We start from the raw sequence: 144179 nt of genomic DNA, 5'->3' as shown, positions 1-144179 counted from the left end.
TCAAAAAGTGCATGTAAGCATCAAGCAATACATCCTTGCACAGAGTACTGTAAACATTGACTGCTCTGGAAATCATTATATTGGAATGGGCTCTTGATGGAAATAAATTCAGAACATCGTTTTATCTACCTAGATGTTGGTGAATTGTGTCCTTCATGTATCCAGTCACAGAGAACAAATAACCGTTGCAGACTTGAGGGCATTCACATTTTTAAGGGTGAGCTCTTCCAGTGTGTTTAGACATTTGAGAGGACACAGTTTTACTAGTCACATTGCACTGATATGACAGATACCTGTACTCATGCCACACAGCTTGTGCAGGTGTGTAGTCCTGAAAAGAAGCTGCAGCTTTTGGCTCCAATGAGTAGTACGTGCATCTTGACACATTGCTTTTGTTTAGGATCTTGGCTGAGAGCCCAACCTCTGGGTCACCGAGCTGATACTGCACAGATGATATTTTCCTGTATTTGGCAGCGCTAATTATTGTCACAAATATGTCAGTAGTGCTAAGTGTGTATTTCATTTTACTGTTCTATATTTTCATATATGTATCTTAGTGGATGGCGTCATATATCACCCATATGCTGACTAGCAATGGCTCCACTGACCTCTAGCATTTCTTCAGTGCCATGTGGAAGGTCATGTTCTGTTGCTGACTGTGGTTCAGAGCATGATTTGGAATAGGCAGCCCAGCTCCTCAAATCTTCCCTGGATTTTTGCCTGACATTTTTTTCTGCAAGAATTAGTATCCTCATTGCCATAACTTTGGCATCCTTTTCTCTAACTGCAACCCAGTTCCATGATGTGTGATGTTTCCTCCTTCCATCTGTATGGTAATACTGCTTCTAATGGTATAAACCTTTCCTAACTTCAACTTTCCTTGAAAGCAATGAGGAAAGAATCAGGCCTGAGTTGCCCATGCAGAACAGAGAGAGCTAAAAGGTGATCTGTGTACTTCAAATAATACACAACACACCTCAAAATGCTGCACAAATGTTTCCCATGCAGCTAAATACCTCTTTTTTTAAGAAACAGGAGAATTAACATCGCAGTGCATGTACGAGACAGATGTCTTCAGCAGCTTCACTTCAGTGCAGTGCTCACCTTGAAGACTGAAAGAAACAGCACAAGAACATCACCAGAACCAGCTCTGGTCTCACTGTCTGAAATCAGAGGATAGCTTGTGAGATCAAGTCTTTCACGACAGGCTAAATCCTGCCGTGTTAATTCACCTTTTACACAGCCTAGTGGTGGGATGCAACTCAAGAAACCTAAGCTTTCTTCACAACTAACTTGGCCACGAGCACACTGGGTCACCTCACACAAAGCTCTTTACCTCCTAAGACTTTAGTTTCACCACCTCTGAAATAGGGCTAGACATGTTTCCTTGTGGTGCTTGAAGATCAGCTGCTGCGAAGAGGTATTTTACTATTATTTAGGTAAAAATATGTATGACTTTGTGGGAGCTCTGCAAGAAGAAAGACAAGATGAGTACTTTCCCTGAAGTGCCCATCACAGGACATGAAGGTCTCTGAGGTACAGAAATAATATCATCTCCCTACAGCAGGCAGTGAACCGATCACAGGCTACAACCGCTGATTTGCATCCACATCTACCTCTCACTGCCTCCACACAGATACACCAACCCCAAACTCTCTGGACACCTCACCTCCCACCAGCGCCCTGCTACAAAGCCCCATTGCTTCACAGCTGAGACCTTGATCAAGGCCTGAATGATTATAATCATGGGCTGTGATGACAAACACTGGCATTGAGGTCCCGCTAGAAAGAGAACATTTTGTTTGCTACACAAAATGGTGTGGTTCAGAGGGATTCACCAGCCGTGGTAGGTGTGCCAAACTAGGGCACGGAAAATAGGAGGACAGGTTATCCATCTGAATCAGACAGTGAGAGGGTTTGAACTGAAGTTTCTCATGTAAGCAGCCTACAACTGTCTGCCACATCTTGGCAGTGGGGTGAAAATTGAAAGAAAGATAAAGACGAGGCAAAAGAAACTGGCTGGTTTAGATGCCTTCATATAATGAGTTTCAGATGGAAGACACTACTTCTCAGCAGATTACTTATGCTAGAAGCAATGGTCCTCAGCTCTTCCCCTTACAGACTCACAAATACAGCATGCTGACCTTCACGGGTTTCATTTTGGGTGACTGCTTGTCCCTTGGTAAAAGCCCAGGCTGACTCTGGAGCAGTGAGTGCACAAACATTATTCATACACTGAAATTACTTACTACAACACCTGAGACCTGCTTGCAAATCTAGCCTCTGGTTAGCCTGGATACATTTTACCATGACCTTGCACAGTACTTTACCTGGATTTCCTGGTGCACCAAAGCAACATAATCAGCAGAAGTCTATGAAAATAGAAGAAATAAAAATAGATATTTTTTTTCAAATTGTTCAGCATTCTGGCTACCCACAAGCAGTCAGAAGCCACTCTTCTAGGAGTGAGGTACTATAGTTAAGTCCTCCACACATCTCTGAAAATGATGTAGCTATAAAATGGCTCTTAGTGAGTCCTAGTTACTTACTTGTGGGAAAAGGAAAACAATGTTATGTCCCACAGCATGGTAAGCAAAACATATGTCATTTTAAAGTAGACTACTATAAAAGCAAATACTAAAAATTACTGTATGAAAACATCAAGGTATTCACCAAAACATTTTCTGATCTGTTTTTTAATAAAAATGGCTGTGTTTTTCTTCCTTTCATATATATAGAGGACTCTTGTTTCCCAGGATGCCTTCCTGGGGATAAGTTTTTGGGATAGGCATAGAATTTAAAATTAGGCTTATTTATTTATTTATTCTGGCTAGATACATGACTGGCACTTAGTTGCATTGTTTCCCCTTATAGTAGGTAATCAATTTTTTTTTTTCTCATACAGCATTTCCATCCTCATTTGGCAGTAGTTTAAACATACCAGTATTGGCAATTTTAAGCATACCCTGAAATAAACACACTGAAATGCAAGATACCTCCTGGTCTGCTTTTAATTCCAATTAAAGGCTTAGCAGAAACTCTCCTAGAAGGAAACATAACCTCAAGCAAACTATTTTAATGCTGTAAGACCAAACAAACTCTGTCCTTGCAGACAGTTCTCATCCGCGCAAGCAAAGGGAATAGCAAGCTCCCTTATAAAAAAAAACCTGTCATAACAGACTAGAAAATATGAAAAAACGGGTGAGTGAGGAAAAGCCCAGTTCTAACTTTTCTAACAGTAGGCAGGGATGTGATAGACCTGTAGCCTGATGAAGATCAAACCTAGAAGAGAAAACAGACCCTGTAGGGCCGTTACAGTGTGTTTTATCTAAACAGCTACTCCTGTGCCCTGACCTCCAGGCCCAAGAAGATATTCTTGTTTAAAGTCACAAGGAAAACAGAAATGAACAGAGCCTGGCAGTTTTTGAAGGAGAAATGCCTTAATTGCATGGAGACAGACAGATTGACTACCTGTGGAAAGCTAACTCTGCTCGCTAGGCTTGATGTAAACTGGCCACCTCCTGAAGAGCTGGCCGATTTAGTATTCATGTACAAGATAGATAGCTTACCAAAGTGAAATACGTTGCATTTCACTAGTAGCTGTCGTTACTAAAATGAAACTTATTTCCTGGATTCTTGTAAATAAAGCCACCAAAAATAGTCTCATACCACTGCCAAAAAGTTAATGTAGTCCAGATTCCCTTGGAAAGCTTCAGTGTGTGGCATTTTCTTCAGCTGGTGAATAATTACTGTCCAAATGCAATGCCATGTGTGTCACCTTGAGTCCAGGAGCCACTGCCATCATCCATAAAAAGGAGACTGTGCAGCATGCTGTTGCTTTCTTCATACGGTGTTGAAAGGACAACGCTTGTAATAATGAGGCATTTGAGGCAATATTGTACTACCAGGGTCATTAAATAGATCTAATAGAAAATACACTCAGTTCTAAAAAAGAATATTTGGCAATGGCTCTATACCAGGATTAATTAGGTAATTATCTGGAGTCTGAGGGCCAAATCTTATGAGATGCTGAGTGGTCTCATCTTGCTCAGAATATTAAGTGTTATTTCGTCTCTGTCCAGTGACTCAATGGAATAACTCATATTACCAGGTCAGAAAGACTAATGTCAATTCTGCTTATCCCTTCACTAGAAAAAGAAAAAAAAATCACAGTTCTTATGTATTTTTTAACTGACCCAGGCCCTTAGTTTACAGTTATGGGACACTGCTCCTTTAGCTAAGAAGACCCCTTCCTCTTTGATTTTCAGTATAAGTCATCTTGGAGTGCTCTGTATGAACCCAGTTGGCCCTTAAGAGCTGTTTTGAAAATCAGTACTCGTGGCTAAGGCTGTACATTCCGACATTTCTGGTAACCACAGCAGTTTGGTAGTGTGATAGGCTGTGCTATTAGCTTTTAATTGCAGTATCTTTTATAAGTTTTGTGTGAGGCTCTGACCTTTGTGTTCCTTTGAAATAGGACAGGAACAGTATTGTTTCAGTTGTGATTTGATTCTTTTTACTTGCAAGATATGCAAGAAATTCTCTTCTTTAAAAATATTTGCCTGGCACACAACGCTGCTCATTGTGATGGGCAGCAGGAAACACTATGGAAATTGCGGATGGTTAAAGTCAGAAGAATGTTAATTATGTAATGGCAAATTAGCTGGAGCAATGCTTTTCAACTCTTTCTGTTTTGGAAGGCCCTAAAAATCTGCAGGTGGGTGCAAACCACTTTTCAGAAAAAAAAAAAAAAGTTACTTGCTAATGCACTTGTGTTTGGGTTGTCTTTCACAAACCCTTCAGAAGATTAACTGCTAAGATATGGGATTGGTATAGAGGCTCCTACTTCAGACGCTGGGAAATGGCACAGGTTCTTTAGATGTCTTTTGGTAAGAACCTTGGTTACTACGATTTTAACCACTGAAAAGATATTCCTTTCAGCAGTAGCATGCTCAAGCACCCTCCCTGTTGGAGCTGCTGCAAAGAAAAGCCATACTGATATCTCCTGAGAGTTATTTGGATTTTTCTTGGCTAATTGCTATACAGTTTTAATAATACTTAATTTGGTATTTCCTGTGATCGTGTACTGAGATGATGTATTTCCGACAGAGTCATTCTTAATTCTCAGTACTAGCTAGCATGAGCTCCAATTTTCTATGGTTACATAGCTATGACCTTGCTGAATGGTGTTGCATAATTTGACCATACTTAATGAGCAATTTGTGTCTTAGAACATTTATTTGTTCATTTTTAAAGTATAAGGGGAAATAATGTCAGCTTCTATCTCCTTTTTTTTCCCTCCAGTTTAATATTGTAAACGTTCTATCTACATTTCATCCCTCTGCATATCTGAAAACAAAGACATAAGTTCTCTCAGACATACACGACACAGCTGATTATCAAAGTATCACCCTTGTATAATCATTCCTTATTCAAGGAAAAGCCTTGATCAATTGGCATCTCTGCTCCTTTGCACTTATAGGACTAGACTTCCAGGATCATTATCTTGTATTTTGAAGGGATTTTAGACTGCAATACTATTTCTTATTCAAGAACAGGAAGCATCTACATTGTAGGCTCTTTCTTTCATAAATATTCAGTAAAGATTTATTTCTTGCATACAAATGCCCTGTTTCTCTGAGCTTTGAGAAATTGTTATTCCTTCCCAGGGTGAATCATAAAAAAAGTATTCCCGCTAAACTGAAGTTCCACAGAAGAGGATTTAGCCTTCAGCTCCAGTAATCAAGCTTGGTTACTAAAATATTTGTTTATTTTTGGTTAATGAGAACTTTTGAAGTTACGCTTGAATGTAATTTTTCCCTTTTCCTGTATCTCCATGTTCCTAGCATTTTTTGTTAGCAGTTGTGTCAACATTGCTTAGAGAAAGTGAAGGGAAGCAAGTTGGAAGGCTTTTAGCATAGTCACTTTGTTTAACATAGTAACATACACTTCTATGGATCATTAAAAAATTTTTAACACCGTATGTGGATAAGAGACACATGAATATTCTTAATGGCCAAAAATCTGCATCTATTAAGCAGCCATTGGGCTCTGTTTGGAAATAGAATTTGGTTATTTACTGTTATTTTCACAGACAACATTTCCTAATTAGCTTCTTTAGACAGCCTTAAAATTGTGATTTGATTCTTTTTGTGTGCAAGACAGACAAGAAACTCTCCTCCTTAAAAGTATTTCCCTGCAGCCAGCACTGTCCATAGAAATTTGTGTAGAGATTTCTGTCCATAGAGATTTGTGTAAAGGAATGAGAAGAGAAGAGAAGAAACAAATTGGTGTCACAGACTGGCAATTTTAAAAGAAATGTTACAACACAAAAATATTTTTATGCTCAGTAACACAGCCCGAGTTTTAAATGTGACTACATGGACCATCCAGCTTTGTGCTGGAACCAAGCTGTCACAGAAACTGTCCCAGAATTTCTCCCTACATCTTGAGCCTGCATCAGGGCTGTAGGAAGGGAACACCAAATGTTCTTCTGCTTTCGAGAACACACATAAGCTTGTAACTTGATAGGTTTGAATGTATTACAAACAGATGTGTTCTCACAGTCACTGTGGAGTTTGGGTTTCTAGCATAATTTTAGTAGGGTGATAATGTGCAATAGACAGCTCACAGGTAAAAGGGCAATGAGCTAAATTATTTATGGTGAAATAAGGTGTCACTGTGTGAGCCTGTCTTGTGAGAGGATGAGTTTTTTCTGAAAAAGAACTGCTAGAAGGCTTCTCTTGATTCCTGATGTAGAGGCTTCAGTGTCACGTGGAAATGATCTAGGATATGTAGAGTGGAGATGTGCAAAGTGAGTAGTTATGAGATCTTTCTTCACATGGAAACAACCTCATTTAAAGAGGTGGCTCGAGACAAATGGAGTTTAAATCTGAAATTCTCTGGAGCAGTAATTAACCAACAAAACAGCTGATAAGCTTACAGAGCGATCTGAAGATTTAAGATAATGAAAGGTGGGTAATTTCATAGAGGAAGAAAAGATTAGAGTGATCACACATTTCAGGGGATAAATTGTGTTCAGAAAGTCAATGACAGCGAGAGAATCCCAGACTCTTTGGTCAGTAGAGATCCTGATCTCAGAATGCTGAACTCAAATTTGTAAATATGTGAAAGAAGTTATTGTTTAATTTATGTATTTCTTGAGCCACTTCATGTGCTGTGTGAGTCAGTTATTGTTTGCCTGCAGAGAGAAAGCAGTGAGCTGAAGCACTCGCTTGGTCAGACTCCTAGAAAGCCTGGGCTGCAGACATGAAGCATCAGTGTGGGCACCCAGACCACAGAGTCCTGTTAATCAGCCGGGCAGCAACGGATACCTGGGGAAAGTCAGCTCAACCACCCCGTGATGCAGGGAGCCGAGGATTTAGCAGCAGGAGCACATACCATCCCAGTCCTTGTACCTTTGCAATCGAGATTGAAAACACTTTGTGGCAGAGGTTGCCTCACTGTTTCTGGTAACACTCTGGGATTCACATCTCAGCTGGAGCCCTCAAGCACCACAATAAAGCAAACAATGCGAGTCATCTCCCATAAACCTACCAAACCCCTGAGTCTATTTCAAGGAAGGGACCAGGATTGTAAATTCCTTGCTGGGTAAAGTGTATAAACCCACATCACTTATTTTGCTCCCTAATCTTTTTAAGATCATTTTTTTAGTTAATGAACTGCATTTTAATGTATAGCTTTTATGCAGTTAAATACACAGAGTGGAGTTTTTATTAACAGCGAATTAGCTAATTCTATCCTTACCTCTGTTTTAAACGTACTTGGTCAGAAAAGGAAGCTATAAATATCGTAACCTTGCACTTTATGTCTGTAGGACACAGAAATGCAAATGACAGACTAGTTCTATACGCCTGAGTGAAGACTGGAACCAAACAGACCAGCTCATATTAACATTTTAAGATATTTGAATCAAAGTGGTATTATAGGCTTAAATCTAACCAAAGGTTTTCATGGATTTTTGTGTTCTGCATAATCCCATCTAGCTCTTTAACAATGAGCAGAACACTTGAAACATAGTCTACAGACTATATAACAGAGTTATTCTAAGAAACAGGCTCTTCTATAAGATACGCATCTTAAGGGCTACTGAGTGTGAGCAACACAAAGATCAAATGAATTCCTTTCTAAAAATCAATCTACTTATTTAATTGCTATATATGGATTTAGGTGTATGAATGTAAACACGTACTTGAACATCCGAAGTCATGTGATCTTTTCAGATATGCATCAGATTGTGGTCAGGCAGTCATACGCCTCAATTACCTTCAGGAAAGGCTGCAGCAGCACATTTGACACTAAAGAAGGGCTCAAATGTTCCAGTATATGCATGGGGAGGAAGGACAGATGCTGTATAGGCCTTCATGCCTTGCCTTGTAATCTCACTCCACGGGTCTGATCTGGTCATAAACCTGCCAAGAGTTCAGTGCCTGGATGTGCTGGAAACCATCTGTGGAGCTACTGGTTTGACAGTCAAAAATGCTACGCCTGATAAAGGCTGAAAAATACAGCTGAATGGCTCCCACCAAGCACCAGCGAGTCAGTCACAGGCTCTCACCTGGGATTCACCTATATTTCCACAGTGTACAAAGTCTTTTAATCCTATTTGGTGTGCCTTGCGATTATTTCACATATGTACAAAACCAGGCCTCCCCCAAATGACCTTTAAGGGGACTACCGGCTATTATTTTTATCTAATTACAAGAATGACTCACAAATAGTTATCAGGACTTGTTCACTTCCTAGCAGTTCATCCATTCAGCTGTACTGATGCTGTATAAGCTCTTTATTTTATTTCTTTTTCAAGGTGCGACCCTGGGTCACATTTGTCACTGACCCAATCATTGCCTTGATGCCAGGGTTCCCTGTCAGTCCCAGGGGTGCCCCCCTAAAAAGTCCAGCTTAATCTCTAATATCAGGTAAAATAAGATATGTTCAGAGTTTTCTTGGGGAAATTACAGATTTGCAGTTTTGGCCTTATTCATTTTCACACCATCCCTCATTCCTCGGAATATAGCAGGGAATGAGCACTCCAGGAGCCACTGGTCTGAAATCAGAGACTTGTGAAGGCAGTTTTTCTCAAATCATAAATCCAAGAGATAGAAATAGATGTCAGGCTGTTGGGTTCCTCTCACTGATAATTTCCATTTGTCAGAGCATTTTCTAGCTGTTGTCTGACAAAGAGCTGTTAACTAAAAGGCAAACATGATGCCTTTCTGAACTAATTTAAAAATTCCAATTTTTTTAATGATTGGGGAATTGAAAATGATATTTTGAAAGCCAGACAAGTGTCTCTATTTTTCATCCTGTGAAGTCTGGAATGTTGCTTTATGAAGTGTACAAAATCGTAACATAATGCTGACATTTTAGCAACATGTCGTTTCCATTACTGGTCATGCAGCATTTTTTTATTCCGGCTGCTTTTGAGGCATTTGATTTAGGTACCGACAGCCCAGAAAGATAGTGTGTCACTGTTTTGAGCAGAGTGGCAATAAACTGAGAGGCCCCATCCCTAGAAATATTCAAGGCCAGGTTGGACAGGGCTCTGAGCAACCTGATCTAGTTGAAGATGTCCCTGCTCATTGCAGGGGAGTTGGGCTGGATGACTTCTAAAAGTCCCTTCCAACCCAAAGCATTCTATGATTCTTGGATTCTATGAACTCCGTTTCATATTTTATAACACACAAATAATCTCGAAGAAGCGAAATGTAAGGCTATCTCCATTTTGTGGAGCTGGTTATCTTGCAGATCTTTAAAAAAGTCTGCAAGTTATGATTTCTATTAACATAGAATTACTGCTGTGGTTCTCGTAACATCAGTGGTCACTAAATTAATGCAAAGTTGCAGAGTACTGGTCTGAAGAAACCCAAATGTGTGGCTAACATTTCCACAGCCAGTCACTGAGATTAGAGGAAATTTCTGCCTGAGATACTCAGACTATAAAATTTCCCGCTGTAAGAGCTAAGTATCATTCTTGTCAAAGAAGCTGGTATTAAGTGAATAGCGCAAACATATAAGGCTTTCATGTTTTGACATCCTCAGTAGATTATGTTGTTTTCTCATATAATAAAACATTTATAATTAATCATAAGGATTGTTCACAGCATGTTTTGCAGTGCTTACAGCTTTTACTGCTGGTGCTCGTATAACAGAAGATTCTGACAGCACTTAAGTTTTTAAAAGTATTTCTGTGGGTTCTTACCACAGTTTAAAAATAATGCAGGATGATCAATCCTTCTGCTAAAATCTGGAAGAGAAAATGTTTAGTACTTTTAACTTCATCCTCTGATCAATCAAAGGAAAGCAGTAAATATACACTAGCTGCGAATAAGATACATTTTTATATCATCTTCATCACTTCTCTCTTATACTAGTGTTCAAACTTGCTCCCCAAAGTGTAGGCAAACAATACTCTGAATTTTGTAAACATGTGTTCGTGATCACAGCACACGGGTTCAAACCATGCAGAAATAATATGTGTTCACTCATAAAAAATAAGACTCAAACCTTTGGTCTGCCTGCTTTCTGTGTCCAGTCATGTATTTTTGCTTTTCGGTCTTTGCATTTTATCGCCTCAAAGTTGCCTTTATCTATGCTGTGTTTTCTTCTTTTTTTTCTCCCCTGAGTATTGATTTGGTCCTGGGTGGCTTGGGGCATTGAAGGCTCTGAGATAATTTTTTGTCTCAGGACAGAGTAAGATGAACTGCAATCATATAGCTCAGTGTAAGCCTCTGCATTTTAGGGCTATCCCATCTTCTCTGTGATCAGTGCACAATGTCCTAGTAAGCGTGGATGATGTTCCTGCTACAGCCTTGCATCTACAATAGCAAGTGCATAATTATGCACATCTTGAATCAAATTTTCCAGTGTTTGGGTCCACAAGACTGCAAGAATATAATCTGAAGTGTAACTTTGCAATAGATAGACCCAAATGTGCTTCCAAATTTTTTTTTTGTTATATAAGTTGAAATGAAAATGCATAGGGTTTTACTTCAAGTCAGCTAAAGGGTTAATGATGCTTAATCACACATGTACATCAAGTAAGTTGAAGTCCAGGAGAGCAACTCTGTTCCCCTTGGCTCACAGCTGCTAGGAGCAAGCTATGCACTAATACATCTGAAGTCTTCAGCAGTGCTTTTGGCAGAGCAGCTTTGACCTGATGAGAGTGATGAGTTTCCTGAAAGATAAAATGTCTGTTGCACTGGAATTCCAGCTAACTGGAAAGCCTCCAAATCATGTTAAAGAAATCCAGATATAACTTGCTCTGTAATCCTTCAGGACCTGATGATCTAAGTCCCATAACTGATTCACAGACAATCCCAAAGATTTTTCTGAGTCGTGTTAAACTCTGCACATGTTTATGTCGTAAGTACTTCCTAAATGACTACAATATGACAACTTTCATGACCAGTCAAATAGCCTATCTAATGTTCCCCAAACAACGGGACATCAGGAGGCATTGCAGCATAGACATTACCATGAGCATTAGCTGATTCAGTTCATTCCAACAACATAAGGCAGTGATAAAGCTTTTTCTAAGCCATCTTTAGTATTTTGCAAAATACATCTTGACCAAATGGAAGATTCTGAATTTTGTATTCTCTTCTTGAGTCCAGGAAAGTATGTTTCACCTTGAACAACCACATTACTATAAAAACAGTTTCTATTTAGATTAAATTCCATTGCCTTCTTCCATGTCTATATCCATATGTTACTTTATGTTCTTAAAGAAAAATTAATCTTCCTCTGTCTTTAATAGAAGTGCCATAGGAATATGTTTTCACACTCATTCCAGTGCAAATTTTATTCAAAATTCCATAATGAAGACACATATTCCCTAATCTGTCCCTCTGCTCCCAACAGTATTTGATATTTTATAGCCGAGCAGAGTTGAAGCCAGTATGGTCTAACAACAGAGTTCAGACGAGGCACCACATGCTGTGTAGCAGCATCGTGCTATAAGAACAGTCTGATCTTATACAAATGGTAAATTCCTTTCCCTGAACACAAGGCTTTCTTGTGAATCAAACTGCTCAAAAAGAAAGTGTTTTCAAGTGTTTTCCTTAGGGGAAAAAGAGCCTTTATTAGATTATTTTGTTTTTCCAGGCATGAAATAACTATTCCCCCAGTTTTATGTTGGGGTAATTGGTACAATCAGAAAAAAGTTAAGAAAAGATGCATTAAGCCTGAAATTTTCCCTGCTACGCCAAAAAGTCACACATGGTTTGGGAGAAAATAAACAACTTGAATTAGGCTCCATATCTCTTGTTGATAGAGCCATTTCATAGTTTAATAAAAGTACTATGTTATTGTGACTGGAGCAACTGTGAAGCTCCCTCATCTAAGCAGTACATCACAGGTTATATGACAATAGTACTAATTTCTGAATACAGTGCTACTTCTGCAATCCTTTCCTGCCCTGAATGTCTCTTGACCTCTCATTTAGAAAGATGGTATCTTCTCACGATCATTCCTTAGCCTTAGACTGTCAACCACATAGCAGTAGAGATGAGGATATGTAGCCATTAAGAAATGGAAGATGACTGGTATTTAGAAAAGAGACAGTAGTCTTTTTTAGTTACTACTATGACCTACCTCAGAGCTGAACAGGAAATTATTCTAATTGATCTAACTATTCTAACCTAATCTAATAATGTGCAAAATGATGAATATCTCTTACTTGTTATTCTCAGAGATGGTCAGCCATCACTGAATTCCGTCTAACAGTTTACTTAGTTCACTATCTCTACATGAAGCTATAAAAGAACAAAACAAAAGTAATTCAAATCCATGCATGGAATATTTTCACTTCTTTTTTTCTCTTCTTTTTATGAGTGCTAGAGGGCATATTTCTGTGGACTTGCTGAATAGGTCATAAAAATTACAGAGCTTTAAATGATAAAAATAAGTGAAATAAGAAAGAAAATTTGCCACCCTAGTATCATAGGATCATAGAATGGTTGGTGTTGGAGAGGACCTTTAAAGATGATCTAGTTCCAATCCCCCTGCCATGGGCAGGGACACCTTCCACCAGACCAGGTTGCTCAAAGACCCATCCAGCCTGGCCTTGAGCCCTGGCGGGGAGGGGGCAGCCACAGCTTCTCTGGGCAGCCTGTGCCAGTCAGTGCCTCACCATCCTCATAGTAAGAATTTCTTCCTTGTATCTAATCGAAATCCACCCTCTTTCAGTTTAAAGCCATTACCTCTTGCCCTATCACTACATGCCCTTGTGAAAAGTTCTCCTCCGGCTTTCTTGTAGGCCTTATGTTACAGGTTGTTAAAATATGTGAACGCATTGTAATTGAAAGAATGCTGAAATTTTGCATGGCTAGTCTGCATTTACAAAATATACAACTTTCAGTGCTTAGTACATGCAACACTGTATCCATATGATCATGATTCATCTTCTCTGTCTTTCTCAGCTGTTAATTCCCTGCCAAGTTTCACTGCTGGCAGTTTTGGGTAGTATAAAAATTTGAAATCAGTATGCGGTTGGCAATAATTACAGAAATAAGTTAAAAGATCCCAGTGCGTTATTTATTTTTAAAGTGTCTGGACAGTTTTCTTTCTCAAGTCAGTAGCACAAATTGCCCCTTTTGTGTCTTGGGCTAGGCTTCTTTCAGCTGCCGTTTCACAACATCAGTTTCACAATGCTGAGGGAACAGACAAACTAGTCTGCCTTGGCGACAGGCGTTGCTATCTGTTTACATTTCCTTTTAAATACTGCTGGAAAATTAGGGAGGAGGGGGATTGCTGCAAAAATATATTTTAATATCATTGCCATCGAGTTAGATATGAGATTAATGCTTACCTCTGACTATAATTGCAAGAGCTCAATAGGAAGTGCAATTTATTCATCTTTATGTGACTTCTGATGTCTCAAGCTTCTTCTCAGCAAGTACACAGGTTTACTCAGGTTTTGCCCTCTCATGGGAGGCAGATGGGATAGCTTAGGTGGCAAACACAGGCTTGGGTGACTGGGGGACCATATCTCTAAGTTGAAATCCTGAGGAAGGGGAGGTGCTGCTAGAAAACGCATATTCTCTGGCTGTAGTAACTGGCCTGCCAAGTGGCTGCCTTTGCCTTAATGCTTCCCAGAGCAAGAGAAAGCATGTTGTCCTTCACTGCTGGTGCCATTATCATAGGCTTGCAGTGGGGCATGTTTATAGCTAGCAGCACATTTATAACAAGGACCTGTCCATCATTTGCAGTTAGCTGTGCTGGCCCTGAGCATCATGTGGCTGCCATGGGCGGAGGATTTCCAGTCACTCCAAAGCAGGCAGCTACACTGATTTCTTTGTCTGCAGACATTAAACTGTGTTGTTTTCTTATTCTTTTTATTTACAGAGGGAAACATTAGAAGTCACAAATATGAACGGTGTTGTGGTGACAGTCATCTGTATTGCCTTCTTCAAGGTCTTTGATGTTCCAGTTCCAGATAAATTAATTCTTCTGTGTCACATGTCTTCAAGTCAGTAAGACTTTGATCTACATTTAAATGCATATGCTTATGCCCTTTGTTTACATAGTTCAGACGTTAGGGAAAAAATGATGCTGCTGATCTTGAAAGCTCTTCCACTGGACCATTAAAACTCTTCACACATGGTTCTTATGTGACTGGCTCATAAAATGCAAGCAAACTTTCTGTTTCTTACCTCTGTTTACTGGTTATTGTGGTTGGGTAGAAGGAGGTTTAGAAGTGGTTTGGACAGAAACGAGGGTGATGTCTCAGTGTCCCGCTGCTCTGTTGCAGGGCAGGCTGGGCTGCATCCAGCCCCTTTGCCAGCCTGTGTTGGCTCATTTCTCTTCGGAGGGAAGGAACCTGGCTACTTAACATGTTCCATGCCAGCACACCCTGTTCTCAGTTCTCTCAAACCCTGCCCATCAAAATTTCCCCAGTGTGGCAGCCACAGCCAGCCACGGCAGACAGAAACAAGTATCAAAACATGGATGTACAGTCCCTCCCTGGACATCACACCAAGGTCAGTAAGACTACTCAGAGTTCCAGAAAAATCCCAGGTCCCCCAAGCCTCATCCCACCAACTTCTCTATTGAAACCTGCCAGGACTTGGTCATGCCAGGATCTCTTGAAGTTGCCGTCCTTCACACACATGTGCCATTGGGAAGAACTGCTGCAGAGGATGAGAATGCTTGTAGGGCCCATCTGACAGAAGGTGGCATTATTAGGGTAGGGACAGCAGGGCATATCTCGCTGTAGGTAACAACAAACAACTGCATATGTATATTTGCAAGAAGTAGACAGAATTGTCATATTAGAGCAGGGGTGTGGCTGTACATCAGGACTCTGTCAAGACAGAGTGTGGATTTTAAGGTTATCAGCCGTGGTACCTCATTTCTGCCCCCTGGGCTAGAAGCTGCCATCTTCTCTGTTGTGCCAGTAGCTGTTGCTGTGGCTGCTCTTTAAACTGGATATGCTAATGATCTGACTCAAAAAATAGCAAACAAATGAAAAAAGTGGCCTTTACAAAGGGTTCTAACTCACCAAGGGGGTAGCATATCTCAGGGCAGCTGACAAGGTCATTATTGACAATCTCATTTGCCACTCCCCAGTTGCATGGATGGCTGAGATACATACATCAACAAGCTGCTGAACCAGTGCAGTTTACAGCAAAATTTGAAGGCAAATTCCATGTCATAATCTCCAGTATTTTGGCAACTGATCTGTGAACAGTTCAGCCACCCATGCATGGAGAGCAGTGTCCTGAGTCACCAGCCTCAGCCAAGCCGTGTCTGCTCAGGAGTCAGCGCTGTTGGTAGAGTTGTTGGGTTTCTAAGCAGAGTCATTGCACAACTTTGGTTTAGACAAGCCATATAAGAAATAGAACGGACAGAACTGTGGGGACAGAAACTTTTGGGATGCTGAGACTAAGCTGCTGGGCTCAGAAGTTTGGTAATGTCTTGAACAGATCTGCTCCCAACAGATCAATCATCTGTAATGGGCATCCAGTTTGGACGCTGAGAAAACCCAGATCACAGTGCAGAATTTGAGTGCGACACAGTTCATGATTCAGAAAGCTGTGAAAGGAGAACATATGTATTCTCTAGTGCCAGTGTTTGGAGGTTTATGCTCCCAAAACTCTCTGGTTTTCATGTGGTGAAAAAAACCACTGTGTCTAAAAAAAACCCCAACCAAAAGTATAAGAGACTAATAAGAAACAGAAGTTTATTTAATTTAAAATGAAGCAACAAAAGAGCTTTCTTCATACACCAACACTTAAGGAAATGTTAAATGTGAACAGTTAGAAATCCATGGCCTATTCCTGCAAATTTTTATTTGCAGCAGGTTCTTCCACATGTATATCTGAATTTCCTGTACTGCATTCTTCTTTAAATACACATTGTCACAAAGCCTGCACATACTCTTCCCTTCTAAAAGTATTTTAAAGTATCTTTCAGCATTTCCAAAAAAAATAAGATTATTCAACTTGAAACTTCATTTTAATTTATGGCTTATCCATTTTTCTTGATGTATCAAGTCATGTCAGATGGATGAGTTGACAGTTTGTCAGCTGATCTTCATATGATGGTACTATGAGTTACATAAAAGGATGACATAAGATTTTTGTACCAACAAAAGTCATCAGGACTCTTAACATCCTAAAATATGCCTGATATGTATGTGTTGCTATGTACATAATTTTATTTTTCAGCACAAAAAAAAAAAAAATTGGGGGAAAAACCCCACGGGACTTTGAAAATGTCTCCTTAACATCTTGCTACTTTTCTGTATCTGAAGTGATGATTTCTAGAGTAGTAAAATAACCAAAATGAATCTGTGCTTAACAAGAACTCCAATGTACCCACGATGTTACTGTCTGCTTCTGAATTTGTCTTGATTTATGTGTATTTCTGCTAGTACGAGACTATTCTGTGAATGATCTTAGCAGGAGACACTAAATAAATACTATTAAGTTTCACTCTAAGCAAAATAGCTTTGATAGCTTAGATAAATGTCCATCCTATTTCTGCTTTATTGCTGCTCCAGCAACTCTTCATCATCAACTGCTCTGAGAAAATTCAGCAGTATACAAAGATTGTTCGCAGTTGTACATGATATATAGAAATGTTTGAAACCAAATATATTTTAGGTGTCCCCAAAGAAAGGCCTTGACCATAAGCACCTCATTTGTTAAAAAAAAATAATATTTCTACCTAAACGTTATCACTGCGATCAGAGTAAAAACTCCCAATGACTTAAAGGAAGCCAAGATTACACTTGTTTGTAGGAGGTCTCCAGTATCTTGCAAAAATGACTAGTAAGAGACCTGAGCACAGGAATCCATCAGCAGAAAGATTTCTTCATTTCCAAATCTGGCTTTCTTTTGAATTCATAATTAACACTCCAAGTGAAAAGTCTGAGGAAAAAAAATTCAGCTGAAATCAACAAAACATTTTGTTCTGATAAGACATTTCATTTCAGGTCTAACTGCTATATGATGAATTTATGTACTGTAACGTGAAATAAATAACTTAAAATGCACAGAAAGAAAAAATAATTAGAAAACAACAGAACAGGACATTTAGACCTTATCAGAATCCTTAAAGAGCTTTTTTACCCAAGCAAAATTTAGCCAAATAACTGTACGCCAAACACTGTTCCAGATGTGATTGCATTTCCAGGCAGAACATGGTTCCCTTAACATTTCTGCCTGGCTCTTATTAGCAGTAATGCATAGTATATGTGTGAATATGGTAGCTTCAGACTAGCTATGCCTCACATAGCATACAACATGGGTATTTGTACTCCTCTTGCTTTGGCTTTTTCCCTGTGACAAAAGAGCTAAGTGTCTTCCCAGTTCTGATAAGGCATTGATAATAAAATGAGACTGTAGTATCTTTCCCGTAATCAGATCCTTCTTGCAAATTAGTTGCCTTTAGAATTAGTGGGCGCAACGGTAAGACAAAGAAAAAGGTTACAGATCACAATATTTATGCTGATCTGCAGTTTTCTCTCTTTTATTGCAAAGGGAAAGATGAATACCAGAGTCCAGAAACGGGCTAAGTATCATTCGTAACAGGAACTCACCTTCTTATTCACCTGTAAAACTGAGTTAATGACTGTCATCAGTCATTTTGCTAATATAAAAACCTGATTAATTCCTCTCCTACCATAACGGACAGTATGCCATGGCAAATCAAGTGTTTCCATTTTTCTGAGATGAAGAATTTTACTGACTTGGCAATTCTGCAAGAGATCATAGATTCTCATGCTTTATTTTCAGATACTACAGGCCAATCCCAACGTAAGATCCATTGCATTCACACCAAGTTTAAAATTGCAGGAATGTTGAAATGTTGTTTGAAAGGGCTCTTTTGAGATTATCTAGTCCAACCTACTGCTCAAAAAAAGACTATTGCCAGCATTAAATCAGGTCAGTTGTGGGGGTATCCAACTGAGCCTCAGAAAACTCCAAGGATGGAGATGTCCCTACATCCCTCAGGTTCCAGTGACAGAGGAAGAACATTCAATAGAAAAAATATCTGCCAGCAGCCCACTACCTAGTAGCTCAGTGTTAGGACAGCCTTACTGCAAACCTAAGCTAAGCTTATCTCTGCATCCTGAAGGTGTTTCAATGCAATAATTTTTATTGCTTCTTGCTCCTTGTTAAATTAGTTGTATGCTCACACTTTGGCTGATTTATATTCTGCTATAGCATGGTATTCTGGCTGTTAGATAGTTCATTTATCACATGAACATAACTTTGGAGTGAATTTTCTGTGGGCTGACTTTGATGGAGGAAGACAGGTTCTAGACATTTTAGAGATGCTTGCAATATTTTTTGCATGGCAAAAAGAAAGTTCTAAGGGAAGGAGACTCTGTTAGGAACTAATGTTGTACAAAAAACACTTCAAAGTCCACCAAATAAGACCTATTATTTTGTATTTTTTCAAGTTGATTATGATTATCATGAAATCACTGGTACATCATTACACGGTTAGCAAAAATGTGATCCTCAAAGCACATTCATGGCAGAAAACTTGCAAACTCCATGTGTCTTTGTGGCTGAAATACGGGACTGGGCAGACCCAGGTTTTTATTCCCAGCTTTCTACTTGCCCACAGTAGGTAAATAATTTAATCTGTTCCCTATCTGCAAAATAGAACAAATGGCAGTGACCTACTTTATAAAGTGCTTTGAGATGTGTTGACGGAAAAAACTAAATGAGACTCTCTGCTGATACTAAATAAAAGGTCTTAGCTCTGGGAATTACACGGGGGGGGGGGGTGAGTCTTTACACAAGAGGACTGCTTTGATTTAAATATGTTCCTTTAGAAACTGATTCTGTTAAATCATAAGAAACTGACTTCTGTGGTACAGACAAGACCACAGAAAAAGCCTGAAGCAGTAAGTTCAGGGGAAAGGGAATGGACTTGTAGGTCAAGCAGTGCAGAGCAAAATTCTCTCAAGTAAGCACTTCAGCTGCAACCATTTCTCACTAGCTTTCACCTCCTACTGTTTTTAACTTTGGATCACACTATACAAATCCATGTAATAGCAAACAAGATCCAGCCCTCCTACCTGAAGTTGAACGACACAATATTCTGTGCTGCAATATGAACCATGCTTGCAACTTTCAGTAGATCATGCAGCCATGGAGGACAGTTAAAAAGAGCTAAGGAGCAACCTGTGCCAGACACAGACTTCCTCGTACATTTTAAAGTAGAGATGATTCATTTTGGCAGCAGTCCAAAGCCTGGTAGGGAACTTAGCCTGAAGGATAGATAGTATTGTCATTGTCATCCTTCCTCATAGTTTTGTCTGGAACAGCTTAAGAGCCTTTTCAGCAAAGCATGCTGAATCAACTCATTCTTGGCCAGCTCAGTTTGCTTTTTGCTGAGCCAGTGCAGGCAAAGAGGAGGGCGTGACCACGGCAGCCCCTTTAATCTCCAGACTTCCTAGCCCCTTTGTCATGATTTCTGCTACCTGGACCTAGTGAAGAGTGAATTGTGTCCATTGTTCAATGTGTCTTGTGATAGGACTTCTAATTTTTGTGGGTGTTTTTGAAGTGCAAAAAGGCTGTGTGATTCACTATGACACTGCCGCAAACCCCCTTATCTGACTTCTGTTCTCAAAAAATTACTAGAGCTTGAAAACATTAATGTAGGGGTTTTTTTACTGTAACAGGAAGAGGGAATAAGAGACTTAGAATCCAATGGCCTAGATGAATTTATTCAATCCTGGATGACTTTCTATTAATTTGTGAAAGAAGTACACATGTTCACAGCAAAGAAGTTTAAACATACTCTGCTTTAGATCAGTGTGTAAGGATTCCAGTATGAGTATTTTGGTGCTTGAATCCAAGAGAAACATTATCTAGCCAACCTGCTATCTTAACTGCAATCAACGGCATTTAGACTAAGAAGCACTGAACAGAGCACTAGATCTCTCTCTTCAAAACATTTGTGGCTGAGGCAAAGAGGAATCCCAAGCCATGACATGGAAGCCGCATAAGACCTTCATCTTTCCACAAGGAGATGTGCCTGTGCCTAGTGACCAGAGCAGATGCTCTCATCCGATTTCACTTGCAGCCTAGGCCATGAGTTTTCTGTGTGATGGTAGGTTGGTTCACCTGTCTGTGCTTTAGGAATTACTCTTACAGAAATAAAGCCTGGATATTCAGAGAATTACAGTGTTAGAAATGTGGGGCAACATTAACACTTTACCTTGCAATGAGTGCTTTGCTTAAGGAGATCTTCATATCAGTACTGATATGCCACACACATTTCACTAGATACATGGGAGGATAACACACAGTATTTTGATTTATCTTTGCCTCACATAAGAATACCTTTCATTTTTAAGAGGATTTTCTAAACTTGAACTTCTCATCGGGCCAAGATCCAGAACACTTAAAGTTGGGCTCTGGGCGAGAAAGGACTTTAGGCAGATGTTGCCTTCAGTGCATCCAGGAACCTTAGCAGGAATGGTAACAGCATCGTTCCTCCATCACTGGAGTTGAACCATCTGGACTGTGACTGGTGCTCTACAAAAGTTTAGCTGAGATTGCAAAGGAGAAGTGGACAGATTTTGTCTCTTCTCTTTAATCTTGGAGCCTCCATATATCCGCTTCTAGACCAACGCATGCCAAAATACTCAGAAAACTGTATGGTAAGCTTGGGCTTCCTAGAAAAATTGTCATTCATACTTTCCCATCTTCTGCAGCAAGACTAGAATGCGAGACATCAGTGGAATTCAGACCTACGACCTTCTGAATATTCACAATAAATCTGCTTTCAAAGCTTTATACACTTCAATCTCAGGACAGCTTTTGTTGTCTTTGGTGTGGTACAATTACTAAAATAAGATGGTTGGAATGCCTTTCCACATGCCAACACAGACTACAAACATCCTCACGCAGTTCTGTAACATGCATCTGACACCATATCTACTTATGACTATGGTTTTAAACAAATTAATTGACAGGTTCATAAAGCCAGTCTAAGCATCAGATATGAATCTTTGTTAATCCAAATAGTAGCTATTTACCTCATGCTTTGTTGGGGGTAGGGAAAATAGAAACATTTTCTTATGATAGCTACAACTTTGGCTTTCATGACACCATCAAAATGCATTGGAATTTAGCTTCTCTTCTTTCAGTACTTTAAAAAAAGAGGAAAGAAGGAAAGAGACAGGAGTTTATGTAACAAACCTCTCTAACACGCTGTCATTAATAATAGTTTAGAATGAAAAATAAGAACAAAAGATAATTTTATGGGAAAAAAATTTTACGTAAAAAGAATTCTTCATTTATTCACTGATTAACACACATGTTCACATGAGTTAGAAAAACAACCCTGGTTTATTTCAAACAAATATAAGTTGTTTATATCACTCATGTTCAAAGAAATCCTGGGTTTAAACAATAGGACTTTTGTCTTTCTGCAGGCACTTCCAATTGGCCACATTCTTTTTTCATAATTTTCTGAAGTGATACTTTTCTGATGCTCTTCACCTTCCTTCAACCACTGGATAATTTACAATGGTGAAAAGATGAGCTGTGATGTTCTTTGATATCTAGACTCCCATACAGTAGTGTATATATTAGCCCAAATCCTTTAAAATCTGAAAGACAAGCTTCTGGTGGACATGTATAGTGCTCCGTAGAAGTACATATCTGACCATTGTGTTGAGACTGAATATTACCAAAAACAAAGTTGAGTTTTAAACATCAGGGGGGATTTTTCAAAATGTGGAAAAGAACAGGGACCCGACTAGTCAGCGAGAGAACTATGTTCTGATTAATGATTCCTTCTGTGAAAAAGAGGGAGTATCTGCTGTAAACAGGGGGAGCTAGAATATACAAAGGAATCTGAGAATAACTCAGAAAGTTTTGGGTTTAGGAACTTAAAAATAAGAGGAGGTGCTATTTTCTTTCTTTAGCTTCTTCGCCCTGCATTTTATTTTTACGTTTGGTATTTCTCCATACTTAAAATATATGTGGGTATGATCCAGAGGGTGAAAGAAGTTATTAGAAAGGAGCCTGCAGTAGTTTTTAGTGCAGACTGAAAGATACATTACTGCCCTGAGAAGGATATTTTGTTTTGGTTAAACAGAGCAAACAAATAGTTATAATCTCAAGACTTCTGTGAAATATGTGAATGTGTAATACACATTCTTATCGTGGATAGAACTTAAAAGAAAGATTGTTCTTTTCAACATAAAGCAGACAGTTCGTGTAGGTTTATGATTATTAGAGACTACCTAATCAAGTTAATATAATGAAATTGGTGCTAACTTTTGTAAACAAAGTCACCTCCAAATTTTGTGTCTAGAGGACAGGAAACTTAAGAGCAGCAGTGCAGTAGTGTCCATTTGTTAATGGAATTCAAGAGAAAGTAGTGACATGTATGTTTGAACCGATTATGGAAGAAGCCCATGCAAGGAACAACCCCATGCACGAGTACAGGCTTGGGGTGGACCTGCTGCAGAGCAGCTCTGTGGAGACGGACCTGGGTGTCCTGGTGGATGACAGGTTGACCATGAGCCAGCAGTGTGCCCTGGCTGCCAAGAAGGCCAATGGGATCGTGGAGTACATTAAGAGGAGTGTGACCAGCAGGTGGAGGGAGGTTCTCCTCCCCCTCTACTCTGCCCTAGTGAGGCCCCATCTGGAGTACTCTGTCCAGTTCTGGGCTCCCCACTTCAAGAAAGATGAGGAGCTACTGGAGAGAGTCCAGAAGAGGGCTACAAGGATGATGAGGGGACTGGAGTATCTCTCCTACGAGGAGAGGCTGAGGGAGCTGGGCTTGTTCAGCCTGGAGAAGGCTGAGAGAGGACCTTATAAATGCCTACAAATATCTCAAGGGTGGGTGTCAGGAGGATGGAGCCAAACTCCTTTCAGTGGTGCCCAGCGACAGGACAAGGGGCAATGGGCACAAACTGAGGCACAGGAAGTTCTGTCTGAGCATGAGGAAGAACTTCTTCACTCTGAGGGTGACGGAGCTCTGGAACAGGCTGCCCAGGGAGGTTGTGGAGTCTCCTTCTCTGGAGATATTCAAGACCCGCCTGGACAAGGTCCTGTGCAGCCTGCTGTAGGTGACCCTGCTTTGGCAGGGGAGTTGGACTAGATGATTCACAGAGGTCCCTTCCAACCCCTACCATTCTGTGATTCTATGATTCTATGATCTGACTTGCACTGTTAGTATCGTGCTGATAAACATGATTAAGGCACTGTCCTTGCAAAGCAGTTGCGCAGCTCACTGGAAGTGGTTTGCGTGATTAATACTTTCAACAGTAAGTGGTCAGTTATGCTTTGGAGACTTGCAAGCCTTTGTTCAAAATCTGAACATTTTTGGCTTAAACCACAAAGAACAAGGAAGATGGGCAATCTGTCAAAATAAATTTTGTATCCTACCTTGGCAAGTATTAAAATTAACACCCTCCCCCAAATCCATGGAAACATCATCTGCCAAGGTCATTCTTTGCTTCTCAAGGCCCTTCCTAATGAAACACGTAGAGCAAGTGAAGTCAGCTCAGTTTTGTATCCTGACAATGTTTTTAGGTTACATCAGCAGAATGAAATGAAATCATCAAAATTAAACTTGCAAAATATATAGCCAATCTATTAAAGAAGCAGCATATACATGTTTTATATATATTTATAGTATATACATATATACATATATTTATATGACATGCAAATTAACTTTGCAAATGTCAGAGATGATCAACTAATACAACATCTATTTTCTGTGATTTCAGTATCTAAGAGCAGGAAGGTAAGCATGTAGAAAGCAGAGCATTTATCTACTGATGGTTTATTGATAGGTGAGATGCATTAGTCTCTACAAACTTCATAAAAAATGTAAATTAACTGGACGTAGCAAAGGGAGCTATCATATAGAGAAGCAAGAGCCCTACAAATGATAAACAAATCACAGGAACAGAAACCAAATTCAAGAAGTAGGTTTATACTGTGGAACAGGTAGAATATTCTTTGAAATATCTTTTTATCAGTAAACCAGATCTCATGAAAGGTAAAAAATTTGTTTTTCCAAGATATATTTTGTTTCATTGTATTTATTTCAGAGCCAGCTGCTCACGCAATATAAAGGTAAGGTGTTCGGTTTTAATTAACAACCAATGCTAAGACTGAAACGTTACTTTCCTCAAAATTCTCCACTGCAATCTTTCTTTTTCCAGAAACTGCCTGCACAACATTTTTATGACTTCTGAGCTCTTATTTTCTTATGTATGCACATAAGAGAAGCCTGTTGAAGCAACTCAGTGTTGAAAAGGTTTTGTCTCAGGACAGGCAAATGGCCACTACTGATGTGCAGATCATCTGGCTTTGGAGGATGTTAAGTTTAGATGATAGCTTGGGACACTGTGATTAAGCAGCTTTGGAAGCACCATTCTCAGGGACTGTCACTGGCACACAATCAATAAAGTAGTGTTGCACCTGCTATAATTTCTGGAGAAAATAACTTAAGAGCTTAAGAAATAAATGATGCAGCCTTTCCTAAAAAGGTGGATATGATAAAGATCTGACTGTTTGGGCATAAAAGATCCCGTAACTAATTTTAAGATCTGTGTACTCCCTGCCATCATTACAGCAAAAAGCTATTTTATTCACTTCTGCCATGGCACAAGAAAATTGACAGGCCTGGCACAAAGGGATCACATGTTAAACTAGGCACTAATGTTGCTGCTGAGTTTTCTTATTCCCTCTGACAGCCGTGAGGGCCTTGGCAGGTCTGCCTGCTGGGTTTAGGAAGAGGAACAGCACTGCCACCACTGCTAGCCATCATGAATGAAAGCACACAGACAGCATTACCAGAGGGGCAAGGTGGAACGAACAGAAATAAAAAGGAGGGAGAGAATGTGTCAGGCCAGACGCCTTTACTGCACCCAGGAATGATTATTCAGATATGCACTGGCTCTGGAGAAAGCAAGCAGAGTACTCGGTGGAGGGTGTTCTCGCCAGTTCCTTGCTCGTCTGGTGGTTACTTGGGAAGGCAGCTATCCAGAGGTATCTGTCAAATTTTGTTTCTCTTGCCTGCTCCTCTTCTACAAGACCCTCATAAGGCTTGTGGTGGTGTGCTGGATATACCGATCACAGTAGACTGTTCGCAGCCCACAACCATGCTGAGACACACCAACAAGACTCGGCCTTGTTTTCGTGTTTGCTGATGGTTGAATGGTTATGCTGTTGTCACGTTACTGTCCTCTAGTAACTGCAGTTTATTGTTGATACTGTATTCTGCTGCTGGCAGAAGAAGGATGGCAGAGCAGCATGCAGAGGAAAAGACTAACTGCAGGGTCCTCTTTGGTGGGAGTGAGGAAATGGTCCTTCTTCCATCCTGACCCTTCATGGTCCCTTTCAGTAGGTTGCTAGTTTGACCTTAGAGACAAAAAGAAGAGTGAAACTCTTGCATCTGTTCCTCTGTAATTTGGAAATCAGTAGCTTCCAGTGGAGAAAAGCTTCCACAGTTTATTAACAGCTGTGCTTATGTCCCGTGCCTTTGTCTCAAAGAACGGCAGGAATAATAAGCGCCTAGGCTCAAAGAGATGTAACAGCCACGGGCAGCAGCAGGGGAAAGGAAAACTAAGCTACTGGTGGTCTCCTGAGTCTGAAATGGTCCAGTTGCTTTGCCCTGGAGAGGGAACAGGTAGTACAGTTTACAACAGATGTAACTGCTGATCTGGGTGAGAGCTACATTGTCAATTCAGTAGTCTGGAAGAATATAAGAAAAAGAGCTGAGGGCTGCAATAATTTTGGTAGTTCTTCAGAAGTGATGTATGAGAAGAGGTTTAACAGGTCTTTCTCGCTTCATTACTACACTTCCTTTGAGCAAGGCTTCCCCTGGAAACTCAGTAATACTAAATCCCTCAGCCTGGCGTCAGGCCTGAGGTAGGTAAATAAATTTGTTACCCAGGTACAGTAGTGAAAAGTTGAGCCATGAGAGGATGGTGACTTCTTTGAGGTGAGAAAAACCGTTTGTAGAACAGCCAGGAAAAATATCCAAATTAGACATGAAAGTATCTATATTTTAAAGACCACCTGAGGTCACAAAGTGAACTGGTTTTAGTAGTTCGTGCAAGTTGTACAAACTAGTGTCAAAAAATAATCGAGGCAGTAGATACTTTACAATGAGGGTTGTGAAACACTGGAACGGGTTGCCCAGAGAGGTAGTGGAGGCCCCATCCCTGGAAACATTCAAGACCAGGTTGGACAGGGCTCTGAGCAACCTGATCTAGTTAGTGGTGTCCCTGCTTGCTGCAGGGGGGTTGGACTAGATGACCTCTAGGGGTCCCTTCCGACCCAAAACTTTCTATGATTCTATGATTCTATGATAGTCTTCTGCTGCACAAGGACTGCAATCGATCTTGCTGATTGCTCTGTTCCTTGTCTGTCTTTAATGCTTAAATCGCAACCTTTTTGGGAACAGATCACCTCTTTGATTTGGATCACATAGTGGATGGACCAAAAGGTTCCTCCATTTCATGAGCAGATGCTACAGGAATAAAATTGGTAACTGTGATGAATGTGACTAGGCAGCGCAGGGCTCTTATAAGAAACTTCAGTGTTGTTAGTTCTTCCAAAGAAACAGAGAACTGTCACTACATGCTTTGGAAGAAAAAGGAGGTTTCAGTACAACTCTTTTCTTATGTAATGTGTCTGAGACCGAGGTCACGATGTAGTCTTAAGTTTTGTGGATCCAAACCACATTTTTAGCAACAGTTCAGTTCTATGTGAACTGAAATATGAGGGAAGAAATCTTTAAGCACATTTTCCATTGAAATCAATGCTGAAAGCAATAGGTAAACCTGAAAGACAAATACTTTAATAACAGTGAGACTAGACATTCCCAGTGTCTGAACTAAACCCATAGAATTCCCTGTAAGAGATTCTGGTTTTACCTGGCTTTCTCTCTCCTGAAAAATGATATGGCATCTTGATTTTCTGAGTACAACTTCTTCTAAAAGGCACACTTGTTACACTATGAAGTAAGAACTGAGCATCAGCAAGATTGCAAAGCATTTTTGCAAGCAACGGAGACACCAGCAGATTTTCAGCAGGTCCTAGGAAACAAGAATGACAAGAACCTCAGACTCCATGTCCTCATTTAGTTGCTTGTCTTCTGCATTACACAGAGGAGTAAATAGGAAAGGATTATGGCTTAAGAGCAGGTTTGTTTTCCTTGTCTCAAAACAGAAAGAGTGAATGGAAGATCAAGGCAGGGATAAGTCTTTCTATACACAAGAACAAGACAGGAAGAATCTAGTCTGTATACAGTATTAAAGCACTTTTTGCATGTTTAGTCAAGCCCAGAAGCTACGGACTGTGTTATCTCTCATATATATTCTGTTTGCGGATGATGATGCCTAGGTTATAAATTCAGGGGCATGGCAGATTCCAATCTTTAGCATGTTGAAAATTGTTGGTTATTCACGACACTGTTACAGGTTTTGTGCAACAAGGAAACTCCTTGGCTTGCAAAAGCTTAGTGTGTTCCCAAACAGAAGTTTCTTTGTGTACAGCAGTTGATGTTCCAAATGTTGCACGATGATAATTTGAGGCCAAAGGCTTCTGTTTCATAACAAACCCTGGGTGCCGCCACTTAGGGGAAACAGGCCTGCTGAGAACTGCTGAAAGTCTCATGTTACCCTCCAGAGCTATATTTTAGATAGACTGAGAAATAATCTGTGCCAGGGGTAACTGAGTATCTTTCTGAGCTCTTCAGTAAATTTTATGCTTTTTACAATCAGGTCAACTGCCTTTGATTAACTGCAAAAGGATTTTTAAGAGGAGATCACAAGAAAACACAGATGTCGGCCAGCACATTCAATTACTGATTTCAGAATTTAGCACTTCTAGTAAAGCCTCTATATCGTGCATAAATCTATGTTGCATGCAGGCACTGCATTACCTAACATTCTGGAGGGAGGCATGGCAGGTGTTTTCTTGTTTGCCACTGTGCTGCCCTAGTCAAGGCAGAGTCGAGAAACATCCTTTTGAAACAATAAGGTGAATATAAGGATCGTGGCAAAATGTAATTTATTAGAGTTGGATTTCAGCCAATAATCATGGGATAAACACCCCGTACAAGGTATGCCATGTATTCCTTAATGACTAAATAGTCAAGTTTCTCCACTTTCCATGTTATCCAAAAGTAACTCAAAACCTTGATAGTGCTGGCCTTACTCAAAAGGCAAAGTCGTGCCTTAACAGCAATGGTGACAGCACTTGTCTGCCCTTAATTATTTCTCATACTGGTGCCTCCCACCGTCCCTGGGTTTCATGTTTTGCCTTGTTCCTAGCTGCTTTCCAGAAAGCATTTCACCTCAGTGAACATGCACATTGCTCAGCACCTCACTGCCACTCTGACATTCTGCCTTGAATTTCTGGAGTTTCCTTCTCCGTTAAGCCTCGTTGGAGCCTTGGCACTCTGGGAGAGGAGTTCCCTAGGACTCCGTCAGACGGAAAGCATGTGTACACACTCTTACCTCATAGATTTATTTTTATTAGAGATTTACTTTTTCTTCTCTCTATCCTTTTCTAACCATTTGCTGGATTCCTCCGCCAGGTGACAAGTGTTCAGTAAATTCCTAAAGCTGTTTTTTGTGGGGTTTTTTTTTCCCCTGTTTGGAATACTGTAAAAGCATAGGTTGGTGTGTTTTTTCCTGGGAATGTGCTTTTACAGCAGAGAGGAATATTTTAAAAGATATAATAGCCTACTGTTTGTGGTTTTCTTTTCCTATTGAAGCATAGAGGATCCCGCGTACCTGCAGGCTGCGCTGCCAGCAACTGGTAATAATTTGAGTTCATTTCAATTGTCTGCTTCAGGATTTGCATGTAACTAATCTCATGCCGCTTCTACAAAGCACATTCTTTGCTCTGTTCTTCCCTGCATTTTGTGACATCCTCTCTCTGATAATAGAGCTTGGTTTATGAAACTTCCAGAAAACTGTCCTAATTTACGTTAGAGGCTTTAAATAAATGTAAAATACTATCTCTTTACGAAATTCAGAATCAATTTATCTTCAAATGTATTTCCCTGAATTGTGCATCACAAGAGGATATTTAGATGGCCTGCTTATCCCAAAGGTACCCTTCATACTATATGACAATGAACACAACTGACTTTCCCACAGCATCCTTCAACAGCATCCTTCACTGAAAAACCTTTGTAAGGGTAGTTATATTGTGATATCTTGACAGACCACCTAAGCGACTCACTTCGTGTGACCTCGAGGCCATGTGCATACTGATACTATTCTGAAACTATATGGACTACAAACAGACTCTTCAGGGTTTTGGTGTGCAAGTCTAGAGGGAAAGACCTCTTCTTACCCGCCTGTCACACCCTTCAGTGAAGACTCTACGTTTAGGTCGGCATCTGACCTATCTGATAGCTTTCTACGATGACATGACTGGCTGGGTAGACGAAGGGAGAGCCGTGGATGTTGTCTACCTTGACTTCAGCAAGGCTTTCGACACAGTCTCCCATGATATCCTCCTAGGGAAGCTGAGGAAGTGTGGGCTGGATGAGTGGTCAGTGAAGTGGATAGAGAACTGGCTGAATGGCAGAACTCAGAGGGCTGTCATCAGCGGCGCTGAGTCTAGTTGGAGGCTGGTGACAAGTGGTGTCCCCCAGGGGTCAGTACTGGGCCCAGTCTTGTTTAACTTCTTCATCAACGACCTGGATGAAGAGTTAGAATGTACCCTCAGCAAGTTTGCTGACGACACCAAACTGGGAGGTGTGGTAGATACACCAGAAGGCTGTGCTGCCATTCAGCGTGACCTGGATAGGCTGGAAAGCTGGGCAGAGAGGAACCTGATGAGGTTCAACAAAGGCAAATGCAGGGTCCTGCACCTGGGGAGGAACAACCTCATGCACCAGTACAGGCTTGGGGTGGACCTGCTGGAGTGCAGCTCTGCGGAGAGGGACCTGGGTGTCCTGGTGGACGACAGGTTAACCATGAGCCAGCAGTGTGCCCAGGCTGCCAAGAAAGCCAATGGGATCCTGGGGTGCATCAAGAAGAGTGTGGCTAGCAGGAGGAGGGAGGTTCTCCTTCCCCTCTACACTGCCCTGGTGAGGCCTCTTCTGGAGTACTGTGTCCAGTTCTGGGCTCCCCAGTTCCAGAAAGATGAAGAGCTACTGGAGAGAGTCCAGCGGAGGGCTACGAGGATGGTGAGGGGACTGGAGCATCTCCCCTACGAGGAGAGGTTGAGGGAACTGGGCTTGTTCAGCCTGAAGAAGAGAAGGCTGCGAGGGGACCTTATAAATGCCTACAAATATCTGAAGGGTGGGTGTCAGGAGGATGGGGACAAGCTCTTTTCAGTGGTGCCCAGTGACAGGACAAGGGGTAATGGGCACAAACTGAGGCACAGGAAGTTCCGTCTGAACATGAGGAGGAACTTCTTCCCTCTGAGGGTGACGGAGCACTGGAACAGGCTGCCCAGGGAGGTTGTGGAGTCTCCTTCTCTGGAGATATTCAAGACCCGCCTGGACGGGGTCCTGTGCGGCCTGCTGTAGGTGACCCTGCTTCGGCAGGGGGGTTGGACTAGATGACCCACAGAGGTCCCTTCCAACTCCTACTGTTCTGTGATTCTGTGATTCTGTGATCTGATCACGTATGTAAGGCAAGAAAGAATCTGCTTCTGTTAGGAGGCACTTCTCGCTCAGCTAGAGCGTCAGATCAACACAGTGATCCCAGCAAGTGACCTTACGAATAATCATTGTCGAGGTGCCTAGTTAATGTTACACTTTGGGGATGCGTGGCATATTCTAAGAAATAAACCCAAGACACCCAGCTAAAGACAAGTGCTTTGAATGGTGTAATTGTGTCCAGTCACACCATCCTGAAAACAACTTGGTGCGCGTAGCGACACGTGGTTTTCCTTCCCTCACCTGGGATTAAATCAGCATTCGAACAGGTAGGCTCGTTCAACAGCCGCGAAACAGCACCCGTCTGACAGCAGCGTGCGCCCTGCTGCCCTTGCAGAACTTGGGGTCCCTTCTCCGCAGCTCAGAGGTTGAAAGCAAAGCCACCCGCTCGCGGCAGAGTGGAAACCTAGACCAGGAGCTGATTTTACCCCGACCTCCCCAAGGTTCTGGCCATGGGACGCCTCCCGTCTTGCTTCTCCCTCCCAGTCCCCGGGGACACGGCCGCAGCGGCAGGTACAGGCAGGCCGCGCCGCAGACCCGACGTGCGTGCGGACACGGGTGGGCCCCGACGGGGAGTCACAGACACGGAGAGCCGCCGGAGGGCGGGCGAGGCGGCGGTCGTCGGCTGAGGGCGGCCCCGGGGGGTACGCGCGAAGGCCGCCGGCGACGATGCGCGCTGGGCTGCGCGCTCGTCCCAGCGAGCAACGAGCGGGTAAGCTCGGGCAGAGCGGCGGTGTCCCCAGGGCCCGCTGCCCCCTCGGCCGGCTCCCGGAGGCGTTTCGGGGGTGCTGGGGAGAGGGGGGCAGCACAGACGGGGCGCGGCGCTGCCCGCAGCCCACAGCCCGCCCGAGCTTCGGGAAGGTCTGCCCTCGCGGCCCGGCGCCGCCGGACTCCCCGCCGCCCTTCCTTCCACGCGTGGGAATGGCCGCGGGGGGGCGGGGACAGCCTCCCCGCCCGGCGCCTCCGCCGGCTCCCGGGCGCGGCCCGTCCCGTCCGTCGGCGGGCGGCCGACCCCGGTCCCGGCCCGGCCCCAGACGAGCGGGCGCGGCTCCCTCCGACCGCCAACACCTGCGCGGGGGCGGGCGGGGCGGGGCGGGGCGGGGCGCCGCGCGGCTCCTCCCCACCGCACCTACAGGCGGCCGCCCCGCTCCGCCCGCCTCCACCAATCCGCGCCCGCCTCCCGCCCCCTCCCTACGCTGTTTGCGCAGGCAGCGCCGTTTCCGCGGCGGGTCGGAGCGCTGGCTACCTCCGCGATCCCCGGGAGTCCGATGTGACCCGCCAGAGAAAATGGCGGCGGCGGCGGGGAATCGCGCCTCGTCGTCGGGATTACCCTCGGGCAGCGGCGCGGAGGCGGCCGCCACTGCCGCGGCCGGCGGCGGGAGCGTGGGGGGCGGTGCGGCCCAGGGGAGCGTCGCCGGGAGCGGCGGGGGGTTCCTGCGGGAGGCGGGCGGCGGCGGCGGCCGGGAGCAGCGCTCCGACTGGAGACGGAAGCAGCTGCGCAAAGTGCGGAGCGTGGAGCTGGACCGGCTGCCCGAGGCGCCCCTCTTGCTCGCCGCCGCCCCGGCCGCCGCCGCCTCCTCCTCCTCCTCCTGCTCCTCGCCGGAGCTCCCCGAGACGCTGCTGCTCCACTGCCTGCCCGGGCCGCCGCGCTCCGGCCGCGCCAGCCCGGCTGCCTCCCCCAGCCGCTGCGCCGAGCTCCTGGAGCCGCCGCCGGCGGGGAGCCCGGCGGGGACCGACCCCGCCGCGGAGCGGAGGATGGAGCCGTTTCCCCCCGCGAGGTGAGGGGGCCGCCGGGGGCGGGGGAAGCAGGGCTCCGCTCTGGGTGACGGCGGCGGCGGGGCCGCTACCGCGGGGAGGGCTCGGGGTGGACTGCCGCGCTCCCCGCCGGCGCCCGGTCGCCACTTGGCCGCGGGCCGGCAGCGGGTGCGGGGGCGGCGGGAGCGGAGCGCGGGGCTGGGACGCGGCGGGGCAGCGCTCGCCCGCCGCCTCCCGCGGGGGCACCTGGTGCGCGGGTGAGGGAGGGAGGGAGCCGCGGGACGGGCCGCCCGCAGCTGTCAGCGCCTCAGCCCGCCGCGGCTCTGCGGGGCCGGGGCAGGGCGCGGGCTGCGCGGCGGGGCTCCAGCCGCGGGGCTCGCTCGGCACCTGGCCGCTGCCAGCTCCGCCGAGCCGGCGGCCGCACGCCGGCCCGCGGCTTCGCTGGTTTGTTTCGGAGTCTCCGAGGTCTGGCTCCCATCCGGAGCGCTGTGATGTTGCGGAACTGATTTGTTTAATACTTAGCGGGGCGGGGGGGAAGGTTTTTCGCGCATAAATGCCCTCTCTCCTCTTCCCAAGAGAAAGTGGTCTGGTGGTGGTTTAGTCCAGGTGATGCATCTCGGTGGTGTCGCTTAGCGCCCGGCTGGTGGTAGCCCGTGTCATTTGCCAAGTCCGTTTTCTTGAGGTTTGGTGGAACTGCCGGTCCTCTGCCCGCTCCACGCGTGTGCGAAGCGCAGCGGCGGCTGTGCTGGGGCGGTCGGAGCGCTCCGGAGCAGGTTTCGCTCTCTCGGAGAAGCGCTGGGGGTGAGAGCGAAGCGGTGGCTGTGCTGGGGCGGTGGGAGCACGGTTCGGCTCCGGCGTGCGGTTGCTCGGCCGAAGCGGTGCGTGTGTGGGGAGGCACCGCAGCGGTGGCGGTGTGATTCGGAGGTGAAGCTGGCAGTTCGGCTGGGTTCCTTGTAAGGTTTTGGTTGTTGTGGACTGTGTGGTTTGAGGACTTCGCGTTAACGTCCAAGGACCTGTTTTAGTGCTGCCTTACGGTGTGCCTGGCTAGTTGTTTAAACCTCATAAGAAATCTAGTTCCAGTTTAGACACAGGACTTGTGTAGTCTCTGCTCTGCAGTTGTGTCTTATGTCAGTTAAACTTCAAGGATATCTTTTTAAAGGTTGACTTACGTTGGGACTGCTGTCATAAGACCTGTTTTCTTGACAAATGTCCTGTTTATATGAATTCTCAGCAATTTGGAGGGATTTTGGTCTGTTTCTAGGGCAGTGTAAAAATACTTGATACAGTGTGGTCGTAACAGATAAGAAATGCCTCTGTACTTACAGAAGAATTAGTGGGAAATCTGAAGTGGTTGGTGTGGGAGGAATAATGTATGAATTTTAGCAAGTAATTTGTCTTCTTATGACTCTTAGCACCATCCTTGTCTCTATCAAGTAATGAAATTGTAATGTACTGTGACTTATAATACAATTGTGACTGGTTTCATGGCTTTCAAGGAAAACAATCAGCGTTGAAACACGTTTAAAACAGCTCAGGAGTCTCATGGTGATAGCAAGTGGGAGTTGTGCTTGATACTGGCGGTTCAGGAAGGTCAATATATGTCACATCAGTGCCAAAGCACGGAGTCAATTCTTGCTAGCCAGTCTGATGGCAGCAATGACAGAGTGGCTGTGGAGTTTTTTGGTTTCACATGGATGGTTTTGCTTACTTTTAAGTACCTGGATTTGGACAAGTCAGTGTTTCGAGTGTGCATGTACAAGTCAAAACCCATCTTAAATGCTGACGTTGGGCTAGGAATGTTAACAAATTGTAGAAAATACTAAAAGCCAGGTGCTTTTCTCTTTAGTATTTTCGAGAGACAGGTCTACTTCTAATTTATCATAAGTACAGTTGAAAATACATGGCAAAATTAATAGTGATTGTTCTTCAGAAATATCTTGTAAATGCTTATGTAGAGTATCTCAGTAATTCTGTACGTCGTGTTATCCGTAGACAGATGTTAGAGAAAGTACTACTTTATCAGGCCATATCAACAATTTAAGACATCTCTCTGCCTTTATTGTAATATTAATTGGCTTGTTCTAGCCGAAGGAGGGAGGTTAATTTGTGTGTGAGTAATGGCATAGTGCACATTAAATTTGTGTGTGGAGCTGTTGTCTAGACATTTATTAAGAGGCAAACTGAAGGACATAGTCAAAATAATGCATTATGTGGAGGTTTTCTATTCTAGTTTTCAATACAGTAGTTTGGCTTTCCTGTAGGGATCTGCTGTTAGTTAAAGATACTGTGCTTGCTCCAAAGTCCCCCTATCAGTCTCTTTGGTATTGCAGTTTCTTTCTTTTGAAATAAGATTTTCTGTTTACGCTGGAAGACCTGCGTGAGCTTCAGAATGAAGTTGCGAAAGGAAATTGACCCTGCTGTTAAGTCCTTAATGTAAATCTTACCTTTTTTTCTGCAATCTCAAGCATTCTTCTTGTCATGGCAGTCACGAAAAGCTGTGAACGTTGTAAGCTATCTTTTTATATCACTGTAAGAGGAGAAGGGAGTTGTTTTACTAGGAAATGCAGCTTCAGCGTAAAGCACTTCAGACTTCTTATCCCGTATCTGTACTGATGCTGTATTGATTTGGTTTATATAAAAAGGTTCAAACAGTGAGTTTGGTGGTAACTGTAGTATGATTTTGTGTAACTTCAGGGAAATCTGTGAAGGCAAAATGCACCTCCTTCTCTGTCACCTTAACAAGGTACTTTTAAAACATTCATACCCTTTGAGTGATGTTTATTTGTGTCTGGAATTGGTGTAGGTGACTTACTACATCCTCAAGTACAGGGTTAGTTATACTGCCATAACCATGTTTTTATAGAACTGAAAAACAGGAAATAGTGCAATTAATCTTATCTGCACACGGTAACCATGTACTGTCTGACGTGTATGAAAATTAAGTGTTTGAATTTGAACATGTTTATGCCAGATGTGGCAGACTTGTCAGATAGTTCAGCTGCAGGACAGTCTTTTTAGATATTTATACTGTATTTTCTGCAGTTGCTGTTTGACGCCTGCTAGAGACACCCAAGATGCACTGTGAAACTGAAGCTTTGTATCTACAAGTGTATTAGTAGAAGCTCGCCAATTTTAGCTCTGCTTGCCAATCTCTAGCCCCTTTGACTTTCAAAGGAGGGCGTGAATGCTTTAACAGAGCTCTAGACCGGGCAGTGGGGTGGGAAGAGAGGGAGAGCATGTACAGTGGAAGCACAGCGTGGCCGAGGTTTGACCTGCCCTTTTTTTTTTTTCACTTAGTTGATGATAACTTTCTCTGTTTTTGATGTCAAAATGTAGCTGAGGTAAAAAGTATAGCTTATTATTGACCTTGGCTATTCATAGCTAAGGTAAAATGTAATTTTATGTGATTTAACAAGTCCATAATGCTGGATATTTTTAACAGGCTGCTGAAATAATCCGCCAGGTTTTCTGCTTCCAGTTGGAGCAGGATACTACTGTGAGGGAAAGTTCACTTCGTGCCTCTTGTGTGCTCTGTGGCTTGAGAGTACTTTTGGAAGAGGCTCACCCTTTACCGTGTCTGACTTTTATCGCTCTTAGTTATTGCAAGTATGGCAGTTTCTTTGTTCCTATGCAGAGTAAATAGATTGTAACTAACTAATCTGGAGCTTTCTGTCTCACTGGATTTAGTGCTACTGAAGGTTCAGTCTCCAGTGTCGCTCAGCGGAGTCTAAGCACTGCTCAGCGCGATACCTGTGCATAGACACGTTCGGTTGTGCCTTACCCAAAGGTCAAACATGTAGAGTAGACGATTCGAAGGTCAGTTTATTCCCTTCTGTGTGGTGGATTTGAACTTCACAAGGTCTTTTGGTGTGCTAATGCATTTGTTGTCGTTGGAAGTTGGAGTAAAGGTGACGCTGCAGCTGTGCAGAAGTTTATCCTGGTGCAGCAGAGGATGAGGCGGGAGTGGAAACCTGGGGGTGGGATGACCGTGGGAATGCTGCTCATGGCTTTCGCTGGCTTTCAGTGTGGGTGAAACTTGGCTTGTTCGAAATAGAAATTATACGTTGCCATGTAGCTATTCCTTAAACGTGTAAAGCTAGTTTTCAGCAGCAGTGGCGATAAGAGAATGGACCTGGTTTGAGTTCCGAGTTTCTAATGCTAATCTCTGTGTTCTCAGAGGATTCTCTCAAAAGACCCAAGAGTCGTCTTATTTTACTTTTTATCTGCTCTGCTCTCACTTGAAACTCTAGAGTTACTGTTCATTCTTTTGCTGGAGGCAAAGTGGACAGAAAGCCTTTCAGAGGGCTTCGCTACGTGTCTCTAGGTGACTAGGAGAATGTGGTTAAGTGGAAAGTTGCATTCTGTTGCTTCCCTCCCTTTTTATCTTTACCCGGAGGCTGAATGTGTTGCCTGCAGGACGCTTCCGATTTCCTGTCTCACCACGCTGCAGAACTGGAGAATCCTGCTCTGTGGTGAATAGTCTTCATTATTTTTTTCTGTTAAGATATGTTGGGGGGTTGGTTAGTTGGTTTGGGGGGTTTAGGAGAGTTTGCTTGGGTTGGGGGCTTTTTTGGGGGTCTTGGTCGTTCTTTTTTGGGGGGTTATTTTTGTGGTCTTTTTTTTTTGAAGATGAGTTTTGTTGGATCTTGGCTGAAAAATGGCCTGAAAAGATCAGCAGCTCTACTAACCTGATACTTAAGACTCATTTAAAATTGGGAATTGTTTACCTTCTGCCTGGAAACTGGGGAAATACTGTTCAAATTGTCTTAATAAAAGCTGATGGAGCCATCACTCCCTCTCAATTTTGCTCAGAAATGTCCAACTTTTTGATAGTGCTCAGCATCTAATGACTAAGGAGTGAGGTGTTCACAAAAACTGTAGGTTTTTTTTCTTTTTCTTTAAACTTAGAATGTCATTGCATATTCCTGTTTATCTGCCTTATGATTAAACTGGAATTCAGGTCAGCCTACCTTTGTTTCACGCTGTCTCCATACATTTATTCTGTGTCCCAGAGTGTAAACTGTTCACAACGTTCATGGAAATATAACATAATACTGTTTGTTCTCATATCTGTTGTTCTGATATTCGAATTTGTAGTGGAATGGCTGCTGATATGCTCATTACGCTGAGTGACTTCAATTCTTTCTAGTATTTCTCATCCATAGATTTCACACTGCTCTTTGATATTGCAGCTCCTTGTAACTTAAACCAGGGTCACTGTGGAAAGGTGGGAATGCTGGAAAAATGACTTGTGTCTGCCAGACCACACTGACATCTGACCACATCTGACATATTGTTTTCTGAGCTCTTTTTCCATACTCTTCTTGAGCATCCAGTCATCTTGTTTTTGAGCAAACTGGAATGAGTCTTTGCTCAGCTGTCAGCAATGATGATCACCTTTTGTGAGCTGGTAGTTAACCCCCAAAGGCATGCAACTAATACTCCTTGTTTTGGCCCACGGATATGCATTTCATTTCACTGGTTATTTCTCTCAAATACCCCTTTACCCCAAGGACTTTTTGTGTGTCCTGTATGACTATAGTGCTTGTACCTTCAGTGTTGTTTCTTTCAGGTACTGAAACGGCATGGTATAAGTATTGTAAGTGTTGAAGGAAAAAAATCTAATTTGTGGTAATACCAAATTAAGAAACAGTTTTTGATTATTTTTTTTTTTAAACAAACTGTCAGTGTTACCTCCTGTTCTACTGCCAATAAATGCCTGCAGAATTTTATTTTAGTATTTCTTTGTATTCTTTAAAAGCGAAGCTTCAAAGCTCAGTGGAGAATAGGGTCTCCCCATTAACATCAGGTGGTATTTAACTGTTCTGCATCTGGAGAGGTGTACAAAATGCAAATATCAGAAGTGTGTAGTCAAACTTGCAGTGACCTCCCATTTGCAGTTCATGTAGAGTTTACTGAGTTTGTCAGATTAATACATTCTAGCAGGCAAGTGTTTGTTTGTTGTCATGGTTAAGACAATATTCTCATAGCTTTGGATTATAACAGTACGTTAACTTCTGGTTGCTGAATATGTACTTTGAAAATTTGTGTGTAGTCAGTGACAATTTTCTCAATTTATCAATATGTTGCACTTTTTTATTTTCACTACTTTCATGTTTTTAAACAGCGGAGTTGCCAGGTATGATAGTAATACTCATTTCATTTTTTTCTATTGTTGCAGTTTTAACTTTATCACCAGATATGTAATCAGTATCTTAAATGTTCCTATAAAATACATCTGAAACTTTTGTTGTTTCGCTAATGTAAATGCCTCTACAGATGCCTAGCCTATGACTAAAGACTTGTTTGCTTAATGTAAGAAAATCCTGCAGTTGTGACTAGCGTGGAAGGTCACTGAAACAATGTTAATGTGTTCTTAAAAATTTGAAAAGGATCTTCAGACTTGAAATGAAAATGTGAGCAGCTGTTTTTTAAATGATGGAGTTTCTCTTAAAACTATATAAATATGTATACATTTATTTTTAAAAAGTCATTCCAATAATGTCTGCATATAGTTTCAGATAATGAGCTCTTCTGTAAGTATAGAACAGACATTAATTTGTTGGGTTTTTAACTGTGAGTTTTGCGGGTTTTGCAATGAACAGGTCAATACAGTAGGCTTGGTGGTCTCTGCAGGCACATCAGGTGCCCCAGCCTGTAGGAGGCACGAGGGCACTGGGGTTTCTGTTAGGTTTTCCATGGTAAGTGTGCAAAGTGGTTCTTCTATACCGCCCAGCAAACACAGCCAGGCCCCTGGCTACCTGCCCTGCAGTGGTGGCTGTTGGCTGCTGGCAAAGTCCCTGTAGTCAGCAGAACTAACTTTGTCTTTGAACCTGCAAGGCTGGGGCCAGGATCTTTAGCACTGGTACGTGCTGCTCCATGCACGCCTTCTCCAGACATCTTCCTAAAATTAACTGAGAGTTCCAGTTTCTTCCCCTGACAAGAATTTACTGAGTTGCAACTGCATGTTTCCTATCCCTCCCAGACGCTCTTGAGAGGAAGAGCGGGGGTACGTGGGGAGGAGGCGTTAGAGACATGCGTATTGTTCTCTGTATTTGTTTTAAGCCAGTATTACAGGGAGAGGGAGGAGAAGGAGCTCCCCCGCCCTCCTGGCCTTGTGTACGAGAAGGCACGAGATGAAACTCCATAAGCCAGGCAGATCTCTGGCAGAGTGCAATGCAGATAGTCTTAGGGGTTGTCATTTTAGAAGTATGTTGTGCCAAACTAATGCAGGAAAGATTGGATGACTGATCTGTTTGGTTTCTCTCAGTGTGATGATTGACATGCAGACTGACATTCAGACTGCCTTTTATGTGAGAAGGCAGCAGATTATCCCCATCAGAGAACTGAGTAATAAAGTATTTTGGATTAAACAAAGACATCTTCCATCTGTGCAAAGTTGTAAGGTGCTTTCATGTAAGGATGCATTCAATACTGTAAACCAACGTACACCGATTCCCTCGGCAAGCGGAGTAAGGGGTAATATTAATGATTGGCAAAGTGACTGGCAGTATTTTAGGTGATACAGGGTGGTTTAGAATTACTGCAGCGAGTTACAGTGATTTAATGCCTGATCATTGCTTTTTGGCTTCTGCTGCAGGTCAGCATGCCTCCATTCAAAATGGTTACTCTTGTCCCTTATTTCAGGTATGTTGTTGGTAGCGAAGGATTCGGTTCTTACACAGCTTTTTTCCTGTATAGGTACTGCGAAGCCAGATGGGTCCAAGTGACTCTTGGGAATGGAAAACATGGGGGAAAGAGAAAGCGGCAGATCAGTGAAGTAAACAGATGTGTTTTCTTGTACCTGGGGGTGCTCTTTGTTTCACCCAAAACAATTTCTCAGGATAAGCTTTTTTCTGTCCATGAAAGAACAGAAGTCAGGGTTTGCAGGCTGCACTCCTAGACAATCCTACAAATTCTGTCTCTTCTCTACCGTGGAAGCTGGACTTCCCATACTAAAGGAAAAACAAAATACTGTTGGAAGGCTTTGGGCTGAAAGTTGTGCTATGAGATGTCTGTGAGAAGGGTCTTGATGACATCTTATTCAAATATTTACTGTCTGTATCAAATACATCAGTTGTCAGTAACTTTCCTTGGCTGTTGGTCTTGGGATACTTATATAAGTTTACTAATAACGTCACAAACTTCTGTGAAAACTCTGGCATTTCTTAGAAAGGTACTGTCTTTAACCATGCTTTTCCCCTATTTTCTCTAATTAATGGTATTAAGCTAATGAAGCTGTTTAGTGTTCATCTTTATAAATTTATTTGAAGTACGATTATACAAGGTCTTGAAATTACATTATTTACACTGAAAATTTTCTAAAGAGCTGTTCTGCACTTCAAAGTTATGTGTACCTGTGGTAAGAGGAACAGTGCTACTGTATCTTCAGTTGTCTTTTAAGCGTGTGGTGAAGTTCCAGCATGTTCAGGTACAATGGTGATCCATCTTGTCCTGATAAATATGCTGAAGTATATAATTCCCCTTAGTACCTCAGCAGAAAATGAGTATGCTGTGCTGTTGGCTTGTTCTGACCTGCTCTGAGCTGTATGTTTGTGGCAGTATTTTACAGTTCTGCCACTAGCGAGGATGTCCAGCAAAGCCAAGTGGGGAAGAACAATTGCTTTGGCGTTTTGAAATCAGCTGTGTATGAATTACATTCCTGTATTTTAAAATTGACTGCAAGTGGGAATATAGGTCCAGTGCCAGGACAGGCAACTTGTAGACCCTGGGAATCAAGACAGCAGGGGAGAGCACAGCCAGAACTTCTAGACTTCTGGCTTCCTTTCAGCCCACAGGGTGGACTGCCGAGGAGCTAACAAGGGCAACTAGCAGGAAATCTGCCAGCTTCTACCATGTAGGCAAAGTTCCATAGGAGCTTTATCAAAATGGGTCTCTGACTTTTTCTGAATTGACAAATAATTTTTTTATAAGTATTTCTTTCCAGGCAGCAGCTTAGCTGAATCCAGAAGTATTTCCACAGTCCTTAAAGTACTCGCGTGTGCAGAAGTAGTTGAGAGCTAAATAACCATAAATAGCTGGGACTTAAACAGAAATACTAGTTTTAATCTTGTGAGTGAACCTCTAGTAAAATTGTTACGCAATGGTGGAGCTTATAGGCTTTATTGGCATTCACTGTGAGCAAGTGTTCACTTCTTGTGTATCTATACCAGTTGTGTTATTTGTGCCTTAGGCTGAAATAAAGCAAGGTTTATCTCAAAGTAGATGAAACGTGTCTAATCGGGGTTTCTTTTAAAACGTGAGGAAGACCAGGACCCGAGTTACCACTGTGCCCACCTTAGAGTTTACATGTGACTCTTGCAGGGTTCTGAGTGAAGCTTCTCTGCTTGTCAGCTCTGTCAACCTGCTGGCATAATGACTGGTTAAGTTCTGTGCATCTTGTGGCCCTCAGCTATGTGAAACTTGTTACAGGACTCACAGGTTTAGCCTGGTCGCCCATCTCTGACACTTCAGGCAGTAGGTGCCTGTAGAACTTGAGGGAAAAAGAAGAATGCAAGATCTGGTAGTGCAGTGTGTGTTGCAAACTGCAAGACCTTCTGGTTCTAACAGAATTTCCACATATAAATGTGTGCTTCAGTTTACATATGTTTAGCACTCAGGTTGCTTCTGCCTAGGCCTGCTGATAGCGTTTTGTACATGCTGATTTGTGATATATGTAAAAATGGTGGGTTTCTTTCACAATTAAAACCCCAATTCAGAGGATATAACAGTGAAAGTTGTCAAAAGTAGGAATATGATTTTTTTCCCTTTATTTTTTCTTGAAGGTACCTGGGACTTTTTTAAGTATACATAGCTATACTGAAGGAGCCATAAGATTTTGAAAAAATGCTCAGTTGCATCTTCTGGCTTATTGTGAAGTAATTCAGCTCTGTTCCAATTATGTCTGTAAGGGAAAGACTACTGAACAAATTTACCTTCTCCAGTTACGATTAATACAAAATCTACATAAAGTTTCTCTGATTGTAGAGCCAAAAGGGCTACACATCTCCCTGATCTGCACAACTGTTAAGCAGGTAAATTGGATTGGAACAAAGCCAAAAACAGATGAAGGGCTGATGTATGCAATTGCAGCATTTTCAGATCTGTGAAATGTTGTCATCTGTGCAAAAGAGCTCTACTGGTTATCCCAGTTGGGATGCTGTGCTCTGTCTCCCCTCTGTGGGGAGAACGCAGCTTGTGTTATGGGAGCTAGTACCTTAAGGAGGACAGGCTTTTTTTTCCATTAAATATTTTCAGTTGATCTCTGGGGGAGAAGACACTGTTGCATCTGCATTTGAAAACACCTTCTTGTGCAGCAAATATGGTAACGAACAAATTTATGGTTTGGTGGAGGCACAAAGCAGGCTGATGGATTTTGCCCTAAAGAAATTTTTAAAACTTTTTGGTTTTGCTTGGAACCGCAAATAATTAGTGCATAAGGATAAATGCAGACAAAGTTTTCACTGTAGTTACAATTGGGCAAGGTTTTGGCATTTGTTAGTAACAGTCAGTCTACTGCATCTTTCCTCGGGGTTCCTTACAATCACTTTTGGAAAATAAAAAATACTGTGTAGAACTTGCTCTTTTTTCCCCGAGTTCACTTTAGAGAACCAACATCTCACTGTCTCTCCTGAAGGCCCAATGTCTGCTTTATTGCATTTCTGAGCCTTATTGTGACACAGTCTGCATTTTGAAACCTAAAAGGAAATGGGAAATGAGACAATATGGGTCTAGCACTGTTACTCCCTTTCCATGTTCAAATAAATGGCATGTTTTTATAACTGGGAGGGGATAGAGCTGGCTCTCACAAGGGAAGTGGTTAGTGTAGCTGGTTCTTACCGTGGTGACTTTTGATAAGGATTTGTTGGGTTACTATATACTTATTTGCAGTCACTAAAATAATCTGTCGTTACAGGATATAAAATGTTTAACTCTTTCAATTTAACTACATTAATCCTTCAAAAGCTAAGAATGGGCAGTCACGGTATAAGAATTGAGAACTACGCTATTCCTTATTCGTACAGCAGCTTGCTTTTGAGTTTCTGTAGATGTGTGGCTGGCTAACGCTTAACCGGAACATATTAAGCAAGTAGATAGGAAGGCTGTCTACTGAAAGTGTTGACCTTCCCTGTCTACAGTGTTCAAAGAGATACAGTTTGGGACCTGTATCTCAGTGTTTATGTAGTATTTGTTGTTAGAAATATGACTGAAGCTGACAATACAAATGCCTTTTAATTTTCCAGGACCGGATTATGTGACAGTGCGTTCTTCACTGGTCCTGTGCACCCTGGGCTGAATTCAGCCCTGCTTCAACTCCCCTTCAGCGGTGCCTCTTCCTTCTGATATCTGCATGGACTTGGAGCTCCATCACCCTAGTCACAGATTGCCTGTCAGTTTAGTGTAGCAATTAATTCAATAGGTGACATCAGTCTTCAGCTTCTAGTTCATAGCCAGGTCGCTTCCAGTACCTGGTATAAGATTAACTTGTTGAGAAGAGTGTTTCCATAAACAGTCCATTATTAAGACACAAGGGCATGACTCGTTTCACACACTGACTTTACTCCAACTGTAGTTCCACCAGTTTTTCATGGAAACTAGTTTTTATTTGTGGTCTTTTATGTGTGATGTACTTTTATAGTGATCTGAAAAACACTTACACATCTGTTTGAAGAGGTGAGACAGCTTTCTCAGTTACTGTCCCGTTTTTGAGAGGCTGCTACTGTGATACAAGTCCACATGGTAAGAAGTAATATCAGTCTGACATCTTTTGTGATCATGAATTTTTGCTCAATTGTTGAATATCTTATTAATTTTCATTTTTATGAAACTTTGTGTGTTAGACCAGATGCTTTTGACCTCTACTTTTCTTAGACATTTGTCTTGCATACTATTCTGACAGACCTTTACTTTTCATAGACCTTAAATTCAGCATATTTCAAGTATGTTTCAGTGATGGTAGTTAAACTTTTAAAACATCTGATCCCACATTGATTTGACATAAGATTCCTTTTGTAATCTCTTAATATGTGGCAATTCCATTAAACTAGAGCACTTTCCAAAGTTGTAAGAGGTCTGGATTCCCCCCGCACACAAATTAAAATTTAAAAAATTGAAATAAAAATTAATTTGAAATTAAAATTATTCAAATTAATTAATTTTAATTCTTCAAATTAAACATTTGAAAGAATTTTTAAATCTTCCAAAGTAAAAGCTACATTGTGTAGTAGAGAAAATGAAATTAGATTATTAATTTGTAATAATCAGACAAATTCTGGGATAGATTTCTTACTGTGTCATGTTAACACAAGTTGTTTTTAACTAAGGTGGAAAGTCCATTCAGAGGAGTCATAACACAGCATGGTGGTCACAAATGGGACTATAAACTAGTACAGCTGCCATACTGGTCAGGGTGCTTGACAGTCACCTGTTTAATTTGTTGCTGCTTAGTCCTTTCATATGCTGAAGCACAGCTGATGAGTAGAAGCTTGCTTGGTGACACTTCAGGGAATTACCTCAGATTCAGTTGTTGTTACTGATTTCCTTTGGGTGAAAGATATTTCCTCTGTAATGGGGGATAATTACCCCTTTCTGAAGTTGGTTCAGTGAAACCTTGCACTGTTACTTCCCGCGTTTTTATGACTAGTTCATTACTAGGCTATGTATTACTGCTTCAAGTCACAGTCCTAGTTTGTCTTTTGTGTTTCTTATCTTTAGATGTGTTGCTTAAAAAAAAAAAACAACAAACGCCACTCTGCTTTAGATTACTACTGATTTTTATACGGATTCTGATTTTAAATCCTCAAATAGATTGTGGAAGTGTGGACAACACGCAACCTACTGAGATTTCACTTAGGACTGTTTCTGCAAAAACCACCCGTGAAACTTTTGGAGGAAAGCATTGTAAGGTAGACTTGACAATTTGATCTTTCCGTGTAAGAATGAATGTTCCTGAAGATAATTAGGTCTTCATTTTCATTTCACTTAGTTTTGAGTAAGACAGTTACGGCTGCTTGCAAATAAATGAAGTCAGTTTAAAAATTGTTGTTTGGTCTAGTGAGTGTAACACAAAGAGTGAGCAACTAATAACTTGGTTCAGAAGGAAAAAAAAAACCAAAGCTGCAAAGGTGGAAGCTCTTCTCAGCTGTGCAAGTTTAGATTTTTTTGCAATGTGAAGATTCTTTAACCTAATTGAGTGTACAATTACAGAAAGTTCAAACAGAAAGGAGCTGTGCTTCCTCAAATCCAAAAATCAAAAAAGCATTAGGTGAATTGGCCTCACCTGTGCCTTAAGTACATGCTGGTACTTGAAAAGGATCGCAAACCATACCAAAACTTCTAGCTAGCAACTTTTTTCTAATTTTTTTCATATCCAGTTGGATTCTTACTCATTCTAGTCTCATTTTCCTCGTGATTAGGCTTTTTTCAAAGTTAATGTCATATCCTTTATTCAGTGTTTTTTTTCTAATATTGGCATTTTGAAACACATTCTTGTGTTGCTGCTTTCTAGATTTATATACTTCTGTCTGAATGTTCGTACAAAAACCCCACTCAAGTTACTAAAATTTCTTTTAAGTTCCAATTAATAGTTCTGGATTTCTCTTGTCAGTATTTGATTTGTGTTTTCTGGAGATGAATTCATCCTCTTCTTTCTTCTTTACTGTGCCCTCTTTGATTAGAATTGCTTACGCAGAAAGCGAAGGTTGAATTTTAAATACACCTGGAATATAGAATTAGTTACTTATATGTGAAGTGTAAATTTAGTAACAGCTTTGGGAGGCTTGGTGTTTTTTTAGAAAACCAAGTTGCTCTAATGGATATGTCCATATGAATTGGGAAGCTTTTGTAATGTGAAGGCAGGGAGGGGAACAATCTGGAACAGCAATCACTGGTAGTCTTTCACCTTCTTCAGAAATGCAATGCCCTCTTTTTCTGAAGCTGGCAATGGGAACAAATCAACAGAAGAGTATGTTTGTCGGCCAGTTTGCTCAAACGATGTGGTTTTATTCTGACTTTTGTAGGATTAGATGCACAATATTAAACATTATTTGCCTTAGTAATTTGAAGGTGGAAGTGGTGAAGAATCCTCTGAGAATAACGCCAAAATTTTACTCTTCTCAAAGTATGTAACTTGCTTGAGGTGCTTTTTTGTTAAATGTTTTTGAAGAAAGACTAGCTGGCTTTTATCCGCCAATCTGAAACCCAATAAGCTTTTTTAAGGTCGTCATTTTAATGGACCAGAATTTGTTGCATGAAGAAATTATAAGATGGCTTTGAACAGAAATACAAGATTCAGTCGATGTTATTTTAACCTCCCCTTAGACCACTGAAATAAAATGAACAGGAAAAGCTCTGGAAAGCAGAGTAAGACACACTTGAAAGCACAGATTCACTTAGTGCCTTTCTTATTTTAGGGTGTATTCATGGTGTTCAAAACTACAGGAGAATCTTTGTGAGAAACTGGTAATAAATTGAAGTAAAAACTTACTGCAGGAATGTATGTATTAGTTTCAGAAATTACTGTTAAAACTGCAGTGCAGGAGGAGTGTCTCGGTGAATTTAGTGCTGTGAAATGACTGAGGAATTCTTTTCTAGGTTGGTCCCAAAGTGAAATGGCCATACAATCTCCAGCAAATGATCAGGCTTCTGGACCTTTTACAAGAGAAGATGGTTTCTCAGCCAGCCTCAAAACTTGTAGTCTGTGTTGGCAGGGATTTGTGTCTGACAGTGGGATGTGGAGAGACGAGTCTTGGCTTTAATGAAACTCTGCAGCTGATTCAGCATTGTCATTTATGGCCGGTTCTTCTGAGTTTGTCTTTGTTGTATGCATGTGCTTGAAGTATTTTGTGTTCGTTGTTCTTCACTGCGCTAAACAGCAGGGTGAAAGTTAAGGAAAAAGTATTTCTATAATGAAGTTTTGTGTCAGTTTTTTGGGAGGTGGGTTTCTGATTTTGGCTTTTTTTCCTGGAAGCACAGACACCCAAGGAATGCTAGTTTAAATAAAGCTGTTCTTATAGGTGCAAAATTATATAGATGGCTTTCAAATATAAGGTTAAAAAATAAAGCACATGTTCTTCCTTAATTACACCCATGTCTAGGTCTAATACTGTTATTTAAACCCCCTTAAATTTATGAAATATTTTTTAATAGTGTCCAAGACCAAGGAGGTCTTGCAAAGCGCGTAGTTTTATTATTTTCTGGGATATTTTCTAAGATTTTAAAATCACAGAAGTTGTAGAATTGTGCAGTTTGCTTTCACTGTAGATGCACAAATCTTAGCCTGCAGATTGGTGTGAAATTTTCCATCAGATTTACTATTTACATTGCATTTCATACGTGAGGTCAAAAGGTGTCCTATATACACTGGCATAAAAACACCATGCGGGATTTGCTAAGAAGTGAAGAGAAATCTCAAATCCACTTTTAGAGTAATGGTTAAATGAAGTGGAAAACAAATATGGAAGTTATAATTTAAACTTGTTCCACAGACTCAATCTAGTATTTACTCCTTTTCTTAGTCTTTGAAATGCTTTATTCCAAATGAAAGGGGAAAAAAATTGAAGCAGATGTGTTTTGCTCACAGACAGCCACATTGTCAGTGTCAGCTGGGAAAAGTTTGGACCCAGCGGAAGTAAGGATGCCCGTCAGGCCTGCTGTGTAGGTTAGTTTCACAAGTGAAATATTGCTGAGTAGTGCAATTCCAGCTCATGGGAATGAGGAATATTGTAATAATTATGATAGTATGGCATAATGCCTACATCAGAAATCACTTCACAAAGATGCCTTAATGGTGTCAAAGGATTGTTGTTGTGTCTGATTTTCAGCACTCCCTGTGGAAACAGTGCTTCAGTCTCCTATCTCAATTTATTTCATTGCCTATTAATAAGCAAGCAGTTTACCAGCAAACTTGAGCATGTACCTCTGTGACACCAAGTGGCAGTTACGAGATACTTGAACACATGGAATGAAGTGTAAGGAATGAAGTGTAAGGAGAGAATATGTAGGTTGGGTTTGGGGTTTTTTGTGAGGCAGGGAAAGATACGGATATTGGAGTGATTTCTTTTAACTTTGTCTGATACTGTTTCAAGACTTTGTTTGCATTTTTTTTTTTTCTTCCAGAGTTAGTGTTAATTGTTTGCTTGCTTGCATAGATAGAATTTCTTGCTTCATTTGTGGGGTTGCCATGAATACTAGCGTAGCTTTCATGTCTTTTGATCTGATGGCAAGTTAACAATATGTTTCATAATGTTGTACACTGAAAGCCTTGCTTTTAATGATCACATCACTTTGTGAAGCACTGAAGGGCTATGCAGTGGGAAATCGTTTTATTTGCTTATAATTGTACTAACTGGTGAATATATGAAACCAGAAGAAGATTCAGGCAAGGATAACTGTGCTTCCCCTCCCGCCAACCCAGACACTAGTGGCACTTGTGCATTGTGCGAAATTAGACATAGACATTTTTTCTTATTGCTCTCATACATTTGAGTTCTACAGCCCTTCTGGATATTTAGATGGAGTAAACAGGGGGGGGAGAAAAAAAAAAACCATGAAAAAAACTGCCTCTAGGTAACTTAACTTGCTTCACACATTGATCATAATTTTTGTTGGCAGCAGTTTCACTCATGGGCTAGATTTCATGCTCTGCTTTCTTCTCAGCAAGAACATCGCTGTAAACACCTCTCTTTGCTTATTGGTTCCTGGACAGAGGGGAGGGCATGGTACGCTGTCCTATACATAAGAGATACCCATATCCTATGGGTATGTAAGTAGTTTACTCTCACTGTGAAACTGGAGCTGGTAGGTTGCAAATGGAACAGACAGCTGCTGCTTGCATAGTAACATCTCCCAAATGAGCTGATGTTTTCTTTACTGTATGACTTTCAACTAGATGTATTACGTGTGAATGACACAAGATTTCTTCTGCTGTAAAGAGAGTATTTTTGTAAGAGAAACATTTGTATTTTGTGAACTGTAAAACAGCTTTCCGTAAGAAAAGAGGCAGACCTGAGTTTGTTGCTCCTAGATGAATTTTTAAAAGTACTGCTGTAAAAATCTTCTGAGAGAAATTGCAGGTAACAAACGCCCTGAAATTTTTTTTAGCTTACCTCATGCAGCTGAATCTTTAGCAGACGGTGAGTTTGCTGTGGACTTGATGCAAAGTAACCAAATGTTCACTGCAAAGAACGTCCCAGTGAGTGTCTTCTGTGGCACAAGGAGACAAAGTCCTGATCTCCAGTGGAACACTTCCTGTTGTGTTTGTAGTGAATGTGTCACAGTAAATTGTTTATTACTTAAACAAGGTGTCTAAGCAGAAGCTGAATTGTGACAGATATATAGTATAGTAAAATTCAGTTCTGTCATGATTGTATCTGTTATTTAACAATTATGTACTTTAATTTGTTGACTGTGTACTGTGCTGTTAATAACAATTCAGTGCAAAAGTCACGTAAGACTGTCACACGCACATTTCCCTTTTTATGATTGTTGAAGCAAACAGCTGTATTTCTACATTGTCCAATGATTTTTTTGTTTTTTGAATATAACAATGCGTAGAAAAGGAATTGCTTGATAAAATGTACTCAGATGTTAGAACAACATTCAAAAATAACTTGTTTTCCAGATTTCTGTCTCCCATGAACTGAGTTTCATAGAGGTTTTTGTGTGCTATGACAGGAAGGAGAACGGTTTTTTCTTAGCCAGAGAAGAGAAACTGAAAGCATGCCACTGAGTTCTGCAAAATGTTTTTTCGTTTCCCAGTTCTGCAAGGGAAAGAGTCCTTATGAAGCCGCCTTTAACTTCCATGAGTAACTATCTTTGTCTTTAATGCCATCTGTGTTATGGCAAATATAACTTTAATGTGTGTATTGTAATTTCTGTCTGTTTTCTATTTATGTTTCAGAGAGAGCATGAGAATGCATCTTTCTTGACTAATGTCTGATCTTGTTCTGTCTAGGCCTTGGGAAGAAATTGCCGTTTTGTTATTGATGCCTTCAGGATTTTGAAGTTGGTTTTTGTTTATCTTTAAGTCTGCTGCCAGCTTTCCCTCACAGCTGAGGTACCATTTTGAGCATGCTAATGAAACATTATCAACATCTAGATACAGTAAGCTGTTTCTGTCTGCCTGTTAAATGGTGAAAAAGTGACAGTCTTTTTAATAGTTTTGCAAAGCAGGAAATTACAGACTTCTGATGCTTTGTCAGAAACTTCAATGCCTGGAGCAGGAAGAACTACTGAGATCCCTAAGAACGTGTTCCAAGGTACAAACACACAGTGTTTCTGTTTTAGCATCCCTGTTTGTGAGGAAACAGATTTAACTGAACACATTGTCTTTTTTTTTTTTTTTGATAGTTTGTGGTAATTGATACTCATCTTCTGATTTGTTTAGGTAGGACTTACAAGTCATTTTTTAACAAGCCATGGTGCAATCTGACCTTATTTCTAAGAATTCATTGCTAGTATAGCTACCTCGGGGAAAGCCTTCATGAAATGGAACTTACCTTCCTTCCTCTGCTGTTCTGGGCCATATGTACGTGACAACACTGTCAGATCTGTTTGTTGAATGTCTGCTTGCATGGACAGCTTCTTTTAGATTTTTAAGATAAACCATATTTGTTCTCCTTCCCTCCTCAAAAGGTCAAGTAGGTCATTTGGGATTTTCCATCTGTCAGTTTGATTTGAGTGGAACTTACTCACTGAATATGTAAGACATTCTGTGGCAGTATTGGATGTCCTAATCTGAAGTATTATATCTCTGCCTCCTCACCCATCTCCGTTCCTAAAGAGGAAAGAAATTTTAGGGAAAGCTAAGGTGCTAGATTACTTATGTTGCTAGGAAATGCTATCTGTGTCATGGTAATATATATTGGAGTCTGGTAATATATTTTGGAGTCTGTAGTTCTCCTCATTGGGATAATTATTTGGTTATTGTATTTTAAAAGCAATTGTATATAATGGCATTTCTGGTGTAAGATTTTCTGAACATCGAAACAGTGGGATTTCTGGTATCATTCTTGTGTATTAGTGATTATAGTGTGACATTTAATCAAGGACATGCAATGTCTTCTACCTAGAGAAGTCAAAGACCTTCTTAAGATGAAGTTATTAAAGCAAAAATAAGGAAAGCAAAGTCTGTACTTTGTAGACAAATAGTTTTCTCAGTACTTGAGGGGGTACCTGAGTACTGTCCTCCTTTTTGACTTACCTACAGGAGCAGATTTGATTATTAGAGTTTTAAACTTGCCTCAGGGTTTTAAAAGAAGGGGGGGAGGTCAAGGTGTGTGTGTATGTGTGTGTTTATGGGAATTCTTTTTTAAGTTACTGTGTTCCCAGCCTTCAATTTTTCTGTTTTCTAACAGTGGGTTTTATTCCATAACCTACATTTGTACACAAAGGTGGCATATAGATTGGAATAAACCATCTGCATTTACCTCGAATGTATATCTAACATAACTTTCTGCACTACAGTTAATTTCAGCTGTCATCTTGCCTTTTTTTTTTTTTTTTTTTTTTTTACAATATTGTGCTGTGCTGAGTAAACATAATTTTTTCTTTTTCCTTGAGGTCAGCTCAACTGGTTTTAAACATTTTCGGTCACTTCATGTGACATACTTTCAACTTCTAGAGTGCAGTCTACGTACAAACCAGCAGATGAAAGGCTACAGCAGATCAAAAATCGACTGGGCAAATTCATGCACAGGCATCCTCCTCCAATTCCACCCTGAGGCCACACGTTGCTGGTGAACCTCGGGAAGCATCTAGGGGGAGGAGTTCCTCAGAGGTTGTTCCTGCAGTTTTACCACAGCATGCACAGGTATTTGCTGTCTGACATAGGATGCTGGGCTAAGTGGACTGCTTGTTTGGTATTACAAAGATGCTCTTTATGGGGAGATCCTGTGGAGTGACAGATTATGCAGCTGGGAGCCTGTTTTGGTTTCGGCTGCCCCAGGCAACAAAAGCGCCACAAGGCTGCCCCTCCCCCCGCCGAGGTGCGGAGGAGAAATGGAAAGAAAGAGGCAGAAACTGGTGGGTCGGGATAAGGGCAGTTTAACAGAACAGCAAACAGAGGGAACAGTAACAACAATGATACAGATAAGGAGAAAACACTACAAAAACAGACCCGCTCTCTCGGACCGCACCGGCGCCGCACGCTCCCGAGCCGCGAGAGAGTTCCTGCCGCGCCACCCCCGCCACCGGAACCCAGCATGACGTCACATGGTGTGGAATACCCGGCTCTGTTTGGCCAGGTGGGGTCAGCCCCCACCCCCCGGCTGTGCCTCTTCCTGGAGTCCGGTGAAAATTAACCCTGTCCTGGCCAAACCCAGGACATTATCCACCCCTTATTCCATACCATCTACGTCATGCCCAGGTCCCCCATTGTCCAGTTGATCACCACCACTTCTCCTGTGTCCAGATATCATTCCCTTAGTCTATGGATCATCACTCTAAAGTGTCCGTTGAGTTCATTTAATCCATGACTTCAGGCTCCATCTGTCGTAATGGTCTTCCGTGGCAGGGGAGGTGATGTGTGGTGATGGGCGGTCACTTGCTGCATCCAGAGCTCACGGCTGATGTATCTGGTGCGGCCCGTGCCCACAGTCTGCAGGAGATGTTGATCTTGATGAAGTTGCTGGATGCCAGTTGTTGAAAACCAGGTCCAGTTCCATCATCGCTGTGCTCTGCTAGGTTTTCATCGAGAAAAGTCCATCCTTCTTTAATCTGGACGATTCTTACTATGCTACTACTGCTGCAACATATAACAATTATAACAGTGATAACAGACAGTGACAGGGTTATTTAACAATTAACTTTGTACAGTTTATTTATGGACTATTCTCGCCCAAAATTAAATCCCCATGAGGTACACATCGGACTTCCCCATCCTTCCGCATTACCCACCAGGTACACCCAGGTCCTTGAGCAAAAGCAATCCCCCAGATGGGCTTGCCTTTGCCCGAGGCAGGACTAACCCAAACCGTCTTCCCTAACATGTTCCGCATGTGCACTACAGGGACTTTATCCCCTTCCACGGGGCGCTGAGGTTTTGACTGGGCAGGACCAGCCCGGTTGGTGGACCCTCTGGTGTTAACCAACCAGGTGGCCTTTGCTAAATGGGTATCCCAATTTTTGAAAGTCCCACCCCCCATTGCCCTCAAAGTGGTTTTTAGCTGCCCATTGTAACGTTCGATCTTTCCAGAGGCTGGTGCATGGTAGGGGATGTGATACACCCACTCAATACCGTGTTCTTTGGCCCAGGTGTCTATGAGGCTGTTGCAAAAGTGAGTCCCGTTGTCCGACTCGATTCTTTCGGGAGTGCCATGTCGCCACAGGACTTGTTTTTCCAGGCCCAGGATGGTATTCCGGACGGTGGCATGGGGCACAGGGTAGGTTTCCAGCCATCCGGTGGTGACCTCCACCATTGTGAGCACATAGCGCTTGCCTTGGCGGGTTTGTGGCAGTGTGATGTAGTCAATCTGCCAAGCCTTCCCATATTTATATTTTAGCCATCGTCCTCCATACCACTGAGGCTTTACCCGCTTGGCTTGCTTGATTGCAGCGCATGTTTCACATTCATGGATAACCTGTGCAATGGTGTCCATGGTCAAGTCTACCCCTCGGTCACGAGCTCATCGGTATGTCGCGTCTCGTCCTTGGTGGCCCGAGGTGTCATGGGCCCACCGAGCTGTAAACAGTTCACCCTTATGTTGCCAGTCCAGATCCACCTGAGCCACTTCAATCTTAGCAGCCTGATCTACCTGGTGGTTGTTTTGATGTTCTTCAGTGGCCCGACTCTTAGGGACATGGGTGTCCACGTGACGGGCTTTTACAACCAACTGCTCTAGCCGTGTAGCAATATCTTGCCACAATGGGGCAGCCCAGATAGGTTTGCCTCTGCACTGCCAGTTGTTCTTCTTCCATTGCTGCAGCCACCCCCAGAAGGCATTGGCCACCATCCAAGAGTCGGTGTAAAGATAGAGCACTGGCCACTTCTCTCGACTGGCAATGTCTAAAGCCAGCTGGATGGCTTTCACCTCTGCAAACTGGCTGGACTCACCTTCTCCCTCGGCAGTTTCTGCGACTTGTCGTGTAGGGCTCCATACAGCAGCCTTCCACCTCTGCTGCTTCCCCACAATGCGACAGGACCCATCCGTGAACAGGGCATACTGTTTCTTATCTTCTGGCAGCTGGTTATACAGTGGGGCCTCTTCAGCACGTGTCACCTCCTCCTCTGGCGATGCTCCGAAATCTTTGCCTTCTGGCCAGTCCATGATTACCTCCAGAATCCCTGGGCGACTGGGGTTTCCCATTCGGGCGCGCTGGGTGATCAGCGCGACCCACTTACTCCACGTAGCATCAGTGGCATGATGCGTAGAGGGGACCCTCTCTTTGAACATCCAGCCCAGGACCGGCAATCGTGGTGCTAGGAGGAGCTGTGCTTCAGTGCCCACCACTTCTGAAGCAGCTTGAACGCCTTCATATGCTGCCAGAATCTCTTTTTCAGTGGGAGTATAGTGGGCCTCTCGGATCCTTTGTATCCCCGGCTCCAGAACCCCAGGGGTCGACCTTGAGTCTCCCCTGGTGCTTTCTGCCAGAGACTCCAGGTTGGGCCATTCTCCCCGGCTGCGGTGTAGAGCACGTTTTTAACATCTTCCCCTGACCGGACTGGACCAAGGGCTGCGGCATGAACTATCTCCCGTTTAATTTGTTCAAACGCCTGTTGTTGACCAGGGCCCCATTCAAAATCATTCTTCTTCCGGGTCTTGTGGTACAGAGGACTTACAATCTGGCTGTAATTTGGGATGTGCATCCTCCAAAAACCCACAACACCCAGGAAGGCCTGTGCTTCCTTTTTGCTGGTTGGTGGAGACATAGCTGCTATTTTGTTGATGACATCCATTGGGATTTGACGGCGCCCATCCTGCCATTTTATTCCCAAAAACTGGATCTCTTGCACAGGTCCATTGACTTTACTTCGCTTAATGGTGAAACCGGCTTTCAGAAGAATCTAAACTATTTTCTCCCCTTTCTCAAAAACTTCCTCCGCGGTGTCACCCCATACAATGATGTTACCGATGTACTGCAGATGTTCTGGGGCTTCACCCTTTTCCAGTGCAGTCTGGATTAGTCCATGGCAAATGGTGGGACTGTGTTTCCACCCCTGGGGCAGTCGGTTCCAGGTGTACTGGATGCCCCTCCAGGTGAAAGCAAACTGTGGCCTGCACTCTGCTGCCAAAGGGATGCAGAAGAATGCATTAGCGATGTCAATTGTAGCATACCACTTGGCTGCCTTTGACTCCAGCTGATATTGAAGTTCTAGCATGTCTGGCACGGCAGCACTCAGCGGTGGTGTGACTTCATTCAGGCCACGGTAGTCTGTTGTCAGTCTCCACTCTCCAGTAGATTTTCTCACTGGCCATATGGGACTATTAAAGGGTGAGCAAGTTTTGCTGATCACTCCTTGACTCTCCAGTTGACGGATCAGCTGATGAATGGGGAGAAGGGAGTCTTGGTTGGTACGATACTGTCGCCGGTGCACCGTTGTGGTCGCGATTGGCACCTGTTGTTCTTCAACCCTCAGCAACCCCACAACGGAAGGATCCTCCGAGAGACCAGGCAAAATGGACAGCTGTTTAATTTCTTCCGTCTCCACAGCAGCTATGCCAAAAGCCCACCGATACCCCTTTGGGTCCTTGAAATAGCCTCTCCTAAGATAGTCTGTCCCAAGGATGCACGGAGCCTCCGGGCCAGTTACAATGGGGTGCTTCTGCCAGTCCTGTCCAGTGAGGCTCACTTCAGCCTCCAGTATACTCAGCTCTTGGGACCCCCCTGTCACTCCAGAAATGCAAATGGACTCTGACCCTTTGAACTCTGATGGCATTAAAGTACACTGTGCACCAGTGTCCACTAGAGCTTTATACTCTTGTGGATCTGACATGCCAGGCCACCGAATCCACACTGTCCAATAAACACGGTAGTCCCTTTCCTCCACCTGGCTGGAGGCAGGGCCCCTCTAATCCTCGTCAGAGAATTTGCTGCTCACCTGCTGTAAGAATGACTTGGAGGTCCCCTCCAGAGGATCGGAATCAAGGTCAAACTGTCTACGTGGTCTGGAGAGCTGGCTGCTGGAAACTGGAGCGGCATTTTTCCTAACAGAATCCCCTTTGGTGATTGTTTTACCTCGCAACTCACGTACTCGAGCCTCTAGACTTGAGGTGGGTTTTCCATCCCACTTCCTCATGTCCTCTCCGTGGTCATGCAGGTAGAACCACAGGGTGCGCCGTGGTGTGTAGCCTCTGTATTCCCTCTCCTGAGCAGGGAAACGCTTGCCCCTAATAGCTGAGACACTGGAGTTCATCTGGGTCTGTGGGTACCTGCTCATCATCTGTGTCACAGTAAACCAGCTCCCGCACAGCTAATTCCCTCAAGTACTGAATACCCCTTTCCATATTGGTCCACTTGCCAGGATAGCATACAAAATCGTCACTGAAGGGGTACCTCTCCCTCACACCTGACAGAAGTCTCTTCCAGAGGCTGAGGATTTGTTCCTTTTTCCCAATGGCCTTGTCAATGCCTCCATCCCTGGCCAGGAATCCCAGCTGTTTGGCTTCCTTGCCCTCTAACTCCAAGCTGCTGGCCCCATTATCCCAGCACCGCAGCAGCCAGGTGGCAATGTGCTCGCCTGGGTGGCGGCTGAAATCTTTCCGCATGTCTCGCAGCTCGCCCAGGGACAGGGACCGGGTGATGATCTCTGTCTCTATCTCCCGCGATGACCCTGGCTCATCGTCATCCCTCCCGGAGCGATCTTCTCTCTTTGCTTCTTTCTTTAGTTTTACAGGGGCGACTGCTACTGGCACAGGTTGGTCATTGGGCTCAGCCGCGCTGCCTGCAGCCGGAGCTGGGGCTGCAGCAATTGCTGTGCCTGCCGGGGAAACCGAGGCAGCCCCTGCAGCTGTGGCAGTGGCCGTGCCGGTCGGGGGGGCTGTGACTGCCTGCTGGGCTGGAGGGGCTGCAGGGCCGGCTGGGGGGGCAGCGCCAGTCGCAGTGCCTGCCGCTTCGCTTGCCCCCCTTTCCCCTTTAAGGCACTGAACAGTGTTGAACAGGGCTCGGTAGGCGTGGGCCAGACCCCAGCACGTTGCTGTGATTTGTGTCTCTCTGGAGTTCCCAGGGTGGCAGCACGCTTTTTGCAGATATTTTACCAGTTTGTCCGGATCCTGTACTTGTTCAGGGGTGAGTTTAAAAAACACCGGAGGTGCCCACTGCCCTAGGTACTTGCCCATGCTGTCCCACACACCCAGCCACTCACAGCTATCCGGGGGGGCAGGTCTCTGCACGATGTTCTTAACGACTTGCTTAACCCTAAACAAAACCCAAAACCCATTCAGGAGGCATAACAAAAGGAGAGTGCTGGCCTGAGCATCCCGTTAGGACCAGCCTGAAGGAGAGAGGGGGGGAGAAAGAGTGGGGGAAGGTATCCCCTTCGGTTTTCCCCACAGATTGGGTTTGTTTATTAACAAATTCTAAGACATAGGACCCGAGGTACGGAAATGACCGCAGTGCCGCATGCAAATACAAGCCTAATTTCATGCACAGTGATGTTATCATGTCATAAGTCGATATCATACAGTAGAGCAAAATTATCATCCTGATCTTTTTCCCAGCGATGATGAACAGCACGGCATTGAATACATACTGCAAATAAGGATTCAAAAACCACAGCCATCTGATCAAGGACAGAAACATTTTTACCGGCGACTATTTAACATAGAAAAATGCGTATAACAAAATTTAACAAAATCTAAGAAAGCTGTTTTAACACCCGCTGCTCAGCCCTGCCGTTATCCCTGCCCCACGTTGGGCGCCAAATTAATGTTTTGCTTTCGGCTGCCCCAGGCAACAAAAGCGCCACAAGGCCACCCCTCCCCCCACCGCAGTGCGGAGGAGAATGGAAAGAAAACAGGCAGAAACTGGTGGGTCGGGATAAGGGCAGTTTAACAGAACAGCAAACAGAGGGAACAGTAACAACAACGATACAGATAAGGAGAAAACACGACAAAAACAGACTCGCTCTCTCGGACCGCACCGGCGCCGCACGCTCCCCAGCTGTGAGAGAGTTCCCGCTGCCCCCCCCCACCGGCACCCAGCGTGACGTCACATGGTATGGAATACCGGGCTCTGTTTTGCCAGGTGGGGTCAGCCCCCACCCCCTGGCTGTGCCCCTTCCTGGAGTCTGGTGAAAATTAACCCTGTCCTGGCCAAACCCAGGACAGAGCCTTATGAATGCATAGGGTCTACAGTTGCCTGTAAGCTCTATTCTTATATTTATCTTCTAGTCTTGGTGCCATGCTTCCTTTCTTTCCTGAAAATACAGCGTTTTCTTCCTACCATAAACAGGAAACAAAGGAAGTAGTTAATTATGGGGAGTAATCTCTTGAAAAGAGACCCAAAAAAAGTAGTATTAATTGCTTTCAGAGTGTTAAGCTTTCCAAATACATCTGATCTCATGGCTGCAGGTCATAGCCCCTGCTATCTTGCTGCGTAATTTCAGGTTGAAGGAGAACAAACTTCAGATTTTGGGGGCTGTACTTCCTATTTCTGCAGCTTCATTTTATTGACAAAACTTTCTTCATCCTACGATCCAGTAGTCTCCAGTGTGGTAAATTCCATTGCTGCATGTGGGGCGTTGTCTCTGCTGGAATAAATCTATATGGCAGTGCATGTGTGCTGTGAAAATGGAAGACCTTGGTACTAGGTCTTAAAAGACTGACTGCAGCTTGTTGATCAGAAATGCCATCCTGTCTGTTTTCCTGGGAAACTGTTACAGGGCCATGTTATTCATAAGACTGCAGATCAAATCAAGTTCAACAGTTTTCCATTTTCTCTTCGCAAAGTCTCAAAATGTGTGGTATTGTTTTTATGTGTTGTGGGTTTTTTTGTTGTGTGGTTTTTTTGGTTTTTTTTTTTTTTGAAGTCAGATCCACACCAATAGGGAGGAATGGAAACAAATAATCGAGGTGGGGAGTAGGAGCTCCTCAAACTGACATTGCTGCTGGGAAGATGGTGTATGGAACTGCTTCAACAGGTTGCTTACCCAAGTTAGGAACGTTTCTGGCCACTTATTCCTCTGCAGTGGCATATATAGATCTTTGTTCAGAGCCCAGGTTTTTAAATTACCTAATGTGTTTCTAGGGTTGTTATCACTCTAGTTCTAATGTTAGTACTTCATCTAAGGGTATTCTAGCACAGAATTCAAGATCCTGCTTGCATATAAATATTTTATGGACTCTTTGCTGTTTGATTATTGTTGTTTAAGTACTCAGTGTATTTTTTTCATGCTTACAAGTATCTTAATCTGTAGAATTTAAGTGTTTAGGGCTGAGATTTAGATCCGTAACCAAACTGAAAAAAGTACCCATGTCAGCAGTAACTTGGCTTTTCTTTAGTAGATATGGAATGGCAGATGAAGGAGTGATAAGAAATAAAATTTGGGTGGCTGGATTAAGTGAATTCATGCTTTCACATGAATACCCTGAAAAACTGGTTTTTTTGCTTTTCACTCATAAATTTTTGAAAGCTGCTTAGTAAAGAAACAAAAAACTTGCAATTTTTACTTTTTCTGTGTTGTCCCATGAAATAAAATTTCAGAAATCTCTCTGAACCTCCATTTTACAAATGTGCTGTATGCCTTCACTTTGATAGCATTCCCTGGGATTCACTTCAGCTTTTTTCAAAGATTACAAAATCACTTAATAACTCTGTCACATACTGCTAGTAGATTGAAAGGTTTTAGAACTTTGTTGCAGCCTGCTGTGAGCTGATTTATGTTGAAAAAAAATGCAATAATTCTGATTTTTTTCAGGTTTATTATCTAGTTCAACTCTGGCCTATAGAGTAGACTTTATGTGTGCAATTTCCATTTTTTTGTGGGAGTACGCCCTTTATTTGGAATGTTAAAATTGTCAGCTTTACTTGTTTTGAGTAAAAATTCAACATTTCTGTTTAATTGGGTTTGTATTTCCTAATGAGCTAACTAGGAAAAATATTGCATCTTGTGGTTATGCATGACAGGTTTTAAAACATGACTTACACAAGTTTTTTTTCTTACTAGCCTAACATTAGGAAGTTCAATTTATTAAGAAATATTAAAGTTCAATTTTAAAATTGCCATCAGGAAGATTTTATGTTACATTGGTTGCACTGACAGTGTGAGGTGGCAAGTTAAAAAACAGTCTGCTGCAGGAGATGAGAGCTGCAGTTTTGTTCTGTAACTCTAGAGCAGGTGAGCGTGGCTGTAAAGCAAGCTCACATTTTCCTGCCTTTTGTCATTACAGTGTGGATTGTGAATTAATTGTATTGAAACTATCTGAAATCCAATATTGCTAGGGGGCAACATTAAAGCTAATACAGAGGCAGATGCAGGTAATGCGTAAAACACACCTGTGCATTAAAACAGTGTTCATGTTAAAGTTTCCTTGTAGGGGGGAATACATGCGATCTGCTTGCAGCAGAATCTGAGGTTTTTGTCTTGCTTTTGAAATTTGACAGAGCTACAGAAACACTGTCCTGTACATAAGGCTTTGTGTAGCACGCTCTCTGCTTAATGTATGGATTTTTAAAATGTTTGATGTATTGGTGGCAACAAAATTTAGGTTGAAGTACATTCGTTTTATGATCCTCTCACAAGTGAGGACTGATACAGTTTACGTGCGGTTCTCGTATAGCTTTAACTTGCCCTGTAAGACCTTTCTTCAGAAGCAGGCAAAATTTCCAAGGACAGTGCTAATACATGTGAAATTGAAAATCAAAGCTCTGATACTTCTTCCCTTTACAAAAAGAAAAGCATGAAGGGATAATTTAAATAAAATCTCTGCTATTCAGGACTGAAGTTTCTCTTGAGATGTTTTAAACAAAATGCAGAAATGTTTTCAATTCCACTGCTGCCTGAATCATACTCACTAATTCCTAGTAATGATTGTCCTTGTTATTATGACCACCACCACCTGGTTGACAACTAGGAAGCAGAGCAATGTAAGAAAAATATTTGTAATCTGGCTTTCACTTATTGCAAATGGCTTCAATATGGTAGCACTTGGGCGTGTTATTTTTTAGGGAGGCATGCTGAGAAACTTAGATAAATAATAGTTGGGACAAGGAAATGTTTTCAGTTGAGTATGTTGTTGGCAGGGGACTTCTGTGCTAGAGATTTCGAGAGTCAGATATAAATTAATGAAATGCAGCCAGATAAGTTATACTGTTAGTCTCCAAATCTGGTTAGTGATGGAAGACACCTGAAAAATAAAAAGTGGATGTTGATTTGACTATTGTTTTTATGTTCTAGAATAGGCACTCCTGAACCAGTGGCCTACATGTTTCTCCAGCATTTATAGCTTAGTTATATTTTGCAAATCCCATAAAAATAAGAAAAACAAAGGTTTTCTGTACAAAGGTGTAACTTTAAAATGAAAAATAAAATCTGCAAATCAGGACATTTGAAAACCATGCTATAAATTTGGACTTGGTAAGAAAGCCTTCTAAAGAAAATTTAATTACTTGTAATTTTAGTTTCAATATGGCCTTGCTTCTCATGTGTAATAGTGAAATGTCATCTTCCAGACAGATGATAGGAAATTTCTCTTTTCTTTATACAACTTTCTCAGACGTATGAGAAGTTTGATAAAACTCTGGAACTTCTTTGCATGTATGTGTAACTAAGTGATTGTTCAACCTAGCAAAAATGTTTTTAATTATTTTAGTTTTGGCACGTTGGATAAAGTTTACTTCTGTGTATACCTTAGTTTTCACTAGCAAATTTACTGCTAGAAAAGCATTAGGACATCCTGTTTTTCTGGTCTCCGGGAAGCAGTTCACTGCTTTCACTTCACTACAAAGCTCAGGTAGGCATTAATGCTTCAGGATAGCCTGACCACATGTTTCATATAATTTCTTAAAATTGGTTCATCTGGGTGGGGGGGCAGGGATGAAGCAAGGAAACCTTGTCATTGCTGTACGTGAATACTTAGTCATTGTGGCCTTCATGTGGGAGCATCCCAGCGTTCTTCCTTATGTTGGGAATATTGATGAAAGGGCCTTGCTATTATTATTTTGGATTTCTTAATGTAAGTTTATTGATAGTGTCAGAATTCCAGAGAAATGCTCCATTAAATTTGTAGAGGGTGAACTCAAGTGTGGACAGAAGATGGATGCTTGAGGATTGCGTGGATGAGCTTACATGAGTAGTCCACAAAAGCCTAGTGTATAGTATTGCAGAACAAACACAGTCTTTGTCTTTTGGACTATGTGGGAGAGTAATTTAAAAATCTGAAAATGCTCTTGTGTGTAAATGTTATTTTCTTTGAAGCCATGGACTTCACTGAGTGCTGCTGTCTCAGCTGAAGCAATGCTTGAGGGTACTGCACAAATGGTTAATAACCGCTGCTTATCAGTACCTTTCAGGGTCCTTTAGCATGGATGAACTGCATGGCAATTCTTAATCAAATTTTCCTTGTTTGCTGGTTCATGGCTTGGAGTTTTTCTTGATGGTCTGCTTTGACTATCTGAATTGAAAAACTGGAGTGGGCCCCGGGCTTGCTCTGTTAACTAACTGAAAGACAGTTGGAGTAGTGGTAGGTCATATGTGGCTGAAGAAAAATTGATATCACTGGTCTTAAATGGTATCTGCTGTCTTAAGTGGTCAACAGCATACATGAAATCAGAACCTATTAGCTTCAATACTAACAGTCAGTTTCTGATGCACATAAAGAGGATCTGACATTGTGCACTTTCAAAGTACTAAATACTGTATTTATTCAATCTCTGATGGTTGTCAGTATTACATATTTAAAATAAGTCCCAAATAAAGCCAAACTCAAATTTTAAGTGCATCATTGTAATTTCATTTCTGAAGTTCCCATTTTTAGGGAATCTGAGTGAGAGAGAGATCTTTGTCACTGAAAACATGTCTCCTGCCTGAAACACACATATATCTGTATATTCCTGTGCTCCAGATTATTATCTTACAGATATACTTGGCATGCATCCCACTGAAAATAGCTTTGGTTCTTATCTTATAACCAATGCTGTTGAATACAGTTCTCTGAATAAGTAAGTAAATGTTTTTTTTTGTAATCATACTTATTTTGTAGCTTCAGCAATGTAAGACTACTTCCTTTTCTAAAACAATGGTTGTTTCTTTTTTGTGCTTGTGGGTTAGGATAAATGAAAAAGCTTTCTTACAAGCCACTTTATTGTGATACCTATCTGTGACAATAAAGAAAACTGCTGGAGTGCTTCTGTTGGTATTTTTGAAATAAGTGTTTTTTGATATTTCAGTTTTCATTGCTTAACTTTTTATAGTTTTCTGAACTTCCTTGTTTGTCCACAAAACTTGTGTACTGTGATTGCCTGTGCTTATTCCCGTTTATAAATTCCATGGTTTTCACAACTTTTTTTCCTCCTTCCCTGGTTCTTTTAGATCAATGGAAAGATGACATTGGTAAATTTAGCTACTCTGATTTTGTATAACAATAGTATGTGAAACTTTGAGTTACTGTTGTAACTCCTTCCTAGCCAAAACCCATACAGTTACCTTGGGGAGGAGATCTCAGAATGGAGTTACGAACAGTAATTAGTCTCTTACTCAGTTGTGCTGCTGTTTAGAAGGCACACTGAAAGATTAATGCTCCAGTTCTGGAAAACTTTCCTCTGTTCCTCTTCAAAGGGGTTTTTAACAGCAGTAAAAATTGTGCATCATTCTACCAACCATAGATACAGTTGGCAGGATCTAGTGTTCATTACTTATTTTAAAATAGTATTTATTACTTCCAGTATATTTTGTGGTGTCAGTCTCACATGAGGTTAGACACAGATTTGTTCCAGCTACCATGCAAGTACATATACCAGAATGTTTGAATAATGCAATAGTGGGAGATGAGTGAATATCAGTGTAGACTTGGGGTAGTTCCACAGTTTGGTTTATTATGTCTTGTTGGTCATCCCTTTTAATCTTTCCATACATGCTTAAATACAGAATTGTTTTCAGTGTTCAAAGTGGCATGATGGTTGTCGTAGTTGAGCCTGGCTGGCTGCAGGTGCCCACCAAAATTGCTCTGTCACTCCCCTCCTCAGGGGACAGGGGAGAGAAAATACAATGAAAGGCTTGTGGGTCGAGATAAGGACAGGGAGAGATCACTTGGCAGTTACCATTCATGGGCAAAATAGACTCAACTGAAGGAAATTAGTTTAATTTATTACTGATCAAATTGGAGTAAGATAATGAGCAATAAAACCAAATCTTAAAACACCTGCTCAAATCCCTCCCTTCTTCCTGGACTCATAACTTCATGAGAACAAGTCTTAAGAGGAGTGGCTGAGGGAACTGGGGCTGTTTAGTCTGGAGAAGAAGAGTCTGAGGGGGGACCTTATTGCTCTCTACAACTACCTGACAGGAGGTTGTAGGGTGGGAGGTGTTGGTCTCTTCTCCCAGGTAACTAGCGATAGGACGAGAGGCAATGGCCTCAAGTTATGTCAGGGGAGGTTTAGATTAGATATTAGGAAAAATTTCTTTACTGAAAGAGTGGTCAGGCATTGGAACAGGCTGCCCAGGGAGGTGGTTGAGTCACCATCCCTGGAGGTGTTCAGAAAACATGTAGAAGTGGCACTTGGGGACATGGTTTAGCAGGCATGGTGGTGTTGGGTTGATGGCTGGACTTGATCTTGAAGGTCTCTTCCAACCTTAATGATTCTATGATTCACTCCTGATTTTCTCTCCCCCCTCCCCCTGAGCAGAAGGGGGGGATGGAGAATGGGGGTTGCAGTCAGTTCATCACACGATGTCTATGCTGCCCCTTCCTCCTCAGGGAGAGGACTCCTCACACTCTGCCCCTGCTCCAGCGTGGGGTCCCTCCCGCAGGAGACAGTCCTCCACGAACTTTCCCAACATGAGTCCTTCCCACGGGGTGCAGTCCTTCACCAACTGCTCCCGGGGGGGGTTCTCTCTCTCCATGGGTCCACAGGTCCTGGCAGGAACCTGCTCCAGCATGGGCTCCACACAGGGTCACTGCCTCCTTCAGACATCCACCTGCTTTGGTGTGGGGTTCTCCATGCGCTGCAGGTGGAGATCTGCTCCTCTGTGGACCTCCATGGGCTGCAGGGGGACCACCTGCCTCACCATGGTCTTCTCCACAGGCTGCAGAGGAAAAATACCTGCTCCGGTGCCTGGAGAACCTCCCTCCCACCTTCTTCAGTGACCTTGGTGTCTGCAGAGTTGTTTCTCTTGCATGTTTTCACTCCTCTCTTCTGGCTGCCGTGCACAGATGGGGTTTTCTTCCCTTCTTAACTATCTTATCCCAGAGGTGCTACCACTGTTGTTAATGGGCTTGGCTCTGGCCAGCGGTGAGTCCATGCTGGAGCCAGCTGGCATTGGCTCTGTCGGACATGGGGGAAGCTTCTGGCAGCTTCTCACAGAAACCAACCCTGTAGCGCCCCCCCCTCCCCCCACCAAAACCTTGTTACACAAACCCAGTACAGTGGTGTAATCAGTACAGTGATGATATTTTACATTTCTTTTACAAAACAGTCACTTTACACAATCTTGATGAAACGAAAATATTTCTTGTAGCTAGGAAGCATGGAAATCCTAAACAGTGCTGTCCTTGAGTCAAAAATTGCTGTATAGTTTCAAAAATAAATGCAAGAAATGAGAAGTAGCCAAAGCATTTTCTGGTAGAGTGCTGAAAAGCAGAAGTGAAGGCACCACCTTCAGCTCCCCCATAGCATTTACTTGATTTGAATTCAGAATGTTATCTAATGACTTTTTGCAGGAAGTGTAGGTTTGCTTTTTTTTAATTTGATTTTTTACTTACTATTTTGCCTGTAATGATTACTGAAGCCATTGGTCTAGAGAACTCAGGAGTGTGGTCAGAGTGGGATGCAGGGAGCTGTCATATAGAGCTGTACATACTGAGCACTGGTTTTAGTAAGGAGAGGGATGACAAACTGCTTGATGATCCAGAAAACCTGCTGAAGGTTAGCAGTAGTCCACTGGAAGTTGGTGTCCTAACTAAAATCTGAAGGTAATGAAGGCATTTTCACTCACTACCAGTGTCTCTTTAAACCAAGACTTTGCACTTTATGTCAAACACTGCTACTCTTTCATTAACGTGGACTTAATAGCACCACATACATCTCACTAGATGAAAATAAATTAATTTTGCTTGTTTGATTTATTAAGACTGTTTCATGGATAGGAAGAACTATATCTATCTGACCCAATGGCTCTTAGTTCTTACATCCTTCCTCAAATAGTGTATAAATGCTTATTACTGCTTCTAGCTGATGTTGCACACTATGTCTTGAAGTTAGACTATTCCCTTTCACATAGCAGCATGTTTTGCGTACATGTGATATCCATCTATATAATTTCGTGCTCATGCATCTTTCACATATATGCAACGTTATTTTTATCTTTTTATGGCATGATGCCCATGGTTTGTGAAACGGTGTTTTCACAGGTACTTGCTTACAAGAGAATATATCGTGCCTAGGAGCCTGGGAGAGAATGACTAAACTGAAACACAAATGCAAAGCCTTCTGATCAAATTCTTTTCACATGGAACATTGTGTCCTTCCTCAAATCACACGTGACCAGCTGGAGCTCTTGTAAAGTGATGCCTCTGTAGTGTTCTGCTTTCACAGTGCTACGTGAATGCATCGTGCAATTTTTTGTTGATACTGAAGATGCCCCTTTTCCTTTATCCAAGCCTATATCAAAGAGATGTGAGCTCACTGCATTTATATTCTGATAGTATGTAATTTGTAGTTAGTATCAAGAACTACACTTCGAAAGAAGTATGCATTACTATGAATTAAGAACTTAAGTACATAGTTATAAGTGAGATATGAATGCAGCAAAGTTTTTAAATAAAATCTCAGTCAGGAATACGTTGAGGATGATAAGGAGTAATGATACATTTTTTTTTTTAAGGAGTAGTCCATACACTTGCTGTCCTGTAATTGGCTTCCTTACTTCGTTATCACAGACCTGTTTGGTTATTAAGCAGGGTGTGTGTGTGTGTGTTTATTGCTTGCTTAACTACTATTGATTTGTTTTTATTTTTATTTTTTAATTTATTTTATTTTTTAAATTACTTCATTAAATACTCCCCTCCTTGTCAGATAAGACTTCTGCACTTATTTTCTCTTTGTACCATGGATTTTAAAGAAGCCGAAATAGGAGTTTCTGAAACTGTAACCATTTTCAGCCATAAGCTTGCAGAAGTTTTGAATACCTTTTCCTGTGATTTTTTCTGTCATACTAGCATGTTATCTTACAAAAATAAACATCTGTAATAGTAGCTGCTATTGTTAAGGTGGGTGTAGTTACTGTATGCCTGGCCTGTGGCTAGATTATTTGACAGATATCACCAAAAGGTCTCCTTGTTGCAGAGGGAGACAGTGCTCTCCCTGTACAGCACAGGGCACTCGTGTGTACATGCAAGGATGTTGTGTGCATGAGGAACTGAAGAGCCTAAGTCTGGGTCTTCATGGTGAGAGCCAGTTTGCCTTCAGCTTTCTGCTGATAGAAAATACGCTGTCGACTATGGATCTGCTGTAAGTGGGTGGAGGGTTCTAGTATGTTGCCATAGGGTTATATTTCTGCTGTAGGGTTGTATTTCTTCACCTAGCAGTTACTCAAAATAGGCTTGCAAGGTGTTTTTTATTTTATTTCTGCACCCCAGGAAAGCTTTTTCTTGCAGAGCCAGAAATCTATGTGGAAATGTTCAGTGGTATTCAGCTATTGGAGCAAAGTTCAGCATATGAGTCTTCACAGAACAAGGAAGTTTTGAATGGGTCTCAAAGTGTCAGTGAGCAAGGCAGTTACCTCTTTAGCAAGATTTAGTGCTTATTTAGTACAGCTTATATCATAAGAAATCATATTAGTGATATTAATTCCCAGAGAAATTCAGATGTATGGACAAGAATAATGAAAAGAGAAGAAAAAACTAAGTAGAGCAAAAGCTTAAAGGATTGGTACCAAATAACAAAACCAGACTACTACTACTACTACTACTCCTACAACTAGTAGATGACAATAAAAATTTCTTATAATTGTCAGCAGTGTATGCTAAGACACAAATATAACCCTGGTGAGAAATAATGGGTTTTGTCAGGGAAGCATGGCAGTCAAATTGTTCTTCAGAAAAGAAGTGAACCTGTAAAACATCTTTCTGGGTCTCGGTCTCCTCCTGTAAGGCCAGAGATTGCTGGGTTTTATAACACTTCAAATTTAGCTTTAAATCGTTGAAAGACTTAGCTGTTTTGAAAAGAGTGAGTGGGGTTCTCCGTTTGCCTTGCATACCATTTACTGCCTAACCAGTCATTAAGACTTAAAAATTGCAGAGTTTATTATGTTTCTTTGCTAGAAATAACATGTTTATAAGCCTTTATTTTTTTGATTTGCTTTATGTCATTTATTTTTATGATCATCTTTTGCTGAGAGCACTTTAAGAGTGCTAGCAGCACTCTTCGAACTCTGCTAGCAGCAGTCTTTGAACACTTGGTATCTGCTGATAATTCTGCTGTTTTGAACAGTGCCAGAATGGTCTAAATTCCCTTTCTTTCTTACAATGCCTCCAGATATTTAGTAGGTTTTAGCTTTTGAAAATCTACATAGCTCATCCTGTCCAAGTTATTTGTATGCTAGCTTGTTTCCACCATTCTAATAGGAGGTGGGGAACGTATGCACGATTCTATCTGCTTATCCCTATTATCTTAAGCTGATTCAAAGGAATTTTTTTTGTATATAATATCTGCTGTTCTTCTCTGTTGGGGATAGGGGAGTTAAATTGTCTAAGAAAGTCTTTATCCTGTGGATTATGTGTGGAGACATTTTACTCTGCTCTGACAGTCGTCCAGTATGCAGTGAGCAATTTCGTGTTTAAATGTAGGGCAGACGCTTCACTCAAAACAATATGAAAGTTCTCATATGCTAAATATATGGACATATAAAAATAATCTGCAACGAGAACTTTGTTTTAGGACTTCTGTTTTGGGTTTTGTCATACTTCTAATCGCATCTTTCTGTTCACGGCTTCAAACTTTCACACAAACAAGGACCGTATCTGTTCTGACCTGATGCTTGCTACATCTCAGCCAGTTGCATTTCACCTCATACTCTTGTTTTGGGGTGTGACAGGCTTAAGGATTCTGAGTCCAAAGTTCAGTTTGGCACAAACTGCATACTACAAGTGAAGAATTTTATTCTGTTAAAAGGGCAGTTGACTTAGGTAATATATGACCAAGTAAAATCTTGATCTTATACATCAGCAAGAAATAGAGGAGGGCTCTATTGGGCCAACCTGGGGGAAAGAAAATCCCCAACACCTGCGCTTGAGATCCTGTAGCCTGGTGCAGATGAACTAATCACATGGTTGACTGTCAGTGAGCACTTACATTCGAATCTTTTTTTTTTTTTTTTTTAATGGCATTAACTCTGTTCTTAGAGTAAGGCCCAGTGGTATGTTGCACCAGGTTGGGGCTAGGACTTGTGTATTCTTTTCAGCTGCCGTGTTGTGAACTGGGCCTACTGCATTCTTTTCTCTGTTGGGATACTGAAGTTTGTCATACAGTAATAAATTTACAAATTGTTGTCCAAGCTGTATTATCACACTTCAGATACATTAGTGCAAACACATAAAATTATGAAAACAATTAAGCTGCACAATTTTTAGTAGCTTTGGGTCTCATATATCAGTATAAGTTGTCTACTTCCTGTAATTTCTAGAAACTCTGCTCAGTAATGGCATAAACTTTTGGTTTTGTAGAGATAAAATACTAGATTCCCTCTGCAAACCTTTTAGTATGGAAATGGGGAGTGTGAGAGATCGTGTAATGTACCTGCTAAGTTTGCATCTTGAGAGTACCACAGCATGTGTATACCTTGATGCATCTGAGTTGGTATGGGGAGACTAAATAACAGCAGGAGGGTTACAGAGCCCTAGGAGCTTTTGCAATACTTTTTAGACGACTGCTAACCTTTTTAGGAAATATACAGAAGAGAGAAGCCCATTTCATTAGCTTTGCAGCAAGCATCTCTTGCAGAGGCAGATATTTCTTGCCTTGTTTTGTGAGAGGACTTATTTTCAGCAGCTGCTGAATAGTGCCAAAGTCTCAAAGCATGGGTAGGTGGCTTCAGAGCAAGCAATCCAATCAATGTTTTGCATATTTCAAGTAGGTGGATTTTACTTCATAGGAGCTAGAAAATCCAGACAGGTATTTTACTTCTGTAACTGGAGGCATCCATTGTCAGAGATTTGAGCCTGTATCACCAAGGGGATGATACTTCTTGTCCAGGGCCTCTGAGGTTCCATTGAAGGTGATGGCTTAGTCTGTGGAGTTAGAGCTTTGGTTGTGAATATTGTCCCGTTAGCAGTGAAATATTCTTTTTGACAAATGCACTTTTTGACATACCAGTCTCCAGGAGAGATGCTTAATAAAATGACTTTACAGGGAGAAAAAGCAAGGGATTTATCAAACTGGGACTAAATAATGATTATTATCAAACTAGTAGAGGTGTAGGCTCAGTAGCTCTCGTTTGATGCAAATAACAGAATGATTTTTCTTTCGTGTTTTGACATTCTGTACAGGTTTGTTTCCCTTTTACTGAACAGTGTTGAAAGAAATGGGAGATGTTTTAGCTTCTAAAACTACTTTCATGTCAAGATGCAGTGGCTGTCACCTGGTGGTGTTTTGCAACAGGGGCTCTCACAGTGCAGCCTGGGATCCCCAGGGCAGCAGAGGTTCCACAGGAACCTGCTGGATGTTATGTTTCTCTGTTTCATTACTCGTGGGTATCATTTACGTGCTTTCTGTATTTTTATAACATATAAATGTATTTATACTTTTAAAAGCATGTTTCAAAATGAATGTAGAAGATACAAGCTCATTTGAGGTAAATAGAAGGGTGCTTCCAATGCAGAATGCATTCATCTAAATTACATAAGAAAGTGGCAATTTTTTAATGTGAGTGAAAGACGAGCAGTGGATGTAGAGTACCACTCGGTAGATACTCCTTGTGAGCCTCAGTGGATGGTGTGTTGGCCAGATGAAAAGAACCTGTTTTATTCTGAAGGGAAGATGGTGAAGAGCTATTGGAGAAGCTAAGTCAGCTAGAAAAAAGAAATATGGTGATTGTTTTCCCCTTTGTGTTTGTTAGGTACTCTAACGGAAGAATGGAACTTAATTACACACTTGCATAACATTCGGCTAATATCCCTGTAACTGTTTCAGAAAGACAGATTCATTAGTCTCTATGAAGTACTGTGTTCAGTGCTGTCTGTAAGTGGCAGTTTAGTACCACGTTGAGAATGTTCCTTGTTAAGTTTTTAATTTTAATAGAATGTGGCATACCTGATCTATTGCTTTGTTAGGATGGACACAAATGGTTAGATGATAGATGCCAGCAGTAGTGGATCAGGGGGAGAAGGAATGGGAGACTGACAGGAGGACAGATCGTGGTTTGCCCATCTTGATCTGGAGTTCTACCTGATCTTCATGTCATTAAAAACACTTCACGGCAAAAATGAAACTACGAGCACTACTGGAGCTGTTAGTGGCAAGAAGTTATCTAAAACACCAATAGCTGACCTTCTCAGTCCAGGGAATGGCTAACCCTTTTGTCCCTGCTCCCCACACTGAGCACTGCTCCAGCTGACTATCCCAGTGTGTTTGGGACCTGTTGAGGCTTGGGTTGCAGGTAGCTGGATGCCCATATTCTTAATTCTTGCTTAAGGTCACCAAAATGAGCTCAATACATCCCATCTAAGCTCGCCCCCTATGTTGGTTATGACCATATGTGGCACTTGCACAGAGCAGGATATGTAATTTCTTCCATATTTGTTCCTTCTCATTCAGTGCTTTTCCATCAAACCTCAGCCTCTTCTCCTCACAACCTGTTGTTAAATGCGTTGATTGTTCTGATAGAGCTGCGGTGTGACCAGTTTTGTTCATGGATGTTTTCTGTGGTTCCCCATAGTTTGACCACTGTTGATATGCAAGCTACCTCTGCTAACTTGCTTCAGACAAATGTGGAAAAAAAAAAAAAACCCCAAAAAAACCCCCACAAAAAACAACCCCAAAAAACCCAAAACAACAACAACAACAAAAAAACAAAACCAGAACAAACCCCTCGTAGTAGCTAATAACTTTTTTTTTTTCTCCCCGTGATTGGGTATTTGTGGATAGCAGACAGAGCTTCCCTTCTCTTGGTGAACTGACTCTTTCCTGAACTTGCCTTTTTCCTGTTTTCCTGCTGCTAATAAAATCTGGTCCAGTGTGGCTACTGGATAAAGCTGTTTGCACAAATAAAATAGCAGGGAAGCCAAGACATCTTAATGTTTAGAAACAGTTAAAAGCACAGGAAAATGAATTGGAGCTACAATTCAGCTTTCGCATACCATTATATGCCCTTTGTAAGAAAAATACTTGCAGATAATTAATATTAAATTTGCTGAGCTATTCAGAAGCAAATCTTGCTTGCGTATTTCACAGTAGTTTGCTAAATAACACATGTATTGCATGCCTTGCTTTAAAACATTGAATCATTGATCCATAGAGAGCAAGTTACTAATAATCTAACACTCCAGTTACTGTTCGCAAGTCTTCAAAATTAAGACACAGAAACAAAGGACAGTGTTTTGCTTCCTCTGTTGCACAAGATGTTGCAATAGGCTGTTTCCGTGCCATACATTAATCTTACTGTATGCCGTACATTAATCTTATTGTATTTAGTTTCATAGACTGTGAAGCAAATAATCCGAAGTGAATAATGTAGTTATTAATGTGCAGACCACTGAGTTTAGGCATTAAAAAGTGGTTGTAGTCATACTCTTAGGCTTGCTCAGTGCTTCAGAATTACAATTTGGATCAATTTATTTGGAATTTCTTCGCTAACAGTACAGGAGCTGATGTCTGTTGATTTAAAACTACTAATAAAAATAATTTAAAAGATCCTTTATGCTGCCATTGTTTGGGGGGGTGGGGATGGCAAAGTTTTAAGAGTTAAAATTTATCTGGAAAAAAGCCTAATCTTTTTTTTGCTTGATTCCTGAAAAGCTGAAACATTTAAGAGCAAAATCTTTGCTTCATGATGAAGCAGAGGGGTGGGCTGCTGAGAAATGCCAGGCTCCCTGGTCCAAACTGGCATGTTCTCCGAGGTTTGTTTTTTGGTCTGCTCCTTAGCTTTGTCACTGCTGTTCAAATAAAGCACCACCTGGCAGTCACTTAAGCACATCGTTACTGTGACTCATGAGTAGGTTTTGCTGTATGAAGATGAGAATGCTCTGTACCCTGCAGGTTCAAGTCCTCGGTGGAATATGCTCTGGATTTATTATTTTGATTTTGTGCTGAGGTAGAGCGATATGGAGACTGGTGACCTAGCCATTGTCATGTAGGAAAACTTCAGCTTGCCTGGAATATATGAGGGGGTTTGCTTTAGGTTAAAAACATAATAAGAACAATAAGAAAACCCCTGCAGCTTCAGCGCCACAAAATGAGGACATCCTGCAGTATGCAGGAGCATTGTGCAGTCACAGGAAAAATATTTTTATTCTACAGACCCAACAGTATAAGAATATTTAATAAATATTTTAGCCAAGCTTGAGTTAAAATATGAAATTCTCTTGAGCACTTCAGAAACTGTGTTCTGTAAAAATGCACATAATACTTAAATTCTGTGAAAAGGTAACTATAGTTTACTAAGTAAAAGCTTTCAGGCTTGGTTGGCCTTTCCCACCTGCGTGGAGGAAAAGCACAAGAGTTCTTTGTGCAGGCGAGAGTAGATTGGTTTAGCTGTCACATGGGAGGAAGATAGTTGCTTCTGCTTTTTAGAGAACAAACAGAGATTGTGAAGCCTCCACTGTTGTATTACATTGTTCCTGAATTCAAGTCCAAAGGCCTCTAAAAGACTTTTTTATATCAGTTGGGAAGTTAATCATGGTTATATGAACAAATGAAATACTGTGTCATTCTTTCCCTGATGGGATGTGTTTTCTGTCTTGTGTACAAAGTATTCGTCCAACTGAGATAATTCATGCTATGAAATAACTAATATAAAAACCAGAGTAACTGTATTTTTAACTTGCACCTATATTATTTTGGAGCGGTACTGTTCTTGTGCAAAGATTTTTGTCTTTGAACTGACTTTTTTGACTGAGGAGAGAATATAAATGTGACTCTTCTTATACAACAGTTTTTCTGCTGTTTTAAACCTTAAGGCACGTTCTCCATTTGGACTCTACCCGCTGCTACAATATCTTTGCTTTTCATGAATTCTCACTAAATTTTTTGTCTCTGTTTCCAGAAAGCAATAATGTGGAATTGAACGCTGGAACAAAAATAATTTTTATGTCAGTTGCATTAGTTTTGAAGTTAAGCAAGCATTAATGCTTAACCTCTGAAAAAAACATCCTTAGGTAGATAGTGTTTCTATTTATAAACATTTTAAAGTATTTAATTGCTAGACACAGTTCTGAGCATCTAAAATTGGTTATTAACAGTAAGCTTTGATGTTGCTTGAAAGAAATTGTATTTTCTTTACAGTATCCATCTGCGTATTACATTTGAGCACTGAACAGGAAGAGTTATTTCCTGCCTCGGAATACTTTGCTTCCTTTGTCTCTACAATGAGAGGGGGGGAAAAATAACAGGAGTACTCCTTCTGATCAGATAAAACTATTCATTTTTCTAAGTAGGGGTGTGTGATAAATGAACCTTAGTAATACATTGCTGGTGAAGATAGGAATTGTAATTTTAATACCATCCTATTGCAATGAATGTTACAGGGAATATGTTGTAGGTCATCATACATTACATAAATGTAGTTTTAACTGCATAGCTAAAGGTTTCAGAAGCTGAAGACTGCAGACATGAAAGCAGCGGTTGTAACCTAATTATCATGTAACCTCATCTTCCACTTTCAGTTGTGATTTTGTTTTTCAAGTAAAATTTCATTAGCTTAATGAACTTGCTTGTTTTTAAAGACAGCTAACTTCAAGAATATGGGTGGGGATCATGTGCTGCTGCTTAAGAATGTGGGTTGCGTGGTGACTTAACAGATAGCTCAACAGAATCAGGAAATCTTCCAGACTGTTCATATTTGTTTTTTGGGGTCTGACAATATTTTTTGCTTTTTTGTTGTTGCCAGCAATCACAAGCAACTACTTTGCTGTAGGTAAATAAAGTACAAGCCCAGATGGATTACAGTTTCATTTTACAGATAGGAACTTGCTGTGAATTTTGCTATAACTGTAGCTGACTTGAAGAGCTTTTGAGTCATCAGTCACTCAGAAAGCAACTCTCAAGGCCACTAGCCTTACTTTCGTTAACTTCTGTGTCTAGTTTAAACATATTTACTGTGTATTAGTTTACAAGCTTCTTTTTTGAGGAAGAGTTCATGTGTAGGAAGAGGTAGTACATACATAGTTTCATGCTTGTGCATCCTATGAAGATAGAAAATTTTCACCATTAATTGATATTCGTTTTGTAAATTGTTTTAAAACAGAGATTGTAAGCTTTGAATTACCAAGGAACGCGTGAACCATCACAACACCTGTGAAACCTTTGGTGAATGTCATGACGCAGGGTAGTTTTTGTATTGGTTTAATATTTGACAAGGCCTTTCTTTTTTTGGCTGTCCAGTGTTACAGGAAGTACACACGTTTTAAAGAAATAGCCCTCAAAACAGCTATGCTGCACATGGCAGACTAGCAAATTAGCCATAACTCTTCAAAGGCTTGCTGCAGCCAGTTGGAAGTCGTGTTTTAGCAGCTGCGTTGTAAGGAGAGGGAGAATGAGATGGCACAAAGCTTAAGAATGCTGTGGTATTATACTTTCACTAAAATTCCTTGTGTTTATGACTTTTTTTTTTTTTCTTTGCTGTAGTCGTGACATGGAGAATAAAGAAACCCTCAGGGGGTTGCAGAAGATGGATGACCGCCCAGAAGAGCGCATGATTCGGGAGAAACTCAAGGCGACGTGTATGCCAGCCTGGAAGCATGAATGGCTGGAAAGAAGAAGCAGGAGAGGCCCTGTAGTAAGTGGCACTGATGGAAGGGCAGTATCTGTACAGCTATTACAGATGAAAATACGTTAAATTTCTTTCTGTTAGAAACCACTTTTTCTCAACAATTTGCATACTTTTAGTTATGGTCCCCTTGTTCATTTTTTTGTGAGTTGCTTAACAGGAAACTGTCGCTTTCTGAAATGTACGCAATTTGTTAAGCTTTATTTTTAAGAAAAAGGCATATAGCTGTGCTGCTGCTTTGTGTGTTATAAAATAATACTATGACAACACTGCCCTCTAATGTAAACAACAAAACTAGCTCCTGTTGCTTATGTAAAAACTTAAGTTTGATGCAAAACTGCATTATAGTGTTCTGTACTCCCTTGATTCTTAGGGGTTTCAGGACTTCAGTTTTGCTTTGTTTGAAAATTTTGAAGTGGTCTATTCTGTGCACAGATATGCATGGAATTTTTGCTAAATGAGAAAACAAACTGCAGTCTTACTGGAACCAGGAAAAACCAAAACTGAGTAACTTCTTCACGCAACTCCCAATTCTGCTAAAGTTTGGCTGCCAGACTATTCTATTAGCCTTTTGGGTAATGCTTTTGTATGAATGGCTCAACTTTGATCTGCCTGCAGTTTCTTAAAACCACTTCTGAAATTTCTTATGCATGATTACAATTCTGTTTTCATAACCATTAGTTAGCTATAAGTGTCGTTGCATTGGTTGGTGTGAATCCCGTGTACCACTTGATGGGACTGCTAATTTAAAGTTAAGATCATCTGTTGCATTAAATAAGTGTTTGGGGACAGCCTTCCTAGAACAGAAATGGGAAGGTTCTGTAGGTAACTTTCTGTCATGAGAAAGAACATTGAAAATACTTACAAGTGCACCAAAAAAGCAATATGTCAAAGAGTCAAATAACACAAAACAGTTCTTACTTTAAAAATTTTTAAATGCATGTTGGTTACTGCATAGCCTGAAAGTGTTTCTCCTCTGAGTCCACTTCTCTTCAGGTTTCTGAGTTTTTTAATACAATTTTTGATGCTCCAGATTCTCAGTTAGTACCATTTTACATTTTAAATGTTTTCAGGTACTAGCAGCTGCTAACTGTGGTTTGTCCGTAAGCACACAAATTTGCATTCTGACCTTCCAGGAAAGAAAAAGCATTACTGTAATCAACAGGAGGAAAAAAAGGCTGCACTGCTTTTTATACTTCTCCTTTTTCCTGTTTACTTTCATAATCAGATAGCAGGACATTTAAAAACAATAGCAACAAAGGTTTCTGAAAATTTCAGGTTTGCAATACATTAAATAGAGTGGCTGCCTAAAGTAAAATGAGCAGTGCTCAGATCAAGACTCTAAATGCAGATTTTTCTTCTCTTATTCAGTGCCTAAGTGCTAGACCACAACCTCCTTATTGTCTGGTTCTCCCTGTAGCCTGCTGAAACTGAAATGGATTTCTGTATAGCGGGATAGCCTCAGTTGGATGAGTTAAATGCTTCAGTTTAAAATAGTGTTTGACCTTGTGGATGCAGTCCAAATCATCAGGTAGAAAGGCACTGAGTCTGGATGTCTCTTCCTCCTCATACCCTGAGCAGGGAAAGCCCTTTCCAATTTTGCCTAGATCAGAGACCTTTCTAGGAGAAGTCTGCTCTGTTAATCTGAAGTGTTACTTGGAGCTTCTTCCAGCTTTGTGTCAAGCCTCTAAGACATGGAGAAATGTAGAATTAAAACTGAATCTGCCTGCTGTGACTGCTTTTAATTCGATTCCCCAAGGGCCTTACTCTTCTCATGCATTATGTGGGTCTGAGAGGCAGGCAGCTGAAAGTTGTCTTGAAATATTCCAGTGTCAAAATTCAGTGTTCGTGCAACAAAGCACTGCATTAGAGGTGTATGTACTCACTCTGCTTGAGCCCATGTCTATTTGTGTAGTGCAGCACTATGCAGAGTGATTAGCTTGGGTAGCAGGTGTGTAGCTATTTGACTTGTATGGCAGGCAGAAAACCCAGATGTGGTTCTTATAGGGTGCAACACACCTTAATTTTGCTGCGTTGCCTCCAGGTTTAAAGTAATTTTGACTTTGCAACAAGTGTTGTGCTGTAGAAATAGCAACCCTAGTGTTTCTCAAGTGGTACTTACTATTTGCAGCAGATGGATCCAGTGTTATAGCTCTTAAGCAGACAATGCCTGCAGAAAAATATTCTTTTGGCTCCTACTGTCCAATTAGGGGAACTGCTCTCCCTTGAGATACCATGAATGACAATTACAGAAGTACTTTGAGAATCAAATCGGTTGCTGCCACAACTAACATAAGTGGCACAAATGGAGAGGAAAAAAGGCTCTTGCTTTTGGGTTGCCTGTAGATTAACAAGATAACTCCTATTAGATGTTAATAATTAGATGTTAATATTAGAACTTAGGGAATATGCAGACTTTAGATGTCTGGATAATGGCTTAATTGTATAATAAAAACAAGTTTTGATTAATTTGTTTTGCTTTAGTGTAAGATGATCGATTTGTAATTCTAACGTGTGGTTTAATTCCTGCAAGGTGGTGAAACCTATCCTCGGGAAAGGAGATGGATTGGAAATGAACAAACTCTCTCTAGAACCTCAAGCTGAAGGACAAAGCACTGCTGCTTCACCTACACAGAAAGGAAGACGTAGTCCTTCTCCTAGTAGCTCCTCCTCCTCATCTTCTAGGACAGTTAAATCTGAATCACCGGGCGTTAGACGAAAACGGGTATCTCCGGTGCCTGTAAGTTGCAAGCTGTGATTTAATTTTTGATTTCGCTATATTCTGCAATCTTTTGTGTATATAATCCTCCCTGTGTAGGGCAAGATGCGGATACAATGGGGTTATGACAAGGTATCACTTGAGTGAGATATGCAAAGCATATCTCATGTTATGTTTCTCATGTGTGGAATTTTATTCTCTACTTTTAGGTGTGTGTTTTGGTTTTAATTCACTTCTGCTTTCAATTTTTATTTCTAGGAGATAAATGAAGAAATACAGATACTGAGTCATGTAGACCTGTATGTTCTCTTAGCTTCATTGGCACAAAGAGGTGCTAGAAGTTTGGTTTTTTCCTGTAGTTTTGCATGTCGGTTCTCCAGGCAGGTATAGTCCGTTGGGGATAGGGTTGTTGGCTGGAGTAAGATTCTTACGGGGAAGTGTTACTGGTATGTGATTATTGATCCTCTATTCCAGAACTGATCTTTATGTACAGATCAGGGAAGATTTAGCTGTGTGCATGTTAATTTCTATTGTTACATTTGAGAAGGTCTGGATTAGAATGTTTTGAGGGATAGTAACTGGCTTCATTAAAGAAGATCAAGAGTATAAAGTCTTGAGCAATAGTGTCTAACAGGTTTGCTTGCTGTAACAGTGCTCATCCACAGTTAAGCTTCAGTTGACTTGTCTACAGCTTCACAGTGCAATTAGAGTAAGATCTAAATGCTTTTATTGTCCCATTGATCTAAACAAGATTTCCAAAATCAATTAAAATATGTACTGCCATTCCTCTGAATTAGGGACGACTGTCCCAAGGTACAGCATGGCAGCACAGCTCCTTTCCTCTTGACAAGAGAAACTGAAAGGTTAAAAAAACCAACCAAACAAAAAACCCCACAACAACCCACCAAACTATCTAATTTAGCCTTTGATCCATTTTTACTTGATGGTTTTTCTGTGTTTCATATTAACCTTTCATATGAAAAGTCTTAGCGGTTCAGGCTATCTTTTACTTAACTGATGGACAGTGAGTCAATTATAACCTGCATCACAACATAAAATACAAAGTACATACAAATCAAAGCAGAAGATTTGAAATTGGACAGAGACATTAATGTATCTCGTAAGGTTAGAAATAAACACAATTTTAATAGAAGATTTAGGCCATTGAATTTTTGATTATGGGGGAACAAAACAAAACATCCTGAGCTGAAAGTTGGCTTAATTGTGTGAAGGAGAAGAGGCTGTATCCTTTTTCTTCGTAATTTCTTAAACTTTTGCTCTTCATTGACCTTAGATTCCCTGTTATAAACTGTAGTCGTAGGATTTCTTCATTTATTAACTATAGTAGCATTGCAACCTTATATAGTAATTTCCTGTATTGATTCACAAGTCTGTGATTGTCTTCTGATCGAATCATACTTACTAATTCACTAGTAATATGGTAAGGCAACCAATGAAGACTTGAAAATAGAAGCAGTTTAAGACTGATTTTCTGTCATAATGTCAGACAATTTCAGTTATATAAAATTTCAGGTTTTCTTCTGTGCTGGAGTTCTAAGCATGTAAGAAAAGTAATCCTTTTGAAGTCATACAGTCTGAGCAGGTTGTAGTAGTTTCAGATTTTGGGGACTCCCTTATTCTATGTCCTTTGGGGCAGGAGGAGAACCAAACAAATACTTAAAAAATCAACACCTAATTAAACTTACTGTTGTCCTGGAAATGCTTGTGATGGAACCACTTATGTAGTTTCAGAGTGGACGAATAACACCACCTCGACGAGCCCCGTCTCCTGATGGCTTCTCTCCATACAGCCCTGAGGAAACAAATCGTCGTGTCAACAAAGTTATGCGAGCCAGGCTGTACTTGCTGCAGCAGATAGGACCCAACTCTTTCTTAATTGGAGGAGACAGCCCTGATAATAAATACAGAGTGTTTATTGGGCCTCAGGTAGAGAACATTTTTGTGTTGTCTGTATCTTTTATTACTGTTCAAAAAACTTGAAAACTGTTCAAAACCAAATTAGACCAATTGCCAACCCATGATAACGGTTCTATAAAGTAATGTTTAAAAGTTGTAATCTGTGCTCATGTAGTGTAATGATTAGCTTGTATTTTGTCAAATATGTAGCAAGTATTAGTTTTGTCTAAAGTTTCTCTTTTGGAAAAAACAAAACAAGCAACTCTAGTTTGGAAGTAATTACTGTTGCCCTGTCTTTCTCATTCCTAGAAGTGGCTCTGAGTTATATATCTGAAGTATTTTTGGCTAAAATTTAGCCACTTCATTGTCCTGGTGTCTCACTCTGAAAAACTTCAGTCCTCTGTTCACGGGATGTATATAAATGACAAGCACATGACAGTTCCTTTAATGGTGTGATAATTTCGTAAATACCCACAATGAGGTCCTTTTCATAGACTTTCACAATACTGATGTGGTGCTGCATTGAGGAGCATCTAGGGTTTTGAGTAAACAGAAGCATCTCATTTAAGTTTGCTGTCATGTTATGGATATACGATAATTATATACATAAATTCCTTCTAGTGTGAAGCATTGCAATAGTTTCAGTTTATTATAAAAAAATGTAAAAGTGGGGAAAAAGAGTTAGTTGAAAACTGTTGTAGTAATTGTCTGTTTTCCTGTATATTTTCCATATATATTCCTGAATATATAATATGAATAATATTTTGGGAATTCACATTATCTGTAAGGCCACATAAGAATATATTTATGCGTATATATGAATTTTTTTGCATAAACTACTTTGGGGGGGGGTAGCATGTGTTCTACGATGCACTGTAATGTGGAAAAACTATCTATGTAATTGTCAGTTCAGTAGAGCCTTAGCATATACTTTTCTTTGTAGACTTGTAGCTGTGGCCGTGGGACATTTTGTATTCATCTGCTGTTTGTTATGCTGCGAGTATTCCAGCTTGAACCCTCAGACCCAATGCTCTGGAGAAAGACACTGAAGAACTTTGAGGTAATCAATTTCTAATAGATCTAATGGCAGATCTGAAATGAGCTGCAGGTATAAGTGTTTAGGACTTTATCTTGAAAATGCTGAAAACTGTTGTGTTTCAAAGCAGAAGAATGTATGTTTCTAATTACGTCTTTAATTCAGTCTCAGGAGCTCTGTAAGTAGAAAAAACGCTGCAAATAGAAGACAGAACTAAAGAATTAGTAGAGAGCTGTAGTTTAGAGAGTGATTTAAATCTTGGATTTTCTATTTAAATTTGTATATTTGATTAGCTGAAAGGTAAACAGAATGAGGTACAACAGAAGTAATTGTGTGTATACTTAAAGCTAGTATTTTTAATAAGCAAATAAGCTTTTGTTGTAAAGTGTTTCTTGTGATCTATTTATTAGCAAGACTTCTGAAATTTCTGCTGCTGCTACAGCTAATGCATTATTGTGAAGGTGAATAGATCTTTTTTTAGCAGTAGTTAAGCTTTAGTAATATTATTTTTCATTACAAGCTATTCATAGCATAAATACGACTGTTGCTATCTTTTTCTGATGTTAGGTTGAGAGTTTGTTCCAGAAATATCACAGTAGGCGTAGCTCGAGGATCAAAGCTCCATCTCGTAACACCATCCAGAAGTTTGTCTCACGCATGTCAAATTCTCATACATTGTCATCATCTAGTACTTCTACATCTAGTTCAGAAAACAGGTTAGTATTTTTCTAAAGGAATTAAAAGCTTTATTCTGTAGTTTTCTTCTAATTTTGTAGGTTTAGAATCACTTACATTCTTTTTGTTCAAAGCTGCTTTCATTTCAAGCCACATTAAGTCTCTGTATTTGCAATCGAGTCAAGCAGACATTAGTCAGCACGGTACCAAGTGGAGGTATTTGCTTCATAACTTCTGTTTGAAAAATGTTAAGTGGAGTTGTGAAAAGAATTTTTTTGACCCTTTATGAATTTGAGAAACAAACCTTTGAAGTGCAAGACTGAAGCATGTATTAACTTTGGAAACCTATTTGTGTTCATTTGTTCAAATGCAGCACTTGTGCAAATGTTGACAAATGAAGAAACATGATTTTTCTCTTTCTCTTGTCTTACTTTGGAGAAATGCTTGTGCCTATGACAGTATACTGAAAATTTCTTTGGTAAATTTTTGGTCTTTGTGTAAACATATATAAAAAATGAATATATAAAACATAAGCAGATATTTAAAAGAACACTTCATGTAAAATGGGTGATTAAATTATTTTAGGGGAGATATTAAACTATTACAATTTTTATAGTTCATACAATATTAAATGCTGCTTTATTTATCAATTTTAAGTGATGTTTCAGTCTTTTATTCCCCCTTGACTACTTCTACTTGAGTGCTTTTGCGTGTACTTTTCCTTAATTTTGAAAAGATATTGGTTACTTTTTTTAAAACAGGTGATTTGTGTGTGCATTAGTGGATGAACTAGTTATCCTCTAGAGAGGCCAAACCACAGAAGGCAAACTAAGCTGAGGCTTTCTTTTGTGCACAGTGAAGCGTAACTTAAGGAGTACCTTGCTATGTTACATTGTGATAATAAGCATATAGTTAGAGAGTATGTTCAGACAGGTTTATAATTCTGATGTACAGATTGTGACCTTTATTTTCCATCATCTTTTACTTATTTTTCCAAATTGTCAAATTGTGTCAGTGTAAACAAATTGCATAATCAAAGTAGTTAAATAAGCTACTCTGGAACTACGTATCTGGTAAGCCGGTTCCTATAATGTAGATACCTTGTGTAGGAAAATATCTTTTTTCATAGAATTGCTTTCACTGGATTGTGAACTTCACTGCATGAGATCTCATTTTTGACAGGATGAAAGAGTTTTCAGTTGTTTGCCAGTACACCTGGTGATTAGTTCCTAGCATTACTGGTTCAATGAAATAATTTGCCATTTTGTGCAAGTCTAATCTTGCATGATACAACTATTGCAGAATATTGAGCATCAGATTCGAGATAGAAGTTTACTCAGTTCTGATAATTACTGGGACTTGAAATTATTTTTTGTTTACTATAATTCTTCAAAAGTCAGTTTTAGATTAGTACTTATGTTTCTGTACATGCTGTGGAAGTGAATTTTTCACTGTCAGCTTAATTTTGTGGATTTTTCAAGAAAAAAATAGTGTCAATCATTTACAAGGAAACAGAAGTGAATATATATGTATAGAAACAATGTATACAAATTAATTTTATTTTAAAAATATATTGTTGGTGAACAAATACAGGGTTCCTGCAGACTTTAAGACACACCAGCTATAACTTAAGTTTTTGCTACGGGCAGTAATAGTTTTGCACATTTAAACAGTATTAAGGAAGATTAAAATCTGTGGGTTTCACTACATGTTGCTTAAGTTTAGAATAATCTTTTGGCAAAATCTCTGGTAATAGCCATTATTTTCTGCAATGGGCTAAAGACCACCTTATGACTCAACCCTCTGATAGCAGCATGATGGGAAAAAAATCTGAGTATCTTTCGAAAATACAAAAATTTCGTAGTCTTTCAAAACCAAATGATAAGTGAAAAAGCAAAGACTGGTTTGTAAAGAAGCTCTAGGAGAAAAAATGTAAGGACCCAAAGCTGGGTCTTTCAATCTCTAATTGATATCTGACCTAATTTGAAAAGATGTCATGTGTTTTGTGACTTTACCTTTCATTTCAACAAAGTGTTGTCCGTACTCAGTGCTTCTAAAAATTTGGTTGCTTACTTATACAGACCAAGGTTTAGGAGAATGATTCATGAATAGCCTATAGTTATTTAGAAGTGACTGTTCCAAACTGGAAGTTAATATTTTTTTCACGGTTAAATCCTGCTATGAATTCTGATACGCCACTTTTACAATCACAAATGTCTATTTTTATAGTATGAAGGATGAAGAAGAGCAGATGTGCCCCATTTGTTTGTTAGGCATGCTGGATGAAGAGAGCCTAACTGTGTGTGAAGATGGCTGCAGGAATAAATTACACCACCACTGCATGTCAATATGTATGTTGTCATCTTTGTCTTGTTAATTTGTGGTGACTCTAAATACGCAAAAGTATTGTAACTTAGTGTGTTTTCATTGGACTTCTTATTTGTTCAAAATAAAAACCAGAAACCTGCTCTTAAGTGATGACTGGTAGCTATTCATGAGAGTTTGGTATCCTTTGGGTGCTATTGATGTGCCTCATTTTGTTGATTATTCACAAATCAAGTTTGTAATTTGATGCTTTGAGAAAGAAGTTAACTGCAGGGCTAGAGGTTTGAACCTCTTTTACCCAAATGAAAAGATTATGTCCAATTAGAGCAAGACTAGGAACAAACTTTTAGCTCCCTGTGACTTGTCATTAGAATGCATGAAAGCCTTCTGCTATCAGCTAGGATTATATAGTGAATTACAGAGTATGTTTACATACTACATTAAATAAAGTACATAAATGATTACTATTTTCTTTAACAAATAAAATTCTATCTGCCATATCTTAATACTTTTGAAAAAGTCTTGCCTATGTTTGAAGTACAAAAAGAACTGCATTTCAGCTCATAACTTTTAATACTAATTGTAATGCTAAACTGAAGCATTTCTACATGCAAAAAAATGTTTAAATGCCCATGTTTATCAGGCTGCTGCAAATGGCTCAGTTCAGAAGTGTTTAACCTGAAACTAACATTTTTCAGTAAAACTTAGAAATAATAATGTCATCTTCTGGTTTTATACACTGTAAAACTGAAGTATGTGTATTATCCTGTTGCTGTGTTCCAGGGGCAGAAGAATGCAGAAGAAACAGAGAGCCTCTTATATGTCCTCTTTGTAGATCTAAATGGAGATCTCATGATTTCTATAGGTAAGGATTCAGTCTGTGTATAACAAACTATCTGTTTCTGGATCCTTAGTTGATGTTCCTAAATATGCTGAAGTATTTACTTCAGTAAATCATAGAATCATAGGTTGGAAAAGGCCTCTAAGATCATCAAGTCCAACCATCCACCTAACACCACCATTCCTACTAAACCATATCCTGAAGTGCCACATCTAGACGTTTTTTAAACACCTCCAGGGATAGGGACTCAACCACCTCCCTGGGCAGCCTGTTCCAGTGCCTGAACACTCTTTCAGTAAAGATTTCCCTAGTATCTAATCTAAACCTCCCCTGATGCAATTTGAGGCCATTGCCTCTCATCCTGAATGTTTCATTTGTTAATCCATGTTGTTTGTTGTTAATCTGTAGTCATGAATTGCCAAGCCCTGTGGATCCTTCTGTTCTCCGTATGGTTCAGCAGCAAACTCAGCAGCAATCTGCAGCTGGATCACAGAGAAGAACCCAAGACAGCAGTTTTAACCTTACTCATTATGGGGTCCAGCAGATCCCTTCTGCCTATAAAGATTTAGCTGACCCATGGATTCAGGTAATTTGTGAAAGAAGCTTCAAATGTAAATACTGATTTTGGATTGTTTTGCTAGATTTGTCAGATCAACAACTAAAAAATTTATTCTGAATCACATCAGCTTCATGGTTGATAATTATTGGGAAAAAATTGTATTTAACGTGCATCAGAAGAGAATGTTTTCCAGTCTTGTTTTAACTGGGGTTTCCGTTTTGGACCTTATCTCGGGCCTCGTATTAAAGGCCTATGTAATAAATTTTGGTTGTGCATGTGTCACATAAATGCGAAGCTGGCACTTACTGTTACATAAATTGTGCTGCAGGAGCCGAATGACCTAAATAATCTCTTAGAGTCTAGAGGTGGGTTCAGCTGAGCAGGGGTCACGTGCTTAAAAGTGAAAGAAGTTGTATTGCCTATATTTCTGCTGTAAGTTTTGTCTGATACAGCTGGACCTTGGTTTCAGGGTTGTTTATATCAATGTCTAAAAACAAACTCCGTACTGAGTAATTAAAATTCAGAGTGAATGAAACCATCCATACAGTCATCCTCTCACTTTGCTTAACAGAGTTTTTGGAGAACCAATGACTTATCATTTATGATGTTTCATTTCGATCACAGAATTATTTTTTAAGACACTTTACCTTCTGACACATTTTACTGTCAGGCTTGTTAAGGTGATTTTTCACCAGAAACATTTCTTTGCTTTTTCTGATTGTTGTTCTTGGGTACTCAGGTTGCAGTATTACTTAGCTTGACTCATGTAACATTGCTTTTTCCTTGGCAGGTGTTTGGAATGGAGTTAGTTGGCTGCTTGTTTTCTCGAAACTGGAATATACGAGAGATGGCACTTAGGCGTCTTTCCCATGATGTCAGTGGGGCTCTGTTACTGGCTAATGGTGAAAGCACTGGAAATTCTGGAAGCAGCAATGGAAACAACACAAGTACTGGAGCTCTGGGTGCAGCTAGTGGGTCATCTCAGACCAGTATCTCAGGAGATGTGGTGGTGGAATCCTGCTGCAGTGTGCTGTCCATGGTCTGTGCCGACCCTGTCTACAAAGTGTATGTTGCTGCTTTAGTAAGTAGTTTTTTACTCATCGTATTCTAGTAATTTCGAAGTTACCTCAGTTTAGAAGGGCAGGGGGAAGGAGGAGATACATGAAGTCAGGAATCCTACTAATTGTTGTTGAGCGTCACTGGTGACTTAACTTTTAACCATTACCTGAAGGTGATGAACAACACTGGCCAAGTATAAGGAAATGCTTACTGGAATGCTTAGTATTAACAGTACTTGTATGACTAGGTTCTTTCCAATCTCAAAGAATATATGAATAAGTCTAACAGTGGATATGTAGTAAGCTATTTATTCTTTGAACATTTCACTGATATTTTGAATGCAATTTATATAAAACTATTTACAACTCTTTAAAAAGAATAAAAAAGTTGTGTAGCTCATTTTGATTTCAAATGTATTGCTTTTTTCCTTTCTCTTAGAAAACTTTAAGAGCCATGCTGGTATATACTCCCTGTCATACTTTGGCAGAAAGGACTAAACTACAGCGACTTCTCAAGCCAGTTGTAGAGACAATATTAGTTAAATGTGCAGATGCCAACAGGTATGGTGTCTCATGAACTTCAAACTCATTTTGGATTGTTACTGAAATGTATTGAAGCTTCATTTATTGCTATGTATTTGGAACTAGGAGACCATTTATAGTTGGTGGTGAAATAAAATGTGTGGATCATAAGTATAATTATATAATGTTTTTGTTAAAGTCTAATTGCTACCAGCAAACTGCTGTCTTGAAAGATGCAGGTTTTGAAGGCACCTGATTGTATTTTTCCAGCAGTTACAGATCTTAGATGCTTGCATAAGACCTCTTTCCCCCTCTTAAAATAAAGATGATGTTAGGTCATCAACAGTTCCCTCCATCTCAGTTGATACTGCTTTGGTCTAATTCTCATGACTCAGCTTTAAGCAGTCAGCAAGTACCCTTCAGCAAGTACCAATCACGTATGTTTCCTGCTTCAACAAAAGCTGTTGTACATCTGTGCTGTGAAGTGTTAACATACATGTTATGTTAACATAACACTTCTACTTTTTATTTCACAGTGCAGTGTTAGGAGATGACTGTTCTGAGTGAATGCCCTTGATGTTTCTGCCATGAGTGGGGCTTGTCTTCCTGTCCTAAGCTACCCTGTCTTCTGCTAGACCAACCAGTTCTTTCACCTGTACTGTAACACAGATGCAGAAGTCCACCAGCTTGACTTTCATCTCTTTAGGTTTAGTTCCTGAGGAGCACTGCTTCTGAAACTGCAGTTAGAGATGCCCCAGCAATAGTCTAGCAATAAAATGCCTAAAGTTAAAGGAAAACAGAACTGTTCATTGTGTTGCTGGATTCTTGGATTTGACCTGTTTTTGCAAGAAGATGAGGTCCTATTTGGGTTTTTGTTTGTTTATTAGTGATAGACATCACATTTCTGGAAGTATCCTTTTAAAAAAGTCACAACTATTGGTATCTTGCAGATAGAGGATTATAGAAATGTACTGGGATGAAGTGATGTGAAGTAATTTTCCACACACAGTTCCAAGCTGATGATTGTTGAAATGTAATTATTAGAATGTTTTTCCTTCAAAGCATCTGCTAAAAGAGTTATTTTTTGGTTTTTATTTCATAGTCGAACAAGTCAGCTTTCAGTCTCAACGCTATTGGAGATGTGTAAAGGCCAAGCAGGCGAGCTGGCAGTTGGGAGAGAAATACTTAAATCTGGTAACAATAGCTCTTCATATATAATTGAATTATAATTACAAGCAAATATACTGAAGTGTTTTAAGTTTAATTCAGGATTTATCCAATATCAGCATAGCAAAGAGAGAACAGTATCTCTCAGCAGTTTGGGAGGCGGGTAATTTGGGCACACAATGTGTATTTCTATATGATACAGTTCTGATATTTATTTAGGTCAGAATTTAGATTGTGAACATATCCTTATTTTACCAACTTTTTTTTTATAGGGTCCATTGGTATTGGTGGTGTTGATTATGTCTTAAAATGTATTCTTGGAACCCAAACTGAATCTAGCAACTGGCAAGCACTACTGGGGCGACTTTGTCTAATAGACAGACTTCTGTTGGAATTTCCTGGTGAATTTTATCCCCACATTGTCTGTGGAGATGTCTTACAGGCTGATACTGTAGTAGACAGGTACATGCTTCTGCTGTGTGACTGTTACTCTTCATAGTTGAATGTGCTATTGGTGATTTTTTTAAAAAAGTTGTTCTAGTTCCTGTAAACAAATAGTATATATTTATATGCAAAAGTGCACTTACTTCAGAGAGTAAATGGTTGCCTTTTTTAAAAGCTTCTAATAGGTGAATTAATTTTGACACACCAGTGCAGCAACGTCTCCTTTCTGCTGCAGAACTGACAGCTAAATGCATTATCCTGAAATGGCTTTCTTGGCACTAGTTAACTAGAGCATATCAGTGTATAAAACACCTCTTTTCTTTTTTTTAGGTATAATAAACTTCTGTCCCTCTTAACTTTTGCCGTGCAGTCAATTGACAATTCCCACTCAATGGTTGGTAAACTATCACGGAGAGTATTTTTGAGTGCAGCAAGAATGGTGGCCAGAGTGCCCCATGTTTTTGTAAAGCTGTTAGAAATGTTGAGTATGACGAGCTCGAGTCATTACGCAAGGATGCGTCGACGTCTGATGGCAATAGCAGATGAAATGGAAATTGCAGAAGCCATCCAGCTAGGCATGGCAGAAATGCACTCTGGGGAATGTCGACATGAGGACTTTTTGCAGCTGCCTGTGCCAGATAACTCTCCAGAAGCTACAGAAAGTAATACTCCTGACAATACTGTCCAGTTATCAGGGAAGAGTGGGAAAGGTTTAAGTGATAAAAAACAGAGTGCCAGTCCAGAGGACATTTCTGAGACTCTGGCTGGCCTTGCTGTGGGACTTCCTGTTTCATCAGTAACCACTGAGCAACCAAAGCCAGCCATTCAAACAAAAGGAAAGCCCCACAGTCAGTGTTTGAACTCTTCTCCCTCATCCAGTCATTCCCAGTCACTATTCCCAACGCTTCTGTCTCCTTCAAACCCATCTGTACCAGCTGGCACTGTAACAGATGTCTCTAAACTCAGACCTCAGGGATTCGTTCCCTGCAAAATCCCCTCACCTTCTCCTCAAACACAGCGGAAACTTTCTCTCCAGTTTCAGAGAAACTGTTCTGAAAATAAAGAATCAGAGAAACTTTCTCCAGTTTTCACCCAAGCCAGGCCATTGCCATCCAGTCACATACACAGGCCGAAGCCATCACGACCCAACCCAAGTGATGTGAACAAGCAGGGAGAGACCTCAAAAAACAGTATGACACTTGACCTGAATGATATTTCACAGTGTGATGGCAATAGGAGTAGTAGTAGCAGTGCAGTTATACCAAGTGAAGAGACAGTGTTCACACCAGTAGATGAAAAATGTCGACTGGATGTTAATGCAGAGCTCAATTCCAGTATTGAGGATCTACTGGAGGCCTCCATGCCGTCGAGTGATGGCACAGTGACATTCAAGTCTGAAGTTGCAGTGCTTTCTCCTGAGCGGGCAGAAAATGATGATACATACAAAGATGATGTAAATCATAATCAAAAATGCAAGGAAAAGATGGAAGCTGAAGAGGAGGAAGCTTTAGCTATTGCTATGGCAATGTCAGCATCTCAAGATGCCCTGCCAATAATTCCCCAACTACAGGTCGAAAATGGTGAAGATATCATAATCATTCAGCAGGATGTAAGTATTTGGGAATTTAGCATACGTCTTAAGGTTCACTGAATTTGTAAAGCAGTGCTGTTGCGTTTTTACGTAACTTTGGAAATAGAGAGGTACTCTGTACCCTGTCTTAGGAGTTGGAGTATAAACAGTCTGCCTGTTGAGGGTGCTTCATGGTTATTAATAAGATTAGAGAAGGTATTTGGAAGAGAGACACAATGTCATATACCAACCTTTAAAATGGCAAAGAACAAGGTGTAAAAGTGGGGAAGACAGGAAATGAGAACAAAGTTTTTAAGCAGGAGTAGAACTGTACTGATTCTTAATGCTGATTTACTTTGACGGCAATCATACAAAACCATACCGGATTGTGAAAGAAAAGGGAGAGTTGGAAGAGATCTTGTTGTCAGCACATCTTGAGAGAGAAGGTGTGAGATACTTTAGAAGTCAGAAAAAAGATACTTGTTTGCAAATAGACAAAACCACAAGAAATAAGAATAGAGAAAGGACTGTTTTATTTGTGATCCTTTGCATGAGGTAACAACGTGTGAAGCACAAAATGGGAGAAATAAATTAAGCAGAAAACTTTACTTTGGGTGCAGACTAAAATCTTGATTAGACATGAGATCAGGAATAGAAAAAAAGTCTTACTGCTATTTGTGTCCTTAAATCTTGTCTTTCACCTTCAAGTCGTAACACAGGGGAGGCTCTCTGTTCATACAGTAGGAGTATGTGGATTATGGAATACGCTGGTGTTCTGGTCTCAGCTGAAACATGTGTAACATGCAGTACAAAGAACTGCAAGGTAGAAGAAAGGCATATAAGCTTAGATATTTTATAACCTTGCAGAATGTCTGCATTTTAGATGCATGCTAGTAAATGTGAAATTAATTTGGAATTCAATTCTCAGACACCAGAAACCCTGCCTGGACATACCAAAGCAAAACACCATTACAGAGAAGACGCGGAATGGCTTAAAGGTCAGCAGATTGGTCTTGGAGCTTTCTCTTCCTGTTACCAAGCTCAAGATGTAGGAACGGGGACATTAATGGCTGTAAAACAGGTAAATATTTCAAAATACTTCACTTTCTTGAATATATTATGTTTGTTCTTCAGTATTTCTTTGCAATATTAAATATAAAAGCTCTCTGCTCTCACAGACTTCTTGTGTTCCTTGCTTCCTCTGCTCCCTGTCATGTCTTCTCATGTAATACATAATAAAAAGTCTTTATGTGCATGGTATTGATGTAATATTTTCATTTTTTTAACATCTCCTTAAAATGAAAAAATACTATGCTTTTTTATATGCTTATTTTTTTCATAGTTTCTCAAAGGCATTTTTACTTTTCTCAAGTTCATAAATCAGTGACAGATTTAGGAATAGAGCCCAGATCTCGATTCCAAATTGATGGCCTATTTACAAGGTAGCTTCCCCTTACTCATCAAAATTTTTTCCCTAAAACAGTCAAAGTGGAGGAAATGTAGTTTAATGCTTGTTTCCTCTGATTCAACGGCCAACTTTGAGGCAAGTATTTTTAACATTTAAATTAATAGATATGGAGGTGCGACTGAGAAAAGGGGCCCAAATGCACATGCTTCGTGCAAGATTTTTGAAGGTTCTAGATGTGAGTAAACCTTGCACACTTAAGATGCCCTAGGTCTGAATCAGTGATACCAACTTAGAGGGAATCGTAGTCCTAACATTTTCTTATTAATTCTAGAATGAACTTACACCTATGGAATTGAGCAATTTCAAAACACTTAATCAAGGAAAGGATATCTGTTGTCAGTTATTCCTCCTCTGAAACTCCCTTGCTTGCAAAAGAGAAGGACTGTTCATTTAGTCCTTGAGTCTCCTCCTGGAGAGATGATGACGCCCAGGGGAAATTCTCTGCAGCATACCATTATTTCAGATGTAGTATGGATAAGAGCTGGAGCTGGCTCCAGGGCTTCTGATCTGCTTTCCCGCCCCCTATCAAATTTCTGGGATAAGAGGCTTAGTTATGAAACAGATAGTATCGTTTAACTGTAAAAATCTTACAAATAACAACACTGCCAGAATGCCATTTCAGGCCTTATCTTTCATCCTTTACTTCAATATCTGGGAAAAAGAAAAAAAAAATCCTAGTTTAAGCAGAGGAGAGTCAAGAGGGAAGTCTCCCCACTCCATACTTGGAGAGATTTTTATTGGTATTTCCCTAGAAGATCACTCTTAATTTTCTGTGACTGTCTCACACAGAGATAGATTCTCAGCTGAAGGGGCTTGAGATAAAAAAATGCTATTTCTAGATGGTGGAAAAGGGTAGAAACACATCCATTCTTGTTACTGTGCTGAAGTGGAGGTTACAGGACTGGTAATTATATAAGATAAATGTGAATAACATATTTCAAAACAGGTGACGTATGTCAGGAACACATCATCTGAGCAAGAAGAGGTAGTTGAAGCACTGAGAGAAGAAATAAGGATGATGAGTCATCTAAACCATCCTAACATCATTCGAATGTTGGGCGCTACATGCGAGAAGAGCAACTATAACCTCTTTATTGAATGGATGGCAGGTAAACAACTACTGTGCCAAAGAAAATTAAAATACCAGATGAGTCTTGAACTATGTAGTTTCATACACTATTTTGCATCCCTTTAGTCTGCAGACTTGTATTTTCATTGCTGTTGGTAACCAGTGTAAAGGTCTACTTACAGAACAGTTTAAGTTACTGTATTGACACTGGTGTGTCCTTTTTTTGATTTGGAATTTTCCATACCTAATGTGTCATACAGTTAAAGTAGTTGGAAGCCCTGAACAAAAATTCTACTACTTTTTCCTCAATTTCTGAATCTAAATGGACAGTTGGAGACTTTGAGAGACAGGCACTTCAGTTGGATATACATCAAACTGTTGCATTGTCAATGTACCTGTGTAACTTTAACTTGTTCTTAAAAATAATTTTACTGGAAAGTTTGAATACCCATCACTTGTTTTTATCCCAAGCATTTTCATAAAAAAGTGTGCAAAGGCATTTAAGAACTTAAAGCAAACTTCTACTAATAGGTAGTAAGTGGGATGCTTTGGGAAAAACATGTTCAAATCTTAAATATATTGTGTGGTAATCTAGTAATAAAGAGCAAAATATTTTCATTATTTTATAGAGCAGGAGCAATAAAGTCTATATCCTTTTTTTAAGAAGGAACTTTATTAATTTAAGGAAAGCGATTATATGTTGTTGCAGTTACCAAGACTGGATTTGGTGTGTTGTACCTCCTTATTTCTTATAAGAGAAAGTTTTGCACCGTAACTTACGTTCTTTGGCAGAAACCACTTAGCAATACTAGAATGCTGACAAGAAACGCCCAGGAAAGTGTTACTACAAGCAATAATGCAGAAAATATTTTCTCAAAACTAAAGGTGTTTAACTTTTTTTAAGGTATAATTTTTCTGAAATAATATTATACAGATAAAGAAATGAAAGGAATTGTTTTTACCTCATTCAAGCTCAAGTTATATTAGAATACTTTGAGAGGCACAATGGGAATCCAAAATCTTGAGGATCTGTTTACCAGTTTTGGAAAACAGAGGAAGATACTGCTTTTGCTTCCTTGTTTACTTGCTTCTGTATATTGGTACTTGGATGGTAACAAAAGTAAATTAAGATCCTCGGAGGGAACATTCACTAGAGGCTGGGCGTATCTGCTGCCCCAAAGAAAGCTAGTTTCTACTGCTAAAAAGTTAATGGAGAATGTGGATAAATACGTGTGGTTTTTTATCAGCAACAGTACTTGTATGCTAAGGGATTTGTACATTCTTTTAAGGAAGTATAAAATTATTAGGAAGCATGAAGACTTGTGTCTTTAATGTGTACAGTTCCAGGTAGAAAATAATTAAGTAACCATATAATTACTTTATGCCTATGAAACTTTTAAATGTTTTTGGAGGGGAGGAGAAATCTAATTATAAATTAGAAATACCAACACCAAGTTCCAATTCTAGGTGGCAGTGCTGCATTCTACAAAATATAAGAGTTGATAAAATGTATTTTTTTTTACTTTCTAGGGGGTTCAGTTGCTCATTTGTTAAGTAAATACGGAGCCTTCAAAGAATCGGTTATTATTAATTACACAGAACAACTGTTACGTGGCCTTTCTTTCCTCCATGAGAATCAGATAATCCATAGAGATGTTAAAGGTGAGAATTATTTAGAATGTCTTTTAAAAAGGAATATTCAGAAAGCAGCATCTATTTTAGCTTGAGACCTACTGCTTCTCTCAGATACCATCTCAAGAGTAGTATTTCTGTGGGTTTGTCTCGTCATTCTGAAGAACGTTTAATTACTGAAATCAATCAGAATGTTCATAACATGCTTGGGGATACTTGCTACCGGTGCCAATGGTTTGGAAAATTCGGTTTTCTCAACTTGTTCAAATAAAATACGAAGTTGCCACATAGCTTTAAGGATTGCTAGTTAAATTAATGTAAATGTTTACCCTGAAATGATAGTAAAATCTGTGAACAAGCCAAGATAGAGGTCAGGTTTCTAATGTATAGGAATATTGTGGTGCGTTTTCTTCCTTCATCCTAACTGAACATAAATACAGCTGTACTGCGTTTAAAGAAAATGTGTACTTCATTGGGAAATACCAGTCTTACTAAACTTTCCCCTTTCATGTCACTGTAGCTGTCCATGAACTAGAGAGATATTCAGATAAGTAGCAACATAGAGATGCCAGATATTTGTCTTTAATATTCCTCCTTAAAATAGGAAAACTTTCAAGTGCTCTGTAATTCTCTTAAAGACAACTCAAAAGTTCATTAAGGATGAAATAAGAGCTGCAGGCAATGAAAAACTCCAGGGGTTTAGGTCACCATTTTCTTTCATTATTCTGTCTCCAGGCATTATTCCAGAATTGTGTGTTTACCCTACTTTGAAAGTTTGATTGTTTCCGTAGATCTCTTGGACAGCCTTGAGCTCTCTGCGGTATCGTTCAGGCATAACAGAGAAGTGACATTATTAGACTTTGTCCCTGATTTTTAGATTTCCTTGCTGTTGGGGGTGGGCAATGTCAACCTATTTACAGTTTTGAATGGAGGGAGGAAAAGTGTCTGATCATCCTTTTACCCTTAGTAGAAAGCCAACTAGCAGTATTTTTATTATGCTGTTGACAGGTGCCAATTTGCTAATTGACAGCACAGGTCATAGATTAAGAATTGCTGATTTTGGAGCTGCAGCCAGGTTGGCATCAAAAGGAACTGGTGCTGGGGAGTTTCAGGGACAGTTGTTGGGAACTATTGCATTTATGGCACCGGAGGTAAGAAACCAGTTTTGGAAGTTACTTTAAAAAGTTTGTTTGAACTCTCTAAGCTGATTTGTACAGCCAAATAACAGAAAATTGCTGTAAATGCTTCAAGTACATTTTAAATGTACTTGTTCTAAAGAATAGGAATTACTCCAACATGGTGATAATGACATTTGTTTCTCCCTGTCAATGTTGCATTAAGTAGTTTGTTACAAGATGTATCTATCATAAGTATTGTTACTAAAGCTCAAGCGACCATTTAGTCAAAAGCTAACTACTACAAAGTTACTTCGCTTTGCCTCTTGATCAGGCCTTCTATTTACTAATTCTATACAGCTGTTTAAATCTTAAGGTATTTACATCACTGAGCACTCTCTCAACCTGAAATGTTAATCAGAATGCACTTGGTTGATGATATTTTTTTTTTTGCATCTAAATTAATTCGAGTTAAGAGACTTTGGAAGCAGATAATTGGGTAATTTGGTTGGTCTGTCTGTTCAGGTTCTGAGAGGTCAGCAATATGGTAGGAGCTGCGATGTGTGGAGCGTTGGCTGTGTTGTTATAGAAATGGCTTGTGCTAAACCTCCCTGGAATGCCGAGAAACACTCCAATCATCTTGCTCTGATATTTAAGGTGAGGTATTTTGTTACTACAAATACGCTACTAAAGACACTAATTTCATGAATTTTAGAATGTGAATTTTAGAATGTGAATTTTAGAAAAGTATACACATAGTAGGGGTTGTTGCAATAGCTCATCTTTATATGGGAGCTGTTAGTACAAAATTAATACTGCTACCAGCATAATCATAACTGCTTGTTCAAAAAAAAAAAAGGCTACCAACACAATAATGTGCAAAAAAAGCTCTGTTCTAAGATATAAATACATAGTGTAATAGGCTAAAAAAAAAAAAAAAAATTGGGAATAGAGTTGATCCTGACTCTTAACAGAAGATTGAGATCTGAACTCTTTCTTACAATCCTGCAAAATACAGGAGCAAAATAAATATTTCTACCAAAAAACATATGCTCGTATTCATCTTTCATAGCGGGCAATGTCCTTTGGTAAAAACCCGATGTTCCAAATTCAGATTTTGCTGAAAGATATTTACCATTATGCCATGCTATATATGAATATTGCCCCTCCCTTTTCTAGGTCATCCATTTTAGCATTCAGGTTTCTTATTAAAATCAATTAGGTATTTTTAATTCTAAAATTCTAGTTGAACTGTAGGCATAAATGAAGAAAATACTGCCACAAATAAAGAAAGTAATTAGCATCTTCACTAGCATGAGTGAAGAAAGTGTTTCCATGAAACAGAAATAGCAGAGCAGTATTCAAATCTGTAATGAGATGTAATTGTCTTGGTTCTGTGTCTGTGTGAATCTGATGGTGCCACCCCAGTGTTCTTAATCACCTTGCTTAATTTGATCTAGAGAAGGTAAAACTTAACGTGATGGGAGTGATCTGCATCTGTCTGAGAAAGATTGCCCTTTGGGGTGGTAGCAGAAATACAGTAAAGACAATGCACGAGAGCATACCCAGCCTAACATACCGTAATGTAACAACGCTCAGCTTACTGTATCTCCATGTTTGTTCATGCCAGTTAACTCTGCTGGTGATGGGTAGGCAAGAGAACACCTGTTCTGTGTGATACAAGAGCTTTTCTTATGGCCTGCTCAGCAGATGGTGACTGCAGAATCTTGTGGTAAGAAGAAAATTTAGAGAAAAGTGCAAGGAGAGAGGCAGACTGTGAAAAGCAATAGAACCTGTGTTACTGGGGAAAGAGGCATAACGGCAACTTAAGACCCGTTTTATAAAAGGGAAGTAGTAATGTTATTTTCAAACTGCAGTAAGAAATACGCTAAGTGGCTCGTAATATAACTTGTCGTCTGAAGATAATCAGCTTGTGGAAGCTTTCTGGGGAAGGAGAAGAATAGCTGACCTCTAAAAAGTTATTTCCCTTTGTTCAGATTGCTAGTGCAACTACTGCTCCATCAATCCCTACACATCTGTCTCCTGGCTTGAAAGATGTGACTCTTCGGTGTTTAGAACTTCAACCTCAGGACAGACCCCCATCAAGGGAGCTGCTGAAACACCCAGTCTTCCGTACTACATGGTAGCTACTTATGTATAAGGCTGATATACTGAAGAAGATGCTACTGAATATAGAATAGCTGCCTTGCAGTGCAGTTAAGCACAGCAAATTGTATTATTCTGCTGGCCTTAATGATAGATACATCATGGACTTAGGGCCAGTGGAGGACCTTTACCTAAGTATGTGATTGACAAATCGAGATCTGGTACCTAAGCTCAGTATGCAACACTTCACAATTTGTTCAGAGACTTGTAAACTGTGCCTTTTCAAACATCGGGCTCTATGTGAACACAAAAGCATTTTTCCTTAAAACTGCATGATTATTTAGCAGATAAGTCGTTTTTATTTTTTTTGGAGCGCTTTTTCAGCAATATTAGCAGCTGAGGGGCTCAGGATCTATTTTAATATAGCAATCACTGTTTTATTTCACATCGTGTAGATGTAAGCAGAGGGTTCTGCAATTAGTCAGTTTTCAGCACTGGTTAAAAGGAAGTTCTGTATCTGTCCCGTTTAGTTATACAAAGTTCTCTGAGTAACAAATCCAAACATTGATGGATACTTTTAAAAAAAAAACAAACCATCAATATTTTGCCTTCCTTTAAGTACGAGCAGGCAGTTGTGATTCACTGTGCATTTACTGCTGGCCGTGTAATTTCTTTTGAAATTATAGTTTGTTTTCATTGTATTTTTAACTTTCAGGGAAAGTGATCGTTTAAAACAGTCTTTAGAAGAAGATGCAAACTGTGTCATGGAACATCTTTCCGACACAAGAGTTTTAAAAACGAATTTGCTGGAAATCTGGAATAAAATAAAATGCCACCTTCAACAAGGCAGTGTTGAAGGCTCTGATAGTATAGTTATTTAAAAAACAAAACAGAAAAAACAAGATTGTTCTGCATAAAACAACTTAGTCTGAATCATGCTAAAAGTTGTTGAGCCTTCTTTTCATATAGCAGTTTCTTCTGGCAAATTGTGTAGAGAAGTTTCACGTCAAAGGACGCAAACCCAGCTCCCATTAAAGATTATGGGAGACTGTCATGCACTTCAGTGGGAGTAGGTGCCAACTATGAGCAAATCTTACTCTGTGTGTAACAAAACTGAGGTCACATACTCTACTGATAAGAAGTTTTACCTGCTGTTTTCCTTCTGCCGTACATCATCTATTTACTGTAGCCATTAATGATAATTTAATTTGAAAATTTTAAAAATGTTACCATAAGAAAGGTATTTATTTTAACAAAATAAAGTCCAAGAAACAAACTTGGACTTGAAAAGCAAGATAAAGTAAAATGTGAAGTAAAGCTTCACCTGTAGTGCAAAACTTCTGTTCTTAGCAGGTGGTTTTTTTTAAACAGGTTTTAAAAATTATTTAAAAGGCAGGTTTTTAGATTCTGATGCATGTAATTCTGAAGGAAAATGGCAGCTTTTCTTTTGCTTTTTTTAAGAATGGGGATCTTTTTTAATCGAATACTGATTGTGTTTAATCCATTTGTAAAAAAATACTGTTGATATTTTAACTCTTCAGAAGCCAGTTGGATTGTTGGACTGAAATAGAATTGGTTATTTTTAAAGACTCAGGACACACTAAATAAGCTATAGTACATTAAAAATGTACAATACAAATTGGAAGTAAAACATCTTAAAGATAAGTTTACAGAAATGATAGTGCTCATACTAATAAAAAAAGCAGTATCATTAATTGTGAATGTGTTTCTTTTGGAAATTTTACATTCCTTTGTTTTGGAAGATTGGCAGATTTTGAAGAGTTAAAAAGATAATACCGAAATGTGAAGTTTGGTAGCTCTAACTGTTTTGTACTTGACTTTTTTTTTTATCACTGTAGAATTTCTCATTCTATTAAGATTGTTTCCAAGTCTTTCTTATGTGCAAGCTTTAAAGGATGCACTCTTGCCAATTCATGTACTGGAAGATCAGTTGTCAGATTAATACTGTTTCTGGCAGAAATGTAAACTGTATAAACTGATGAACCTCAGCTAATCAGTATTACTTTTTGATCACCATGCCTACCACATTTCAAACTCAAACTGCCTCTAGCTGTCCAAATGCATTTGTTTGAGTTTGCTTGCGTTTCCCTCAGCTTGCTGGTAATTGTGGTGTGTTTAAAATGCAGATGTGATGTAATATTCTTATTTTCTTTGGATCAAAGCTGGACTGAAAATTGTATTGTGTAATTATTTTTTTGTGTTCTTAATGTTATTTGGTACTTAAGTTGTAAATAACGTCTACTGCTGTTTATTCCAGTTTCTACTACCTCAGGTGTCCTATAGAGTTTCTTCTACCAAAGTTCACTTTCACAATGAAATTATATTTGCTATGTGACTGATTCCTAAGACTTCCAGGGCTTAAGGGCTAACTTCTATTGGCACCTTACTGTGCAAGCAAATTTTACAGAATCTCTGGGTTAAGAAATTTGGCTTCATTGTATCCTTTGTTATTTTAAATATATCAAGATATTTTAATTAAAAGTTTTTACCCCATTGAACCAATTTTATATAGTATAATGCGTACCTATTTTGGTGTTTTTTGTCTTTATAGTAAATAAAAGTTTTTGAACAAATATCGTCCTTATTGTAATGTAAATACTTTTAGTTTTCTGACATGAATAAAGTATTTCTGGTACACCTCACTGTTTATACACAATTTCATATGCAACACTTGATAGAATAAGACTTAGTTTCTAATAGTAAATGACACATATGAATGAGTATCGGTCGATACGTGTATCTTAGGTGTATCAATAAAGAATGCTTAGGTAAAGGGCAGCAACAAACATTTTTTTTAATTGATAATAAAGGTAGGAACTTCTCTTATGACAACACTGTATATCTATGAACCTCGCTTGCTTATGCCCTTAGATTGAACATTAAATGTTTAAATTCTGTATTACTACAAATGTAACTATAATTACCAAGTCAGGTGTGTTGATTTGGTTAGATCAGTTTTGGAGCAATTGAGATATATCTTGGAAGTTCATTTCACTGAAAAGGTAAAATAAATTATTCTGTTGCATGTGGTGTAAATGATAAACAAGCTTTTCCTTATTTCGGAAAAAGCTAGGTCTTGTTTCAGTTGCTTGTCTTTCTCCTGATTTTTTTCATATTTTTAAAACTAATTGATTTTTTGGTTGTTGAAAATTAACTTCAAGTGTTCTGTAGCCTTTTCTGTGACTACTAAATTCTGCATTTTGAAGGATCACTCTCTTCATAGTCTCCATTACTCATGTGACTTTCTGCAAATAGAGATGAACACATTAATTCACCAGCAAAAACTGGCAGCAGCAATCTTCAGATAAAATCTAATGTTGCATTTTTTAAATAAATGTGCTAACTGAAATGTCAAGAAGGAAAGTGTATTATGGGGATAAAATAAAAGATAAATCAAGTGTAATGTATGTTCCTTTATTTGATTCACTTTAGAACTCCTGAATCTTTCAGTAGTGTGTGGTGTAATTATAATGTTGCAGTCTCCTTTTTAGGAACAGGGCATAGCAGAGATCACCTGTCCACAGCAGTTGGCATTTAATGTCAGAGACACCTACTTGCAGAACCAAATGTCTTCATTTGCAAAGGGCACGTTCAGTGTTCATCTGCAGGCAAACAGTAGGCTATGCCCGTTTTGATTTCTGTGGTGGGAATAATGTTATATTCCATGTTCTATGTGACTGTGATAGGCTGAAGTGTGATGGTGTTTCATCTTTGCAAGTTCTCCCTGAAAGGTAACGATTGCTTCCAGAATGTTTTGGAGTGTCGCAAGGATCATGTATTTATTTCTTCATCATCCCAGTGAGCAGCTTGTGTGTGTGGCTGTTCCGACCCGACTCTGCCCAAGACACTGTATTTCACTTACTAACTTCTCTCTCATTGCTTAGTCTGCCTTGCTGAGCTGAATCAAGAATGTGACAGTCTTGCTTTTAAGAGCCACAGTATGCATATACTGTGGCAAACGTGCATGTTTTCTTGTTAGGGCACACTAGGTTGTGAACTGAGACCTTTCTTCCTTGTCGTTACCAAGAAAGCCCAGAAGATGGCAGGAAAGCATCTTGAGGCAGCCACCCTGCCATTTCCTTTTATTTTCCTCTATTACTGCAGTTTGCAATGTGTCATCACTCAGTTCCTGTTCTCTGAAAAGACGTGCAACGCCAGCAATAGAATTAAAGTGAATATGGAGTAAATCAAGAGACAATTTATAAGTATTTGCAAGGCTCAGATGGGAAGTTAATTCTGCTTGTTTCCATTGCTTTTGTGGGCCTGCCTCACAAAACCCCACTCTTAGCAAGAGTTCTTGTTCAGACATAGGAGTATAAGCCTTCATAGTGGTTTGACGTTTGGTTTCTCTGTTCAGCCCAAAACTAAATCTCAAACATGAGCTCCATATGATTATTTTGTAAACTAGTTTCCTAGGAAAGTAAGATACACGCTGCCATGTTCTGTCTCATTTTCACGAGAAGTTTTGATTTCACTGGCAGATTTTAGCTAAAACTGCAGATAAGGAGCAGCATTCAAAGATGCAAGTTTTATGAAAGTAGGTACACAAGCAGAGAAGGGAGAACAGTGGCCAAGGGGATAACATTACCCTTATCTTGATATCTCTTAATGATTTGTAAAGAATGATTTGGGGACCTTTGTAAATTTCTGAAGATCAGTTGCTGACTGATAGTTTTCTTACTAGATTTTTTGTTTGATTATTTTACAGACAGTTGAGGTAGAATGTGGCACCAGAAGAGCTTATGCCCCTACCCCACATGCACTTGATTCGCACATGTTCATGATTTGTAATTTATCCCTCCTGCCTGGCTTGTTAGCTTTGCAGTAAATGCTGCAGACTGCTTCACAATGGTAAGCGGGCTGCACCTTTCAAGCTGCAGTTGCTTATGTTGCTATGAAGCGCAAATTGTGTCTCATTGTCAGCAGGGCCAAATAATAGTCAAAAGTGTGGACAGAAATGCTAACCGGTTTCAGCTCTGGGCTACTGGTCTGCTCCTGTTATGACAAAGATCATCTGAGGCACTAAGTCTGCATTCAGCATCACTAGAGGCAGGCACAGGATAATTTTGGAAAGGGGATCTGATAGTGCTGGGCTGGATCCTGGATGCAGAATTGTCAAAGAGGTGGGGTTCCACTGCTACTTCTAGATAATTTTTAAATCTCCTTTTTGTATCAGATCTTGCCTTTTTGGATTGTTTAACAAAACACAGAAGGGGCATGCAACATTAGATAGAGAGATGTGGGTACTTAAGTATGTAAGTATGCACTCATGGGACACAAATTTTTTTCCAGTGCCTGCAGCTCTCCCTTTTTTGGTGCAAAGATACCTGTGTTTAACCACCTCTTCATATCATAGAATCATAGAAGTTTCGGTTGGAAGGGACCTTTAGAGGCCTTCTAGTCTAACACCCCCTGCAGTGAGCAGGGACATCGTCAGCTAGACCAGGTTGTTCAGAGCCCCGTCCAACCTGACCTGGAATGTTTCCAGGGATGGGGCATCTACAGCCTCTCTGGGAGACCTGTTCCAGTGTTTCACCACCCTCATTATGCAAAATTTCTTCCTTTCATCTGTCCTTACACGCTGTCAGACACTGAAGAGCAGGGAGTCCCAGCTCTCCTCGAGTCCAGTGTCATCGATGAACGACTCTACGCTGGCATTTAAACATTTCTGGCGTTGCTTGCGAGCTGCCTCCTCTCCTCAGGCGTGCAGGCTGCTCCCTGCCCGGCTTTGGGCCCCGCGGGCGAGGCCAGCCTGTCTCTGCTGCCTGGGATCTGCCCCCAGGGAGTGACAAGATGGCGCCTCAGACACCTGCTGAGCCTGAGGAAGCCCCCTCGGGTCACTCAGTTCTGAGGGCTGACTTGTGCGCTGTTTCACTTCGTTTAAAGATACAGGCCTTCTCGCATTACCTGTGCCAATTGTGATTTTAAAAATTTAATTTTTAAAAACCAAGGAGAAGAAAATCAATGTTGAAAAATTTGGATTGCAATTGTGCCTTCATGGGTGTTAAGCGGACAGCCATATTGAGTTACGTTGGTTTCTGCTACTCACAAACGTACGTTATTTATGTCCCTTTGGGATATTCCGTCTTACGCGTGAGCTATTACCGGTCATTAGACACCGGGCGCCGGCCGGACCCTGGCCTGCGGACGCTCCGGGCCTGGGCACCCCGCTGGCCGCTCGCCCCGCACCGGCCAATGGGAGCTCCGTATGCAAACGTGCCCGCGCGTTCGGAGCGAGGATTGGCTGGGCCGATTTCGCGGGCGCGGCTGGAGGGAGGGCGGTGCCCCGGGCGGTCGTGAGGCTGTGGTCGCAGCTCGCTCGGCGCCATGTTGCGAGCCCTGCGGCGGCGGTGGGACGCCTACAAGTACCGCTTCGTGCCTTGGCTGGCCCTTAACCTCCGCCGCAAACGCAGGTGAGGCGGAGGGGCAGGTCCTGGGCGCTACCGGGCAGCGGCGAGGCCTTTCCGCCTGCCGGTGGGGTGAGGTACCGCCCGGTGGGTTTCCCGCAGGGGTTTTTGCCCTCGAGTAGCTGCTGGAGCTGGGTAAGAGCTTCCCCTCAGGGAGTGAGGAGCTGCCGTGGCTGAGACCCCGCTCTCCCGTTCTCGGGAGTGACCGGGAGCGCCGCGGGAGCTAACTCTGGTTTTTCACTGGCGGGTGGCTGCTTTGTGAAAGTGGTGCAGCCTTGTGTGTCACTTCCCTGGCGTTGTAATACGTGGGTTCTTTAAAACAGTATCGAACGTTAAAACTAGGTAGATTGTTTGGGGTTTTTTTTCTGGTAAGGTGTTTTTTCCCTCTTTAAAGGTAAAAGCAGTGTTTGAATTTAAACGAGTAGGATGTCGTTATAAATAGCATAAATCAAAGTTTCCCTAGTCAACATAATATTTATCCTCGCCTCATTTAAAATGTAATGAACGGTATACATATATTTTAGAGACTTTGATAATCACGTATGTTTGATTTTTGGTGTGTTTGTCACCAGGAGCTCAGTGGAGTTTAACCTGCTTGCCTTGCTGTAGATACACAGGTGATGGTTTTATAGGGGGGCAGGTGTGAAAGAATGCTCTTTAAAGAGTTTGGGGTTGTTTGAAACAATAGTGCATGTAACTTGCTGCTGTAAAAAGGCTCCTCTGTGTATTATTTAGGAAAAATGTGATCTTAAGTTGTTTTTTTTTTTCTTTACAGGACCCTCCGATATGTTCCCGAAAGCTCGCAAGACAAAATTATCTCTGATGAAGATGTCTTTGAAACACTACTGAAAATATTTAAAGCTCTGTTCATAAATGACTTCAATAGACAAGCACATATTTTGGCCTTACTTCCAGAAATGAAATGTAGATATCTGGAATTACTGACTGCGGAGCAGAAGCGATCAGAAGTAAATTCATGTAACCGCCAGAGTCAACAGGTGTTTAGTCCAGCAGAAGTTCTGTTTAATACACTAGGGTTCAGTCTTACCCGAGACCAAAGTTCCCTGGTGTCTGCTGGAACTGGAGTCTTTGTTACCAAAGGTTTTGTACCAAAAGGGACAGTTGTATCTATGTATCCTGGTAATGAAATGTTCTTTTTTTTTTAAATTAAGTTAGATGAGATTTCTCACCATATAATTATACAGTGCCAAAGTTCTACACTAATTTTTATTGTATGGGTTTTGTTTGTGTCATTCCTTAACAAAATCACAAATTATGGTGAATGAGAATATTTCTGACCAGAGTTCTTTTGGAAATAGGCAAAACAATATTGGTGGGGTAGTTCTGTTTATAAAAAAAACTTCCAATACTCAAAGTCTGATTTTTCAGCTGCTGGAAAAGTTGTGCCAGTTTGCGTAGATACAAATGGATGGGAGTAATTACAAGTAGATGAACAATACAGTTTAATTCCTTTGGTTTTGGATAAGGATCTGAAAAATAGGGCTTTAAGATCTCCACACAGATCAGCAGCCAAGTCTATGAACTTTTTCAGAGCACAAAAACACAAATTGTAGAATGAAAATAAAACACTCTCTTCTTATGTAAAGCATGTTTGGAACATCAGCACTGCTCTGTTCCTCCTCACTTCTTGGAACTGCATTTGCTTACAGTCCTTAAAAAGATTTGTAATTCTGTCAGCATGGCCAAGCTAGGACAGCTCTGCTGAAATGCTTTGGATTTGTTTCTGTTCCTTCTGTCAATAGAATCATCCCCTGCGTGCAGTCTCTAGCTTGTGCCAGCTTTGCAGGATCAGGACCAGTCCAGGCATGGGGCAGTGGAGCGTGTTTTGCCATGCCGAAGCAGCAGTGTCTGGCCGTTACCATTGAGTTGTAGACTGCCAAATTGTCAAATGACAGTTGCAGGGAATGGGCCTGCAACTTTGCAGCTTGCTAGAAGTTTCAGGCACATGCTACAGGTGAGTTTAGGCTCACTGAGAGTCTCCTCTAGCAGCTCATGTAGCAAAACAAGAGGATAAGCTGTTGAAATGCCTTCCTGTTGCAGTGGAATGAAGGAAACTACAGGGCTGCTGGCTGGGGAAGGGACCCTACGGAGAGAGCAGGTCTGTGCTCTCCTGCCTGTTGTCATTCGGCAGTGAGTGCAGCCTGCCGGCAGGGCCTTCACCCAGCTCCTTGTGAAACTCCAGTGAAGGATTTCTGCAGAGGGTTGCTGAAGGTACACTGGGTGTGAGGGATGCAGGACTGCGATGTCATGAAAAATTGCAAGCCAGTCTGCTGTCACTTTTCTGTCCTTGGAACCCAGGGCAGGTTAAATCCTGTCCGTAGATCTGGGAAATGGTCTGCTGAAATGATTTGTCCGTTCTTGGTTTGGCACATTCTCCTGTATCAAGCAAAATTTCTGATCAGGGTGGTGGAGGAGAGTGTTTCAGGTTCTTTGCTGTCTGTGTGTGTCCTTTGCAAAGTGTTGTGACACGGTAGTAACAACACAGCTTGATGTCGTCAGCTGCGCATTCCTCCGAAGCAGGCCAGCTGGCTGTGATGCTTTATCTGCCTGTCATGTGAATACTGGACACAGGCCTTCTCTTTAATGATTTCCTTCAATGGCTTCTCTCTTTGGGGTGTCTCAGCTTGTGTAGATTTTTTTTTTGCATCCCACAAAGATGTATCTGAAAGCTTGTAGATTTACAAGTGTTAACGTTATAAACTGAGAGAGGAGTTCTCTCCTACCCCATCTGTCTCCTTTGAGTTTCTGTGTGGAGGGGACTGGATGATGTTGTAAGCAAGCCCTTTCTGACAGTTAACTGATTTTCTTCTGAAATAATTGTATCTGTCTTGCAACAGGTACAGTATACAGAAAGCATGAGCCCATCTTTTTCCAGTCCCTTGGCAATCCCTTTATTTTTAGGTGCATAGATGGTATCCTTATTGATGGGAATGATAAAGGACTATCAAGATCAGTGTACAGGTAAGCGGTCAAAAGAAATAGAGGATTGTCAATCAGCTGGTTTAAAACAGTGGTACTAATAGTCTCATTTGCCTGTTGTCTTACCCTGAATTGAGTTATATTTGAATATCCACCTATGTGTGCCTCATTATGCAAACAAAGAAGAGTGAGAGCTGCTGGATGTCATCTGTTGTGTGCTTGTTGTGTTTTCATCTGTAATGCCAGTGAGATGCATTTTGATGTACAGAGACTGTTTCCTGTTCCTGTAAAGAAAATAGTTTTAATATTAGCAGGAAGTAAAAAAATAAAAGTCACTGCTTCTGAGCTGTTAAAATCTGCCTAGTGGATTTAGAAAAAAAGCTCTATATAGACCTGCTAATACTAAAAGGATGAATCTGGTAACTCTGGCTGTGGTCTGCAGATGAGCAGCACTTAAGAAGGGAGCCGTAACCCTTACAATAATCATAATCATCATCATCATCATTATTATCTCATGTTGGAAGGGACCCATATGGATCATCGGGTCAAACTCCCTGCTCCTCGCAGGACTCCCTAAAACCACCATGTTGACTGAGAGCATTGTCCAGACGCTCCTTGAACTCTGGCAGGCTTGGTGCTCTGACCACTTCCCCCGGGCAGCCTGTTCCAGTGACCGACCACCCCTTCCTAATGCCCAGTCTGAACTGCCCCTGATGCAGCAGCCTGGACTGTTTTAGCTTACCTGAAAATACAATTTGTAGCAGTTTGTGTTTAAATGAAGTTGATACTGTAACAAGCCTTTGCATCTTTAGAGATGAACAAGGTGTCTTGACACTTTTGCAGTGGTAATGTTTGATGTTAATTTCTGGAATTGTACGTGGTGGTTTTGTGCAGGTTCTTCCTCCAGGGTCTGAAAGATGCCACACACTACTGGGAGTTCTAAATGTACTTTTTAAAGTACCATCTAGGCGTTGGTCCGCTCACCCCACACTCCAGTGTTGTCCTGTCTCCCAGCTGGGTTGGACAGCTGTGACTGTGCCCAGCGACTGTTGGCATTTCTGCCGGCAGAAGTACAGATAACCTGTGAAGTGAAGGAGCACTGACTCACGTTAACGCTGTCAGTCATTTCAGGTCTTGCAGCAGGAGAGATCAGCTTGGCCCATTTCAAATGAGTGATGAGAGCTGGCTCACAGCTGCCCTGCAAAACCCACTGGCGGTGGGACAGTATGTCAACAACTGCTCACATGGTAAGTTGCCAGGTAAATTTTCCAGACTTGAGTTTGTCTTTATGGATGTAAATTATTTTGGAGCTGTCACAGAGAATCAGATACTGATCTTGGGGGGCAGTAGAGCTGTTTAAAACAAGGTGAGGACTTAATGGGCTAAAGAGTTGCTGAGGCTTTTTGTGGCAGCTGGGTGTTAGAATCCTTCAGCGCAGCAGTGCTTCACATGCCCTTGTGCTTTCCTTGCTGACTCCCCCAGTCTCCCTCCTGGTGTGTAGAATGAAAGGCACATCCCAAATGTGAGGTGGTGGGAAAGGGTATCTGGCAAAGGACTGCTGGATTGAGGCAGTACACAGAGTTGCAGATGAAGTTCCTCAGTATGGTTCCAGCAGGCTTCAGGAGAAAACCATAAGCCCAGTGACATTTACAGTAGGATTCTGTCACTGCTCAGTTTGGACTGTAACGCTTTTTTTAGACTCCTTAGTTTTATGCCCAAAATCTGGGAAACTGTTGGTATGATGTGGCTGTTGGGCATGAAGAGGGCAACTATGTGTTTATCCTGTCTGACACAATATGTGTTGGTCTGAAGGTCTGGGGGAGTAACTAACTCATGGGAATGGTTATGAGATGCAGAAAGTTAAATTGCTGCCATACCTAGCTTCTAAGTGGCTTTCAGAGCCTGTGTTACACGAAAGATGCCCTGCCCCCAAGTAGCATCCAGAAGGGTTGCTGGAGTAGCGAGCCAGGTACTGACTGGCACAGAGACAAAGGGCTGTCCCAAGAAATTGTTTATTCCAGGTCTGACATCCACGTGAAGAAGATTCCATTCTTCTTGCTGGGCAGATGGAGATTTTCTCCCCAGCTGTATTCATGACATATTTCGCCACCAAGAAATATTTTCAAGATTTTTTTTTTTTAACTGTAAAAGCAGATGTTGTATATTAACAACATTTAGCAGTGCTGTAAGCTACCCCTGGTGCTATGCAACATGTGGCCCTTTGTGTACATGTTGATTATCGGGTCATCCTGTCTAACGTGATAAGGATGAATTAAAGCTGCCATAGTTGGTTGTGTATCTCTTGCGTAAATTCAAAGTAGGACTTCGGAGGGGTGTAGTAGCTCCCAACAAAGCCATGGTTTTCAGGTGTGATGAAGCATACGGTACATTTGCAGCAGTACATACGATATTTTTACACATCTCTAAACCCTATCTAATATTTTCTCAGTATCATAGAGACTGTTTTTGTTTGTTTTTTTTCTTATTTCTAGAAAAAGCAGCCAACGTGTGTTATCAGGAGTTTGATGTGCCAGGATATTTTCCAGTAGAACTGAAACAGTATCTTCCAAACATCGTCTACAGCCATGACATAGAGAGGTCAGCAGCGAATCAAAGAGCTCATAGATTTGTACGATACAAAGCATATTGTATGTGTAAAAAAGACAGACATGGTTGAGAAATAGCAGTATTCCGTGTGAAGATGAGTTACACAAAAGTGTGCATCTGTATGGAAGAGTTAGCTCTTTGAATGGACAAGTGATTTACAGGACTATCTGTTCCTTTTTCCACATCTTCGCAAATGAGATCAGCATAGCTCTGAAGACTCAGCTTGACAAGCAGTGGTGACACTATAGTGTGATTCCTCTAAATCTCATAAAGCACTGGTTATATTTTGCTTGTAACTGAGGTTTTTCAGTATGTATGTCAAATGTTAGCGACCCTTAGCCAATCAGAGCCCTTCTAAGGTAGCTGAGATTTAGGCTTCTTACTCTTCTGTTCTCCATGTCTTCTCCTTATGTGAGGAATAAGCGGATGGATTTGCAAGAAGAAACATAAAATGAATTTGTATTGAGACAAGTGAAATACTATGCAGTATAAAGGCCTGTGACTTTTAGTGACACTACACAATTACATCCTCATTATGACCTGCAAATCCACCTCTTCTATAAATTAAAACACTTAGAATCCTTTCTCAGATTTTTGTCTGGAGATGTGTGTAAAGTGACAGTTAGGTGGATATGCAGAAGAAGCAGTATGGACAACAAGGACAGACGGTACACCTGGAAGTGGGTATCCTGTCCTGGGATGTAGTCACAAACAACTGAGGCTGTGCGAATCTGGTCCTGAATTTAACACAGCAAAGAAATTGTGCTTTTGGTCCTGTTGTTGTCTTCAGGAACCAAATAATCCTCTTCATCTAGAGGATGTATAAGGGTTTTAGACCAGATCATCTAGACATTTAGTGTAATTCTGGAGCTATTTTAAAAGTCTGGAATTTGATGGGAGGAAGTTACAGTGCGTATTGGAAAAACAGCTTTTTTGATTAAACTTAGACTTTATTGAGGCAAGGTTAAAGATGCACTTGTAATCTGCAGATAAGTAAATAAATGCTAATAAAAGAAGAGGTAAGACTGAACTTTCAGGAGGCCTGGATGCTGTAGTTGAAGTGTGAAAGTGCAGTGAGCAGAGCTAAGCTAGGGGACCATTTCAGAAGGGGTAAATTTTGCTCTTTTCCTTGGAATCTGTCGAAGAAAATACAGTCAGTCATCAGTTCTCCTAGACAAAGGGTCCCATCTGCTTCTACCTGATATTTACAGTGCTGACAACATAGATAATCTGGTTTCTAAATCTTTTTCTGTCTTGTAAAAGAGTTCTTGGTACTTGTTTCTTCTTGTTGTTTGATTTGTTTCAGAATGGCCTCACGCTAAGTTTTGTAGTAGTAGAGGCTGTTTGGGTTGATGGTGTTCTTCACTTTCACGTGCATCAGCATCAGAAGAGTGCGCTCTCCTTCCTGGAATTGATACTTCAGCTTTAGGGCCTGGTCATTTACTTAAAGGAAGTTTAGAGGGGTCAGTCCCTAAATCCGTAAGAAAACTGTTTGCCAGCCACTGATGTCACCTTGGGGTGTACAGAGATCTCATGCATCCTCGCAGACTGCAGCAGGTCTTTGATGCAGTTGGGAGCTGTGTTTCTGCGTGTTCTTAGGCCAAGGGTGGCTTTAGCCTAGAGGAATTATTTCAGCTCCACGAATTTCACTGTAGCTTCTCCTCCTGTATGTATAGGTGTCTTTTTCCCCGTCTTGACTAATCCTTTTCATTTCTGAATAGTTGTGTGAGTGGAAACATCATTTCAATACCCACGTGGGCTGTGGTTTTCTTGGCAATTATATTGGTTTTGTTTATATTTGCTGTCTGTATTTCAGTGGTATTTTTCCATGCTCCCTGGCCTGCGTTACACGTTACTCCTCAAAGTAACCGAGACAGAGCCATTGCTTTAGCTCCTTGCTGTGAAGAATTAAAAAACTTAAAAGGGAAATACAGTTGTTCACTTCCACATGTTTTGCTCTTCTGTTTTTTACAGCCACCTGAGGTGTGTAGTGCTTGTGACTCTCAGAGACATCAAGCAAGGAGAAGAACTTTTTTCTAATTACTACACTGTTGTCAACTGAATTAATGGATTCAAGACTGAAGAAATCTGTGTCATTAAAATACTTCCTGCGTGTGTACGTCAAGCTTCATGAGTGTTTTTACATAACAGAGGGCTGTAGCTTTACCATTCAGAAAGCAAGCTGCAGGCTTCTGTTCCCCTGAGAATACTCACATTTGATGCAGACGCGAAGGTTTAACTGTTTACATCAGTAGGTTCTCAGCTGTCTGCTGTTGTTGATACTAGTGCTTATTGGTATTCAGCTGTCCATGCAGTAGCTCATGAAATAAAAACCGAAGTTCTGGACATGTCAGTTAATCTTCTTGTTTTCACAGTTGTCTGGGGCTCAGTTTTAGTATTTTGCCATTTCACTTAATAGACACAGTTTGTAAAAACGACTTCCCTCTTGTGAACTGTTCCTCAGATAATCCTCGTAGTTCATGTTAGTTACTAATTCTTGTTCTGCTTTTCTTGGAGTTGGTCCCTTTAGTATCTGTGTCCTTTTAGAATGCTGAAACTTCCTGCTGCCCAGATCTTTCATGAAGCCGGTTGTGCAGCAGTGCTGATACGCGCTTCAGATGCGCCCACGTGGTGTGCTGTCATCAGGAGGCCAGCTTGGGCCGGTGGCTTTGGACGTACCTCGGACCCCTGTCCAGTCCTTGTTGCAGTGGTTCAGTGAAAGTTTCCTGGCATGTGGCAACTTTCGTAGCTCTTATTCTCGAAGAGACAGAACTTTGTGTTGCGGCGTCGCTAGGGAAACAATGCCAAGCAAGTGTGCAGTGTATTTTTTTTTTCTTGAGTTACTGGGATAAACAGAGCCAGGCGTTCCCACATTAATTCTTGCTGCTGTCTGCAGACTGCCTTCAGAAAGTAAGCAAGAGACATCTCGTCAGTCTTTGGGTCTGGCTGAACAGCTTGGACAAGAAAAATCATCCCAGTGCTTTGTGCAAAAGTCCAAGCAAGCCTCCCAGTGAATTTGTGGTTGGCATAAGCTCATGAGAATGGAGGAGCCGGGAAGTGGTGTGCTCTGACGAGCCTGGTAGCGGCTGGGGCAGGCGGGGTGCCCTGATTAGCTGCAGGAGCCTCTAGTCTCCCTGTCAGAATGTGGAGTTTTTCAGTGTCTTTGTTAGTTGGTCGCTTTCCAAACCCAAACCTTGTCTTTCATACTCATCTGGGAGTCCTCCTCAGCCAGAGAAGGCTGGCTTTCTTGGGAAGAGTGAAGTAGCAGAGCTATGAGATGGTGGCATGTGGCCCAGCGTGCGTTGTACAGGTGTTACGAAGATGCTGGGGACAACTTCTGGTGACGGTCCTTGTGTCTTCACCGCGTGGTGACAGATCAGAGCAGGCAGCGGTCTGCAGTCTGCTGGAGAGGACGCTCGCCCACCGTCGCTCTGAGGATCCCTTCCCTCCCGAGCTGGGCCTCATCCAGCGCTCTCGGGGAGGGGGTTGCTGGGCACCGCCGGGTCTCCAGAGAGGAGGCTGGCTGTCGGGGCCCGGCGATGTTGCTTAGCCCGGCAGCTCGGGCTGTCGGGGCGGGGGGAATAGTTGCCTTGGCGCGTCAGAACCGCCGGGTGCTCCTGTTCGTGTTCTCCAGGCTGAGATGCTGTCGTGCGAGGGCATAGACCTCTTCAGCTGTCTCGTTACACACTTGTTAATCCTTCTTAAATGACCAGATTTGAAAGCATACTCCTGTCTGAGGACTGTGGAACTTAGGTTTACAACTCGTGTGTTGAGAGAGGTTTGTTTTGCGGCGCTCGCTGCCTCCTGGGCGCCAGTGTTGCCCGGCAGTGGGGGACTGCAGTGCCGAAGTGCAGGCTGCCTGTCACTGGCCGGGTGCATGGGACTGGCTTCTCCCTGCTGAAGTACTGGAACCCGACAGCCTGCCTCGGGTGCTGCTTGTGCACGAGGGACAGCAGCACCTGGCCTGCCGCTGGCAGCAGCAGTTGGTGTCTGGCTGCTGGTGCATACAGAAAGCCAAAAAGTGGCAGGAGGAGGAGGAGGAGGTGCAGTCAGGTGGTACTTCAGAGCAAGAAGCAGCACAGCTTGGGGACTGATGGGGAGAAAAGAAAACAGATGAGTAGAAACAACGGTGTGGCTGCAGCCTACGGAAGGGCTTCAGGGGCATCAGACTTTTCCTTGTCGTCTCTGGATTCCCGTCCCTTTGCTAAAGGTGCCAGCTGTTCTTGTTCCGTGTGTGCCCATGCGTTACCACCCAGCTGACACCCCAGTGCCCGAGAGGCGGATGCATTCTGATGTTACTTCAGAGGTAACGCGTAGCTGATAATAACCCAGGGGAGTCCTCTACCCAGTCTGTTCATGGGCTGTTAACAGTAGTAAGCTACTTGTTGCAGTAAGTACAGTCTCTCTCTTGGAAGATGATTTGCCTGGGTGATTTTCATTGAAATTCCCTGAAAACAGGGACTCACTTAGCCAACTCTGTGTCTAAATGCCTGTGCACTTGGTGGTGGAACAGGGAAGGGAGCATCCAACTTCAAGGTAGTTTCAATTACTGACAGAGCAGATCCGCATCCTTCTCCCAGATGCGGGCCCATAGCCTGCGTGTGTTGGAAACTGCACCGATTCAGGAGATGATTTGTACGTCGAAGCCTGTTGCCAGCCACAGTGCGCTGGCTGGGATCCTGGGTGAGGACCACCAATGGCTTCGTCTGGCCTGGCGGGGAAGGAGCCGGCCTCCCCCTCAGCAGCCCTGCGGAGCTGTGCTTTGTGTTGGTGGTGAGAAGGGCGCTGGTCGCATGGCCACGTTCTGCCACCGAGCAGGGCTCACACCACGCCCGGGGTGCTTCTCCGAGCACTCGGCCCCAAAGGCCAGCATCCTTTATCTCGACCCACAAGACCTTATCTTGTTTTCTGCCCCTGTCCTGCCGAGGAGGGCAGTGGTAGAGCGGCTTGGTGGGCATCTGGGCCCAGCCATGGTCAGCCCACCTCACCAGCGTAAGAGCAAAACGGGGAGCACGTGGGGAAAACGGGAAGGTTCACCACTGCACGGGGAGGTTTAGGCTTGTTTCTCCTGGGTTTGTCTGAACTCCTCACCCCTGGAGGGGGTCAGGCTGAGCAGCTGAGCAGGCTGGGCAGAATCCGTGTGCCTCCCCAGCAGGGGTGGGAGGATGGAGCCCTTGACGCTAGGGTGTTGATTTGGGGATGCCGAGGGCCAGCTGCTGCTGTTTGGGTGGTGAAATCAGATTTTGGAATAAATTAGGTGATTGCACCAAGGGACACCCAGCTGGTGTCACCAGGCTATTCTGAAGAAAACGGGTGTACAAGGCTCTGACTTGCAATTTCTTAGCTCAAAAGGTGAAGCTGGTGGTAACAGTCGACTAATTCTCCTGGAGATTAAGCTGCTGTCTGTAATCCCTGTTGATTCGGGATGGCAGGCAGACAGAAGTGCTCGAAAGATCAAGAGATGAGTTAACAAACTTCACAGGGGTGCTGCAGAGTCCCAGAAAGGACAGAGAGATGGCCCACAGCAGAAAGGGGATGTGTCTGCAGGGGTGAGGAGCTGCGTGGGCTCAGCACAAGAATCAGGAATTCATTTTAAAAAAAGCGATTCTTAATCAAGCTACTGAAGTGCTTGGTAATCAAGATTCCCAAGTATCACCAGTCTGATTTAGAGCAGGTGGACATGAGATGGCCTGTGTCAGCTTTCCCAGTCAGCACACCTGTGTTTGAGATGCTGGCCCACACAGGGAGTCCACCCAGAAGGGCTGGGGGATCGGTGGCAGCTGAGAAGCCACCCTTCCCTCAGGGCTTTGTTCTCAGAGACGTTTTCTCTGTCACTGCTGCTTGTGGCCGTGGGGAGTGCGATCAAGGTAAACATCCCTGTGGCGCTTCCGATTTGGAAGGACTGATGATGAGTTTGTCAGGCACTGCAAAAATACAGCCTGTTAAACTACTGAAGGGTACGTGTGTGTTTGTATATAGTCATAAACGTGTCATACATGCATACACACAACAAACACAAGTGTACGCGTGTCTGAGTGGGACTGGTGTAGGGGCTATGTTTCCCCGGGCAGCTCCTGCGGCACTCTGGTAGGAGGAGAGGAGGTGTGAGTGTGCATACGTGCTGCTGCTCGTCCGTCCCTCTCGCCTGTGCTCAGAGCCACGATCCCCTTGCTGGGTGTTGTGAAGCCACGCTCTACCACACCCTGGTTTTATACAGAAAGGTGATGCTGTACCGGCCCAACAGCTCCCCAGCTGCGCGCTCCTTCCCCGTGCCGGCTGTGGAGCTCAGCGAGCGGCATGGAAAAGCTGGCCCCCTCTGGTAGCCGAGGGACGGGGTTTGCTGGGAGCGCTACACTACTCTTCCCTGCCACGAGGGAAGAGAAATGCAAGAACTGGTAAAAAGCATCCTAGCAAACCGGTCGCTGGGGTCTCACTTCCAGTCTTCGGTGCCTTGCGCTTTGTGGACAGAACAGGTATGAGGGCACCAAACGGCCAAGCACCACCAGGACTTCAGGGGCTGCTCATCTTAATGGCAGAAGCAGATGTGTCCCAGGATTAATTACTTACATTTCTGTTACAGTAACGACAGAGTTGGGGTGAGAGCTTTACATCATATACGCGTACACTAGTTAAAACCATTTTTAAGCGTCCAGCATCGCAAGGCTAACAATCAGTTGCATCAGAACAAGAAAGGACTAGATGGAGTCGTCATGATTTGTGCTAATGACATTGATCTTTACGCTAACCAGCCAGAAAAGAGGAGGTGCAGCTTGTCACCGCAGTTTTGGACAGGTGTTTTGTTCTGCACCTTGCATCACTTCTCTCACATCTCTTCATCGGGGGAAGAAAAGCTCGTTACATTACTTGGCAAATTACAACTTCTGCTCTTCAGAATTGTATCAGCGTGCACTCCTATCGAATTAAAAATTAAATAATCCATTTCTTTACCCGAAGCTCTACTGCGCCAGCCACTGCAAAAGCAAGCACGCTGGGCCTAGGAAGGCACAGCACCAGCTAATTCTGCCCTGTGACAGAATTGGTGTGCGAGATCTTGGAAGTAATACAGTGCTTTCCAGAGTCCAAGATTGGTGTTCGTTTTCTTGAGGGAAAGGAAAATGAAGAGCAAAAGCACTTCAAATAATGTAACTGCAGCATTAAGGCCCCAGCTGAGTAAAATTTTTTTGTTCACACCTGTAATCTAGCTTGACGTGAACTCAAGGATCTGGTGAAGTGTTCGTACACCGGAGAATCGGAGTGTGTTCCCCACAGCTCACCACGTAGTGTGAATACCGGGTTATACAGCTGCGGCGCGCTACTCTGAAGCTACATTTGGGTCCCATCTAAGATTTTGCTACACTGAAGCCATCATGTTTTAATGTTCAAGGGAAATCGTTACTTACTGCTTCACCTGCATTGCTGCAATGCTGCGTTTTTTTTCACTCTTTTCTATGTAACATTAGGTAGCGTGGTAGCATGAGTTCTTAAAATGCCTTCGGAGTTCTTAAAATGCCTTCACTTACTGCTAAACATTTCTGAAAATGTAGTAGCAAACATAGTGCAGATGCACGAAAAGCTTTACAAGTAAAGAAAGGTTTCCAGACGTTTATTTCTGGAACTGTACACCAGGTATTAAAGTACAACAAATACAAAATAATGCTCAAAAAAAATCAGTGTTTATGTACAAATATTAAAACCAATGCAACAATAGCGACTTCCTCTTGAACACCTGATACTAAAACATGTTCCGATTGTCACTAGATTTGTTGTTATGCACAGAGTACTTACTTTGAACTGAGAATAACTGGAATCTCTGTTTTATTAGGAGGACTATAACCATTCCTACTGTATTTTACAATCGATAGTATCTTCCTTCTTCTTTCTTTCAATGAAAAATAGGAATAAAAAAAATAGTAACCTTGTCATTATTTTATAAATTACTGTATTTAGTTTCCCTGTCTGTAGACAATGTGCTTGTAACGCTGGGCAAATAGTGTCCCTGTTGGTCAGTTTATCCATTAGTTTACATTCAAAGCTGAAATATTCACTAGACTTTGGTTAAATTAAGTAGTATCACTTATGTTCTACTCAATCTGAAGCATTCCTATATTTTTGACCCTCAGTTTTAAAAATTAAAAACAGGAAACAATTGCACAATTCATTGACCTAATTGTACACAATTTAGTATTCTTCAAACAGTATTGTACAACCTTCAAGTAAATTCGGCAGTTTGACCATGACAAGAGGAAAACTAAACATTAAAAAACCTAGTGTGAGAAGATGGCGTATGACTAACCAAAGTAAAAGTATTGCTATAATCACAGCACCAGTTACACTTCTAAATGAATCAGCTATCCTCTTCAGATTCCCTCTACATAAAAAGGATACATTTACCAACACTGCAAATTGCCCATTATGGATTTTTTGGTTTGTCTGTATGAAGAAAAAGCGTGGCAAGGGACAAAGAATTCATCACAGTTTGTTATAAGAATTGTGCTTCCCCGTCTAAGAACCAAGGCAATGTATTTTCTTCATATGGTTGCAATTCAGTTATCTTCATGCTGACTTTCAAAACGCAATTCTTTTAATAAACAGTAACAAGTTCTCCATTTAAATGCTTAAACTGAGAGAAAAATAAGTAAGTCCAGCTTTTAAAAGTAAAGTTCAATAAATAGCTATTTTACATGGATAAAGTCATAGTGGTACAAATTTATGTCACATCAAGCATGCACAAAAATGTTACTATACACAGAAGTAGTCAGAAAATATTGAAATAGATATCTAAAAAGATATGAAGAATTTACATATTTACAAAATCTTGCAAATTATTGCCTTATTTTAACATGGAATTAAAAGTAAACGATACCAGCTAGCTAGCCAACAGGCTAAATACGATCAGCATTTAAAAAATCTATTAGACTAGCCGGAATTCATTTTTCTCTCATATCATTTTCTGAATTTTGGTCAAAAGTCTTTATTAAATAACTAAAGTGTCCATTCAACTTGCTGACCACCCAAACCTTAGACAAGTCTGTCTACATTAAGAGCCCAGCAATGCATAGATAAACTGAATATATTACTGCATCAGCTAATGAGAATGGGCATGTTCATTTAAGTGCAACTGGCATAAGCATTCAGTCATCTTTGTATAATGATTTTTATACAGACCAGCCACTCACTGTAAACCCATAGATCAACTTGAATGTATAAGAATGGAGGATTATGGCCAGTATTTTACAAAATTACATAAAATGTGTTGATTCATAAACAAAAGAAACAAGGTACAAAGTTCAGCACAAAACACAGCAACAAGAAGCTGACAGCTCGGCTAGAAATGTCAGAGTACAACACAAGGCCAAGGCTACCCGTTATTTACTGTGCACTTACTAAAGTTACGTATTTCAGATGTGGAAGTTACAAACTGGTTACAAAATTATCTCTACTTTTGTCCACTGTTCTAAACTAATTTGTTTTTGATACGGTAAATGTGCTGTTGTGTAAATACTTCAAAGCAATCTTCATTACAACGCTGTAAAGAAAACTCCGTACGCTGCATCCAAAACTCAGGATGTCAATGCAGTTCACAGTATGCATAATAAATACCCTCTTCCCTTTCAAATATTAAAGTCACTACTTTCTACTTACTCAGCATAACCTTGAAGCAACTATTACAAATACCAGCAACGCAAACTTAATCACTTGGATAACGAAAACAAAACAGTGGCAATTAAATTTATCATACAAACAGTGCAAAGAAAAAGTACGGAGGGAAAGGGGTAATCCTATTGAAGTAAGGTTCAGATTCCCATTAAAAAAACCTGCAAGCTGTATGCAACAACAACATGTCACAATCCAGTACTACGTTTGGTTTCACTCCCCCGCAGGAACCAGAACATGTTCAAGACAGACTTTCTGGATGGCTAAATTGCACTCAAAGTTCAAAATAAAAAATTTACTGAAGTTAAATAGTTGCTTTTATGGCAAACATTTTTACTCATCCTTTCCTATTCGACCAAGGTGGTGAAGTGCCATTTTTGAGCCAATGACTTGCCAAAACAAGTAAATGCAATCCACACTAGAGAAAAACTTTAAAATACATACTTCAAGGTTCTACTCTTCCTATACAAACTAGACAGTCCCTCAAAACTATAACACTTTGAACTGCACTGCTCCAAACAATTTAAGATGTCTTCCAAATGTAGGCGGTTTGTTTAGTGGTAAATCCTAAGCTGTGCAGACTGTAGCTTTATACAACTCATCTGCCTTAGGAAAGTCAAGGTACACGATTACATTACTCCTCAAAGTTGTGGACAACACTCATCTGAATAAAATATAGCCTAAAACACGTCAGTTTAAGCCACTAAGTAAGTTTAGAGTACAGAGACATCTCCGGCAGCGTACTTACTTCTGTATAAGGTAGCCATGGCCTATAACTTTGCCACACCATCGAAGTGCAGGTCTTCACACTTTACTCACGTTAAGTCCCTTGTGCTAGCTTCCAAGATGAACTTGCTGTTTTGTAAACTGAAGTGCTCTAGTTTAGTATCACATGAGAGAAGGTTCTATTCAAAAAACATCCTTGTATGTTTGTGCAGTTTAAATTAAAGAAACCCATCCCTGCCTTATTAAGAAAAAAAAAAAATAAATGCTACATTGAGCAGGGATCAGGATTGGTACCTGTAAACATTGTTATTCCACTGCATCCGTGACGGCAAAAGTAACTTAGACTGAAAAGCCACTCCAATCCATTCAGAACTTCTGTGCTGGTTTTGAAATGGTGGCCTCCATCTACAGGCTTTAAAAAAAAATTGAAGCAGAGCTTAAAGCTGCACCACAGAGTTCTCTTAGTCCCAAACAATGCCGAACATCCTATGACATTTCCACATTTATGGACTGAAAAAAGAAATTACTCTTGATAAATCAAGATATAGTTCTATACATACAAAGACATCACTGATGTCATAAAGTTCAAACTTCCAGTGAAAGACTAAGCAAACCTGACAGCTGCCATCAAGTTTACTACTACTGCATAAAGTACCCACTGTTTGTTTAGTTTTCCACAGTCATTCTGAGTGAAGGGCAGCATGTTGGTGAAGACTGTGGGTACTGATAAAACCATTTGTCTCATTTGCAGATAGACTGCCGAAGTCAGCCACCGAAACAGCCATTTTGGCACTGGTAATATGGTGTGTGTGGTTCTCAAAGTCCACACCAAGGTTATTTACAGAGACATCATTCATGAAAGATTCTGGGACAGCAATCCCCATTTTCAATCTTTTCGCAGGTCTTTCTGTCTCCTCACTGCACATGTTCATTGGGTTTAGCTCTGAATGATAAAAGCCAGTCTCAAATAAATTAAAACAATCACTTTCACCATTGCTAGGCAAGTTAAGCAATTCTTCTGTTCCAACAGGCACATGATTAACCGGCGCTCGGGGTAAGCTGTCCATGGGAGGAAAGGCGTCATCCAGGCAGTTCACGTCCGAAGTGTGGCAGACTGTAGCTACACTATTTGTCAATGCTGGAAAACAGATGAACACAAATGCAAATGAAACAGTTGTTCGCATAGTTACAACAAGAAGATTTTTTTTTCCCTTGATTTACCTGTCAGCTCATTGGCAGTGATAGAGTTCAGAATGCTTAGCTGTTGATCAGGAATGGTTTCTGTTCGACTGTTAGATGTTAAGGCTGAAGAATGCACTGCTCCACCAAGGGCTTCTGCTTCATCTACCAAACGATCCATGTAGTCCCTAAAGTAACATGGCATTCATAATGTATTATTTAACTGGAAAACAGGGCCTAAAAATGATGATGGATTTAGTTTCAGTTGCCATAGCCACTGCAGCATTACACTGCAAGACAGCAGGAAAAAAGATACAATCTTCTACATTTACAATTTGCAACAGAAAACACATTCCAAGAACATTTTACTTACGTAACTCCTGGATGATGGTTGTATCTCTTCTTTCCAAATCTTGTTTGCTGAGCAAAGTAATCATATCGTTCTGACTTTTTCCACATGTAATAGAAAGCCACACACTCAGCAACTGTTCTGGTTCTTACCTAAAAGGAGAAGAATTGACAAGATTAATGCAAAGACTTGCGTCTTGTCACCTCCTCAACTCCCATTCCTGCAATGCTGTTAGCTTTATTGTTCTAGTGTTGGGAACAAACCAAGTAAATTAGGAGACTTCAGAGAGACCTACAGTTTCAAGTAAGTATTACATTTGTTCTATTGTACACACTATTGGCTTTTTAAAAACTAGATTGAAACTGTATCTACATCTGAAGCACTTTTATATACAAATACATGTAGCAGTTTTTTAAACTATAAGATAGACTCTCTCTTAAGATGAAAAAAGCTGAGCAAATCAATGACCTAAGAGAAGTGAAGCAGAAAAGACTCAGGGTACTTATTCCTCTTGGGAAAGTCCAGAACTGTGGAGGCTTTGACAACAGATAATCGCAACAGTAAATGCTTAAACAGCAGCATAGAACTGTAATCTTTTTGAGAAGGTATAAAGGACTCCAAAGACTTTTTTTTGGTCTATGTTTACTGTTTGTCTGTTTCCTGAAAATTAAGATTACTATGTGAAGCCAGATTCTTGGAGAAAAAGTCATTACTTCTACCTGTCTAAACTACATCCATCTTTAGATGCAGAAACACTTCACATCATCATCAGCCCCCAGTTACAGTTAAAGTTTTACAACTCTATCCAGATACAGGCTGGCAGTAAACTATACTTCAGCTTAATCAAACTTACAGAAACATCAGTGGCAAACCCAAAATGCCTTGGATGTAGTAGTAAAGCTTGCTAATTTAGACACAAACACACCACGCAGGGAAGGAAACGAACCGATGTCCACATGCTAGTATATAAAGTCCCAGTTAACACCACTTTGCAGTACAGGGATAAGGAAACATCTTGTTAAACTTCTCCATGCACTAAATCTTGTCAAGCTGATACTTTCCATATACAAATGACATCAGCTTATGCTGGGTCCCAGAACCTTCCCTAAACTTTATGGCATTTTACGTACTTGGAAAAAAACCCAGTGGATTTCTTAGACAAATTCTGGTACATAGTGACAGATACATCAACCCACATGCTCTGTTGCATGTTGGAAAAAATATTTTTTAAGGTCCATTTAAAATCTGAACCATTCAAATATTATTTAGGATGGATTAAACCAGGTATTGAGCAGGACTAGCTCACTGTTGTTGAACAGAACCACAAACCTAACAAGTTCATCTGAAATACAAAAAACCCACCAGACTCCTAAAGAAAAAAACCTTCAAGGTGGTATTGAAGCATAAAGGAGATGTGTAGAAAATTTGGAAACATCCATATAGTCAACAGTTGCTTTTTCATTAAAGAAAAAAAAAATTCCTATTCTTCAGGCACAGAGGAGTTAATCAGAAGCAATACAGATCAAGATCAGAACTCCTTCATTGGCCAGAAAACTGAGTACTGATGGATGACTACACTTTCTGAAAACACAAAGACCTAAGCCTGTTTCCATAAACTTACACCTTCCTGGCGACAAAACCAAGTTAAGTAAAGATGCATTCCCATCTCCCCCAGCCACAGTATGGAAACACTGTACTTCTAGGACAGGCACACATTTAAACTAAATTTTCAATATAAATGCATAAATGGAATTAATGTCAACATGAGTCAATTTACAGAGATAATACGTTGACTCATCCTGCAATGCCTAGCTTTTCCAAGGACATCTGAGGGAAAACTAGAACAAAAATGCCAAGCTGGCTTTAATATGTTGGTTTTTCTTTCAGTCTTCCGCAAGGCTTTTGACAAGTGTACTGCTTTTACAGATTTGCAGCACCATATCATCTACCAATTCTTCCATTTAACTGTAAAATACTAACCTTGTTCTTCTGTATAAGATGAAAGTCTTTTCCATAAATCAGAAGTGCATGTTCAAAGCTTCTGCATTCTTCTTCTGTCCATGCTGTCATCTCTTCTAGACAATTACAAAAATAGGCATGATAAACTTAATTTCACTCACTAACCTTTTACAAAGAATAAAATATTTGTTGGTAACAGATGAATATCCAAGTGCATTCTAAAAAAAACACGTTATTTAGATACGTGTTTTTTCCTCTACTGTACAGATATCTGACAAGAAATCTAACATTCTTCTTTATAAAGACTCTTTTATAAAAGAGTTTGATTTCTGAAATCCTTTATCCTTGAGGGCAAGGGACATTCGAAGGATGTGATTTGTTATTTCTCAATAAGTTTGTTACCAAAAAGATCAAAGCTTGATAACATCACCGAGGCACCAGTGTGATCATTTCTCTGAGTATTTCTTCTCACACAGGATACAGAGAACAGTCGCTGTTGGAAAAAAAGAGTTGAAGGAACAACGTGTTGTGATGGATGCCCCTACTCTGACTGAGCGAGCAGTACTTTAAGGCATTACCGACAAGAAAGCCTGACTGAGATCAGCCCTGCTGTGCAAACCGTGAGAACTGTGCTAGGCCATATCTTCTCAGGAACTAAGCAGTCTAGGCCATGTCTTACCAGGAGCTAACAGTACCAGCCTGAGCTGGGAACAGACAGAACTGACACTGCTGCAGGGGCACACCAGCACGTACACCGACCGGGGGCCTGACTACAGGTCAGTCACTTCACGGTATAAATACCTGGAGCCCCCCCAAGCTCACTGAGCTCTCCTGCGTGGTGGCGGGCTGCACAGAGGCCATCTCCCTGTGAGCAGGGAAGGGACACCTCTCACGGTTACCCTTCAGCATTGAGACACCCGAAGCCAGCACCCGATGGTTGTAACATGGAGAGTGACATTCTACATTAAGCGTAAAGTATGTTGTACGCTAGTGACTTCTAAATATCTCAAGTTATAGCTTAATTATCAGGATTGTAGTAAGTAGTACAGTGTTTGACCAACACCTAATTATCAATTAACTATTGGTAAATCATTATTGCTTAATTACATTTTAATTACCAATGATCCATTAATTATAATTTGATCTTTTAATCTTAATAAAACCTTTTAGTTAACCCCATAATGATGAATTGTCTTCATAATTCACCTGTGACAAAAATTGGCATAGTCAGGAGGATGGCGGATTCAATCACTGGCTACTTATGGAGGCACAGAGTTAACCTTTCACTGAAATTTTCCGATGATTGGGTGCATAAAAAGCAGGATAATTGGAATAAAATAAAACAACATTTGAACCTTGTAAAAGGGAAACTGAAAGATGGTAAAGAGAAGGTAATAATACACAAGATGTTGAAGAGGTGTTTAGGAGCTGCGTATCAGTATAAGGAATGTGAAGAAATGAAAATGTTACAAGATGAGGTTGAACAAAGAAAGCGAGAAGAAATGCTGTTACCTCTGCGAATAGACCAGTTGCTTTAACAACTGGTGGGGGGAAAGGAAAATGCAGGAAGGTAAAGGATAAACTAGAACTCATGATAATTCAAGCCCCCAGCGTCCAGAGGTCCTGTAAAAATTCAGAAGCTAATCATTTCCCCAGAAGATTGGGACAGAGATACTTAGGAGGACCCCAATGAAGAACTTAAGAGATAAGAGTGAATTTGATTAATTTTATTTATCATTAAAACTGAGGTATGTGCCGGACCTCCAGGGGACAACCAGACAAATACCATAAGAACACTCCATGGGAGTGGAGACCGCTTTGTTTCTGCAACTTGCCAATCTGCATGAAAAATACGGGTGGAAGCCTGGCGAAAGCAAGGCGGAGTACCTCTCTGGCACGTCTCCTTAACTGGAGGAGATCGCATGATGTTAGATCAGGATGGCCTTCGGGGACCAGCAGTGCTCCTGAACAAGGGACCACCCCCTAACACTGAACCACACTCTATTACCCACCAAGTATCGTACTGGGCAGGGGGCCCTCAGGACAGAGGGGAGCCCACTGCTATACCAGTAAGGTCATTAAGTGAACATTTTACTGCCATTACAAAAGCAGCCTGCCTTCAGGCTACAAACAACAGGTGCACATGGTGATCACCCTATCTCTGCCCCTGTAGACCCTAAAGCCACAAAACCACTAATACGGGGAACCCCAGCTGTTCTAAAATTGTACCTCCTTGCAAAAAAGGGATGAAGAAAGACAAAACATAGAACATAACACTCAGGAGGGCCAAGATGGCCAACCCCGCACTCGATCCATCCCGACCTGGGCAGACTTGATGTGCAGCATTGTAAATCACAGTTGAGAAACAGGCTGGGATGAACCACCACCAGCAGGGCGATCCCAAGCTGACACAGACAGCAGACAGATGCAGCACGTAATACAGACTTGTCAGAATCCCCAACACTTTCCCCAATATCATAAACCCTGTGGTGAGGTAGTGGACCCCAGGAAAAGGCACAATGAACCATGGAGGAAGGCTTTAGTGTCAGGCATACCTCACGCAGTCATACGGGGCCAGCCAACTGGGACTATATTTTTATCCAGGCTTTTGAAAAACAAGGGGTATCAGGGAATCTGGAACAAACCAAACAACTATCTGCTCCTGAAGACCCCACAAATAACCCTTTCAGGCTTCTTAAGGAGGAACTGCAAATCCCTTGGGTTTTTTTTCCCCAGAAAGATTAAACCTGCAGTTTCTAAAACTGAATTTTAGTTTTATGAACAACAACAACAAAAAAATCACTAAAAAAAGAGTAAGACTTTTGAAACAAAGTAGCTCAAGCTATTTGAATAGGTCAGTTTTGTCTCAAGTATCATTGCTTTCCTATCTTGATTATGGCTTTGGGTCTATATACAACTAAGAAGGGATATTTCAGGCATCTTACATTCATAATGGGGATCCAAAAAGTTTCTGTTCAGCTAACATTTAAAGACACTGGAGGGAAAAAAACACATTTCAAAACATTTCTGGAAGCAGACATTGGAACCAAGACCTTTCTGGTCCCAGATGAAGGCGATAATCACTCCACTTCAAGGCCTTATTCTTTCTTTCTTTCTCACCTCATTAATTTTGCACCCCATACTACAGAGTTATCAAGCTTCAAAGAGAAGAGAAGATCCCCATGTAAAGTTTCACTGCTAAGAAATCATCTTGGGAGCAGTGGATTTTTAATTCTCATCTTAAGAATAGCAGTGAACTTCAGTGGGTAGAGTAGATCATAGCATAATGGTTACTCTATGAGATGGGCACTGACGGTATCATCGTCCTTTACCATTTTTAATGAGCCTCTAGTAAGTTCCACCCAACTTGAGGCAAGGGTGGGGAGTGCAAGTACTAGTCCTTAGGATAGCCTTTTGGGCTCTGAACCACAAATGGGTAGAGGTATTTTTCAATTCCAAAACAGGAATCTAAATCCTAGAGAGGTGTGGGATTTAGGATACAACCCTGCAACTGATACTTCCTTACTGTTTTGGTCTACGCAATCTCTTCTTGTACATGAGCTTTATGACGCACTGCTCTGACAGTCCTTATTGTCCCCTTCAGCTTTATGTTAGATACTTAGCTTTCACAGCACCTAACTTGTAAACACTCAAGTTCCCTTCAGATCCAGCTCTGAATAGGGACTATCTGCCAGAATATCAACTTATACCAGTGCTCATACTCCATTTCTGCTTTATGCAACACCTACGTTACAATACAGGACAATGAACTGTCTTTGCTAAACGATAAACTCTGATTTTCATTTCAGGGAGTAATAAAGTTAGGGACAAACAAGATGGAAGCTTGTTTTCCACTGCAAACGTGAGTGAGGCTCTCCACGCTCTACCAAAGACCTGTGGAACTGTATGGTAGAAGCAGTTTAGGGTTGGCATATCACAACATTAGTATACCAAGGAAGAGAGTGGGGCTAATTTACATAGCCAGCTATATTCTCCTGATTTTGGTATAAATGTCATCAGATTATAATTGATTATGATCGCAAACAGTACTGCAATGTGTGTGAGAACTGCCTTATGGAAGCAAAATCACCGCTCTGCCCACCCCTCTCCTCAGTCTGTGCCATTTTTACAACAGCCAGTGGAGGAAAGAAGGGAAGGCGAAAAGCTGATCCTCAACCTCTATAAAAGCTGTAAAATTCTCTAGCAGGAATTTTCAACTGGCCAATGGTCAGATTATACTTAATCTGTGCTAAAGACATCACAGAAAAGGATGTGCTCATTAATCTGATTCTTACTGAAGGTTTTTCTACACAACTTTATTTTTTTTTTCCCAAACACACATTTCTGAAAAACCAGGTACTCTCTCTTACCCTGAGATGCCTTTCCATTCAAGCAGTATCTCTCAACTGCTTCTTTAATGTTATGGCTACTTTTAAGAAGCTCATACAGCGCCTAGAAAACAGAAGAAATCTTTATTAAAAGTTTGCAAATATCCAATCTCGACGTCCAAGACTAGCCTTTCAGTGAGCATATTTAACGTAAAAAAAGAGGATTTATCCTTACACATGATGAAATTATAAAAATAACAACCAAAAGCAAAACTATCCAGAAGCTGAGGCAAGGTTTAATTAAGAAAATGTAAAACATTCTATGCAATTATGAAAACAGCAGGACTTGTCAACAGCATGGCAATCAGAAACATCACAGGTCACAACATCACCAGTACTCAAGTACTCATAATTTTAAGCATGGCTTAAAATTACAAATAAGATCCCGACCCCAATAACATCTAGTTACAAAGAATAAAGAATTTGAATATTGCTGCCTTCATAATACAAGACAGCGAAAGAGAACACATTAATTACAAAGCAATGTGTCACAAACGGAACCACATATAAAACATACTTGTTCATTGTCCCGTGTATGCAGTCCTTCAGGAATTCTGCCAATCATTTTTTCATTTCCTGTTCTTAAGGAAGTTTCAAAAAGGTATTCTTTAACTTTACTTTCTGAGATCACATCAGGTTTCCAAAGTAAATGGTCTTCATTTTCATAGGCTGTCAAAACAGAAATCCATTAATGCCAGGTGTGACATTATTAAGGCTGCAACATTAAAAGCTATTTCACCAAGACAAAGAACAGGAACACAGAAGTAATCAAATCAAGCACCATCATGCCACCTGCAAATTGCAGCTCGCTTTTTCCCCAAAAGCCTGTTAAGAGACAGACCCTGCAGCATGACATGGCAAAGAGATTCAGGTTCCATGAGGATGAGCTAGGGGACTGAACTCTTGAGACAAAGAGTCTTTACAGAGGAACAGCTACTGACAGCTAGATAATTCCAGTCAAACTATGCATATATATTCATCATCTTCATACAAACTAGGAAAACCATTCACAGTTTTATTCAGCTGTTTTAAAAAAATAAACTATAGTTTACAGTAAAAGAGTGTAGGATATTACTTTAATATTTCAAATGTTACAAGTAAAAAAAAAATAGGAGGTGGCTAACTGGTAATTCTCAACCAAAACTTGCCAAAAATTACTTAACAGAATGGAAATCTAGGCCTCAATGTGGTAATTTGTTTTTCAGTTCATTAACAACTGAATGCTGTTAAGAACTTGCATGCTGCATACTTTACAAGCAATCAGGATGTACAGTCATCCTTCATAGTACACTGAAATCGCGTTTGCACCTCTTAAGTAGCTTTTTTGAAAGACAATATATTGGAAATACACAAGAGTCAACTGAACCTTTGTCAGTTTGTGCACGTTTCAATTCTAGATTAAAGTATAAATCCTTTACTCTGATCAATAGATGTGATTAACATGGCACATAATGTTTCACATACTCTCCTGGCGATACAAAATTAGAGAGTTACTCAATTCAAACACGCAAGCTTAATGACTGTTACAGTAGAAGAGAAGAAGGTTCTCAAATCTCTCATAAAACTGCAGGAAACCACATGAAGCTAAGGTGAGGAATAAAATTACATTTCCTCTGAAAATTCTGTTATGGCTAAAGAACATGGAAAGCTTTCAAACAGACATGCTACAAGTGTAAGGTTTACAGAAGACCAGAACTGCCTTCTAGCACAATTCTAGTAGCTGGGACTACACAGCAGAAATATGAGCCCCTGTTTGCCATCACAAGCTCTTCAGAGAGTACAGAAGGGGCTTCCATAGCATCCTCCACCCCTACAGCCAGCTCCAGCCTCTCCAAGGACTGCTGACACTCAGCTTCAACCTCCTTTATCAACCAAGACAACCCCACACTTCCTCCACGACTGATAATCCCAAGAGGAGGTCCTCGGAGTCTCCGATCTGGGAGCTACTTCTTTGCTCTTGGCCAGCCAGCAGAGGAGACTCTTATAGGTTCTCCCTAGCACCAGCTTATTCCAGAGAAAGTTGTCAGATTAACTCCTTCCTGGTCATCCTGTGGTTATTGGCACTTCTCTAGTTCTTGGATGAGAAGTTAAGATATGTAAATACTACAAAGACTATTCAGATTAATCCGGTTCTTGCTCCTCCATTTCTTACAACCTGTAAGCATCATGCTTGAACCTTAAGAAAACAGGAGACTTCTCTAGGTCTCTTAAGCAGCACAAGAGATGTTCACTTGCTAATGCTTCCAGCTCCATCCATACCAAACATTCATCTTCTCTATTGCAGAGGATCATTCTCCAAAAAAGCAGCTGGTAATGGTCGAAAGACTTGATAAACTTCACTGGAATAATATTCCCATGAAATGTTACAGTTTGAACACAAGTAACTTACAGAATATTGAAAATTTACAGGAAAATAAATAGAATGACCTTTATGTATTAACATAACCTCCAAACTGTTCCTTAATTTCACAGCTGTTCCACCCAAGAGCAAATTTATTTCACTATTTTCTTTTTGAATTCCACAGCTGTATTGTGCTATACTCTTCCAATAGAGAAAGTTTCTAAAGATACAATATGAAACTCTATTAAATAAGTTCTTATCTTCTACTCTAGCACAGCTGCAGTTTTTAACCCGAATGTACACCGGAATAACATCATACTTAAAACATCGTATTTTTTTTAAAGACAGTGTATTAGGACCTACATCTTCTATCCATGCTACGGAAACTTAAAATATTTTATTGCTTTGTTTTTCATATCCATTTCATAACCCACACTGTTGTGTTTGCCAAAAAAAAGGCAAAGAAAAACACTTGTTTTGAAGATCTTCAATGTAAACTAAGTTGAGTGCTCATAGCGCAGTTATGATACTCTGATGAAAGTATCTCCTTCTTGACTCACATTTTATTGCCTCCTAATATTACTAGGTATCTCAGAATTAACATTGTAATCCACCCTCCAAAGTTGTTTTGAGAATGTCCTCTCAAAGTTGAAGAATCACACTTCTGAGATATAATTGTGTGGTTGTGCTACTTCAGCTTCCCAGTGCCTTTGTAAAAAAAAAAAAAAAGTCTCTGAGACTAACTAAGCCATTGAATTTGCCTTATAAGTTTAAATAACATTTTTCCATCAACTGCTATGTATAAACACAAAATACAAAGTAAAACACTCAGAAGAACTTACCCTTTTCGTCATTACTGTATCTGCCAAGGTAAGGTGGAATTTCCGCCTGGTACTGTGAACCAACCATTATTTCCTGAAGATGTAACAAAAATGAAAAGAGAAAGGTATTAACTTCATATTCTGTGTATGGAAGCATTAACAATGCCATTAACCTACAATTTGGCAAGGAATTCCAGAATTAAGGTACTATTTTAGATATGTACTATAAATGCTAACAACGCATTTTTCTAAAGTTTTTTTTCAAGCTTTTTTTTAAAGGTATAATTATTACCTTTCTCAAATCTTCAGATGAATTACCATTGTCTGCCTCTACGTCTTCACCATCTGATTCCTTATCTCCATCACATGTAGTGTTTGCTTCAGACACAAAGAAGTTTGGTTTTAGTTAGGAAGTATTTTCAGTTCAAACAGAGAATTACAAGATATCCTTTACTTTTGACAGGAGCACATGCTTTTATTCTGGGAGACGCTTATCATGAGTCTGTTAATCTACATTTCTATCAAACTAGTATGAAGTCAGAAGGCACTGTTACTTGTATAATGCAGAACGAAAATGTTTATTGTCACTGCAACTGAGACAATCTACTATATTTCTAACAGTCAAAAGAAATTTTTCTTAATTGATTTTCTCAATAAGTCTTGTACCTTACAGAAAAGGTATGAAAAAAAAGAAAACTTCCAGGGCCATGACTTAGCCTCAGGTTAATCACAAAGCAAGTAAAGTTGAAGGCATGTCTTTATCACCTACTACAACCTTTCATCAAAAGTTTTAATGGGCATTCAGAACATTCTTTTAAACAAGGCTGCCTCAGCATGGAGTGAAGATACAGGAGAGATGCACAAAATGGAATAAGCAGAAGACAGAAAAAGACTGCTTACTCCTCTTTAATCTTTCTTTTTTTTGTTTGTTTGTTTTTTTTTTTTCTCCTTAGGAAGAAATACAGCAGAGCTCTCCAAGCAATTCAGATACAGTACTCCACAGAAGAACTCGTATGTTAGAATCTTGAATGCTATAGTATTGGTTTCTGAAGTAATTCTATTTTTACAGCTGTATAATCCCCAGCAGAATGGAATCTACAGTTCTGATATGATTAAAGCTATTTTGTATTCTCAAACTTCAGAAGGAACATGCTTATAAATAGGGTTGAAATTCTACCTTCATCACAACTAAACAGAATCATCAACATCAGAAACAATACCAAATACTGTATGCACTGAGGCTCTTCTTCTGTAGTCATTACTACAATCACCAGCCTATCTTTTTTTGTTGTTAGAAGTAGCAAGAAGCTAACCTAAATACATGAAATAAAAATATGCCTGGATATCATAAGCAATTACTTTTTCCAATTAATACAAATTTAATAAATAGCCTATATTATGTATTAGACCTGTTTATTGTAAAACTTAACATTATCTTAGTATCTGAGAAACGGACAGAGGTCAGAGAAAAAGCTGAAACTGCCAACAGCACAGAGAACTGACATCTCCCTCCCTGAAATAGTGGATATTGTATATTAAAATGTCCAGCCAAAAGTTTAACAGAGAAAGTAACATTTGGATAGAAAACCATGATGGCTGAAAACAAAGATGACTGTTTCTTAGTCAACAGTAAGATGAGGGGCTAATAATTTTTTCTACAAATCTGCCTCACTTTCAGTATCATATTCATTAATAGTTCACAAGCAACGTTTAAGTGCCAGCAAGTTTGGGGTTTGCTTAACTGAAAAAAGGCCATTATAATTTTTAAGGGTTTTGTGTCTCTCAACACAAATGTCTTCTATTTATCACATAATCAGCAGCATGCAAATCGCTGCAATTGCTGATGACTGAGGCAGCACACCCCCTTTATCATCCCCCCGTCTCTAGAGGAATGAAATCCCCCAGAAATAGTTTAAGATACTTGACAAATTAAAACTGTGATAAAAATCCTCCACACTGCTCTAACTCTAGCAGGGCAATGAACAATGACAATGAACAAATGAGCTGCAACAGGCAATCAGGAGTATCTCGTCCAGGCTGGATAACTAAACCACTGGTTCTCAGATCTTTCCCATAACAGCTACGTGGGTAGTGAAACTTTGGTGGTCATGGGTTCATAGGCCCCATCCCATATAAAACCACTTTGGCTCACCCCATGAAGTCCTATGGAAAAGCATCAAATGCATGAAGGGGAATAATCACACGTCCCAGTTCACATCCAGAGCCTGCATGAAGGAGCCACTGGCTTAAAAAGCAGCAGCAAGAATTCTGATAGAGAAACACTCATTTAAAAGAATGGGTTACGTATTAATACAATTCACTAACGTACTGAAAATCGTGAATGGCGTTCCTCAACACCACATTAATTATGAAGTTATTGTAGAGAAATTAATTTTACTCGTGCTTTGGGCGCAGTACCAAACACAAGTCTTCTGGGTGATCAGTAATACCAACCAAAGACAACATTCATGCACAACATCCTGCAAAGCACTGTTTCTCAATTCCCAGTCAAGTCAGCACTACTCTGCAGTTTTGATTTTTTTAAGTTAAGAAAATATATATAATGCTAAGACTTCTTGAGTACTATTATAAAATTAGGTTTCCTACATCTTAATGGCCGAGGAAAGAAGTCAGTAGCCTCGTGTGAAGTAACTGATGGTGTCAAGTCATCAGCAGAGGACTGTGTTTCTTCATCATCACCCGACAAGAGGTCTTTGGCGATTTCCTCCTGTATCATTAAAATAAAAAAATAAATCCTCAGACTGACTATTAAGTATACACTAGTGAGTATTTAGATTCAGCAAATTGTGAGTCTCATTAATTAAAATGAATTATTTTACCATAAGTGAAATTAGCAGACCATGCTCCCTTAATTTAAAAGCTAGTTTGCTCCTCCCAAATCTGAGAATAGAACCGTTCATCTCGGAGTTGTAACACAGGGGTTCACTTCATTTCCCCTTTGTCTTCTATTAAATGCACAAGAAGTAACTTCTGCAAGCATCAATCTCAGATACTCTTCCAACTGCTTTCAATGAAAAATTCCAGTGGAAACTGCCTCAAATCTTTAGAATTCTGTCATTCTTTGTATCACTGATATACCGAAGCTTTAAAAGGCTGTTAAGCCCATAAACTCTGGGAGAAAAAAAACCCAGGCAGGCACTTTTTCAGACTTTTGCTGACAGGAAAGTTGCAGATAATAGACAACTTGTTATATTCACAAAACACAGAAAATCAACATTTCTGTAGGTTAAAAGAAAAAGATACTAAGAGTGAAAATGCACACTTCCTCCACTAGTGGACATGTCTGAACCTCTCTGTATAGAGGTTAGGAAGGGAAAGAACCGTATCAGACAACAAGCCGACTACATTTTCGTAGCCTCAACACAATCCTGAATCCTAATGAGAATCAGATGTGCAGAGCCATCATTATATCCTACTTTCTGTGAAGTTTACCATTACATCATACTCCCAGAAAGTAAAAAAAAAGACACATACTTACTACCCAGACTTTATAAGGAAAACTACTAGCTGCATATGCTTTATACACAAAAATCAGATTAAAATCTCAAAATTCAAAGTTAGTTGCAAATCACAAAACCTGAAATCTGAAGTTTTTCCATCAGCAATGCAACACATACAGTCACTGCACATAAAAACAATCTCTCTCTCACTCCCCACAGTTGAGACCTTTCCAAATAACATCCATTTGCAAGCAGTATTTCAAAACATTCAGGAGTGCATTTTCCAGTTGTCCACAAACGCTCTGATACTCGACATATGTGTTGGAAGCCAGAATTATTATTTCTGGAAATTGCACACATTATCAAAAAATCTCACTTCTGCTAAAAAAAAAACAACCCACCTATCTATCTTGGATGTATTTTAGAAGAACTGTTAACTTTTTCATTTCTCATTTGTAGTAATACAGTGCCACAAAAGTTGCTACGCATTTCTAAGTGTGATAATTATAATTATAATCAGATCCTCAATATCCTTGAAAAATAACTGAATTCAGAGTAATACTGTATATTGAAATTAACAAAGAAACATATTTTGCAACATCAAGAGAGAGTGAAACACAATTTAAGGCCATCAGCTTTTAAAACATAATACAGGGGAAAATGGTTCGGACTTACTTTATCTAGAGTCATATCTGGAAGTTCATCTGCAAGTTCACTTGGAGAGCTATCTGCACTGGAACCTGCCATAACTGGAATCGTGGGTTCATAGCCGTAGAATGCCAGTAAGTCTTCCAATGGCATGTTTCCTTCCTAATACAAGAAGATTTACAAACTTTTCAACATACTGCCAAATACTTGTAAACAGTTCAGGCTCAAAAGGGTAAGACGTATTTTGAAGAACAAAAACAAAAAATAAACAAAGAAAAAATCAAAAGCAGGAATCCTGATTAAAGATCTAAAATATTTTCAGGCACAGGACTGAAATAATTCATAACCATGACCCTTGGCGTACAGCAAAGTCCCATTGAAGCTACTGAAGAAAACCATTTACTGGATGAAATTTAAAAAGTAATTACTAAAAATCTGCTCCTTGTCCGATTCACACTGTAGAGCATGACTTGCCTAGACTTCTTCAAGACAGAAGATATCCTAGAAACACCAACAACCCCCCACAGGAGAGAAATGCAGAAAAACTTCCGGACTTCAGTCGTACATAGTAACACCTGCAGGTGTGGGAAAACCCACGAAAGTAAACCAATGTAGCAACTTTTAAGCCTTCCATTCCATGTCCCACACAATGTATTTTATAATGACCCTTAAGAAAGTAATAGCAGCAAGACAGCTCATGATGCAGACGGCAAAAATCAAGAGAAAGGCTTAACTTTTAACTTGTTTTTTCCAACAGCTTTTTGTCCAAGTTATTTTAGTAAGTATCATCATACTTGCATCCTAATACAACTAGTAAAACAATAAACAGTGAAAATATTGTTACCTGATTCAAGCCACCAAAATATTAAAAATATTTTCCAATATTTGTATCTTTAAAAGTTGTATTACCTTTAAAAATTTCTCGCTGGACTCATACACTGACTGAATTACTTGTTTTCTTCAGTCAGCTACGGTCTTAGTCCTGCAAAGACTTTTCACAATGGGTAAACGTAAACTCATGTCCAAGTCTTTCCAGGATTGGGACCAAAAGTCACAAAGTGTTTAAGATGCCTGGCTCTCAGTTCTTCTTCCTTCTATTATAGAAGCAATAAGATTATTTATGGTGTAACAACTCCATTTTAACTACCAGACTTGGCAAGCTGCTTTGCTACTGTAATTGCAAGTTCATAATCAGCAAAAATGTAATTGCAAAGGCAGCAGGACAAAAAAAAAAAAAAAATCAGGAGTATAAACACTGCCAACTCCACATTTAGAAAATTTGTTTTTACATGGACTATGAAAACACCGCATCGTATCTGATGCTATAAATTCCATTTTCCTGGAACTCTGTTGACCAAAGTCTGCAGTTGTGTTGAGTGGTGTAAGTGGGTCACTGAAGAGTAAAGCTAGCAGCATTTATTTGTGGGTGTTCAGAATTCAGCAGGCATTTAGAATGGGTGATGCACTGCCACAGATGACCAACAGGTGTAAATAGGAAAAACATGTAATTAAAGAGTGTAAAATCGAATAAGAAAAGCCAAGAAGCAGGCTGGTCATTTTGTATGCCCACCGAAAGCCAAGCTGATGAAACGAAGATATAGAACTACCATTTACATAGCAAACAAATGTGATCCATCACGCCTAAAACAGGACTGTTTGTTTGCATACTGGAAAAGCAAAACTTGACCAACAGAACAAAATACAGCTAGCTGTTGCTTAATAGTATGCATAATGTAGTTTCAACTTACATCTGACTTACAAAATTTAGAAGCGATAGCGATACTGGATGACAGGACCTGCTTCAGCGACTTCTCTACCGAAGTGGACTGCTAAATTAAAAAGAACATGAACCTAACACTAGTATCAGAAACCAAGTTCAGCCTTTTTGTGAGGACGTACTGCTACGCCCTAACCAAATCCGATTTTCTTTTTTTAAATGACCTGCAAAGGCCTGTTGCAGGAAAATGCATTATAGAATACAAACTGAGTAACAGCTTGAGCACTCACTAGAAAAGTTACAACATGTATGGAGATTTATGACAGAGCGAGTCACTCTTACCTTTTCTAAATCTTCAATTTCAGAGCTGAAATTTTTGCTTTCCTCCATCATTTCCTCTTCTTCGAGAGTTCGCTCATCATCATAATCATGTACCAGCATTTCAGCAGATGGGTCGAAGTCATGATCCTCAGACGATAAAGAGCCAACTATCAAAAAAACCTAATTTGAGTCATTTTTCTTCTATAGCAACATATCAAATCACATCACAGAAAAAAATACAGTTGCATGAATTCTGTTACATACAGGGTCAGAACTCTTCATGGAATAATTCGAACAAATTCCTAACTACTTGACAAATTCAGCTGTGTTAGCTGGCCTCCCCTTTTCATATTTCTGAGTAGTAGGTGCAGTTTTCTGTCCTGCAGTACAGAGCACGTGGGAGAAGGATCTAAACTACTAAAACACAGCTTCAGAAAGTACAATCCCAAATTAATATTTTACTGAATATTGTTCAAAACGTCCTTGAAATCATCATTAGGGTACAAAGCACACATATCACAGGATTTCAGATGTTGCAGGATTTCAGATCTGCAATTCAGATTTCAGTCTGTGATTTATAGACTCTGTTTAGGTGATTTATATGGTAACAAGCACAGTTTTTCACTGGTAAACAACTAACCTAGGTTATGAACTAGCTTCCTGCTCACACCAAAATAAACAGTGAGACTCGCTTCACATTAGTTTAGCCTCACAGATGGATCTGTTATTAAAACTCATTTAATTCTTAGCTCTTGATCTAGAAAGGAAGAATAAACACAGCAGTTTCAAGAAATATTGAGGAAAATCTACCAGAAATAACACAACACTTCTAATGGATCACTTTAATTTACCAACCATTGCGGTCAAACACACACTTTATCATTACTCATGAGGATACTTGTAAGTCATCAAAAAAGTGCTGTCATTAAATGCGTTTTGTCAACTGTTACAAAGGTTATCATTAGCTTCAACAAATTTTAAAGATGCAAGTATTCTGCACCGCAAAATCAGTGTTCTACAAAGAAAACCATTGAATTACAGGGTTGTTTTGCTCTTTGATGTCCCCTTTCTTACAGCTTTCAGGATGGAGAGAAGAAACAGATTAGGATATTTCTTTCACTTCTTGTTTCTCCTTCTAGTTCTTACATACTAGTGCTCTGTTGCAATCTGTTCTTACAAGCAGCAAAGGAAAGGTTTATTACGTCCTTGTAAGAATCTCTTCAGAAGTTTTGAAGAAATAGATACAAAATTTCAATCCTCTTAAAAAAAATAAAGCAGTGTTCCTCTTTGCACTGCTTCCAGCCTTGAGATAGTTGTATACAGTAACACTTCTGAGTCTCAAAGCATCTAACTCCTTTTTCAGCAATTACGCTAAGTGTTCATCCCTTTTACGCAAGTAACTAAACTTTGTCTGTTTAGCTGACTTAAGACAACACTGTGAAAGTTTGTAATACCATACCGCAGAGAAACATTCAGGCCGAAAATGCTTTTTTATTCGCATGCCACTCATATTACGGTCTCAGAGAACTTTTAGTATAGCTGGTAACACTACTCCAATTACTGTAATGACATTATATGCTGAATTTTCCCGCTGTTGGCCATCACATCCTGATCCTGTTTTATGGAACTGTCGACTTCCTAATTCTAACACGTATTTATGTATATGTGTGCTCGAGATTATTGCTTCTAACTGCTGTTCTAACTCATTTTGTTCGAGGAACTCAAGTGGAAGTTCTATTCCACTTGCAGACTTCAAATAAAAAAAGTCCCATTTTCGCAGCTCTGAATGCTCAATGTCCAGTTTAAAATACTTAAACCCATATTCAAAAATACAAGCTCGACACATTTCTTAAGAGTAGTTAAAAAAGGTAACAAACAGCCAAGGCAGAAGGCGATTACACAGAACGAAAACACATTCCCCAAACTCTTCTTTGAGAGTAACCCTGCTGATGTTAACCTTGCTTGCTCGTGTAAAGTATTCCAAAGAACCTGGACAGCATTTAAAGTCTCAAAAAATTACTTATCATCACGATTTTAAACATTTTCTGTTATTACAAAGAAGTCAAAAATTTACACAAGCCTGTAGTTATCAGCAACAACAGAAGCAATCTCTCCCCAAGCTATGCGGCTTTACTGGGATGCTGACTTATAAGTGCGACAGAACTTTGTTTTCACTTTGGGTTCTGAGCGTCCAGTTGCTGACCGCAACAGGAGCTAAGGGAAGGGCTCCACAGCGCACGTCTCCTTCACTCGGAAACCTGGCGGGCGGCTAATCGCGTGCACGCGGAGCCTCGGGAAAGCTACGAGGGGACAAACGGGAGAAGGAGCAGGAAGGAGAGAGCTGAGCGCGGGCGGCAGGCCGGGTGCCGGAGCAGGAGGTGGGCGAGGACGAACCTGGGCTCGAACTCCCAAATGAAGCCTGCGGGGGGAAGAGAAAAGAGAGAGCGAGGTGAGATCGGGCTCCCCCCGGCCCGGCAGCGCCCGGGGGTCTCCGTTCCGCGACCCCCGCCTCCGCTCCCGGAGCTGCCCCCCGCCCGCCGGCCTCGGGCCCCGCGGCCCGCCCGGGCGGCCCCTCCATCCCGCTCACCCTCTCCTTCCCCGCCCGCCGCTTTCCTTCCCGCCTCCTCCGCCGGCTGAAGCCCCCCAGGAGCCCCGCCCGGCCCGCCCGGCGCTCCCGCTCCCACCGGCCTCGGCCGGCCGGGGCACGATAGGGGCAGGCGGCGGCGGAGGCAGCCGACCGGCCGCCGCCTCTTCCCCGCTCCCGGCCCGGGGCTCGCTCCTCCTCCCTCCCGCCGGGCGTTTCTCCATCGCCCGCGCTGCGGCGGTGCCGTCGCCGTCGCCCCGTCCCGCGGCCCCGGGGGCCCGGCGCGGCGGCCGCGCCCCCCTCCGCTCCCGGCCGCTGCCCGTCGGCCGCCCGCGGGCGGCGAACCCGGCACCCGCGCTGCGCGGCGGCGCCCGCCGTGCGGCCTAGTCGCGCAGGCTCCCGCTGCCCCGGCGCCGGAGACTCCGCCGCCCGCCCCGCCGGACACCCCCCCCACACCCCCCGCGCCGCCGGGCCGCTCCGGCAGCGCCTCAGGGGGATGTCGAGGCGGGCGCGGGGGGGGGGCCCGCCGGCGGCAGGGCCCCGCGGGGAGCCGGCCGAACCCCGGCGCCCCAGCCCGCTTTCCCCGCTCACCTCCGCCATATTGGGACGATCGGGCTGAGGAACAGCGCTGCGCCGAGTGCCCGGATGGGGCCGCTAAGCCAATGGCAGCGGCCGAGCCCCAGCCGGAGCCGGCCGGGGAGGGAGCGGAGGGGCCGGCGGGACCGAGCTGGGGCGGAGGAGGCGGCGCCGGGGCCGGGGCAGCGCCGGGACCCCACCTCCGGCGGCGCCGCGGCATCCCGCCCCGCCCGGCGAGGGCGCTCCGTCCGTCCCGGGCCGCCGCGCCGCGGGCCCGCCCCGCCCGGAGAGGGCGCTCGGCACCCGCCGCCTCGCCCGGGCCCGGGGGGCGCGGCGCCGGCCGCCGCCCTCCAGCCGCCCCGCCCGGGGAGGCCTCCGGGGCCCGGGGGGCAGCGGGAGCCTCCCACCTGGGGCAGCGTGGCGCTGGCTGCTGGGGCGTGCCCTCCTGCCCCGGGGCCGGGGTGCCCCCCGCGCTTGGCTTGGTGTGGAGCCCCTTCCTAGGGGCCCTGACATAACTGAAAGAGCTAGCACTCTGTATTTTTTATCTGAGTAATGGGAGTTTGTTGTTTTCACTTGGAAGAAGAGTTAGTGTTACCTCTAAATCAAGGAGCTCTCTGTGGAAGAGATGAAGACACCTTGAGAAGACCGCTTGTTAGCGCTGAGGTCATTTTGGCTGGTTCTGGCTGAAAAGTAGTGTCTGAAAGTAACTTATCCTACATTATAATACATTGTAATACTAAGAATGACACCCCCTGGGGGATAGACCCCCAGACCCTTCCTCACTGAACATGCACAGTGTGAAAATGCTGACTAAGTACTATGCTAATGGTGTAATCAGCCACAGGCACAGGACTGCCCCAGGGGCTGAAGCTTATCGATAAGAAATTGTATGAAGATTGATGTCTTTTGTGAATCGGGTGTGCTAGTTTTATCTAGCATCCAAACTTGTACAACTTCGTCATAAATCAGTATCTCGTCTCAGTGTGGGAGACTGGTCATTGCACACAGGGAATGAACTCGCACTATTGCGATAACAGTTTTGGCAACCCAAACAGGGCTGTGCTGAAAAGCCTTGCCCGGATCGACTTGCTGCAGCCAGCAGGGAGTTGGATTGAACGGTCTCCAGCACATACCGACTCTATCTGGTCGGAGACTCCATCGGCTCTGCCCCCTGACTGGGTGGTAAGCGACTCAAAGGTGCAGAGCGAAAATCAAGATACCGAATTCATGAAAGACTAATGTAAGGGTAGTGCCTGTTCTGGAATTCTGTGGTATTTGAGTTGGGTTTCAGATCTGAATGGTACCTCGTGGGATTGATAGCCCCATCTAAGCTGCATGTGATTAAAAGGAATTTTGATTATGCACTGGGACGCTCTCCTTTTAAGTACGTGGCGGAGTGCTCTCCTATGTTTGCACAGTGACAATCGGAGCAGGCAGAGTCATAGAGTTTGATACTGGTGATAGGTTTTGACATGCGCGAATGCTTTACGTTAAATCGCTTCATGAAAGACCTTGGTAGGAGACTGGTAAATTTGCATGCAATAGTAGGTTAAAGGAGATTCCTAGGAAAAGGTGTTATGGGTTCTAAGGCTTTGAGTGAGATATCTCCCTATACCCCCCTTGGATGCATCCTAAAACATTGGAAAAAGTTTGGTGGGGATACCCTAACTAAAGAAAAATTATTATGATATTGTAATGCTTGGTGACTGATGTATGATCTAGATGATGGCAAGAAAAAGCCTGAAAATGGAACTGTGAATTACGATACACTGTTACAATTGGTGCTGTTTTGTAGACAGTTGGAAAAGTGGGATGAAGTGGTATGTTTTGATTTGTTCCTTAATTTACAAAATGACCATGAAAGTCGAGAGGACTGTAAATTGCCAATGGCTGATGCTAACGATATGTTTGAAGCAACAAAAAGAAAGAGAAAAACAAAAGATAGTTGTTGTAATGGCTGTTGGAAGGGAAAAGAATGTGTTAAGACTGGTGCAGAGTAGGTGCAATTGTTGGTGAAGAGGAAGTGAGCATGGAGATAGGAGATGAGAAGTTTAGCCCAGTATTGGGAAAAAACAGAGGGAATGGGAATGTGTCTAAATTGTATAAAATATAACAGGAGCCAGAGGAAAATCCCTCTGGATTTTACAAATGGTTGTGTAAAGTTACTAGGAGAGAAAGGTATCAAGTTACAGGCTTCTTTGCTAGCTGCTGTTTTTAATGGAAAAGGCAGAGAAGAACTTAGAAGCCATGATACAGAAAGATGGAATGAAAAGGCG

The 144179-nt window shown here is 41.1% G+C and overlaps 3 protein-coding genes across 8 annotated transcripts; 2 read left to right on the top strand and 1 right to left on the bottom strand.

Annotated features, from left to right (window-relative positions):
* Positions 1 to 32427: 32427 nt before the first annotated feature.
* Positions 32428 to 102628, top strand: MAP3K1 (mitogen-activated protein kinase kinase kinase 1). 2 transcript variants are annotated; one of them, XM_075411151.1, is made up of 20 exons: positions 32428 to 32933; positions 76840 to 76990; positions 79515 to 79721; positions 81447 to 81647; positions 82561 to 82677; positions 83221 to 83369; positions 85558 to 85679; positions 86437 to 86518; positions 86903 to 87080; positions 87844 to 88134; positions 88551 to 88672; positions 89736 to 89827; positions 90073 to 90262; positions 90575 to 91853; positions 92743 to 92895; positions 94229 to 94391; positions 95882 to 96013; positions 96992 to 97134; positions 97624 to 97755; positions 99096 to 102628. In XM_075411151.1, the coding sequence occupies exons 1-20, from the start codon at positions 32443 to 32445 to the stop codon at positions 99243 to 99245; spliced, it is 4545 nt and encodes a 1514-aa protein (XP_075267266.1). In that variant the 5' UTR covers positions 32428 to 32442; the 3' UTR covers positions 99246 to 102628. The 2 variants fall into 2 exon arrangements, with proteins under 2 accessions (XP_075267266.1, XP_075267267.1); XM_075411152.1 differs by lacking the exon at positions 32428 to 32933 and adding an exon at positions 50893 to 50965.
* A 2881-nt stretch (positions 102629 to 105509) lies between these two features.
* SETD9 (SET domain containing 9) lies at positions 105510 to 113519 on the top strand. Of its 2 annotated transcripts, none has more exons than XM_075411409.1 (6): positions 105510 to 105638; positions 106408 to 106772; positions 108491 to 108614; positions 109704 to 109819; positions 111065 to 111170; positions 113154 to 113519. In XM_075411409.1, the coding sequence occupies exons 1-6, from the start codon at positions 105553 to 105555 to the stop codon at positions 113239 to 113241; spliced, it is 885 nt and encodes a 294-aa protein (XP_075267524.1). In that variant the 5' UTR covers positions 105510 to 105552; the 3' UTR covers positions 113242 to 113519. The 2 variants fall into 2 exon arrangements, with proteins under 2 accessions (XP_075267524.1, XP_075267523.1); XM_075411408.1 differs by having other exon boundaries at positions 109695 to 109819.
* Positions 113520 to 118805: 5286 nt separating this feature from the next.
* MIER3 (MIER family member 3) lies at positions 118806 to 141988 on the bottom strand. Of its 4 annotated transcripts, XM_075411054.1 has the most exons (14): positions 141919 to 141988; positions 141138 to 141162; positions 138765 to 138910; positions 136733 to 136867; positions 135204 to 135324; positions 132889 to 132974; positions 132618 to 132690; positions 129952 to 130103; positions 129417 to 129498; positions 125068 to 125162; positions 123112 to 123239; positions 122781 to 122926; positions 122551 to 122697; positions 118806 to 121971 (listed from the first exon to the last, which is right to left on the bottom strand). In XM_075411054.1, the coding sequence occupies exons 1-14, from the start codon at positions 141925 to 141927 to the stop codon at positions 121841 to 121843; spliced, it is 1476 nt and encodes a 491-aa protein (XP_075267169.1). In that variant the 5' UTR covers positions 141928 to 141988; the 3' UTR covers positions 118806 to 121840. The 4 variants fall into 4 exon arrangements, with proteins under 4 accessions (XP_075267169.1, XP_075267166.1, XP_075267167.1 ...); XM_075411051.1 differs by having other exon boundaries at positions 121879 to 122697; XM_075411052.1 differs by having other exon boundaries at positions 121879 to 122697; positions 125068 to 125159.
* Between the last annotated feature and the right edge of the window lie 2191 nt (positions 141989 to 144179).

The sequence above is a fragment of the Opisthocomus hoazin genome, chromosome Z (genome assembly GCF_030867145.1).
Source record: "Opisthocomus hoazin isolate bOpiHoa1 chromosome Z, bOpiHoa1.hap1, whole genome shotgun sequence".
NCBI classification, from domain to species: domain Eukaryota; kingdom Metazoa; phylum Chordata; class Aves; order Opisthocomiformes; family Opisthocomidae; genus Opisthocomus; species Opisthocomus hoazin.
The sequence above is the reverse complement of the archived record's forward strand: the minus strand, read 5'-3'. Positions and strand labels throughout refer to the sequence as shown.

Bases quoted from the DNA above. Each gene is read 5' to 3' on its own strand.
- MIER3 (XM_075411051.1), bottom strand. The intron at 136,868-138,764 runs GTAAGAGTGACT...TTCTTGTATTAG, and splicing joins AAATTGAAGATTTAGAAAAG to GAAGGAAACATGCCATTGGA. The intron at 123,240-125,067 runs GTTAGTATTTTA...TTCTCCTTTTAG, and splicing joins ATCTTATACAGAAGAACAAG to GTAAGAACCAGAACAGTTGC.
- SETD9 (XM_075411408.1), top strand. From the start codon at position 105,553: ATGTTGCGAGCCCTGCGGCGGCGGTGGGACGCCTACAAGTACCGCTTC. The intron at 106,773-108,490 runs GTAATGAAATGT...GTCTTGCAACAG, and splicing joins AGTTGTATCTATGTATCCTG to GTACAGTATACAGAAAGCAT. The intron at 109,820-111,064 runs GTAAGTTGCCAG...TCTTATTTCTAG, and splicing joins TGTCAACAACTGCTCACATG to AAAAAGCAGCCAACGTGTGT.
- MAP3K1 (XM_075411151.1), top strand. From the start codon at position 32,443: ATGGCGGCGGCGGCGGGGAATCGCGCCTCGTCGTCGGGATTACCCTCG. The intron at 87,081-87,843 runs GTAATTTGTGAA...TTTCCTTGGCAG, and splicing joins TAGCTGACCCATGGATTCAG to GTGTTTGGAATGGAGTTAGT. The intron at 90,263-90,574 runs GTACATGCTTCT...TCTTTTTTTTAG, and splicing joins GCTGATACTGTAGTAGACAG to GTATAATAAACTTCTGTCCC.